The 126,411-nt window shown below is 40.6% G+C and overlaps 2 protein-coding genes and 1 non-coding gene across 4 annotated transcripts; all 3 read right to left on the bottom strand.

Annotated features, from left to right (window-relative positions):
* Positions 1–4,770: 4,770 nt before the first annotated feature.
* c1h2orf42 (chromosome 1 C2orf42 homolog) lies at positions 4,771–38,491 on the bottom strand. Of its 2 annotated transcripts, none has more exons than XM_073061367.1 (8): positions 38,402–38,491; positions 28,255–29,093; positions 26,801–26,917; positions 25,617–25,721; positions 23,682–23,789; positions 19,958–20,058; positions 17,267–17,429; positions 4,771–7,462 (listed from the first exon to the last, which is right to left on the bottom strand). In XM_073061367.1, the coding sequence occupies exons 2-8, from the start codon at positions 29,072–29,074 to the stop codon at positions 7,254–7,256; spliced, it is 1,623 nt and encodes a 540-aa protein (XP_072917468.1). In that variant the 5' UTR covers positions 29,075–29,093; positions 38,402–38,491; the 3' UTR covers positions 4,771–7,253. The 2 variants fall into 2 exon arrangements, with proteins under 2 accessions (XP_072917468.1, XP_072917460.1); XM_073061359.1 differs by lacking the exon at positions 38,402–38,491 and adding an exon at positions 35,100–35,202.
* A 1,925-nt stretch (positions 38,492–40,416) lies between these two features.
* LOC140735833 (cytotoxic granule associated RNA binding protein TIA1-like) lies at positions 40,417–108,750 on the bottom strand. The gene is made up of 12 exons (XM_073061346.1): positions 108,512–108,750; positions 79,318–79,414; positions 75,206–75,301; positions 73,363–73,417; positions 72,031–72,118; positions 60,642–60,717; positions 57,861–57,969; positions 57,136–57,231; positions 50,457–50,541; positions 48,643–48,766; positions 47,762–47,913; positions 40,417–43,836 (listed from the first exon to the last, which is right to left on the bottom strand). Exons 1-12 carry the CDS (start codon positions 108,544–108,546, stop codon positions 43,713–43,715), a joined length of 1,137 nt encoding a protein of 378 aa, XP_072917447.1. The 5' UTR covers positions 108,547–108,750; the 3' UTR covers positions 40,417–43,712.
* A 2,800-nt stretch (positions 108,751–111,550) lies between these two features.
* Positions 111,551–111,621, bottom strand: trnag-ccc (transfer RNA glycine (anticodon CCC)). The gene has a single exon. It is a non-coding gene; the product is annotated as a tRNA-Gly (tRNA).
* Between the last annotated feature and the right edge of the window lie 14,790 nt (positions 111,622–126,411).

The raw sequence follows: 126,411 nt of genomic DNA, 5'->3' as shown, positions 1-126,411 counted from the left end.
CTATAGGTTGTGGAACCAGTTCAGAGTTGAGGTGAGTGAAGTTATCCACACTGGTTCAGAGCCTTATGATTAAAGGGTAAAAACTGTTCCTGAACGTGGTGGTGTGGGACCTGACACCCCTGTGCTTCTTTCCCTGATGCACCATCAATAACTCTCGGAGACGTGAGGCGAGATATCGGCTTTTATTAGCAGTCAGCGGGGGGGGCGTGTCCAGACAGGTATATGTAGTTCACCACATTCCCGATGGCAGCAGTGAGAAGAGAGCATGTCTTGGATGGTCGGGGCGCTTGATGGATGGGTGCGGCTTTCCTATGGCAGTGCACCGTGTGCATGTGCTTTCGCTGTGATGGACTTACGTATCATAAGAAGAGGTGCCAGGTGGTGACGCTGCGCACTATTCTACATGGCATTGAAGACGAAATGTTGCTGTCTAGTCCTTTTTAAGGTGAGAATTCCATCATTCTCCTGTTGAGTCCCGCATGGGGAGAAATTGTCCTTTACAGGTGGTGCACCATCAATAACTCTCCCAGACGTGAGGCGAGAGATATAGGCTTTTATTAGCTGGAAGAGAGAGCACCCTCAGCAGCAAGAGACCACCACACAACATCCTGGAGACTGAGGGAGGAGCAGTGCCTCCAATCACCTTTATACCGGGGTCTGTGGGAGGAGCCACAGGAGCAGTCAGCAGAGGGGCGTGTCCAGACAGGTATATGTAGTTCACCACAGCAGGTCACAATCCAAACATATTATGAAGGCAGCAGACTATGAGTTGTTTTGTTTTAAGAAAAAGGAAATTAATATTCTTACAAAACACAAAATGCTGGCAGAACTCAGCAGGCCAGACAGCATCTATGGGAGGAGGTAGTGACGACGTTTCGGGCTGAAACCCTTCATCAGGAGTGAAATAACATGGGATGGTCGAGGGGGGATAAGAAGTGGGTACCCCAGCCCCCCCTTACCCCATCCCTATCTATAATTTTAGTCTGGTTCTCTTTCTCTCTCTTTCCCCCCCTCACTACAATCTCCCCCCAGCCCCACCTTCCTTTCTCTTTTATTTTCCATAATTCTCCACCTTCCCCCTAGTCCATTTCCCTCCGGCCTATCACTTCCCAGCTCCCTACTTCATCCCTCCGCCCACTTCTTATCCCCCCTCGACCATCCCACGTTACTTCACTCCTGATGAAGGGTTTCGGCCCGAAACGTCGTCATTACCTCCTCCCATAGATGCTGTCTGGCCTGCTGAGTTCCGCCAGCATTTTGTGTTTTTGTTTTTATTTCCAGCATCTGCAGATTCACTCGTGTTGAAATTAAAATACTTGATCATTTAAGGAAATCGCCACCAAATTCTTTCAATTTACTTTGTTTTTGAGATACAGCGTGGAGTAGTCCCTTCTGCCCTTCAAGCCACGTTGCCCGGCAACCTCTGATTTAACCCTAGTCTAATCACAGGACAATTTACAATGACCAATTAACCTTGCTGGTACGTCTTTGAGCTGTGGGAGGAAACCAGAGCAGCCGGAGGGAACTCATTGTCATCCAACTGTTACAAAAAGAAACAAAATTACAAATGTCCTTAAACAAAGGAAACCTGACATTTTTACAGACAGAACACTGACGTTGCGTTGACATCTCTGGCTCTGAATTGAAACAACAGTTTTATTCAGCTGTTACAATCAAGGCCTTTTCCCATCATGTTGCAGATGCAGATAAAGATAGACAAGAAGTGTCAGGTACAGCCCGTCTTGAGAATTTCTTGTTCATGTTCTCTTCTTGCAGTCCTGTGATGATAAACCTGATTCATTTCAGCTTTTTAAGGTGAGAAGTTTTTTTTTAAACGCAGAGTTGTGAGTGTCTGGAATGCATTCCAAGGGGTGATAGCAGAGGCATTACAATTTAAGAGGCTCTTCGACAGACACATGGAAGTGTTTATAATGAAGGGATATGAACATTGAGTAAGTAAAAAAGATTAGTTAGGCATGTAATCTTAGTTTGGCATTTTATTGTGGGTCAAGTGACTTGTTCCTGTGTTGTACTGTTTTGTGTTCTATTCAATAATTATCTTTCCCCCTAACATTACAACTGGGAGATTGAGTGAAAGTGGTGCCTCAGAAAGTCAAGAGGAAATGGTTGGGCTTTTATTGTTTGAGGTTATTCATTTACATTTATGGTACATAATTATACTGGACAACAATTTTTTTTTGAAAGTGTAGCTTCCTCGGATTTTTTTTGTTTACAATTGTCACACCTCACTCTCAGGTGTGGGTAAGCGTGTATGACTAGGGTCACCAGTTGAAAAAAAACAACAGCACATTAGTGCAAGAGGATTTATTTAGTGCTAGGTTTAAAAAAAAAGGCAAAAGCTGTGAAGAAAAAAAAATTACAAATAGACAAATGAAAACAAACGTACAAAAATTTACAAATATACAAAGGCTTTCTGTACACCCCACTTTGTCGTTAATTTTCCAATATAACTGTTTTCCAACCTCTGCACCCCTCAGCAAAGCCAACTAAGTAAGGCCTGTTCCCACTAACCCAGGCATTATTTTCGGATGCCCCAAACTGTCCCTCAGGTCTTTTGGGGCCGTCTGGTTGTCTACAAACCAATGTAATGGTATGAGTGAAAATAAATTAAACTGTTTGGTATGCCGGTGTCTAGAATCCTTATTTTTATGAGTTATAAACCAGCAAAGCATATTAACTGAAGGGATTGTTTTGATTAGCCAAGCTAAGCCAGTGATTGTTTTACTGTTGGGATGTGTAAATGGTAAACTCCCAAGAACTGCAGAACGGGAGGGCAAAGTGTGTGAACTACTGGGAAAACTAGACCAAGGACAGAACAAGGAGGAATGACTAAGGGGCATGGTTAGCAGGAGAATTAGCATTGCCAACCTGTTCTATCACAATGATAGACCACTTGAAGCTGAACACAAATATAATTTCAGACTACTTGTATCACATAGGAATTGGAGAAACAGGAAGTTTATTATTGAATATAATCCTTTTAATTGCATGGCGGTGCTGATGCTTTGAACTAAGCTAAGAATGTTTTGTTAATGATTTTCACTTGGACTCAGTGTCTGAAGCTTCTTGCTTACGTGTCCAACAATAATCAGCCAGATTTGATGGATTCCAGTTGTCCTGACACCGTTTCTCCATGACGGCAATGTCCTGGTGAAACCTTTAACCATGCTCATCACTAACAAGGCCAGGATTTGCAGGGAAGAAGTCTAACTGGGAATGCAGAAAATGACACTCTAGTTGCACATCATGGTTTTGTATGCTTGAAGCATGTTGTTGATCGGCTGCACGTAGTTTGGTGCTCTGTAGTTGCCAAGAAAATTTTCAACAGCATCCTTGAATGCCTTCCATGTGATTTTCTCCAGTCCTACCAGAACTTAATCAAATTGCCTGTCATTGATGCTCTGTTTGATTTGTGGACCAACTAAAATCCATTCCTTAACCTTGGCATCAATTACTCTGACTTGAATTATGAATTGAAATAACAAATAAAGGAGATTTCAAAAAACTGGCGTGTGCTGTGGAAATTTCATGGTGATTTTCATGATTAGCAGCCCAAGATCCATGACGCATCCAGAATTATTCAGAAAGCAAAATCTTTGTTGTGCAGTGTAATCATCAGGCCATGCGTGAATGTTGCCTAAAGATGAATGTTATTTGTCATATATACAGTGAAATCATTTGTGCTTCAATGACCAGCACATTCTGCTCACAAGTGTTCCCATTCTTCTGGTTCCACCACAGTACACCCACAGTTTTCTAACCACTAACCCTTGGAACGTGGGAGGAAACCAGAGCACCTGGAGGAAACCCGTGCAGTCACAGGGAGAACATATAACCTCATTACGGTGGCAGGAATTAATCCCTGGCTCTGTAAAGTGATTGCGCTAACCACTACACTACTGTGCCACCTCTAAAGTATGGAATGATTCACTGTACTCACTGTAGTTTGGGCTCCTTTATCAACACTCCCAGGAATGGAACCGAATACTATACAAGCATTCGTAAATAGCAAGTGCCTGACTTAATTATGGCGGGGGCTGGCATTGATTGAACCAAGGATGTCTTCCTGAGGAATTCCAACTAATGGCTTGGAGCTGGCAAAAACAAACCCTTTCCTTTCAAATTTTCCCTTTGATCAACTGATCCATATTTTATACTGTTAAGTCACATCTAACATGTACTTACACAACAAATTTACTTTGAACTTTGAAGAATGCAGAGATGTGAATTCCTTATAATGATCTTGCCATGGTGACCACAGAGGTGTCAGCTAACATCTCACCATAGGGTAGCATAGTAATTAGCACAACGCTTTACAGTACCAGCGACCTGGGTTCAATTCCTGCTGTTGTCTGCAAGGAGTTTGTATGTTCTTCCGTTACTGCGTGGATTTCACCCGGGTGCTCTGGTTTCCACCCACAGTCCAATGACCTACCTGTTCGTAGGTTAATTAGTTGTTGTAAATTGTCCCATGATTAGGCTAGGATTACACTGCAGGATTGCTAGGTGTGTGGCTCAAAGCGCCGATTCTGCACTGTCTCTCTATAAATAAATGAATAAATAAATACATACATACATACATAAATAAGCGGACAGGAGTGAGCTCGCTCTACATTGTCAATTCTGCACTTAGTAGTATTTCTTTTCAGTCAGCAAAAAATAAATAAAATTACTTAGTAAACTACAAAATTGGGAGAATGCAAAGCCCTTTGCATTTTGAGGACACAATGATGGAAGACCAAAATACAATTCCTTATGTAGGTAGAATTTATTCCGAGCACTTCCCAGAAAACTGTCAGTTTCAAAATTGCCAGGCAGGAATAAACCAATTAATGCTCTCTGTACATCCACATGGTTTTTTGAGGTACTGTATAACATGATCCATTAGAAATCTGGAAATCTGAAGTGATCCTGATAAAGTAGTGTCAACACAGTTAACTTTGCTCGGTCTCCCTGTGATCTGAACAATAGAACGGAGGAATTTAAATGCTTAGACTCCAAAGAGCTGTAATTGCTCTTATCAGCATGGGAGCTTCTCTGACAGAACCGACTGCAGTACAGTATCTACTACACTCCAGAATATATTGACTGCCAAGCTCAAATTTGCAGGGTGACCTTGACAAAGCAATAGCTTTGGAAACCTACTCAGACATTTGGGTAACAGAAAGCAAATACAGGCATTTTAGCTGCTGGCAAAAGGCACTCCCTTCTGGGTACCACTACGCCAAGCCAGTCTGGAACTTGAGTTGGTGGCAGTAAATGGGTCAGATTGTTGTACCATGTCTAATATACTGCCTCCTAGATTGTGTACTTTTACAAGCAGCAGAGATCAGTGCTTCACCAAATCAGAGTTGTATTTTAGGATCCCAATGCTCAAATCAGTGAAGCCTGGAACGTCAGAATAAATCAGTGGTTTTAGGAAGAGAATGTATGGAGGAACTTGTTGTCCAGTCCAGAAGAGTCAAGAAATGTTGTAGTTGTATCAATTGAATGTAAAGTGCTAAATCTTGGGAAATGATAACACTCTCCCTAAACCAGGAGTGGAGATAGGGAGTACCTGAATTTATAATTTAGGGTCCCATTTCAGTGCAATGTTGAGGAAGTGCTGCACTGTCACAGATAGTCTTCAGGGTAAGCTATTAAAAAGTGATTGTAGATAATTCCATGGCATTATTTTAAATAGCACACTCATTTACTTGTTTAAGTCAGTTTTTAATCCCCTTACCAACATGATAAAACTAAGATTATCTGGTTATAATCTTGTTGGTATTTGTGTGTCCTTGCAGTTCACAAAATGGCTACCACAATGCCACACAAATCTAAGGTGTTTAAACTTTCAAAATACTTAATTGGCTTGAAAACACTTTCAGATGTCCTGAGTTTGTGAACGGTTCTATATAAATTGCAAGCTTAAAAAATGCTGCATTTTAAAGGGTCCCAATATAGAATTAGCAGAAATGGCCATCTACCTTTTCCTATTAATTCTCTCCCCTGAGATAGAAGGTTGCAGGTTTGAGCTGCACTCTGGTATATAATCAAATGATCCTAGTTGACAATATACTGCAGTATGGAAGGGTAATGTACACCTTTGAAATGAGACCACGGGTGCTTTACAAGTGAATATACTAGATTCTGTATAAAGATTCAAAAGGCAGTAGATTGTCATGGTCAACAATCCAACCCTAACCACACAAAAAAACTGCAAATAGTTTCATTTGCAGTTAGTGGGACTTTGTTTTCCTGTTGAATAGTAGCTTCACTCAAAAAAAACTTGTGAAGTATTCTGAGACATTCCAAAGACCCAACGATATAAACACAGAATTACTCAGTTCCCACTGTCTCCTGTTCACACAACAAACAGACCACTGACAGGAGATACTATAAATGATTTATCTTTTTAAAAAGTTACCATAAAGTTGAAAATTCTTGTCTTTTCAGTTCTGAAGGTAACATTTAGAAAGCTTCAAAGCAAAGCAAAAATCTGCAAACGGAATGACTTAAAATGCTGGAAATAATCAGCAAGTCAAAGCCTCTCTCTTGATTCGCCAGACCTGTGGAAAGGTAATTGAGTTCTCTTACCAGAGATGCTGCCTAACCTGTTGAGTATTTTCAGCTTTTATTTTACATTTTAGAAAGTGTACTCCTCTTTCCCTGACAGAAATGAATCACAGGTGTCAAATGGCTGTGAGGAAACAAATGTTTCTCCTCAGCTGTACGCTCTTGCAGTCTTGTCACCGTCCTAGTAAAAATGTCTTTGTGACAAATACAACAAACTTAAATAACAAATTCCCTACTTTTGTGAGATGAGATATACCTTTCTTTGGATCCTTGTCACAAGTATATATGCCACAAGCACATCTTAGAAAAATTAAGCCAAATACGAAGAACATGTTAAAATGACTCCACAGTCTGTGTATATTGAGTCTCCCAGGCAATGAGCAAAATACAAATTCATATGCTCATGCAATGAATCTTTTAAATACTATGATGTGTTTTCATACTCTATATTGTTGATACTTTGGGCTGAAATTGCATAGGATTAAATATGTCAAGCGGCTTACAACTCAGTCCATGAGTTTGCTACCCAGAGGTTCCAAATGTGTGCAGTTTTGAGCCACACTCCAGGATCTTGCAGACTTTCTTTTGTGTCCCATTTGAACGCTGTGGTGGACTCTCTTTAATTCCTCTACCTGTACAGGTGGTATTAGTGAAGACCGCATGAAGCCCAGATTTCAGTGAATATTGACAGTGGCTAGGGAAGGACTGAGTTCAACAGTCTGTTCTGGGGAGGTTTGCTGCTCTCGATATTCAATATGTCCATTCCGGTGGTGACCATACTCAAACTTAATCCTCATTTCTCCAATCTTTGATCGAGGCAAAATATCTGGAATCCATTCAATGATAAAAGGAGTGGGTTCTTTCTGGTCAGGGGACATGTTCCCTGGATGAGAATGAAAATTCAACAATGAATTTCACAAAAGGCATCATGATTCAAGACTCAAGATCATTTCAGTCGTTCTTCAGCACATGAATGTAAAGAAGAATGAAACAGAAACACAGAAAACCTACAGCACAATACAGGCCCTTCGGCCCACAATTCTGTACTGAACATGTACTTACTTTAGAAATTACTTTGGGTTACCCATAGCCCTCTATTTTTCTAAGCTCCATGTACCTATCTAGGAGTCTCTAAAAAAACTCTAACGTACCCACCTCCACCACTGTCACCCGCAGCCCATTTCACGCACTCAACACTCTCTGTGTAAAAAAAAACTTACCCCCAACATCTCCTCTGTACCTACTTCCAAGCACCTTAAAGCTGTGCCCTCCTGTGTTAGCCATTTCAGCCATGGGAAAAAGCCTCTGACTATCCACATGATCAATGCCTCTCATCATCTTCCCGTTCCTAACCTCCACCCACTCAGACTCCATAGACAACCCCTCCATGACTTCTTCCCTCTCTGCAGCCGTGACACTATCTCTGATTAGCAGTGCCACGCCCCCACCTCTTTTGCCTCCCTCCCTGTCCTTTTTGAAACATCAAAAGCCTGTCCCTGAGCCATCCAAGCCTCTGTAACGGCCACAATATCATAGCTCCAAGTACTGATCCACGCTCTAAGGCTAAGCTCATCCGCTTTGTTCATAATACTCCTTGCATTAAAATAGACACATCTCAAACAATCTGAGAGCATCCCTTCTCTATCACCTGCCTATCCTCCCTCTCACACTGTCTACAAGCTTTCTCGATTTGTGAGCCAACCGCCCCTTCCTCTGTCTCTTCATTTTGGTTCCTACCCCCCAGCAATCGATTCTTACTCCGGATACAATGCATTAAAAAAACATAATAAGCAAAAAGAATTCAATAAAAAACAAAAAAAAAGAAACCACAATAAAAATAAATACAAAAATCAATTCTTTAAAACACAATGTAGAAGTAACTGTTGCTTTAAATTTCAATGATCTGCTCGCTGATATATGACTGAGTTTAGCCAAAACTTGTTTTATCCCAGGACATACATCGACAAAAAAGGCTTTAAATAATTCATGGTGTGCCCATCATACCCAGTGCTTATAATGTGACACCCTGCTCTAGTTAACCTCGGTTTCAGTTAACCAAGAAGGTAGAGGTAATCTCAATGCATTTCTGGGTATCAATTATCTGTCTGCAGAACTTGCTGAGAGACTCCAGCAAAGTCATTTTCCTTTGTCAAGATTGATGGAATTATTGATTTGGTACCTCAGGCATGCCCTCTGCCTCCCTGAAAAAATTTCACCCGCACTCTCCTTCTTACCAATGAGAATTCCTATACAGTAGATCCCTTACATCCAAAATGCTGGAGGAACTCAGTAGGTCAAGCAGCTTAGCCCTGATAGGACATAGCCCTGAAGGGTCTTGGCCCAAAACATTGACTGTTCATTCCTCTCTATAGATGCTGCCTGACCTGCTGAGTTCCTCCAGCATTCTGTGTGTGTTGCTCTGGATTTCCAGGATCTGCAGGATGTTTATCTTTAGCTCCCTTTTAACATTAACTGCCACTTTTACCCATCCTTTGCCTCTCTATTCCCTCTTTTATTTCACCATTTGATTTTCTGTAATCTTATTTGTGTAAATAACCAGCATCTGTCATATACAGAGAAAATTTACAAGAATGTTACCAGGTCTGGAGGACCTGAGTTATAAATAGGTTAGGACTTTATTCATTGAAACATAGAAGATTGAGAGGAGACTTGATGGTATACTAAACTGTGAGGGGTATAGATAGGGTGAATGCAGACTTTTTCCCACTCAGGTTGGGTGGACTACAACCAAAGATCATGGGTTAAGGGTGAAAGGTGAAATGTTTAAGGGTAACATGAAGGAAAACTTCTTCACTTAGAGGGTCAGGAGTGTGTGAAACATACTGCCAGCACAAGTGGTGTATGTGAGCTCAATTTCAACATTTAAGAGAAGTTTGGGTAGGTACATGGATGGTAGGGGTATGGAAGGCTATAGTCCTGGTGCAGGTCAATGGAAGTAGGCAGTTTAACTGGTTTTGACATGGACTAGGTGGGCTGAAGGGCCTGTTTCTGTTCTGTACTTTTCAATGACTCTCCTCCAATAAAAACCCAAAATGCTGAAAGGACTAAGCTTATCAAGCAGGATCTAAAAGTGAGAAAAAGTTCTAATGTTTTCATCAGAAAGTCATCAACCTGAAAGTTCAAATGCTGGTGGAACTCAGCCAGTCAGGCACCATCTATGGAAAGGAATAGAGTTGATGTTTCAGGCCAAGGTCCTTCATCAGGACCAAAAAAGATGCTTGAATTTTGAAATAAAGGCACAAATGCTGGCACCTGTGCAGAGCAGGGGAACCCTTCGGTTAATGATGGGCAACTGTGGCATAAAAAAAGTTGGAAACCTTTTGGTGCAGATAGCAAGTTAACTGAAAGTAACTTACTCTCTGTACTTTTGCTGATCTACCTGCTGAATATTGGCAGTAGTTTGTGCCTTTATTTCAGATTTCAAGCATCTTTTTGTGAGCGTTTAGAGCTACAATATGCAGATTTTCTTCTCAGTTCTCTCTCTACATTTTTGGTAATCTAGGGAGCACTGGCTTTAACCTCCCCAGCCTTCTCCTTGGTAGAAATGTACCTAAACTGCAGCTGAAATATTTCCACCTTAAAGATCATCCATTTGCAGTTTTTGCCTCCTATGCTTTGATTCTATGAAAGGTCCATACTTGAAATATCAGCTTTGTTTCACTTACCCCACAAGTTAAGGAACTCCAGCATGGAAGTAATTCAGAAAAGGTGTATCTTGGGTGGTTGATGTTTGGGTTGAGTTGTTCTCTGATCTTGACAATTTACTTGCAAATGTTTTGTCACCATACAACAATGTCTCCTTGTAAGGTGACGAAACGTTTGCAAGTAAATTACCAAGCTCAGAGAACAATTCAACCCAACCTATCTCTGGATTTTCAGTTTTTATTATTCTCTCCATTTTAACCAGGCCACATCTTATCCCAATGAAATTGGCCTTCCTTTCTTGGACTGCTAAATGTTTTTGAATAGCCGTAGGTCCTCCCAAGGTTATGACAGGATTCCTGTTCCTGAGATAACCATATAACAATCACAGCACGGAAACAGGCCATTCCGGCCCTCCTAGTCCGTGCCGAACTCTTAATCTCACCTAGTCCCACCTACCCGCACTCAGCCCATAACCCTCCACTCCTTTCCTATCCATATACCTATCCAATTTTACCTTAAATGACACAACTGATCTGGCCTCTACTACTTCTACAGGAAGCTCATTCCACACAGCTATCACTCTCTGAGTAAAGAAATACCCCCTCGTGTTTCCCTTAAACTTTTGCCCCCTAACTCTCAAATCATGTCCTCTCGTTTGAATCTCCCCTACTCTCAATGGAAACAGCCTATTCACGTCAACTCTATCTATCCCTCTCAACATTTTAAATACCTCGATCAAATCCCCCCTCAACCTTCTACGCTCCAATGAATAGAGACCTAACTTGTTCAACCTTTCTCTGTAACTTAAGTGCTGAAACCCTGGTAACATCCTAGTAAATCGTCTCTGCACTCTCTCTAATTTATTGATATCTTTCCTATAATTCGGTGACCAGAACTGTACACAATATTCCAAATTTGGCCTTACCAATGCCTTGTACAATTTTAACATTACATCCCAACTTCTGTACTCAATGCTCTGATTTATAAAGGCCAGCGTTCCAAAAGCCTTCTTCACCACCCTATCTACATGAGACTCCACCTTCAGGGAACTATGCACTGTTATTCCTAGATCTCTCTGTTCCACTGCATTCCTCAATGCCCTACCATTTACCCTGTATGTTCTATTTGGATTATTCCTGCCAAAATGTAGAACCTCACACTTCTCAGCATTAAACTCCATCTGCCAACGTTCAGCCCATTCTTCTAACCGGCATAAATCTCCCTGCAAGCTTTGAAAACCCACCTCATTATCCACAACACCTCCTACCTTAGTATCATCAGCATACTTACTAATCCAATTTACCACCCCATCATCCAGATCATTTATGTATATTACAAACAACATTGGGCCCAAAACAGATCCCTGAGGCACCCCGCTAGTCACCGGCCTCCATCCCGATAAACAATTATCCACCACTACTCTCTGGCATCTCCCATCTAGCCACTGTTGAATCCATTTTATTACTCCAGCACTAATACCTAACGACTGAACCTTCTTAACTAACCTTCCATGTGGAACTTTGTCAAAGGCCTTGCTAAAGTCCATATAGACTACATCCACTGCCTTACCCTCGTCAACATTCCTCGTAACTACTTCAAAAAATTCAATAAGGTTTGTCAAACATGACCTTCCACGCACAAATCCATGCTGGCTACTCCTAATCAGATCCTGTCTATCCAGATAATTATAAATACTATCTCTAAGAATACTTTCCATTAATTTACCCACCACTGATGTCAAACTGACAGGTCTATAATTGCCAGGCTTACTTCTAGAACCCTTTTTAAACAATGGAACCACATGAGCAATACGCCAATCCTCCGGCACAATCCCTGTTTCTAATGACATCTGAAAGATCTCCGTCAGAGCTCCTGCTATCTCTACACAAACTTCCCTCAAGGTCCTGGGGAATATCCGGTCAGGACCCGGAGATTTATCCACTTTTAAATTTCTTAAAAGCGCCAGTACTTCCACCTCTTTAATTGTCATAGGTTCCATAACTTCCTTACTTGTTTCCCACACCTTACACCATTTGATATCCTTCTCCTTAGTGAATACCGAAGAGAAGAAATCGTTCAAAATCTCTCCCATCTCCCTCGGCTCCACACATAGCTGACCACCCTGATTCTCTAAGGGACCAATTTTATCCCTCACTATCCTCTTGCTTTTAATATAACTGTAGAAGCCTTTCGGATTTACTTCCACCTTATTTGCCAAACCAAACTCGTAACTTCTTTTAGCTTTTCTAATCTCTTTCTTAAGTTTCCTTTTACATTCTTTATATTCCTCGAGCAATTCCTTTACTCCATGCTGCCTATATCTATTGTAGACATCCCTCTTTTTTCGAACCAAGTTTCTAATATCCCTTGAAAACCATGGCGCTTTCAAACCTTTAATCTTTCCTTTCAACCGAACAGGAACATAAAGATTCTGTACCCTCATAATTTCACCCTTAAATGACCTCCATTTCTCTATTACATCCTTCCCATAAAACAACTTGACCCATTCCACTCTCTCTAAATCCCTGCGCATCTCCTCAAAGTTAGCCTTTCTCCAATCAAAAATCTCAACTCTAGGTCCAGTCCTGTCCTTCTCCATAATTATATTGAAGCTAATGCTATTGTGATCACTGGACCCGAAGTGCTCCCCAACACATACATCTGTCAGCTGACCTATCGCATTCCCTAACAGGAGATCCAACACTGCCCCATCTCTAGTCGGTACTTCTATGTATTGTTGCAAAAAGCTATCCTGCACACATTTCACAAACTCTAAACCATCCAGCCCTTTTACAGAATGAGCTTCCCAATCTATGTGTGGAAAATTAAAATCTCCCACAATCACCACCTTGTGTTTACTACAAATATCTGCTATCTCCTTACACATTTGCTCTTCCAACTCACGCTCCCCATTAGGTGGCCTATAATACACTCCTATCAGTGTTACTACACCTTTCCCATTCCTCAATTCCACCCAAATAGCCTCCCTAGAGGAGCTCTGTAATCTATCCTTCCAAAGCACCGCCATAAGATTTTCTCGGACAAGCAATGCAACACCTCCTCCTCTGGCCCCTCCTACTCTATCACACCTGAAGCAACTAAATCCAGGAATATTTAGTTGCCAATCACACCCTTCCTGCAACCATGTTTCACTAATAGCTACAACATCATAATTCCATGTATCAATCCACACTTTAAGCTCATCCACCTTTCTTACAATGCTCCTAGCATTAAAATAGATACATTTAAGATACTCTCCACCTCCTCCTCTCTTTTCATCCCTAGCAATGCATTCAAATTTATTATCCTTTTCTTTCTTCTCCCCTACAACTTCGGGCTGAGCGCATCCCTCCTCCATCACCTGCCTGTCCTCCCTCACACACGGTCTACTTACTTGCTCTACTGGTGAACTAACCTCCTCTCCCATAGTTTCCTCAAATTGATTTCCGCCCCCCCATCTTACTAGTTTAAAGTCTGCCCCGTAGCCCTAGCAAACCTCCCCGCTAGGATATTGGTCCCCCCAGGATTCAAGTGTAACCCGTCCTTCTTGAACAGGTCACGCCTGCCCCAGAAGAGGTCCCAATGATCCAGAAACTTGAATCCCTGCCCCCTGCTCCAATCCCTCAACCACGCATTCATCCTCCACCTAATTCCATTCCTACTCTCACTGTCGCGTGGTACAGGCAGTAATCCCGAGATTACTACCTTTGCGGTCCTTCTTCTTAACTGCCTTCCTAACTCCCTATACTCTCGTTTCAGGACCTCTTCCCCTTTCCTACCTATGTCATTGGTACCTACATGTACCACGACCTCTGGCTCCTCACCCTCCCACTTCAGGATATCTTGGACGCGATCAGAAACGTCCCGGACCCTGGCACCAGGGAGGCAAACTACCATCCGGGACTCCCGATCACCTCCACAGAACCGCCTGTCTGAACCCCTGACTATCGAGTCCCCTATTACTATGGTCCTCTTTCTTCTATCCCTACCCTTCTGAGCTACAGGGCCGTCCTCTGTGCCGTTCATATTGAATGTTAGAGGTGAGGCTGTGAACTGTAGCAGAAGATGCCTGCAGAGGTGGGTTGTCCCATAGGAATAAACAGCCTGGAGACACATTTTAAATCCTGTATGGCCATTCTTAATAATAACACTGCTATTAACAAAGTTCCTCCATGAGGACTACAACTTTATTGTAGGGTTTGGAGGCTTGCCTGCCTCAATTTCCCAGAGAGCTATGTTGGCTGGTGTCAGCACCTTGTGCATTGGCTCTTGGCAGGGTCTTCCATGTCAAACAGGTCAAAGGGTAGAGACCAGACTAAGAGTGGTCCACCAGTCCTCCAGGTTTGGGGGTTCAGCTCAGGGCTAACAACGCTGTCTAGTCAAAAGAAAATTGTTATGTAAAGAGCAATGAAGAATCCTTCTATTCTGAGTGTGCTGGTATGGACAGACAGAGATAGAGAACCTTCATTGCTGCCCTAAATATCAGCGGCGTAATGGGAATAAGTAAGTAGTAATAACAAAGTTAACCTGAGCCTATCTCAGGCTAATAATGCTGTTCTTTTAGATAAGGTTTAAATGCTATTGATTTTTTTCTACAAAGCACATTGCTGTTGGGCCAGACAGCATGTCTCTAGATAGGGTTCACAAAATGGACATTAATACATTAACTAGAACGTTTTTTCTTTTGGGTTTAATGTGGCAAGATTCCAGTTTGTGCCAAGAACAATCATCTATAGCCCCACAACTATCCAAATGTTCAATCATATGTATGGACTGTACAGAAGTCGGGTGTTCACAGGCTGGGGAGGATTTGTATTCTGAAGCCTGTCATATTATGATTAAAATTCCCCACAAACCTGCTTCACTCGGCTTGGGTTATTTCCAAGATTCATTTCAACTTCCTCATGAGAAATATATTAATGAACATTGACTTGAAGTCTTCCACCCCCTTATTGAAATCCCAGTCTATATTTGGATAGTTGAATTCCCCCCATCACATCTCTGAAGTTTCCTCACAAATTCACTCTTAGATCATCACTTTCTCAGCTAAATTCAAAAATGACCCTCACCATCGAGTCAGAAAGTAGTGGTTTCAGACCCTTGACCACTTGTCCAGAAACTTGACCACTAAGCTTTAGCTTGAAGCTACAGTGCAATTCTGAAAGAGATCCTCCAGTAGACTTAACCTTTATATAAAACTAGACCTTACTTATAAGCCAAAATAGGCTTGTGGGATCTTTTAAATTCACCTGAGGGAGAAGATAGGGATACACTGTCTCCTCCCTCACAGGAACATAAAAGATCGCACAACTATCACAGTAATACCCAAGAATCCTGGCAAATATTTATCCATTAATCAATATTACAAATAAATTCTTTGGTCATCACTTATTTCTATTAGAGGGACAAAATGAAAGGCTTAACATTTCATTAATGATGTTAATGTTCAGGCTCTGGGCCTGAACTCGCTGGAGTTTAGAAGATTGAGGGATCTCACTGAAACCTATTGAATATTGAAAGGCACAGCCTCAGAATACAAGGATGTCCCTTTAGAACACAGGTGAGGAAAAACTTCTTTAGCCAGAAGGTGGTGAATCTGTGGATTTCTTTGCCACAGGTGACTGTGGAGGCCAAGCCATCAAGTATACTTAAAGCAGAGGTTGCTAAGTTCTTGATTAATAAGAGTGCCAAAGGTTACAAGGAGAAGGCAGGTTAATGAGGTTGAGAGGGATAATAAATCAGCTGTAATGGAATGGCAGAGCAACCTCAATGGGCCAAATAGACGAAGTCTACTCCTATGTCTTATCGTCTAAAATTCTGGAGGAACTCAGCAGTTCAGGAAGCATCTATGGAGAGGGATGAATGATCAACATTTTGAGGCTGAGACCTGAACTCCTCTAGCATTTTGTATGTGTTACTCTGGATTTCCAGCATCTGCAGATCTGTTGAGTTTCTACTGGAGGGATTCTCCTTTGTGTCAGTTATGTTGCAGTTTTGCATCGTTTACTGGGGTGTATGCAATATTTCATATAAAACCCGGACTAAGAACTCTGTAAATCATGCAGTACATTGTTAAAAGTAGGACCTTTAATAGTGTTGATGTACAGAGGGATCTTCATATCTAAGTCCATAGCTTCTTGAAAGTGGCTGCACAAGTTGATACGGTAGTAATGACTGCTTATGGAATGATTGCCTTTATTTATCACAGCATTGAGTTCAAGAACCAAGAAGTTATGTTGCAGCTTTATTAAACTCTGGTTAGCCATATCAGGCCTATCGCATTCAGTTCTGGTCACTGCATTGCAAGGATGTGGAGGCTTCAGAGAGGGTGCAGAAGAGATTTACCAGGATGCTGCCTGGTGCTACAAGAAGAGATTGGACAAACTTGTGTTGTTTCCTCTGGAGTGGTGGAGGCTGAGGGTGGAACCTCATACAAGTTTAGAGGATTATGAGAGGCACATGTAGGTAGGTAGCCCAGAGACACAATGTCTAATACCAGAGGCCATGCATTTAAGGTGAGAGGCCTAAGTTTAATTGAAATGTGTGGGGCAAATTCTTTTTTTAAATACACAGATTGGAGGGTGTGTGTAATGCACTGCTGGGGTGGTAGTGAAGGCAAATACAACAGAGGCTCTTAATGTTTGAACTTTGAAATTTGAGACAGGTACACAAATATGCAGGAAATGGATTTGTGCTGGTAGGATGGACTAGTTTAATTGGATTTAATTCCTAGTTTAATTAGTTCAGCACAACACTGCAGACCGAAGGGCTGGTTCCTCTGTTGTACTCTTCCAAATTCTATTTTGCTTTTTAATAAAGTTCAATGTAGGATTGATAGGAAAAAGTAGTTGATATATGCCAATGAATTCTCCAAAGATATCTGACAAAATACCAAATATTGACTCATAGTTCCTGAACTGGCTTTAATTTTGTCTAAGGAACAGTTACAGTATTAACACTTACCCTTGGATATTAAAATTAAAGGCACCCAAACATCAGTCACTTAACTGGCTACACTCACCTACTCTCAGGAAGGTCTTGAGTTCCAGTGGCCGAATTGTTGGCTGCTTTTCCACTCGACTGTAAGCTTCAGCAATGTTTTCCACCTGAACCTTTGGGCACTTGAACAACTCATAGGTGCCATCACGGTTTTCAATAAAACTCCGGGTAACTTCCAGTGGCATCTGTGAGATGGAACAGGTGATGTGGTTTAGATTGGAAGTGTTTATTCCTATCCCAAGAGCCATTTTCTGTCATACAGAGACATTTTTGACTACTAATATTGCATCCATCTCAGACATTCCATCTCCCTACCTCCGTGAGTAAATGACTTCCCTTATTTATTATTTTCCTTATTCTGTATGGTAATGCTCTTTGCACTTCATTCGCAATGATCAGCTTCCCACCATCAAATTATCTAAATACATGTCTTCTCTTTCTTCCTCATAGGTGCTTAATATTAATGACTTAAACAGACTTGTTCTGATGAAGTCCTCAACCTGAAACATTAACACTGTCTGTCTCTCCACTGCCCCTCCTGAGTAAATCCTGTGTTTTCTATTTATTGTTACAGTCAGCCCTCCTTATCCGCGGATTCAACCAACCGCGGATCGGGAAAACCCGTAAGTTCTCTCTCCAGCACTTGTTGTTTGAGCATGTACAAACTATTTTTTCTTGTCATTATTCCCTAAACAATACAGTATAACAACTATTTACATAGCATTTACATTGTATTAGGTATTATAAGTAATCTAGAAATTACTTTGAAATACAGGCAGTTCCGGGTTATAAATAAGTTCTGTTCCTGAGTCTGTCTTTAAGTCGGATTTGAAGTCCAAACAGGTACATCTGGTATTATTTAGCGACAGTTAGTCAAACGTTTTTCTTAGTATATAGTACATATTTTACCTTTCTATGCATATAAAACACTTAATTAAACCACTGCATTGCTTAGTAATAATTGTAGCTTTCATTGGGGCAGGGCCTTTCACATGCTCCATTAAAATTGTTCCCATCGTTGACCGATTGTAGCCTAACGCTTTTCCAGTGACCGGTGGCGTTTCACCTCTTTCTGATCGCTTTATTACTTTCACTTTATTTTCAATCGTGATCATGATTATTTTCGTGAACAGAAACACTGTGGATTCAGAGCTGCACCACCAGGTCCTAATGCCCACCGCAATGAGACAGGTTAAGTAAAGTCCGGGGTTCCGCAGGGTCCTAAAGACCACTGCACTGAGCCAGGTTAAATAAGAGACTTGAGCATCCGCGTTGTTTGGTATTCGCCGGGGGGAGGGGGTGTCTCGGAACCAATCCCCCACGGATAAGGAGGGCCAACTGTACTTGCAATACTGTGTCATAAGGCCATAAGACATAGAAACAATTTAGGTCATTTGGCCCTTTGAGTCTGCTCCATCATGGCTGATTTATTATCTCTCTCAACCTCATTCTCCTGCCTTCTCCCCATAATCTTTGACACCCTTACTAATCAAAAACCTATCAACCTCTACTTTAAATATACTTAATGACTTGGCCCCCACAGCAATCTGTCACAATGAATTCCACAGATTCACCACCCTTTGGCTAAAGAAATTTCTCCTTATCTCTGTTCTAAATGGACATCCCTCTATTCTGAGACTGTCCCCTCTGATCTTAGACTCCCCACTATAGAAACATCCTTTCCACATGGGCCTTTCAATGTTTAATAGGTTTCAATGAGATGCCCCCCCCCCCCCACCCATTCTTCTAAATTCCAGCAAGTACAGGCCTACAGCCATCTAATCACTCCTCATACATTAATCCTTTCATTCCCAGGATCATCCTCGTGACTCTCCTCTCCAATACCAGCACATCCTTTCTTAGATAAGTGACCCAAAGCTGTTCACAGTACTCCAAGTGCAGACTTGACCAATGCTCTATAAAGCCTCAGCATAACATCTTTGCTTTTTACACTCCAGTCCTGTCAAAATGAAATGAAAGCTCCCAGACCCATTTTGTTAATTGGCAAGGCAATGATTCAGATCTACTGAGATATCATTCTCTGAAAGGAGCACTGACTACTAAGGAAAACAAGCTTAACTCATCACACATGATTTAACCTGGACCCACAAGCACCTCCTCATTAGTCAAGAAGGCATAGCAGCATCTACACCTTCTAAGGAGTTTGAAGTGTGCAAGGCTCCCTACCTACGTTCTAACAACTTTCTACAGGAGCACCATCAAGAGTTTCTTGTCTGGCTAGAGAAGCCACAAGGCATCAGACTGCAAGACCGCGAAGACGTTAGTAAAAACCGTCGAGAGGATCACCAGGAACTCCCTCCCTCTTATTTGTAAGATTTACCTTAAGTATTGCACAAGCCCCATTTCCAGAAAAGTTGGGATATTTTCCAAAATGCAATAAAAACAAACTTGTTGTGGTAATATTTTGTTATATATCGTGTGTGCACCCTGGTCTGGAGGAATGGTGTTTTGTTTGGCTGTATACTGTAAGATAACAATAAACCTGAATGTGAAGCAATTAAGCTACATAGTATGTACCTTCGTATTTCCTCAGAAAGTGAAAAAGTAAAGGACCAACGTTTTCTCCCAAAATCAAGGCTTGTCTTTGGTCAAAGGGACTACTGTTATAAAATGCAGATTTAAACCATCTTGCTTTCAATTCCCACCATCAACCTTTTAGAACCCCACCCCCCTTGAAAACACTAATATCTACCTCAGGGGTATCAAATATCTGTTTGATCTGAAGAATATTTGTGATCTGCCAGGTGTACTTGGAGAACGTTCCCAGGGGTAATGCATCCTTCCGAACAAATCCTGCAGTTAAATTAATGAGATAAAAAGGAGAGCCAGTTAATTTCTGCTGCTTTTGCCTGACCCAACAATCCAACCTCACCTCATGACAAGTCAGATTTAAAACCAGCAAATTCAATAAGCAAAGCCTTTTGGGGGTACCTCACAAGCCTACCCTCTCCATAACAAGCAGAGGTTATTACTGGGATGTACTGGGTATTACCTCATTGGTACAAGTTATGGTGATGATTACATGGGCCATGCCACTAGAGATATAATAGCAACTTGTGAAGAACACATGAAACAAATGGCCTCTTAATTCTGCAGGTAGCTGGCCATTAACGTTATTGTTCCCAACCACAGATACTGCCTGACCTGCTGTGTTTCCAGTACTTTCTATATTTAGTTTCACTGTATCCTTAAACTTAATTTCATCAGAATTTTATCAAACTTTGACCCATCTGGTTTATTATCCACACTATAAACTTATTTCACAATGGTTTTGTGTTCCAGGTACATCCATAGAACACAGTACAGGCCCTTTGGCCCTTGATGTTGTGCCAACCCTTTAACCCAGGGGTTCCCAATCTGGTGTCCACAGACTCCTTGGTTAATGGTAAGGCTTCATGGCATAAAAAAAGTTTGAGAACCTGCACCTACTCTAAGATCAATCTATCCCTGCCCTTTTACATACCCACCATTTTTCTACCATCCATATTTGAAATTTAATTTCTATACTTAATTCTATTGAACATCAGGTTTCCAGCCCTGCTCCTGTCAGAGCTCCGAGTGTCAGTATTGACTAACAATCACTTTTAACCATGACAAAAGTAATCTGTTCTTTACACATTGACAAATGTGCACCCTTTGACAGAGTCGACTAAATCTGATTCATCACCGCAAACATATTCCAATACCTTTTGGCTATCATCTGGGAAACACTGTTCTCACTTGCTTCCATGTTTATCCATGAAATTGAAGCCAGAGAATGGTTTCCTTTCCACATCTGCAGCCACTCCCCTCCCTACTAGTCTACCTACAATTCCTCACCTACATTCTGTCCCTCATATAAAAACACACCAGTTTCCTCATGTATACTCTCATGTAACCTCACCACCATTTCAAAATTGTTGTCTTAGACCCTGTTCTTCATCTTAATGTAACATTTTATCATATCAAGATAACTTACATGATGTTGCCGTTTTTCTCTCAGGCTAGCTGCATTGAATTACATTCGATTGAAAATTCTCTGAATGAGCTCCTCATCAAGCTTCTCTATTCTGCCCATCTACAGATGTATCATGGAGAACATTCTAACTGACTGCATCACCGTCTGTAATGAGAGGGAGCACTGCATAGTATTGAAATAAGCTGCAGAAAGTTGTAAACTTAGTCAGTGCCATCATAGGGAACTAGCATCCAGGACATCTTCAAAGAGCAATGTTTCAAAAAGGCAACATCCATCATTAAGAATCCCCATCACCCAGAACATGCCCTTTTCTCATTGCTACCATCAGGGAGGAGGTACAGAAGTCTGGACACACACTCAGTGATTCAGAAATAGCTTCTTCCTCTATGCCATCTGATTTCTGAATAGACATTGAACCCATGAACACTACATCATTACTTTTTTTCTCTTTTTGCACTACCTATCTAATTTAACTTTGTTTATATACTGTATACATACACATACTTCTTACTGGAATTTAGTTTTTTTATGTATTGCATTGTGCTGCTGCTACTGCATAACAACAAATTTCATATCATATGCTGGTGATATTAAACCTGACTCTGATATGACATTCCTGTTCCAGATGTGAATCAAAATTCCTATACAAGTCTCATCATACCTTTCAGACAAGTTCCCACAATTGTTTTCTTTTATACTCTAATCTGTTAGGGTAAGTTAATGGCTTCATGCCTTTATCATTTTCTAAATCCACCGTGACTGCTGAACAGCCACATTTTCTGAACTTATATTATCTCTCCTTATTGCACCGAGACCACCATTAATTAACAGGGCCACTGCTCTGTTCTCCCTAGCTTTTCTTCATAAACCAATCTCTCAGTGTTCAGTTTCCACTCTATTATTCCTACCGGCACGTCTCTAATGGTTATTAGATCAAAGTTAATTATTTTTATTTTCATCCCCAGTTCATCAGTTTTCTTTCAAAGATAGCGATCAAATCAAAAGCATTTAGTTTTGTCCTTTACTTTCTAGTGTTATTTGCTCTCAGAAACCTAACCCTCTATCCTTTGCTGTGCCAGACTACTTATCCATTTCCATATTAACACCTCCTCCAGCATTCTCTGTTTTTATTTCAAGGTTTCAGCATTTTCAGTTTTTTTGGGGGTTTCTAGTAATTCACCGTTCAAAGTAAATTTTATTATCAAAATAACTTAATGTCATCATATACAACCCTGAGACTCATTTTCTTGTGGGCATACTCAATAAATCTATAGAATAATAACCATGACAGAATCAATGAAAGACCACCCAACTAGGGCGTTCAGAGTGCAGAAAACATCAAACTGTGCAAATACAAAAAGAAGAAATAATATTATAATAAAATAATATTAGAATAAATTATTTTATTATAATATAATAAAATTATATAGTTCAGTGTCTTATTCGATAATGTTTTTGTACAGTGCTTCGGGAAATTTTACAAAGTTAAAGGCACCATATATGTATACAGACTGGTGTTGGAATACATTCATAAGTTGATAGTATTGATAAATGCCAAATTTTCTTTTTTCTAGATGAAGCATCTTTCTATTCTAATTTTCTACATAAAATAAAATCACATCTAAATCTAATTGTAACTTAAGCATACTTCCACAGTCAATATGCAAAACCCGGGGTTTCTTCTAGGATTGAAAATAATTATTAGATAGGTATTTCCAAATCTTATTGTATAGTTGTAGAGAGTGGTGCTGATGCAGCTTTGAAGAAAATCAAGGGCAGGTTCCCTACGTGCATGTAGTTTCCAGTGTTTTAGTTTACTTTATCAGTATAAATTCTACTGTAATTTTTAAGCTCCGTGCAGAAAGGAATGGTTTTTCAATACTGCCTATCCATCACTATTTCAAGATACAGAACAACTGCCACTTCACTTTACTCCCAGTGTGGCTTACCTCTACAGCCTACTAGAATTTAATGGAAATGCTCTATATCCCGCATCAAATATTTCCCATTTCCATGGATGGGATTCTTTGTTTGAAATAAAAATAACAGGAACCATATTCTGCAAGGAACTATATTGAATTTATTGTATTTATTGCAAAGAAACAGGTTATTCAGTGCAAAACATCTATTTTCCGTTTCACCTGAGCTCACTCAAACATTACTTCTTTGAAATCTTTTAGAATGGTCTTCCAGTTTTTCTCACATATACATGTGATACATGAAAAATAAATATTGAGAGTCAGGAACAAATAATCTGAAACTCTCCAGGTTTTCTTTTCTCCCCCTCTACTAACTCGTTACGGGGGGTGGGATTATCAGAGTTTTCTGACCTTGTGTAACCTACGGCATTTTCAAATCCTGCTTGACCTACTCCTGAGTACTTCTTCCCCACACAAGACACATTTGTCCAGGGGTATGGTGCAACCCATTGCCTGCATGGTTGAGCAGTTCATGTTACCTGTGGTAGAGTTGGGAAGGCGTTTCTTTTTACTGCCCATGGAAATCCTCTGCTGCAGAGCATCAAAGAAAGCCTGAGGCACATGGAACACCAGTGGCTCGGGTTTGCCTGTATTAACAACAGTCTGCATTTAAATTAACCCTTAACAACAAGATCTACAGCTTTCAACTCTTGCAGCATATCAAACAACAACGTGTATTTATTGTTACCTTTAATGGACAATATTTTTGCAAGGTTACACAGGAATGTAATGAGACAAGAAAATATCTTTAGACACCAAACCACAAGAGGGCACATTAGAAAGTGAAAGATTAGCTTTATTTGTCACATGTACATCAAATTATACAATGAAATGCGTCATTTGTGTGAACTCAAATCAGCACAGATTATGCTGGGGGCAGCCCACAAGTGTCACCATGCTTCCAGCGGCAACATAGCATGCCCACACTCAATAACCCTAACCCTATGTTGCCTTTGGAATGTGGAAGGAAACCAGAACACCCAGAGGAAATCCATGCAGTCACAGGGACAACATACAAATTCCTTGCAGACTGTGGCAGGAATTGAAGCCTGATCTTACAACTGACACTGAAATAGCATTACACTACTTCGTTATCCTTAGAACAACTGACCAGTAGTTTGGTCAAAGAGGAAGAGACTTTAGAGAGATTTTGTAGAGTAAATGGTAATTATTGCTGTAAACAAACAAGAAGAAAAAAAAATCAGAGATTAAATATATTATATCAGTTTGTAAGGGCTCTCTGGAGTAGTCTTTTAAAACACATCCATTGACAACTGCAGCTGGAGCTGTCGATGGGTATATGTGAAACCCAACACGCACAGATTTATGTACAGCTTGGAAAGATGGTGTTACCATAGAGGTTCAGTAAACCATATCAGATTATTATTTATTAACACTAGAGAGGTCACTATCAAAATACAAGTGGCTGCTGTTGGTAGGATGTTTGCTGAAGATAACATTCACCAAGTGTCTTGATACCTTTATTGCAAATATAATAAACTTTATGTCCTCTGTTTCAGTACATTCAATGTGCTATTAATATTTATTATGGGAACATGAACAAAGTTTTTCTTCCTGAGCTACAGATCACAGTAACCAAACATTCTGCCTCCTCAATAAATCCCATGATCAACATTCTATATGTAAAGGTTGAGTCGCAAATGTAGTGTTAGCATTCATTTCAAGAGGACTAGAATTTAAAAACAAGGACGTAATGCTGAGGCTTTAATGCACTGGCCAGACTATACTTGTAGAATTGTGAGCAGTTGTGGGCCCCATATCTAAGAAAGGATTTGCTGGCATTGGAGAAGGTCCAGAGGAGGTTCACGAGAATGATCCTGGGAATGAAAGGGTTAATGTACGAGGTCTGCTTAATGGCTCTGTACCTGTACTTGCTGGAGTTTAGAAGAATGAGGGAGAAATGTCATCGAAACCTATCAAATATTGAAAGGCCTAGATAGAGTGGATGTGGAAAGGATTGTTCTAATGGGGGGGTGGGGGGATCTAAGACCAGAGATTAGAGCCTCAGAATACAAAGATGTCCCTTTAGTACAGAGATGAGGAGGTATTTCTTTAGCCAGAGGGTGGTGAATCTGTGGAATTTACTGTGTATATTTGGAGCAGAAGTTGCTAAGTTCTTGATCAGTAAGGACATCAAAAGGTACAGACAGAAGGCAGGAGAGCAGAACTGAAAGGGATAATAAATCATCCATGATCAAAAGGTGGAGCAGACTCAATGGACCGAATGGCCTAATTCTACTCCTATGGGGTATGGTCTTATGGTTTAAATTATATTGTTGCAAAGACAAATTAAGACATAAAACCATTAACAACTTGATTGATTATTATCACAAAATGTTACAATCAAAGATCCTTTAAAACACCTATAAACTTTGTAAAAGCATGTTGCTCACCATCGAACTGGTAATGCATAGTCTGGTTGATCCGTTCAGTGATGCTAGCCAGCCATTCTTGAAATGATAGGTTCACTTGTGATTCATCAATGGGCTGGGTTGCCACTGAAACATGCAAAGAAAACATCAGTCTGTAGTCCATGAGGTGCTTCTCCAAACAAAAAAACTTACGTGGTGGACAGCTGATACCTTTTTTCTAGGTATGAGCCATCATCACTGTGGAATTCTTTTATAGTCCCGTAAGGCAAACTATAATCAACACTAATCAAAGTTCAAAGTAAATTTATTATCAAAGTACGTATATGTCCCCATATACTTCCCTGAGATTCATTTTCTTGCAAGCATTCAAAGAAATACAATAGAATCGATGAAAAACTACACACGACTGACAAACACCAATGTGTAATAGAAAACAAAACATGCAAATACAAATAAAAATAATAATAGCAATAAATAACTGAGAACATGTTGTAAAGTTCTTGAAAGTTAGTCTATAGGTTGTGGAATCAGTTCAGATTTGAGGTGAGAAATGTTGGATAGTGAGAAATTCTCAACAAAGCTGGCCTAGGAACCTGCCCTGTACTAGCACAATGTCTTGGCATTCCACCACACCATTCTTTAGAATACTGAAAAGAAAACTTTATCCAATATCACTGCAAACACTGAAAACCACAGCCAATGATTACTATTGTGAAGGTTTTTCTCAATGTAGAATTCCACAAATGCTTTATTGCCCTTTATCAAACACCATTAATTTATATCCACCTTTTTGGTAGTAGGAATAAATTCCCAATGATAATTTTAAGCACAAGAACGCTTCCAATTTTAAGTATGTGGCTTGGGAATGATCCCAACAATAAAGGAGTTAACATATCAGGAGTGTTTGATAGCTGTGGGTCAGTATTCAATGGAGTTTAGAAGAATGAGGGGGGAATCTCATTGAAACCTATGGCAAGGCCTGGATGGAGTGGAGGTTGAGAGGATATTTCCACTAGTGAGGCAAGCTTGGAATGGAGGGTAGAGCCTCAGAATAGAAGGACGTACCTTTGGAACACAGTGGAGTAATCTAAACTGACAAAGAATTCTTAAATGTTCTACTTGCCCCAGCATAAGCAATTTCACCTTGTTGACAGTGACAATGTCTAGGCAATAATGTAAAGAGATATAACGTTCAGTGAGTTTACCCATTACATCGTCCTTTTTCCTCTTCTTTGCTTTTGAAATGGCATTGGCTCCAGCCTGAGCTGTGTAGTCCTGGGGATAAACTGCCAGCAGTCGCCGCTCAGAATTTGGCTGAAGCCCTAATTTTTAAAAAAGTCAGAACTAATGTTAAGTCAGCATCTCAAAATTCACATTCATGAATCCAAGTGAATTAAGAGGGAACTTCTTTATCCACAGAAATATGAATGAAAGTGAAACCTCAATCACAAAGAGTGTTTAAAGCAACCAGCATAGTTAAAGAAGCGGCTAGATTGCCAGCTTGTTCTCCTTCCCCTTTCCCCACCTTCTTACTCTAGATCCTCCCTCCTCCTCTTCTAGTCTTGATAAAGGGCTTCAGCCCAAAATACTAACTGTTATTTCTCTCCATAGATGCTGCCTGAGGTGCTGAGTCTCTCCAGTATTTTGTGTGTGTTGCGTTAGGTATGGGTGGTGGTGTGGTGATACGCCTCTACTAAAGGAGGTGTGAGGCGCTGCTTCGCCCTGCCAGCCAACACCCTAAGGCAAGGTGTTACACCTGCTTAGCACCCCCCACCCCAATCAGGGTTACTTGAAGCCATGGGAGCAGGTGGTGTATGGTCACGTGAGCAAATGCTGTGTAGCTGGGGCCACCCGTCTTGTAAAGACACTGCCCAGAAGGTAGCAATGGCAAACCAATTCTGTAGAAAAATTTGCCAATAACAGTCAAGGTCATGGAAAGACCATGATCGCCACATCATACGGCATGGCACATAATGAGATGATGATGTGTTAGATAAGTGCAAGATAAGAAAGGAATATACGTTTATGAAAATGGTGTTACATGAAGGGAGGAAGACTGAGTGGAACTTTAAGACACTAGGTTGGTGTAATGCATTACAGCACCAGCAGTCACCGACTTGGGTTCAATTCCTGCTGCTGCCTGTAAGGAGGTTGTACATTCTCCCTGTGACCACATGAATTTCCTACGGGTGCTCTGGCTTCCAAAGACATACCGTATGGGTTAGGTTAGTAAGTTGTGGGCATGCTGTGTTGGCACCGGAAACATGACGACACATGCAGGCTGCCCCCATCGCAAATGAGAGCGACAGCCCATGTCAAAGTGCTGGGTTATGAACTGTAGTTTTTGATGGACCTAGATCTTTGGGGGCTTTGCTATTGCTTGCCCGTTGGTGGTGCATGCTGCTGCCTGTGCATGGGAGGGGGAGGGGGTTTTGGGGTTCTAACATTTTTCTGTCATTCTTTGGGGTGTTCTGTTTCATGGATGTCTGTGAAGAGTAAGAATTTCAAGCTATATATTGTGTATATTCTCTGATATTAAATGGAACCATTGAACCATATGACAAATAAAGCTAATCTCTTTAATCTTTATATTGAAGCACTATTTGGAAATACATTATTAATGAAGTTTAATTTACACTTACAGAATTTCTGTACCTACCTACAGAATCAAAGTTGATGAAATATGAGAATTCTTGCCCTAACTTCTCATCACTAGCAAATGCACAGACACAAGCATAGAAGTGGATGCAATGTTTGGGTGTCTCCTCTTTGCTGGTGCTTGATTTGCTGGCTTTGAATGCCTGGCATGAGCAGTGGAACTTGTGCTCCATAACGCCTCTAGTCCTAGTTTTCTCATGGAAGGAGACATGCAGAAACCCTAAGCTGTGCTTCGGGCTAGCTTTGCACTTCACCACCATGATGGTTTTGGTGATCCGTTGCACCAGGGGCCCACTCGATTCCGTTGCCAAGGTCCAGATGGCCTGCTTCGTTTCAGTGGTCACTTGAAGAGAGTTCAGCACAGAGCTCTTCAGAGTATGTGGAGTGGCCTCCATGTGACACTCAACAGCAAGCTTAATGTGCTGACACTGATTCTCAGCACCTCCTTGAGAAGACACTTTGAAACAAGTGGGGACCAAACACCGGCCCGTAATGTGGGTGATAATGGTCCCATCCACCGTCTGTATTGCCTCAGTCGTGCCCAGTTCCACAAAGCCTCTATAGTCAGGTCCTCGATCCCGAAGCCTCACAGAGTACACCTGTGAAGAAGATCCGGTCACAATTCGAACTGCGTCCACGCTGGGTTGTTGCTTTCGAGCTCCGTCCCTGAAGACAGCACCACAGCTTTTATTCTTACAGCTCAGCCCTCGAGTGCCGTTGAACGTGCCACACTTCGGACACTTCTTAATGCCCCGTAGTGTGGGTTTGCCCAAGTCAGCTAGAAAAGCTGGAGTTTTCATCCTGTCTGGCTGTGGCTCCATTTCTTATATGTGTATAAGCCTACAAGAGAGTAGATGGATTAAACTCAGCAATGAAAACAAAGTAGTGCCTTAGGGTATGATTATACTGAAACACAGAGATAAATTGGAAAATGTGCCTCCATCAATAACAATCACCAGGAAGAGGTAGCAACCAGGTTCCAGGACAAGTCAGTAATGCAGTTTATAAGAAACATAGAAGATGGAACAGTACAGCACCATACAATGTTGTGCCAACCATTTAACCAACTGCAAGATCATTCTAATCTTTCCCTCCCACATAGCTCTCCTATTTTTTCTTACATCCACATGCCTTTAAGAGTCTCTGAAATGTCCCAAATATATCTGCATCTCCCTCCACCCCAGACAATGTGTTCTACGTACTTACCACACTCTGTGTAAAAAAAAAAATCAACTACCTCTGACATCCCCCTCATACTCCAATCACCTTAAAATTATGCCCTCTCATCACACAAAATGCTGGAGAAACTCAGCAGGCCAGGCAGCATCTACGGAAGTAGGTACAGTCGACATTTCGGGCCAAAACCCTCAGTCCTGCCAAAGTTGACTCCAGCATTTTATGTGTACTACTTGGATTTCCAGCATCTTGTTTTTTCTTGTTTATGCCCTCTCATATTAGCCATTTTCACCCTGGGAAAAAGGCACTGGCTGTGCACACCATCGATGCATTTTGTCATCTTATAAACCTGTATGCTTCTCATCCTCCTTCACTCCAAAGAGAAAAGCCCTACCTTGCTCAACTGTTTTTCATATATTATGCTATTAAGGAAATATCATACCAGATTTCTGAATGGTTCATGATCATGTCATTATTCTTTTTTTTTGCAATATTTATTTATTTTTAAATTTTATCTTTCTGTCTGTAGCTCTGGTCTTTTGCAAACTGCACTATGCACTGCCACTGATATCTTCCATTATCTTAATTATTTCAAGTCTTACAAATCTCACTGGAGAGCATTTCAACTGGTTGTATCATCATCTGGTATGGAGGTGCCACTGTACAGAATCAGAAAAAGCTGCAGAAAATTGTAACTCAGCACCTCCATCATGGGCACTAGCTTCCGCACCATCTTCAAAAGAGATGCCTCAAGAAGGTGGGATAAGACCACAAAACGGAATTAGGTCTTTTGGCCCATCGAGTCCGCTCCGCCATTCAATCATGGCCGATCTTTTTATCCCCTTTTCAACCCCACTCCCCGGCCTTCTCCCCGTAACCTTTGATGCCATGTCCAATCAAGAACCTATCAAGTTCTGCCTTAAATACACCCAATGACCTGGCCTCCAGAGCTGCCTGTGGTAACAAATTCCACAAATTCACCACCCTCTGGCTAAAGAAATTTCTACGCACCTCTGTTTTAAATGCACGCTCCTCAATACTGAGGCTGGGCCCTCTTGTCCTAGACTCCTCCACCATGGGAAATATCCTTTCCACAAACCCAGAACCATCAAATGTTCCTCAAATGATTACCCTTTCATTCCTGGAATCATCCTTGTGAACCACCTCTGGACTCTCTCCAAAGACAGCATGTCTTTCCTTAGATGAGGAGCCCAAAACTGTTCACAATACTCAAGGTGAGGCCTCACCAGTGCCTTATAAAGCCTCAGCATCACATCTTGTATTCTAGACCTCTTGAAATGAATGCTAACATTGCATTTGCCTTCCTCACCACTGAGTCAACCTGCAAATTAACTTTTAGAGTGTGCCACACAAGGAATTCCAATTTCCTTCGCATCTCACATTTTTTGGATTTTCTCCCCATTTAAATCTACATATTTAATTCTACTACCAAAGTGTATGAACATGTATTTTCCAACATTATATTTCATTTGCTACTTTCTTGCCCATTCTCCTAATCTGTCTTCTGTAGTCCTTCCTCAACATTACCTGCCCCTCCACCAATCTTCATCTCATCTGCAAATTTGGCAACAAAGTCATCTATTCCATCATTGATACAAAGCATAAAAAGTAGCTGCCCCAACATCCATCAGTAAGGACCCTCACCATCCAGGACATGAACTCTTTCCATTGCTGCCATCAGGGAAGTAGTAGTACAGGAGACTGAAGGCGCACACTCAATGTTTTAAGTACACCTTTTTCCCCTCCGCCATCAGAATTTTGAACTGACAACTCTGACTGAAAGAACAAAATTTTAACGGAAACAGCAATGAAGAATCCTTATTCATCTGAGTGTGATGGTATTCCTGGGTCTCCATCTGGGACTTGTGTGACTGACTGAGAGGAAGCGACTGACGTGATGAAGGAAGCCCTGAACCTCGCCAGAGATGGAGGACCGTCATTGCTGTCCTAAACGCCAGCGGCATAACAGGCATTATCACATGAACACTACCTCACCTTTTACTTTCTTTTTGCATTACTAATTTTTTCTATTTCTTATTGTAATGTATAGTAATTTTTATGTCTTGCACTGTACTGCTGCTGCAAAACAACAAATTTCACAAATACGTCAGTGATGAGAAATGTGATAGGTCCTAAATTCTAGAGTACCCACCCACACTAAGCCTCAGACCTGTGTTTTACCAGTGGCCAATTACCGCCCTCCTTGTACTGTCTAGTATACACGGCCCAATGCATAGGATGCAGAGGGATATAAACTCAGCCAGCCCCATCATTGGCACTAGTCTCCCGACCATCCAAGACATTTTCAAAGGGGATGCCTCAAAAAGGCAGCATCCATCATTAAGGATCCTCATCACCCAGGCCATGCCATCTTCTCATTGCTACCATCAGAGAGAATCTGAAGAACACACTCATACATTTTAGGGACAGCTTCTTCCCCTCTGCCATCAGGTTTCTGAACGGTCCATGAACACTGCTTCACTATTTTGCACTTTTTTTGTATTTATTATTACAACATAGTATTTTTATGTCTTACACTATACTGCTGCACAAAACAACAAATTTTATGCATATGTCTGTGATAAAAAAACGTGATTCTGATATAGGACTGAAATCCTATGGTAGCCAACCACACTAAGCCTCCTTGTTTTTTTTTAATTTTTAATCTGCTGGATTAAACTTTTTGATCTCATTGTCCTTATTTTCCCTCTCTTCCCCTGTGTCAGCTTTAAAATTGGATTTTCCTTGGTAGGCCGATTGCTGAGCTGATTGTTGACCAGAGCATGAATGATGCTATGCTGATCGGTTCTAAAAGGTGCTATGTAAATAACAGTTTTGTCATTTTCTTTTCCTTCCTCCCATCTTCCACCTGAAACAATGTTGTTGCCCATTTCATCACAGGAAATCAAAATTTTATATCTTTCACAATTGCAATCTTTAAAAAGTTTTTAAAAAACTACAAAATGCGCTCCTATTTTAGAACTGTAAGCTTATCTAGTAAAATTAAATATTTTAAATTTTCATTAAAATACCTAACCTTCATCATTACAATGTCATGACTTTGATCAGCCTTATTTCTAGCAGTGATGAGACATCCTGACACAGTGTTGCCATGATAACAACCTCTCTCTCAATGTCCAAAAAACAAAAGAGCTGATTGTGGATTACAGGAGGAACGCAGACAGGCTCGCCCCGATCAACATCAATAGGTCTTCAGTCGAGAGGGTGAGTAGTTTCCCGTTCCTCAGTATACACATCATCAATGATCTCACCTGGTCTGTCCACACCGGCTGTGTGGCAAAAAAAGCACAACAGTGTCTCTTCCACCTCAGGCGACTGAAGAAGTTCAGCATGAGCCCCCAGATCCTCAAGACCTTCTACAGGGGCACCAATGAGAGCATCCTGACTGGCTGTATGACTACCTGGTATGGGAACTGTACCAACCTTGATCGCTGGGCACTACAGGGAGTGGTACGGACAGCCCAGTGCATCAGTGGATGTGAACTTCCCTCCATTGAAGACATTTATAGCAGCAGGTGCAGTAAGAAGGCCTGGAAGATCATCGGGGACACCAGTCACCCCAACCACAAACTGTCTCAGCTGGTTCTGTCTGACAAATAGTACCGCCGTATTAAAGCCAAGACCAACAGGCTACGGGACAGCTTCTTTCTACAAGCCATAAATTCACATGTCTGTACTTTGCGACTGAGTCATAACGCAAAGATTTTTACTCCCTCACATTATGGGATGGATGTAAGATTTAAATAAATTCTTAATTCTAAATGTTAATGTTTTTCTTTATTTAAGGTTGGCTGATTAGCAGGAGGCAAAGAATGGGAATAAAGGGATCTTTTTCTGGTTGGCTGTCAGTGACTAGTTATGTTCCACAGAGGCCTATATTAGGATCGCTTCTTTTTATGTTCTATGCCAATCACTTGGATGACGGAATTGATGGCTTTGCGACCAAGTTTGCAGATAAATCAAGAAAGGCGGAGGGTCAGGTAGTGCTGAGGAAGCAGTGAGGCTGCAAAAGAACTTAGACGGATTGGGAGAATGGGCTAAGAAGTGGGAGATGGAATGCAGTGCCAGTAAGTGCATGGTCATGTACTTTGGTAGAAGGAACAAAAGCATAGAATATTTTCTAAACAGGCAGAAAGTTAGAAAATCCAAGGTGCAAGGGAAGTCCTCATGCAGAATCCCCTAAAGGTTAACTTCCAGGTTGAGTTGTTAGTGAGGAAGGCAAATGCATTTTGAGAGGACTAGAATATAAAAGCAAGGATGTAATGCTGAGGCTTTATAAGGCACTAGTGAGGCCACAATTGGAGCATTGAGAGCAGTTTTGGGATCCTTATCCAAGAAAGGATGTACTGACATTGGAGAGGGTTCAGAATAATTCTGGGAAAGAAATGATTATCATATGAGGTACATTCGATGGTTCTGGGCCTGTACTTTCTGGAATTCAGAAGAATGGGGTGAGGAATCTCTTTGAAATCTGTCAAGTGTTGATAGGCGTAGACAGAGTGGATGTGGTGTTTCCTATAATGGGGGAAGTCTAGGCTTAGACGGCAGAGCTTCAGAATAGAGGGATATCCATTCAGAACTGAGATGAGGAGGAATTTCTTTAGTCAGAGGGTGGTGAATCTGTGGAATTCATTGCCACAGACCACTGTGGAGGCCAAGCATTTAAGGTAGAAGTTGATAGGTTCTTGATTATGCAGGGTGTGAAAGGTTATGGGGAGAAGGCAAGTGAATGGGGTTGAGAGGGAAAATGGAACAGCCATGATGAAATGGAACTGATTTGGTGGACCATATAGCTTAATACTGCTCCTATATTTTATGGTTTTATGGTCTTTTCCACAATACTGATGCTACAAGAGCCAAAAAAAACAGCAGTAATAATTTTGACATCACCAACCTGAGATACTGGTCTTCAGCAGTAACTTATGTTTAAACAATTTGACTAGAAATGCCTGGAATACCAGAGTTTATTTTCACATATGACCCTCAACAGAGTTGAAATTATCTAAGATCTTTGTAGCCATCCAGGACTTTTTGTAAAGAAATGCAATCCATAACAGGGAGCAACATGCTGGCCAAATTGCAGAAGGTCCCTTGTAATGTACCAAGTTAAATGACCGGATGATGAAACCAGATAAGAGAGGAAAAGGATGCTCGGCAGAGTGACACAACCCATCACAGAAAGATACAAAGACACGACGAGACCTCAAATCCCTTTACAGCAGATTGAACGATGTTCGAATCTACTGCATTAGTTCTCATTGTATATAATTCGTGGAGTTCGGAGTAACTTCTAACTAAAACAAAATAGCGATTAAGGTCTGAGAAGTACAACTTGTGCCAAGAGCCAAGAGCTATTTACGACTGCCAGTTGATTGACATAGACCCTTCCTTAATTGCAATTTCTATTGGTTTAAACTAAGGACAAACCCGGAATATCCAAATATGATTGGTTATTCCAGTTGTTAATCAGGTCGCGAGACCGCGCCCACTGGGACATTAATGTGCACCAGAAGACGACCAGCATTAAAAGCTGCAAGATCAGCCTTCATGGCGAGGATATGTCACTTGAGAGAAGGCTAGCCGCTAACTCAAAATTAATTTCCGCTGATAATGACATTAAAACCTTACCTTACTCAGGAGATAGTTTTCTTCCCTTTTTCTTTGATGTAAACGCCCGGTCAAAGCCAGGCTCGCATCAGACGCTCCGCCATTTCGCCTTACAAAATCCGCTCAGCGCTGCGCTGTAACGCCAGTGCCAATTGGCTGTCCATGGTCACCAGGGATAACCCCGGCCTCAATGCATTTTAGGAGATGTAGTCCTTCTGTAGTTCCATTCCGCAGCGGCCTGATACTGGTACTACATTTCCCAGAACGCAAAGGAGCCACTCTCCCTTTCAATAGAATTCAGACCAGGTTAGAGCTTCATTATAAAAGCAATCAGTAAAGAGATTGCAATATTAATAGTAAAACATTTCCTTCACGTTCACACGCTTAAGCTCAATTATTCTAAAGTATACTTTAAATCAGAGAGAGATTTCCATTTGATCATTTTATTGTAATGGGGAAGACTACAAAAACATTAGAAAGAGTAGTTTCTGCAGTGTGAACGGCGTCCTTTCAGTATCACAGCTACTGGAACATCTTAAGAACTCCAAAGCCAGTGTCGCTCCATGATTTAAACTATGGCTATCCCTCTAAAGTCAAGGCAGCCGAGAGAGCTTGCAACCATTCAGCACACCTGTCTGTCACAGAGATAATCCTACTGCTCTTCTTCTCTGGAAGGGTGGGGAATAATTGTGAAGTCTACCACATCCTGTATTCCTCACACACAATAGGTTAATCTAATTTACCCATACGGAAAATGGGTTTTACACCTCAATGCTTTTTATGCTCACTTTGACCGTCAAAACATAGAGGATCACTAGTTCCCACAGCCCCCGATGATCCATCGTCTGAGGCCGACGTGCGAGCAGCCTTCAAGAGGGTGAACTCACGAAAATCACACGGTCCAGACGGGGTATCTGGCGAAATAATAAAGACTTGTCTGATCAATTGGCGGGAGCGTTCACCGATACTCTTTAACTCGCTTCGGTAGTATGAGGTACCCTCCTGTTTCAAGCAGACTTCACTTGTACCACTGCCTAAAAAGAAGGTAGCAAACTGCCTCAACGACTTTCGTCCAGTAGCACTTACATCCACAGTGATGAAGTGTTTTGAGAGGTTGGTGATGAAATATAACAACTCCTGTCTGAAAAGCGACTTGGCTCCGCACTGATTTGCCTACTGAAGCAACAGATCCACAGCAGATACCATCTCATTAGCTCTTCACTCAAGCCGGGAACATCTGAACAGAAAAGTTGGTAACTTATTTTCTCTTTCTACTTCTCTTCTAATATTTATATCTGTGCACATGTAATGCTACTGTAACACTATAATTTCCTTTGGGATTAATAAAGTATCTACCTATCAGGACGTTATCATCAACTACAGCTCAGCTTTCAATACCATCATCCCCTCAAAACTATTCAATAATCTTGAAGACCATGCCCTCAATACATCCTTGAGCAATTGGATCCTCGATTTCCTCATTTGCAGACGCTAACCAGTTCAGGTTGACATCTCTTCCACAATCAACAACAATAAAGGTGCACCACAAGGCTGTGTGCTTAGCACCACCCCCTGCTCTATTCGCTTTACATTTATGACTGAGTGGCTAGGCACAGCTCCAATGCAATATTCAAGTTTGCTGATGACACCACTGTCGTTGGCCAGGAGGGAGACTGAAAACTGGCTGAGTGGTGTCATAACAACAACCTTTTACTCAAATGTCAGCAAGACCAAGAAGCTGATTATTACCGTCAGATGGAGGAAACCAGATGTCCATGAGCCAGTTCTCTTTGGAGGATCAGTCCTGGGCCCAGCACATAAGTGCAATTACGAAGAAAGCACAACAGCACCTCTACTTCCTTAGGAGTTTGCGAAGATTTGACATGCATCTAAAAACTTCTGACAAACTTCCATAGATGTGTAGCACAGAGCATTTTGACTGGCTGCATCACAGGCTGGTATGGAAACACCTATATGACCCTTTAACAGAATATCCTGCCCAGTCCATCACGGCAAATCTACATGAAACGTTGTCCCAGGAAAGCAGCATCCATCATCAGTTACCCCCTGCACCCAGGGCATGCTCTCTTCTCGCTGCTGTCATTCGGAAAAAAATGTACAGGTCACACACCACTAGGTTTAAGAACAGTTACTACCCCTCAACCATTAGGTTCTTGAACCAAAGGCGATAACTTCACTTGCCCATCACTGAAATATTCCCATCACCTATGGATTCATTTTCAATTACTCTTCATCTCATGTTCTCACTACTTATTGCTTATTTATTTTTATTAGCATTTCTTTATTTTTGTATTTGCGCAATTTGTTGTCTTTTGCACACTGGTTGAACATCCAATTTTGTGCGGTCTTTCATTGATCCTGTTCATTGCTTATTATTGCATAATGGATTTTTTAAAAAAAATTTTAAATTAGTTTTTCAAAACATTTTACAAAATTAAAAAAAAACCCAAATCCCAATGAGGAGCATTAATACAGAGCAAGGTTAAGCATACAATAACAATATGCTACAGAGGAAGAGAATTTAACAAAAAAGCACCTAAATTAAAGACAAGTGAGCTTAGTGTCCTCCCCAAACCCAACACAAGAAAAAAAACAATTCCAGACCAACCACCACACAATATAGAGTATCATAATGGATTTTTTAGTATGTTCGTAAGAAAATTAATCTCAGGGTTGTATACGGTGATATGTATGTACTTTGATAAAATAAATATATTGAAGTTTTGAACATTATCATACCGAATCAATCAACCCACCCCCTTCTCGTTTGATCACGGTTAAGGAGTTGCAACTGCTAGGAGACATAACTGTATGTAAAGCAGAAGTCCAAGACTGAGGGCCGGCCAGGGACTGTGTCACGTGCTGTGTACTTAATTGTATGAGTTTTATTTTTTTTTAGCGTAGCTCGTTATTCTGCTGAAAACTCTGGAGCAAGAATTAACCAGTCATATGTCAATCTTGACTACCATTCAATTGGAATATGAGTGATTTATACTTCAATTTCTCCTCCGTACTTTACTACAAAAGATTATAATTCTGGTAACTTCAATTGCCTTGGTGTCTACAGCCTATTGCAGGAAATCAATGACTTCTAAGTAGGCAAAACAAAAAAACTGTATTAGTTCTATATGGGGAGAGGGAGGAGGAGAGAGAAGACACTTCTGTACAGGAAGAACTACCCACAGCAATGAAGACATCTTTAAAAAGTCTTAAGCATCAGATTGATCAAGATATTCAAGCTAAAACGGCAATCATTTCTCCTGAAGGGTTTCGGCCCGAAACGTCCGTAGATACTGCCTGACCTGCTGCGTTCCTCCGGCATTTTGTGTGGTGCTTTGGATTTCCAGCATCTTTCGTATTGATTATTTCTCCTTCGTCAGATGTTGCCGGTCTCGTTGAGTGTTTGTGTTGCTGGATGCTTCTAGCTCTTTATTTTTATTGCAGACTAACGCTTTTAAAAATCAAAAATATATTTTCTCACAACGATAAGGTTTCATACTAAGATTGTACATAGCTCAAATTTTTGAGAAAATAAATTAGATAAGCAATGTGTTAACTTTGCTTGGGGGGGGGGGGGGGTGTTACGCCAATTCAGCTACTTGTGAGATGATAGTAAATTTTGAAGGAAGTTAGTACAGTTCACGTTCTTCTGATGAACTAAATTGTAAAATGCTCGTTCAAAACAAAATTAGATTTATATTGAAAAGAACAAAGGACAGTGTGTGGCGATATGAAAGAAGATTAAAGGGAAGTTGACAATTCAGCTGAAACGCACAACCCATATCATAGACCGTTTACAACTTCCTTCCACGTTACCAACTACTCAGATAATGCAAAGGTGCTAAGGTAGCCGTAGAAACAAATGGACGCGAGAACCAGAAATAATCTGCAGTATTATTCCCAGAGTAGCTTAGTCGCATACTGAATCATCGAAAGTTGCCAGCTGATAATAAATGTGGTAATCTTGCTTCGGGGGTACATGCCAATTCAGTTACATCCGAAGGCAGAAGTACAGACAAAATTTAGTACCTAACCATAAAGAGAAAACAGGATCGTTCAACCGCACCTTTGTCAAGAGTAAACATAATATTAAAGGGAAGAAATTCTAAAACCTTTGAGGTTAAAAAGAAAAAATAAGCTCGAAAGGAATTCACTTAGGAGGTGGATTAAAAATTAATAAACTCAAAGGAAGTAGCTGTGAAGTCTAATGATTATTAGGTCAGTAAATAGGTAAAATATGGAATCATTAATAGTGTAATAATGTTGATTGTTGTGAAAACTGGGGTTTTATCAAACCATTAAATATGAAAGTAACACATCCTTCTATCACAACCTTAACCAAAAAAAAGGACAGCTTTAAAACAGCTGTAATTTTCACTAAATTGAATTTACCTTCATTAACACTACAGTAAACTATCATACAACAATTCCCTTGCTTGGTACCAACTGGAACCAACCTAGGCTCTCACCAACAGTCAGGAAAGTATATTCCTCCACTTCAGAGATTTTAACCTTTGCAAGGCTCAAATGACAAAGGAGAAGAATTAGGTCATTCAGCCCATCAAATCCACTCCACAATTGGATCAACTTCATTCTGCCTTCCCCCCCATAAACTTTGATACTATTGCTAATTAAGAACCTATCAAACTCCACTTTAAATATACCTAATAACGTGGCCTCTGCAGCCACCTGTCCATGAAGGCAAAAATCTGTGCAAATGGGAATGAGTTTGTATTATAATTTAATGTCACCCACATACTAATCCTTGAAATATTGATACTGATTGAACACTGTGCGGCACGAAAATACTGTGAATTGAAATTCCAGTGGTTTAAGTAGCATGTTAATGAAATGATAAACACAAGAGATTCCACATATGTTGGAGACCCACAGTACTGGAAGAACTCAACAGGTCAGGCAACATCTACGGAAAGGATCAAGATCTCATCATGAGTCTAGTAAAAAAGTCGCAGTCCAAAATGTCAATTCTATTTATTTCCATAGATGTTGATTGACTTGTTGATTTCTCCAGCATTTTGTGTGTTGTTCATGAAATAAGGATAATCTCTCTGTTAAAGATACATTAATGTAACTGAAAGCAAACTCATGGGGTAACCACAATAGAATTGTTGCTGTAACAATATCTGAAACAAGTTGTGTGAAGTCATGAAATATCGACACAAATGACCAATCATAAATTGGCAACTTGGTATTAATGCAATTCTCAGCCGTGACTACTTTAGCCACAATCAAGTACATTTGGATTACTAAACATAGAAATGACTAAACAAATACCTATTGCGATTAAATAAAGGAGTTCAGTACGATGGCCCAATGACCGTTTTATTTATTGACCGTTAATAACTGCTACAGTTTTAATACCAACAAGGTCGTGCAGTTAACAAACCCGAATGCAAGTCAATTGGTCCTTCACAAACCAAGTTCATGTGATTTTTGCCTGGAATAGATATCCCCTGAGGTGAAGTTTTATTTTAATGAAGATGCAGTTTAAACAGAAAGTAGAGACTTTATCCCCTTATGGGCCTGTTTAGCCTGCATTTATTCTCACAACTTCTCGACCTGAAAACCCGCTTACCCAACTGTTGCTCATTGCTCATTCCGCAGTTCCTGTAACTACAGGTTAGTCTACCACCCGTTCCAATGATGACGAGGGAAGCTGCTGGATACACATATACTGAAATCCCCATTCCACCACTCCCTTCAGAGACTACAGTGCTGAATCTGCAAGGTGCAGACAAAAGATGTCCCAACCTATGACTGTATAATACAGGCTTAGTTCCAAGCTTATGAAGAATATTAAGCATTAAGGTAGATGGTGGCATGTACCACTGTCTAGTACTTGAACTTGGCAGGTGGGGCATATGCAAGTGGGGAGAAACTTGGATGGTGGAATGGGGAGAGGAAGGGACCCAAACAAATACATGAAATTGAAACAAATACTATACCCTGGAAAGACCTCTGTTCCATTTGTTTCAACAGCTTCAACATCCATCGAACTTTAATACAGGAGAAGGCATAAAAGTCAAAGTTCCACATCAAAAATTTTAACCAAATGAAAGCATAATATTAACAGAATTTGACATCATATTTTTCAAGTGCCAGTCCTTGTAATGTTAACAAAAAAGGGATACAGTTTCCAGCCCTTTCTAGTTTGGGACTTTTAAAAAATAAAATGATCCAGCAGTTCTGTATGGTTAATCTGCAGTGCAACACACCACTCCAAGAACAATTTGCATGAACTCCCAGGGCTGTGCCAACCAACTTTGCATTTTGGTAAGTAAAATACAATATTACAAGAAACAATCCAACAGTTTAAAAATAAGTAACCAATTTAAATGTGCATATAGTTATTCTAGCAAAAAGATTTGCAAACATTTCATTTTGGGGCACATCACTGACAGCCCGGATACTCTCTTGTCCAATATACAGACAAGTTGTCTTGTGAACATATTTTAAAGAGCGAACAGTTTCACATTTGATTCAATGCTGCAACTGCAAGTATTCTACACAAGAGGATCAGAAACCAGATCCTGCAGGTACACCAGTCAGATGTGTACGAACTGATTTAACAACAAGTCAGTTGTCTCAAGTTTAGTCAATTAAAATGTTTAAGTCAGTAGAATTGGCACAGCCCAACTCAATCCAGAAGTCCAGGCAAACATTACAATCACATTAAGACGATATTGAAGAAAAGCTTGTGACGTTGGCAGTCTTCTCAGTTTTGTGACTGCAGAAAGTACAACCGGAAGGCTCTCCGAGACATGGTGCTGTCTGGGAGACAATAGGTGGAAAACACAAATTTCCCCCGCAAACCTAGGAAAGAGCATTTTAAAACCAATGTACAACTGATATGCAATAAAATACATTTACAGTACCTCTTATGCATATGCAGCCAATATTGCGAGCATAGCTGATCATTTATACTAGTATATACTACATTCTGAACACCCTCTGAAGAGACACGTCAAATTATTTAATTAAAAACTATCTTTTTTTGTTTGAGGTGCTCCAAATAGTGACTTAGCCAAGAACAGACAAAACATATCAACTGTGGCAGATGAATTTGTTGCATGGTTTGCGTAGAATTGCCCATGTAACAGAGCCCACAACTACCTGGTAAAGAAGCCAGTGGTGCAGCTGCCATCCTGGCATGTCTCTGAGTGTATTTAAATTTTTACCTACCACTCCTTCCCACCCATCCCACCCCTCTCCCAATTTCCATTCATGTGCACAGGCTTTATCTGTTGGGTGGAGATGCACAATCTCCTATAATAAAATGTAGCCTTATGACACTGCTGCGTCAACAAGCCAACATATCAACTGTCAACCACAACAGTGAAATGATTCCTACCATCAGCCTCTTGAAATCATCAATCATCAAAAACACACACAAAAAAAACAGAAGTAGAACTGCCATGTGTTAACGGTGGAGTTTGTGAATATTTTAATCATCTTTACATGCAAATTGCATATTCTGGAAAGAAAAAACAAATAACAGCCACAGATCTGAGTGCATCAGGACTTTCCTTGTCCTGGTTCCCCGTGCACCCACCACCTTCAGTCAAACACAATTTGGCAGAAACGATGCAAGTGTTATTGTGCCAGTGGCCATCATTAATAAAAACAATGAAAATGTGTATTAATTTTAAAACGGAAACTCAAATTCAAATTTTGGAAGCAGGCTGATTCCCTAAAATGCCTTCTATTAATAGTTATGCTTCATCTTCACCTCTGGCCATGTCAGCTTTAACCAGCTCCTGAGGACAGTCTTTGCAGTGCCAAGTGTATCACCACTGTTCCGTGCACTGCTAAGGTCAAGAAACTATGCTCCCAGGAGACAGATGCCTCGGGTACTACTGGGAGAACAGCCCAAATCCTAGCCAACACACAGAAGTGCTTTCACTATGACATCACTAAGTTTTTAACTTGGTTTCTTTAATCAAATGATTAAAATACTATTTCAAAATAACAAAGGAACACAGAAATAAACATTTTACTAGAGAATGTCATTGCTTTAAACTATGCTGTGTACATGCTTAGAGCTCAAGGGACTCTATAATTTTTCACGTTCTGAAGGATCATAGTATCTTTGAACAACCTTCTAAGTTTACAAAGTATGGCCTTGTACAATAGAAATGTGGAAAACACAGGTTTTTAATTTTACAGTTTCAAATCAAATTTGTGGAATGCAAAACTAAACTGCCCAGTGTCTGTATAGAAACACAGCATCTAATATTGTGCAATATGTCCGCCTCATTTTATAAAAGTGGCAGAATCACTTAGAAATCCCTGCTTTTATTTATACTCTCCAATGGCCATAGGAAATAGATTGTAACTTTTGTTTGAAACATCTCAAAGAAAACTGGACACAAAAATTGGCAGACATCCAGCACCCTTAGACAGAAGCTTGGATGAGACAGATTTCCATGATTTCTAAAAATGAATTGCTTTCCTTTTAAAATAAATACAATGCAGTTGACATCTTTCATTGATCTGGCTTTGAAAAAAAATCTTTTAAGTAAACAAAGGCTCGACGTGTCCGCTGTGGCAGGAAACCACTGGCTTTAGGTAGGAAGAGAGAGTCCTTTCTGCTCACTGGGTTTGGTAGCCTGCCATGCCAAATCCTGCTTGGTTGGTTATCACACTGGGACTTTGACCTTGTGGAGGCTGAACTCCGTAGTTGGCACCCATCCAGGCGGCAGTGGATGGTGTCTGACTGCAAGAGAAAGGAGGAATCAAAACACTGGAGTGAGCCAACAGTAAATGACTTATTTTACACATTCAAAAGAATCAAAACAGGAACACATATTTTCCAAACTTCAATGCTCTCAAAATAATTACAGAATGAATGATACTCAGGATGGAAGAGCAACATGTCAAATTCCATCTGGGTATTCTACAACCCCATGTATGAACATCGATTTCTATAACTTCCAATAATTTCTGGCCTCTCCCCCTTTTCTTCTTTTCCATTCCCTATTCCGATTCCCCTCTTACCCCTTTTCTTACTCTCACCTGCCCATCACCTCCCTCTGGTGCCCCCTTCCCTTCCTTTACCCTGTGGTCCACTATCCTATTAGACTTCTTCAGCCCTTTACCTCAACCACCCATTGGCTCCCAGCTTATTACTTTATCCCCCTCCTTCACTTAGTCCCACCGAGCCAGCACTCTTCCTCCACTTATTCTGGCTTTCCCCCCCCTTCCTTTCCAGTCCAGTGAAGGTCTTGGACTGAAAGATCGACTGTTCAGTCCTTTCCATAAATGCTGCCCGACCTGTTGATTTCCTCCAGTATTTTGGGTCTGTTGCCCATGATTTCCAGCATCTGCCAAATCTCGTGTTTATAATTCCAACAGATGATGTACCAAATTATTTGGTACAGCATCATTACAATGCTGTTTCAGGACAAATGTGAAGTCCAAAGTCTGTTTCAAATAATGATCACACTCGAACCACTGAAACAGCACTAGGAGAGATTTGTATGTACATATTGCAAAATTTACGAGTGTATTTGGGAGAAAGGAATTTTTTTTTTTTAAATCAGGTGAACATAAGAACATGAAATAGCAGGAGTAGACCACCTGGCCCCATTGAGCCTGCTCCATTATTCAATAACATTATGGCTGATCTGGCCATGAAGGTGAAATCATATTAAATGGAGCAATTTCAGATACTATGATCATAATGATCCTGTGCCTCAGATGCAATCAGTTCATCACCATTTCCTACAATTTTCCTCCCTCCGATCTTTTTACAAAACTCTGCACAAAAGTTTTTTCTCCTCATCCCAAATGCATGACCCTTATTCAAATGCCACGTTCTCTGACCTTGGAGCTGAGGAAACGGCTTCCCATCAATTATTGGACAATCCATTTCCAATTCTTTTGTCCTCAATGAAATAATGTCTCACTTCTCTGGCAAGTACAGACCCAGCCTCCTCAGTGGGCCTCATACCTAAAAATCTTGTAAAACTGCACTCACTGTTTGGACACGGCACAACACTAAGGTACAGTACAGGTGGAGAAGGACTCATCACTTTATAACACCAGGGTACAGTACTATTAGGGAAGGACCCATCATTATATAACACTGGGGTGTAGTACCGGTGGGTATGGGCCTGTCACTGTATAACACTGGGGTACAGTACCGGTGGGTATAGATCCGTCACTGTACAACTCTGGGGTACAATGGGTCTCTTTGAAAAATATATCTTTCTTTCCTTATTGACCTAATACGCAATTAGTGGCTGAAATGAGGTCTCACTATAATCCAGTATAATCTCAGCAATTACTGCTGTAGTCTAACCTCCTTGCAATAAATGTCAAACCATTCACCTTTCCAATTGATTGTTGTACCCTCACACCTACTTTTAAATATATCCGGTTCCTGCTATAAGAACAGTTTTCTAGATGAAGTCATGAAACATTACAGCAAAAGACAGGCCCTTTGGCCCATCTGGTCTACACTGAACTGTTATTCTACCTAGTCTACCTAGTACCTGGTTCAAATTTCTGCTTTTTAAAAAATTCTTCCTATCATCTTCCTGTCCAGTCAATTAGCCTATCTCTTTCCATACTATCACTTCTCTCAAGTGTTTCTCCTGTAGGACTTCTTGTCAGCAGAAAACTTGGATATTACAGTCGGCCCTCCTTATCTGTGGATTCCGCATGCGCGGATTCAACCAATCGCGGATCAGGAAAACCTGGAAGTTCTCTCTCCAGCACTTGTTGTTTGAGCATGTACAGCCTATTTTTTCTTGTCATTATTCCCTAAACAATACAGTATAACAACTATTTACATAGCATTTACATTGTATTGCTAGATTATAAGTAATCTAGAGATTATTTAAAAGTACAGGCAGTCCGCTGGTTATGAATGAGTTCTGTTCCTGAGTCTGTCTTTAAGTCGGATTTGAAGTCCGAACAGATACATGCTCCATTAAAATTGTTCCAATCGTTGACTGACTGTAGCCTAACGCTTTTCCAATGACCAATGGTGTTTCACCTCTTTCCGATCGCTTTATTACTTCCACCTTATTTTCAATTGCGAACGTGATTATTTTCATTGCGGATTCAGACCTAAAGACCACCGCACTGAGACAGGTTAAACAAAGTCCGGGGTTCTGCTGGGTCCTAAAGACCACCGCACTGAGCCAGGTTAAATAAGGGACTTGAGCATCCGCGATTTTTGGTATCTGCGGGGGGGGGGGTCCCGGAACCAATCCCCCGCGGATAAGGAGGGCCGACTACATTCTTTTTACATCCAGGTCACTCATCTAAATTGTGAACAGGTGAAAGCCCCATGCAGCCTCCAATTAACCCATTCATGAAGAAAACACCAAATACAATGAAAATACTATGTTCTGTCCATAGTTCTGAAGACAAATAGAGATTTTAATTTATTTACTCAGTTGCCTGTGTTCTAAAGGCTACCTTTGGTAAATGCAAAGCAGTCTCCAAAGATAGGTACTCATACAGATATCATTCTGTCATGTGCAAAACAGGTGCTCCAGAAAATTCAACATTGAGCCAATTCCTATGAATCCTTTAGTAAATTATATGAAAAGAATCGCTAGATTAAAGAGCGGAGACAAGCACAATTATAACATTTAAGAGACATTTAGACATAAAAATGGCATGGCAAAGAAAGGCTCAGAGTTATATGAACCAAAAAGCGACAAATGGTAGTATCTTGGTCAGCATAGATAAGTTGGACCTGTTACGTACCCGTGACACGTGACAGTGGTACCCTTGTCACGTGACTGGGGTTGAAGTTATACTGGACTTGAGGTAATGGTCTTGTGATGGTGGAGTGACGTCATTTTCCTGCCAGTAGAGGTCATGTGACAGGTTTTTTTTTACAGGGTATAAAAGGAAGACCCCACCCTGTCAGGTGGGGCAGTTCGTGGCTGGATTTGCCAAGTTGACTTCATGCCACTGCGTGATTTAATGTGATGACGCAGTTTAGTTGAAAGATGAAGTTTTATCTAATGCCTAAAGTTTAAAAGGTCATTGCCAGCAGTTTCTTACAATACTGCTAGTGGAGAGTGAATATCGGAGTTCGGAAGTTAAAGATCGAGGAGAATCGATTTTCGACGGTGGATTGGGTTCGACCTTGTGTGATCCTCATTCGGAAGGATTTCGTTGACTGTTCTCGTGTTAATCTCTGCTGGGATAGCAGGAGATTGAGGACAGAGTGTGGAAGAAGAGGTCAGTGCCTTTAAACCGTTACGTTTTATAAAATTCTACATGGGAAGAGTTCGACGCCGGGGATCGAAGGACAACGACGTGGAAGAGAATTTAAATCGCCTTAAAAAGTCTCTCCTTTTAAATGGACTGTGAGCATTTTGAACTTTCGGCATACCGCTTAAAGAACTTTTTTTCAACATCGCTTTAAGAACTGTGAAGCTGCAGTACAGCAGCTGTTTTCCGGTTACGTTAGTGTTTGTTTACTTTTGGGGGGGTTTGTTTTCAGTGTTTAATAAACGTGTTATTTGTTATAAAAACCCTTGCCTAACTCACATATATTTATTGTTGCCAGAATACGTAACAGACCCAAAGGGCCTGCTGTACAACTCCGAATCAGTAAAATATTGTTGTCTAGCACATAATTACTATCAATACAGAAAAAAAAATTCTCTTACTCCATTCTGAATCCTTGTTGATTCCAAGCTTGTCCATAAACTCCATATGGTGGCATTTGCCAGCCATTAGGCATATACTGCCCAAACTGTTGAGTATTTCCATACCACTGGCCAAACTGGCTCCAAGGTTGAGGGTAGCCCATTTGGTTTTGCTTAAAAAACAAACAAAAGGAGGGATTGAGAAATAGAGCAAGAATACTTTTCAAAAACTTCACAGTATGTTTATAATAAAATTCTTGGAATATACATTTGGTTTCACAATATTGGCAGCTTTTGCTTAACAGTACACATGAACAATTTTTAATTCCCCCACCCGATATTAAACAGTTTACTGAACAATACTCCTGTTCAAGTCAGTTCTGACTGAATCCCATCACAACTTGTCACTGAACCCAAACTTTAGAGTCTCACAAGACGCTGTACTTCATGACTATGAAAAGAATTAATACACTTATTACAGTGATAATGAACAGTTTTACTATCATACTCTATACTTAAGATAGAGCAATCCCATTGCCTTCCTTCCCTTACTTCTGCTTTTGTTCTGTTTTCAACACTTTCTGGATATTTTTACCCTGTCTAGCTGAAAACCAGGCCAGTTGTTAATAGCTCAAAGCTCAAGCAATTGAGCAGTGAACTGTTGCCTCAGTCAGAATCTCTCTTTTTAACTTAAAAACATAAACCAGTCCTGCTGGTTAAAGCAATGACAATTTAATGGAGAATATCACATTTAATGAAAGCAGAGTATTGAACTTCGTCAATTATTGTCACCCAAATTAGAAATATATTTAAACAGAAATCAGAAGTTGCTTTTTTGAAAATATCAATTTGTCAGATATTAAATCTGCTTTAAAGAATAATCAGACAAAATTTTAACTCACTTGTTGAAATTGTCCCATTCCATCGGGTGTTTCCTTTCCCCAGTAACATTTGACAATGTGTCCTTCTATGGTAGTTCCATTGACTGAGACAATAGCATGCGCAGCACTTTCATGTGATGAAAAACTTAAACAAAACAATACAAAGTCAATACACTGACTTTAAATTGTCCATGCTGCAGATATTATAATGCATGGTTTACTCTGTTCGATACCGAAAAGAATCGGTCTTTGGAACAGATTATAAAACTCCCACTCATTTCATCTGTGTAACAATTTAATCCTAAAAGGGCAGTAGACTTCTTTTTAGATATAGGTTCTTTTAATATCAGAATGTATTCAGTATACAATATGAAATTCGTACTCTTCACAGGCATCTGCGAAACAAGATACCCCATAGAATGAATAATAGAACATTGAAGCCCCAAAACACACCCCTTCACAGCAGCAGCAGTAAAAACATCACCCCTCCACCCCCATTTCGTAAATTCACACAGTCAACATTTTCAAATTATTAAATGCATCTAAATTTACTTTGGAGCCTGCTAACACCATAAAATTACTTTAATGAGGAAGTGGAAGGGTGGATTAGTAAGTTTGCAAAGATTGGCAATGTTGTGAATGGTTTTCATAGGTTACAACACGACATTGATAGGATGTAAAGCTGGGCTGAGAAGTGGGAGATGGAGTTTCACTTTGGACGGTCAAACTTGCAGGATACAAAGTTAAAGGCAGGATTCTCAGCAGGATGGAGGAACAGGTTCATAGATTGGTTCCCGCATTAATCAACAGGGTGATTAAGACATACGGTACGTTGACCTTCATTAGTCAGGGGACTGAGTTCAAAAGTCACAAGGTAATGTTGTAGCTCTATAAAATGCCGGTTAGATCACATTTGGAATATTGTGTTCAGTTCTGGTCAGTTTGTTTCAGGAAGAATGTGGAAGCTTTAGAGATCTACCAGGATTCTGCCTGGATTAGAGAGCATACCTTATGAGGATAGGTTGAGTGAGCTAGGACTTTTCTCTTTGGAGCAAAGGAGGATGAAATGTGACTTGATAGATAAGTTGCTTAGATGGAGTGGACAGCCAGAGACATTTTCCCAGGAAGGAAATGGCTTCACATAGAGTGTAAGGTACATCAAACATGTTGCCAGGGGTGGTGGTAAAGGCAGATGCATTAGAGACATTTAAGAGATTCTTAAATAGGCACATGGATGAAAGAAAAATGGAGAGCAATGTAAGAGGGAATGGTTAGATCGATCTTAGTGTAGATTAAAAGGTTGGCACAACATCGTGGGCTGTAGAGCCTGCTTTCTTCAAAATGTGGGCATTAATTTGCTAAAACCATGAAAGCCATTGGCAGCATCAAAATATTGATTTCAAACTAGCACAGTGAATTACCAGGAGGCTGTTACATTTATCATCAACTAAGTCTAAACTGCTTCAATTTGTAATGAGACTTAGAAATAGCTTGTAAATATGGGATTTACAATGTTTAACAGTTCAGGATCATTACTGTAGTTACATCAATATTTTCAAGAAAAAGATCTGGACAGAAAATAATTTTTTAAAAATTCAAAACTGATTCTAAGCAAAATATGACATTGCATACAGATGTACACCTTGAACAGCCAATGCTGCAGCATCAGTTCTCTTTGCCATATCGATGAACTAGACTGAAGATTGTAAATTAAACATTCGAAATTTCTCACTTTACAGCTATTCAAAATTTGTTCTCTCAAAGATGCTATCTGATGTAATGAATATTTTCAGTACTTTGCTTTTTAATGCTGATTATTCAAGGACTGAACATACCGTACAAATGAATATCCTTTCTCAGGAAACACCCTAATTTCCATGATTTGTCCAAAGGGTGAAAATGTCTGGCGCATGAGTTGCTCTAAATAAGAAAAAGATATTTTGAAAGTAAGGTTAACAGATTTCTTCAACAGTTTAAGGACTTATTGGATATTATACACTGGAAATAAATGTATCTCTATTTATCTATATCTATAAATAAAGGCTATTGAAAGTTTAATCAGTAAACAAAACCAGATGTGTGCGCCTTGAGGAAGAGGGCTCTGGAGAGTACTTAGGAAATTAGATGGGTAAAGGAGACTATGAAATATCTTTTGCAGGTAAGATTAAAGAGAACCCCAAGCCATTCTATGAGAAGTAAGAGAGTAGTCATGGTAAGAGGTATTAAATAAGCAACGTGTGTGTGTGTAGAGCCATGGATTGTGGGCAATGTCCTAAATGAATACTTATCTGTATTCACCAAGGAGAAGCACATGGAGGGACATGCTAATAATCTGGGACAGATCAGTATTAAAGTGGTGCCATTATTTTTTTTGGAATTAATAAACTCCCTAAAGATGGATTATGAACTAATAACTATCTCAAATAATTGATTATGAGAGGCACAGATAGGTTAGAAAGACAAAATACTTCTCAAATGGTAGGTTACTAAAAACAAAAGGGTACTAGATTGAGATGAGAGGGTTTATATATGCAAAGAGTGCTTGATAGAAGATGGTGGTGGAATCAGATACACCCTATCCTTGTTATATGCATCTTCAGAAAATGCGGATTCACAGTTATGCGAGGAACCTATTTCTACCAATGTCTCCTTACACGCGTCCAAAACTCAGTTACGTCACAAGTCACGTGTGCACGCCTCACAGTTGGGATGAGAAGCACCACTTTTCTGCCAATACAAGTCAGGTGCGCGCGCCTCACAGTCTCACTCGCACCAGTCTTGCATTGGTTTTGGCAAGGTGTGGATGTGCGATCTTGTGTTCTTAAACCTTCGAGTTTTTATCTATGGTGCAGTAATTTTCTGCTTGAAATATTTAACTATGCCTCCTAAGCGTCCGATGTCAATTCCTGGGCCACCAGCCAAGCGGCAGAGAACCGTTTTAACACTTGAAAAAAAGTTGGAAATTATAAAAGGGGCAGCATTAGGTGAAGGTAACACAGTTCTGGGACGCTACTGCCGGGCCAAAACTTGCCTTTAATGTTCTTTTGTTGCTTGACAATGCGCCAGCCCATCCCAAACATTTGGGCAGCATTCATCTTAAAACAGTGCATTTCCTGCTGCCTAACACAACATCGCTGATTCAACCACTCAACCAAGGTGTGATCTACATTCAAGGCGTATTTTTTTTTACAGCAAACTCTCTCTCAGATGCTGCAAGCAAAGCACGATTTTGAAGATCCCAGGAGTTTACCAACAATGGGAATGGTGGAATTCGGTACACTTGGTGCAAATGGCGGTGGACATGGACCCAAGTTTAAAACGGAGTCAGCATTTCAGTCATTCCCTGCAGTCAACCCTTCTTCCCTACAAGCAAATTTAAGCTGATAAACAAAATGCTGCCAAGCAAACAACCCTCACCACTTTCTTCAAACTGGTGTCATCTCCTGCTGCTGGGAGTTCTGAGAGTCTTCCTTCACCCCTTGTTGTGCTTGATGATCCTGACGACCCACAACCATCCACCTCATCTATGTAAAGCTTCCCGACACCACAACAACCACTCATCTCCTGGAGCGAACACACCTGCCACTGTTGGTGAGTACTGTACACCCTAGTATGTTAACTTTCTATGATTTATTACATTGAATATTACCTTAAATTGATGTAATATAATACGAATGTTGCCTTGTGGTACTGCTTTTGTGTCATATTGGTATGAAAATGTGAATTACAGATAAAGCATATTTAGGAAGCCCTCTGGAATGCATCCCAATTTCTCCATTTAAATAATTATTCACATTATGCGTTTTCATACTATGCGCCGACTGTGAGGAACATATCCCCGCATATAACGAGGATAAGGTGTACAATCACTATGTTCAGAGGCATTTAGACAGATGCTATATAAGCAAATCATAAAAGGATATAATAATAATGCAGGCAAATAGAATTAATATAGACAGGGGAAAAGCCAGCATGGACTTGGTAAGCCAGAAAGCCCATTTCAGTAGTGTACTGATGGTACCCTATAACAACTCGTGGTAGATGTAGCAATGGTGAGGCCTCACTAAGAGAATTGAGAGCTGTTTTGGGCCCCTTATCCAAGAAAGGATATACTGACAATGGAGAGAGATCAGAGGAAGTTCACTAGAATGATTCCAGGAATGAAGGGTTATCATATGAAGAATGTTTTATGGCCCTGGGCCTGTACTCACCAGAATTTAGAGGAATGAAGGCGTGGGGGTGGGATCTCATTGAAACCTATTGAATGCTGAAAGGGCTGTATAGAGTGTATGTGGAGAGGATTTTTATAGGAGACTCAGAATAGAGGGGGTGTCCATTTAGAACAGAGATGTGGAGCAACTTATTTAGCCAGAGGATGGTGAGTCTGTAATTTGTTGCCACAGGCAACTGTGGAGACCAGGTCATTGACTGTATTTAAGGTGGAAGTTGAGAGGTTCTTGATTAATCAGCATGTAAAAGGTTATGGGGAGTCAGGAGAATGGGGTTGAGAGGGAAATGGACTAGCCATGATAAAGTGGTAGAGCAAACTCAATGAACCAAATAGCCTAATTCAGCCCCTTTCTCTTATGGTCTTGTGTGAAGAGAAGCAGAATTTCACTAAGTAGTTGCTCTTAATTTTATTCAATGGTATGCTGCTGAAGTGAGACTGTTTTAATCTAGTGTAGAAAACACATCAAATATCAAAATGTGTGATTATCACACTGGCCATTTTACTTTCCAGCTTTACCTACTCATCTCCAAAAAGTACCGATCAGTCATCAGGATACAAACTGACATAGATACTTACGATAATCACTGATAAATAGTGATTGACAACAACAGCTTGTTAGCTTCAACTGTTAAATAGGAACTATGTACCACCTGCTTCAAATTTTACAACCGATAGCGTAATTAATACATACCTGGAATGAAGTGAGGGGGGATAAATGGAGGATTTTTAATGATAATAAATGTTAGGAAAAACACATACAATAAATTTCCACAGATACACATCAATAAAAATAATTTCTCCACAAATAAGAGAATGCTATGTCACTCTGTAAGTATATTAAAAGCAAGAGAGTGGTTAGTGAAAGAGTTTATCTTTGTCAAAACCAAAGGAGCAATGTATTTGTGGATCACAGATGTCAGACTCATTAGTCTATAACTTAAGTTTTCCTTCTACTTCCTTTTTATATATTAGGTTACATTAACTAATCTCCAACCTATTGCAACTGTTCCAGAATCCAAAGAATATTGGCAAATGACCAACATATCTATTTCCCGGCTCACCACCTGAAACATTGAGCTACAGGCTATCTTTAATCCCTTCGGTAATACAGATTTTATTTTGCTTTAATTGGTCTCCCATTTCTTTGTTCCCAATTATTAATTCCAACTTCTGACTAAAGACGCCTAGAGTAATCACTCAAGTTGAGTATGAAGTTCTAAGACATAGTGTATTAGTGGGCCGTCAGGTGGCTGTAGAGGCCAACCTGGGATCCACATGTTCTGGAGCAGTGTGGGCAAGAGGCCTATCTAGATTTGCCTTCACTAATCTTTAATTCTTCACATAATATTAAAGCTTTTATGTTCTCATTATTTTCTCCTTCCAGTTAATCCCTTTGTCCTTCTGTGCAGAGCTCTAAACTGTTTCCAGCCTCAGGTTTTTCTGGCCTTGATCTAACACCATCTCCAATTGCTTTTGAAATCCATGGTTGAACTACCTTTACTGTTGCACCATTACATAATCTAGATACCATTTAAATGATTGCCATTGCTTATCCACTGACAACCTGTCAAGTAACATTCCCCAATCTACCACAGCCAGCTCATACCCCTCTATAGCTTACTTCATTTAAATTCAGGACCCTAGTCTGAAAATCAGCTCTCTCACTCTCTAACTTCATAAAGGATTTCATGTTAACAGTGGCTCTTCCCTCAAGGGATCCCACAAAACAAGATTATTTATTAATATTTTTCATTATACACCAGTGTAATGGTGTGTAACACTCCCACATCACGAAGACCCTGGAAAGACTTGTTCTAGAGCAGCTCCGGCCTAAGGTTAGGCCACACTTAGACCCCCTCCAGTTCGCCTATCAGCCCCGACTAGGAGTTGAAGATGCCATCGTCTACCTGCTGAACCATGTCTATGCCCGCCTGGACAAGCCAGCGAGCACTGTGAGGGTCATGTTTTTTTACTTCTCCAGTGCGTTCAACGCCATCCACCCTGCTCTGCTGGGTGAGAAGCTGACAGTGATGCAGGTGGATGCTTCCCTGGTGTCATGGATTATTGATTACCTGACTGGCAGACTGCAGTACGTGCACTTGCAACACTGTGTGTCAGACAGAGTGGTCAGCAGCACTGGGGCTCCACAGGGGACTGTCCTGTCTCCCTTTCTCTTCACCATCTACACCTCGGACTTCAACTACAACAAAGAGTACTGCCATCTTCAGAAGTTTTCTGATGACTCTGCCATAGTTGGATGCATCAGCAAGGGAGATGAGGCTGAGTACAGGGCTATGGTGGGAAACTTTGTCACATGGTGCTTGCAGAATCATCTGCAGCTTAATGTGAAAATGACTAAGGAGCTGGTGGTGGACCTGAGGAGGGCTAAGGCACCGGTGACCCCTGTTTCCATCCAAGGGGTCAGTGTGGACTTGGTGGAGGTTTACAAATACCTGGAGATACGAATGGACAATAAACTGGACTGGTCAAAGAACACTGAGGCTGTCTACAAGAAGGGTCAGAGCCGTCTCTATTTCCTGAGGAGACTGAGGTCCTTTAACATCTGCTGGATGATGCAGAGGATGTTCTACAAGGCTGTGGTGGCTAGTGCTATCATGTTTGCTGTTGTGTGCTGGGGCAGCAGGCTGAGGGTAGCAGACACCAACAGAATCAACAAACTCATTCATAAGGCCAGTGATGTTGTGGGGGTGGAAATGGACTCTCTGATGGTGGTGTCTGAAAAGAGGATGCTGTCCAAGTTGCATGCCATCTTGGACAATGATTCCCATCTATTCCATAATGTACTGGTTAGGCACAGGAGTACATTCAGCCAGAGACTCATTCCACCGAGATGTAACACAGAGCGTCATAGGAAGTCATTCGTGCCTGTGGCCATCAAACTTTACAACTCCTCCCTCGGAGTGTCAGACACCCTGAGCCAATAGGCTGGTCCTGGACTTATTTCCACTTGGCACGATTAACTTATTATTATTTATGGTTTTATATTGCTATATTTCTTCACTATTCTTGGTTGGTGCGGCTGTAACGAAACCCAATTTCCCTCGGGATCAATAAAGTATGTCTGTCTGTCAACAATGGTCCACACTCTTAGCCGTTTCCTCAATATGTTCATTCAAAAGCTGCACTGAATGCATTCTAGAAATTCCTCCTCCGCAGTATTATTGCTAATTTGGTTTTCCTAATATGCTGAACGAAATTACCCATAATTAGAATTGCATCCATCTCTAAATTCCTAATAAATACCATCACCTAACTGCAATTCCTTAGTTCTACCAGAACAGATTCCGCAATAGGACTTGCAGAGAAAATATTTTTCCTCATTACTGTATTGGTCTGTTCTTTTACCTAGCATGCCATTCTAGCTCCCTTCCTTTTCTCACCCAATTTTGCTTGAATATCAAGTTTCCATCTGTTCAGTTCCCATCCACCGTCACCCTGCAGCGCGTCCCTGTAATCACAACTATTTCACATCTATTTACATCTAGATCTGTAGTTAAATTACATGCCTTACTGTGACTACTTGGCACATTAAGACACAATGCCTTCAGGCTTTCCCCTTTATCATTCTGATAGTCTTAGCACTGTCTTGAATAATGCCTCAAAAAGGTGCCATCCATCATTAAGGAACTCCACCACCCAGGATGTGCGCTCCTCTTATTACTACTATCAGAAGCCCATAGGCACAAACTCAACATTTTAAGAATAGCTTCTCTGCTCCCCATTCAGATTTCTCAACGGTCCATGAATCGTAAACTATCTCACTATTTTTGCTCTTTTTTCTTGTTCTTATTGTAACGTACAGCACATCTCATGTATTACACTGTGCTCTTTTGTTCGTATGTGCCATGCTGTATGACATAGGCAATCATGGTTTTTCTATAACCATGGTTGTTCTTGGCAAATTTTTCTACAGAAGTCCGTTTGCCATTGCCTTCTTCTGGGCAGTGTCTTTACAAAATGGGTGACCCCAGATATTATAATTATTCTTCAGATATTGTCTGCCTGGTGACCAGGACTGGTGATATACATCAACTGCTCATACGACCATCCGCCACCTGCTCCCATGTTTCATGTGACCCTGATTGGGTGGATAAGCAGGTGCTGCACCTTGCCCAAGAGTGACCTGCAGGCTAGCGGAGGGAAGGAGTGCCTTACACCTCCTTTGGTAGAGATATCTCCACCCCAACACCCAGTGTATTGCTTCATCACAACAACAAATTTCATGAGATAATCTGATTCTAATTCTATGTATTAAGTCTTACCTGTAAGTCCAACAGCTATGCCACCACAATAAACGGTACAGTTGCTAGGACTAGATTGATTGACAACTTCTTCATAGGACAACTGTTTGGTATTTGCTGTAAAAGGGAAAACTAAACATTAAACATCATATTCATACTACCCGAACTACTTTTTATAAAAAAAAATTTTTTCTTTGATAATCACAAAATAAGCTCTCAAAATGACAATTCAAATTTCCACAAAATGACAATCCAAGAAATGCTCTTAAACAAATCAACAAAACAATCCATCATTAAGGACCCCCAATCACCCAGGACATGCCTCTTCTCATTGTTACCATCAGGGAGGAGGCACACACTCAGTGATTCAGGAACAGCTTCTTCCTCTCTGGCATCTGATTTCTGAATGTATATTGAACCCATAACACCTTAGTACTTTAAAAACATTTTTGTACTACTTATTTTATGTGTGTAAATATTTTACAATATTTACTGTAATTCAGTTATTTCCTCTATTCATTATGTATTGCATTGTATTGCTACCGCAAAGTTAACAAATTTCATAACATATGCCAGTGATATTAAAACTGATTCTGATTCACAGCCCTTAAGGAAATAAACCAACTGAGCAAAACTGCCAGTCATACTACATCATGTTTATGAGGATCTTTCATTACAAGGTATACATTTGTACTGTTTAAACATAGCAAATACCATTTCTTCATTAGGTTATTTTCTGTACTTACGTTCTGATGTACTCTTTGGTGCAGGTGGCTTCCGGGTTGCCCAGTTTGTTCGGATCTGCCTTCCTCCAAGCCACTGCCCACCCATCTGCTGAATGGCATTCTCAGCATCCTGACAAGTGAAAATAAAAAATGGAAGTAAGCCCTCAATAAATAAACAAAACTATCAAAATACATACTGACAAAAATAGAAAAGATAATGGGCTTTCAGTAAACACTTCCAGTAAATCTGACAAGTGACTGCAACTCAAGTTCCTTTTCTTCCTTGTAGAGATAAATTTGTCAATTCTGGGTTGAACTTGAGATGAGCACACACAGATTTCATCTTCAACTGAAATGAGACGATTTCTATTCTTGTGCTTGATGCTTATTAAACAAGAAAAAGCTTGCTCACACATGTAAGAAATTGAAAACTGCAGCAAAATGTTCATTGCTTTCCTATGAATGACAGGATACTCTTCTTTCACAGAAATCCAGAACTTGTCTAGGACATGATCAGAATACAGCTCCCAAAGTTCTTCCTCTTCTCTTAAAGTCAAGTTCTCAGGCTGAGCAGAAGATTCAGAGAAAGGGCCCCTCACCCAGTCATATACTTGTGATGAAAGGGAGGAAAAATATTGTCCAATTTTGTTCTGCAGTTTTTCCAGGTGGTTTTCAATAAGACTCCAGACTTTGATATCTTTCCTCATTCTCAAGCCCAAGCAGCAGTAGAAACATTTCAAGATTTCCTTTTGCAACGTAATTTTTTGGTTTCCTTTTAAATCCAAAAATCTTGTCACTTGAAGTCAAAACATTTTCTCCAGGGCTTTGCAGAGACTTGTTCAATTGGTTCATATGATAAAAATGTTTTAAATAGGCTAGTTTCTGCAGCCATTCTTCATCTTCAAAGCACTCAGCAAAATCTGGCCATCTATTTTCTTGAAAGTACTCCTGCAATTCACCTTGCAGCTCAAACACCTAGTTGAGAACTCTTCCTCTGCTAAGCCACCGGACTTCTGTATGCAGCAGGAGATTGGTGTCCTCATTGTCCAGGTTTTCACAGTTGTTTTTATTTAAACATTCTCAAGTGAACTGCTCTTAAAGCTACTAACTAACTTGCTTCCTTAGACTTCTTAATGACTGTGACTTTATTTTCAAAAACTTTAACCTGTTTGTTTTGAGACCCCAATGGTCATCTAAAATAATAAGCACTCTTATGTGTCATATGGCTGTGATTTCTATTTAATTGTCCTTTCAATTTTGCTGGAGCCATTGCTACATTTGTAAATTGTTTGCCACAAACCAGGCACAATGGAATAGGACAGCTTGGCTCACCAGTCCATGTAAAACCCATTGATAAGTAGCTTTCATTGTAAAGACAGGCTTTTTTATGTCCATTGTTGCACTAGTGCAGTGAAATGTCTCCAAAGATTGTAATTCTTCATCATTAACCTTATCAGAATTGTCCATAGGCCGATGCCAAGAACCATCCTCTTCCATCTCACACCTCCTCTTCAAAATTTGCCACACTGGACTGTCCTTAGAATAAAAATTTATTTCCAATTTTCTACTACACTGCTAGTTTTTTCACTCCCACAAGCCAGTCAGCAGCACACAAGGGGAAGTTGAAGGAGGTAATTCAGGAGGGAGAGGCCCGACATCACAGCCCAAGTTGGGCAAGTCCATTCAATACTCAGAAGACACACTTCACGCTTCTAATCAGCCTACCATCCTCCCCTCCATGCAATGCAGTGCTCACCATCGGCCTAGCATTTTTCCCTCTGTAATGCAGCACTCACCCATTATCAACAGCTTCCCCTATCTCGCATCAAAAACTGAGAATGACTTAACCAAATAAACATGGTCCTACTGCACATGCCATACTGGGCTGAGACTTCTAATGAGATAGCTAATGGGGCTGCTCAGTCACTGCCCACCACTGCTAGCACTAGCACTGAGAGTTGCACAAAGTTTAAAAAACTATGTTTATTTTTCTTTAATCATAATCTCTTGCAGAACTCCAAGTAACCTCTCATGAAACCCTAGGGCTCTGCAGAACCCCGATTGAGCAACACTGCTGTGAAGAGTAGCGATGACCGTTAACCCAAACCAAATATTATCAGACCTTTCTACTTTGGGAACATTTCCTTTCACTACTTGATTAGACATGTTGAAAGGGAGCTAATGAAAGTAAGATCAAAGAGTTAAGGGGACTTTATAAGAGTGAAAATAACTCTGCCATGGATGGTCCCAAGCCCGGGCTATGAAAGAAGGAGGGTTGGGTAGGGATCTAGCAACCAAATCCCACAAAAGCCTAGGGCTACAGAAACACCAACAGAAGCTCCAAAGACCTCATCCCTGGGAGAGGAAGGGTCTACACCTGGGAACAACTTGAAAGACTGGCCCAGGATAGCGGACTCTGGTGAGCTGCTGTCAGTGGCCTATTCCCCAGTAAGGGTGATAATATTAAGAAGAAAGGGGTGATAATGGTAAGAGCTTGGGCAAGACTATCACAGTGTTAAAGATCCTGCCAAAGGAGCCAAATATGTGATGTTATAAAAATGCACAATTGGAGAGGGGTGAATAACAACAACCACTATAAACAATCAGAATCTGCAAGGAATAACAATCAGTTTGTATGAGTCTTTACCACTGTTCTTCAGTATTTCTTTAGTCACAATCAGACATACAAGTTTTTGTTATTTTCTTACATACGTGAAGTATTGGAATTGTGAAAGCATTATTCAGATGACAAGTTAATCAGTTTAATTAAAAACTTGCCAAATATGATGCTTCCATACGTACCCACTTATTGTAGAAGGACACAAAGCCATACCCTTTGGATTTTCCAGTTGCCAAATCTTTAACCACTCTAGCATCACTGAAAATATAAATAGACATGGCATAATGAATAAATACATTTCTTGTTGGAATAACTTTACCGTAGAGAATAAAAGACAGGAACCACACACACAAAATGCTTATTGTCAAGACATCACACCTCACCTTGATAAAGGGACCACAATGCAAGAGCGCCATATTCTACAAAGCACCTTTCCTCCTTTCCACTATAAAATGTACTACATCTCCAACTGCTAGTTTTACTACATCTTGACTTTCTAATTCAGTTATTACAGCAGTTAACTTTAACGTGGTAAACATGCAAACTGTGGCTCAGCTGGCTAATGTACTTACAGAAGTTTATTTTAGTTTTTATTTAAAAAATCTATTCAAATAGTTTTTAAGTTCATTCATATAAAAAAAAGTTAAAATGTCTGATAGGCATGGTCAAAGCAGCTATTCCTAGTTGTATAAATAACCAGGCCAAATCAAAAAAGAAAAAAAACAGTTGAGATTGCAAAATTAATTGAATGGCTTTCCTTAACCATGCACATTACACAGTACTTGTTGCCAACAAGTTTTCTACCTATACTTAAAAATACAGTATATGAAATAGAAAAGACTAGAAAAATAAAAAATAGGAATTAAAAGGCATACATCGCCTGTTAACAATTCTTTTAGTTTCTCGGTAGGGTGAATTCGTTACCCCCTTTTTGGACTGTGGGCAGCTGTAAATTTTGAGAAATTGAGATTTTCAGAAACGGTTGCAATATTCAGAGAAAACTAATAAGACACTGTACTTCCAAAAGTGTTAACAGAACTATGCAGACTAGCATAAATATATGAAAAGTGCATTATATACAGACAGGATCAGATCACTAAAGAATTGATCATGAACTATTTAAACCAAAATTGAGAAAAAAAACCAAAGTCAATTATCTGTTTACAAAGAGAAAAGGAAATAAGAAAACTACAACTGAGTGAACGATTATCCACTGTGACAGTCCCTTGCTGTTAGCCATGGAAATCCTGTCCATTCTTCAGAGACATTCTGTAAAATAACCAGAGCCCTATTATTTGAAATTGATTCAGAATCCATCTATGGTGTATCTTCTTTTCTCTTTCCCAATTATTGGTAATTATGTGGATGTCCAGATAAAATGCTTCTCAGGCAATTTGTTAACTCGAGAATAATTTTGCAAAATGCTTTTTTAAAAAAAAAAATAAGGTCTATTGCTAGTATGAATAAATTGCTTTTTTACCTTCAGGTTGGAAAGCTTTGGTAACATCTATGACATGCTTCTGTATAAAATGCATTTGGAGTCCATGTTTAACGTGAGATTACCATGCAACCGCACGTGAAAATACCAACTCTGTGTGGATCAAGAGTAGAGGACACAAACTGTCTGTGAGGATGTGTTGTTTAATCTCGTACCAGAATTTTGTCTTCACTGCGCCATCACTTTAAACCTAACACCTGACTTGTTTTTGTTGGCCCACATAGACTGGATTTTGCCCTTCATCTAAAAGAAACCCACATCATCAGCACCAATACTTTAAGTTAAAGGAAGTTATGAAGTAATGACCAAGTTGCATTAAATGTAATCTGAGAAAACTAAGAATTGTATATTCAATATACTCAAATCATTTCACAGTTACATTTCCAATGCCATCATAATCCCCAAACAAAAGAGAAGCACGCTTGGTCTCCTCCCAAATCTCTCAACCCATCTTACAGAAGGTATTTATTGGTGACTAGGGAGATTTCCATTCAAACCAGAGTATTTCCCACTTCTGCTTGATATTCAACCATCTTGCTAGGTTTAGAAACTTATCACCTCATTGGCTACTGATGGCAGAAACCCATATATTAAGCTACACAGGGTGTCAAATACACTCCTGTAACCTCAAAAACTAATTTGAATTAGTAACTGAAGAAAAGCACTCAAAGCTGTGAACTGGTTTTATAAATCATCTGAACACCATCATTTCACACCATAACCTCTTGGTTTGTAATTGCTGGTGATTGATAAGTTTTTTTTGGTCAACTTAACCAGGAAGCTTGCTTGATAGTTTTAATTATCAGCATCAAAAGCTGATGTTGAAAAGCCTACGAGAGGCTAAAACTAACCAACAGCAACTTTGCCAACAGGTTTTATTGCTGCAAAAGTACTATTTGCTGCTGCTGGACCACATCCATGTAGGCCAACAAATGTAACATCTCAAGCTCAAATGGATGAATGTTTAACATTATAAAAGTCAGACTGAATCCAAGACTGTAATGCTGCTCTAGATGTTAATATAGTATTAAAAAGAATCAATAACCTGTACCTTCTACATGGAACAGACGGGCAGCATTCTGCAAACACACTGAAGTGAAGGACAACCGAGAGGAATGCATTAAAATTCCTAGAGCCCTTTTGAGTATTGGAAGATTATTTGAATCATCAAATTACACACCCTTTGCGAGAACACCTTCAAAACATTCAACACAAACATACATAGATTACTTTTTTGTTTCAATGCAGAAATGTTTCTGCAGTTTTCCAAAGGAAAGAAGAGTTAGTTTAATATTTGAGGTTAAGGTAAGCTTTGTGAGAAAGCTAGGCGATACCCCTCCCCAGCGTTTAAAAAAAAAGACCTTATGCAATAATTTTTGCTTCTCCACTTCAGACATTGAAGATCTTCTACTGTTTGCATACACTGAACAGAGAAGATTGCAAAGTTCTGTAGTGATGTTAGTCTCTGCATCACGCACTGACAATTGTACATAATCAAAGGGTGACATAGCCCATCAAGATTTAAATACCAAAAGATCATATCAATGTCTAGTTCACTGCAACTCAACACAATGCTAATGGCCCAGCTACAACTGATATTTTACAATAACAAAACCCAAACCAAACTGACTAAAATCCTAGTTTCTGGTTTCAATGGACCCAAATGTTTCCCTGAGATAAATGCATTTTGACTGAACTGAATTAATGGCTAAATTTCATGATTTATAGGAGTATAGGAATAGAATGAGGTGGAGGATAAATGCGTGGCTGAGGGATTGGACCAGGGAGCAAGGATTCAGATTTCTGGATCACTGGGACCTCTTTTGGGGCAGGTGTGACCTGTACAAAAAGGACGGGTTGTACTTGAATCCCAGGGGACCAATATCCTGGCGGGAGGTTTGCTAAGGCTATTGGGGAGTTTAAACTAGAATTGCTGGAGGGGTAGGAACCGAACTGAAGTGACGGAGGAAAGGCAGGTGACAGAGAAGGGAAGCATTCAGACCGATGGTCTGAAACATGTCTATTTTAATGCAAGGAGCATTATGAGCAAAGTGGATGAGCTTAGAGCATGGATCAGCACTTGGAGCTATGATGCTGTGGCCATTACAGAGACTTGGATGGTGCAGGGATAGGAATGGCTACTTTAAGTACCAGGCTTTAGATTTTTTAGAAAGGACCTGGAGGGAAGCAGAAGAGATGGGGGTGTGGCACTGCTGATCAGTAGTGTCATGGATGCAGAAAAGGAGGAAGTCATGGAGGGGTTGTCTACGGAGTCTCTTTGGGTGGAAGCTAATAATAGGAAGGGGTCAAAACTCTACTGGGTGTCTTTTTTAAAATATATAGACCACCCAATAATAACAGGGACATCGAGCAGATAGGGAGACAGATTCTGCAAAGGTGTAATAATAACAGGGTTTTTGTGGTAGGAGATATAATTTCCCAAATATTGTTTGGCATTTCCCAAGAGTGAGGGGTTCAGATGAGGTGGAGTTTTTTTTTTTAGGTGTGTTCAGGAAGGTTTCTTGACACAATATGTAGATAAACCTACAAGAGGAGAGGTTGTACTTGATCTGGTATTGGGAAATGAACCTGGTCAGGTATCAGGTCTCTCAGTGAGAGAGCATTTTGGAAGATAGTGATCAGAATTCTTTCTCCTTTACCATAGCATTGGAGGAGAGGGATGGGAACAGACAAGTTAGGGAAACATTTAATTGGACTAAGGGGAAATATGAGGCTATCAGACAGGAACTTGGAAGCATAAATTGGAAACAAATGCTCTCAGGGAAACGTACAGAAGAAATGTGGCAAATGCTCAGGGATTACATGGGGTTCTGCATAGGTACGTTCCAATGAGACAGGGAAAAGATGGTAGGGTACAGGAACCGTGGTGTATAAAGGCTGTTGTAAATCTAGTCAAGAAGAAAAGAAGAGCTTACGAAAGGTTAAAAAAAAAACTAGGTAATGACAGAGATCTAGAAGATTATAAGGCTAGCAGGAAGGAGCTACAAAATGAAATTAGGAGAGCCAGAAGGGGCCATGTGAAGGCCTTGGCGGACAGGATTAAGGAAAACCCTACGGCATTCTACAAGTATGTGAAGAGCAAGAGTATAAGACTTAGGTGAATAGGACCAATCAAGTGTGACAGTGGAAAAGTGCGTATAGAACCAGAGGAGATAGCAGAGGTACTTAATGAATACTTTGCTTCAGTATTCACTATTGAAAAGGATCTTGGCAATTGTAGGGATGACTTGCAGTGGACTGAAAAGCCTGAGCATGTAGATATTAAGGAAGAGGATGTGCTGGAGCTTTTGGAAAGCATCAAGTTGGATAAATTACTGGGACTGGACGGGATGTACTCCAGGCTACTGTGGGAAGCGAGAGCGGAGATTGCTGAGCCTTTGGCGATAATCTTTGCATCATCAATGAGGACGGGAGAATTTCCGGAGGATTGGAGGGTTGTGGATGTTGTTCCCATATTCAAGAAAGGGAGTAGAGATAGCCCAGGAAGTTACAGACCAGTGAGTCTTACTTCAGTGGTTGGTAAGTTGATGGAGAAGATCCTGAGAGGCAGGATTTGTGAACATTTGGAGAGGCATAATCTGATTAGGAATAGTCAGCATGGCTTTGTCAAAGGCAGGTTGTGCCTTACGAGCCTGACTGAATTTTTTTGAGGATGATGAAACACGTTGATGAAGGTAGAGCTGTAGATGTAGTTTAAATGGATTTCAGCAAAGCACTTGACAAGGTATCCCATGAAAGGCTTATTGAGAAAGTAAAGAGGCAAGGGATCCAAGGGGACATTGCTTTGTGGATCCAGGGCTGGCTTGCCCACAGAAGGCAGAGTGGTTGTAGATGGGTCATATTCTCCATGGAGGTCAGTGACCAGTGGTGTGCCTCAGGAATCTGTTCTGGAACTCCTACTCTTCGTGAGTTTTATAAATGACCTGGATGAGGAAGTGGAGGAATGGGTTAGTAAATCTGCTGATGACACAAAGGTTGGGGGTGTTGTGGATAGTGCGGAGGGCTGTCAGAGGTTACAGCGGGACATTGATAGGTTGCAAAACTGGGCTGAGAAGTGGCAGATGAGGGTGAGGTGGTTCATTTTGGTAGGTCAAATATGATGGCAGAATATAGCATTAATGTTAAGACTCTTGGCAATGTGGAGGATCAGAGGGATCTTGGGGTCCAAGTCCACAGGACACTCAAAGCTGCTACGCAGGTTGACTCTGTGGTTAAGGCATATGATGCGTGGGCCTTCATCAACCGTGGGATTGAGCTTAAGAGAGGTAATGTTGCAGATATACAGGACCCTGGTCAGACCCCACTTGAGTTCTGAGCTCAATTCTGGTCGCCTCACTACAGGAAGAATGTGGAAACCACAGAAAGGGTGCAGAGGAGATTTACAAGGATGTTGCCTGGATTAGGGAGCATACCTTATGAGAATAGGGTGAGTGAACTCGGCCTTTTCTCCTTGGACCAATGGAGGATGAGAGGTGAGCTGATAGAGGTGTACAAGATGATGAGAGGCATTGATCATCTGGATAGTCAGAGGCTTTTTCCCAGGGTTGAAATGGCTAGCCACAAGAGGGCATAGTTATAAGGTGCTTGGAAGTAGGTACAGAGAAGATGTCAGGGTAAGTTGTTTTTTTAAAAAAAGATTCAGAGTGGTGAGTGTGTGGAATGAGCTACCAGCGGTGGCGGTGGAGGCAGAAATGGCAGGGTTTTTTTTTAATGAGACTCCTGGATAGGTACATGGAGCTTAGTAAAATAGAGGGCTATGGGTGAAGCCTAGGTAGTTCTAGTTCTAAGGTAAGGACATGCTTGGCACAGCTTTGTGGGCCGAAGGGCCTGTATTGTGCTGTAGGTTTTTTATGTTTCTATTTTTGAACCCATGTTTTAAACCACTTATATACAGATCTTTCTTGTTAAGCATGAATTCCCTGTACAATGAGTTCTTAACCAATATGGAAGCAAACAGTACAAAAATGTAAATACTATACTGTTTTTACGCTAAATGCAGATAAACAAGCACGTGGCTGGTCTAAACCACAACACTCAGATATAAAATGCTGACAACTGTACAGCTGATGCAAGAAAGTTCCAGCTTTCAAAAGCTACACATTAACAGCACATTTGTCAATCACCACTTCCTATATCCAAAGAAAGTCAGTTGCATGGAATTTAATATAGTGAAGGGCATAAATCTATGTCCAATCCTTTGTTCACACACACACACACACACACACACACACGGTATCTACCATAAGGGCACTAGGAAGTAGCTACCTTCACTCAGACACATAAGATTCAATGCGCAGAAAGCCTCTTCAAGGATGCCCACCTATGCTTTCTGTTTCCTGAAGGAAACCTTGAGATCACAGGTTGAGTTGTTGAACATTTATACTTACATCTCTCAGGGAAAGCGAATCTTCATTTTCATACCCATATGGAGAATATACTCATTCCCCTATTCTGTTATTCCTCAAAGCAGAGAGCCTGAGCAACATTGGGAATATCTCTGTGAACAAGTCTGCTTTGTTCTTCAAAAGTACAACATGTAGTAATGATGAATGTCCTAAAGAACCCATTCACACCGCTACTATGTTTTAGTCATATTGGTGGATCACAGTATAACTATCAGCAAGCTACTACCCAGGCTGGTGCAGTCTGTCAGGTAAGACAACAAGCAAAAGAGAGGAAACACCCACCATCCAAGCCTCAACATTCAGCTAGAAACTAGTGATGCTCCCTTTATCATTCCTTCTCATAGTTCAATAGCTAAGGGGAGAACTGCAGCGCCTTAAACAACCCTGATTTAAACCTAAACAAATCATGGGACAATTTACAATAAATAATTAGTCTACTCCATACATCTTTGAACCATGGGAGGACACAGGAGATCCGGAGAAACCTCACACATTCCACAGGGAGGACCTATAGACTCCTTACAAAGGACCCCTGATTGAACTCCAAACTCCGACGCTCCTGAGCTGCATGATTACTAAATTTGCAGATGACAACAAAATAGGTCCTACAGTAGATGGTGACAAAGGCTGCCCAAGGTAACAAGATAAATCAACTGGGAAAGTGGATAAGGGAATGGCATCTGGAATTAACTCAGACAGCATAAGGAAACATTTTGGTAAGTTAAACCAAGCAGGAGCATATGGCAGAGCCCTGGGAGTGTTATTCAACCGAGACTTTGTGGTACTAGAGCATAGTTCTCTGAAAGTGACAACACACGAAGGAAAGATGATGAAAGAGTATAGCGTGCTTGCTTTCATTCTCCAAGGCACTGAGTACAAGAGTTGGTATGTTGTATTGCAGTTATACAAACCGTTAGCTAAGCTGCACTTCAATTATGTTTAGTTCTGATTGTAACATAAAGGAAAGATATGACTGAGCTAGAGAGTGGGCAAAAAAGAGTTAAGGATGCCTGGACTGGAGGGTTTAAGTTATAAGATAAGATTGGAAAGGCTGAGTTTGCTTTTCCTAAAGATAAAGGAAGCAGAAGAGGTGACATGACATAGGTATATAAACTTAAGAGAGGCACAGATAGGGTAGATAGCCAGGACTTGTTTCCCAGTGCAGGGAGTTTAAAACTAAAGGGTTTAGGCTTAAAGTGAAAGGGGGAAAGATTTAAAGGGTATCTGAGGAGCAAATTTTTCCTACACATAGTGGATATAAGAAATGACCTCCAGCGTAAAAGATGAAGACAGGAACTGTAGCAACATTTAAGAGGCACCTGGACAGGTACATGGATGAGCAAGGCATAGAGGGACATGGAACTAACACAGATGGGATTAGGATGGGTTGCATGATGGTTGGTATATGGTACAGGCATCTATGTTGGCTGTCATGCCTATCTATCCATGCTGTACAACCCAATGACATTTTCCCACCCACCTTCAAACATTATCTGACACTATTTTTGTGCCAATCCTAGCTTCTTCCTCCAGTTTTTGCCAAAACCTTTACTGCCTACAGATTCCCCATCACATTTGGACAACAATTTTCTGAGGAGGAGTGATGTACTGGATGCCAATCTTACCTCCATCATAACTGAATTTCTGTGTGGTAACATTAGATTGTCAAACCTCAATTCAGAGATGGAAAACAACAGCTACAATAACAAAGCCTTTCCTATTTCAGTTATACAGCTTTGAGTTACACTGTTCTCATTACTGTACACAAAAACTGTATCTATTTATTATATTTGTGTAACTAAAGTATTCATGAAAAGGCCAAGAAGCATACTAAATTTTCAGGAGTACAAGTCTTTCCCACAAAAGGTGAAATTCTAGCCTGTCACAATTATTACCAAGGCATAAGAAACCAAAAAAAAAAAGCCAAAAAACTGAAACTGAACTGTGATGCAGTTTTGATTATAAATGGAAATGAACTATTAGTACTTACCCAAACAGAAAACTTGAAAACAAAAGGCTCAGAAAAGTACAGCAAAGCAACAGGTACAGGATTACATTAAACCAGAAAAATGTTACTTAAAGGGAAACAAATAGAACAAACCCGTGAAAGAATTAAACACCAACATTTCTGTTCAAAATCTAAAACTTTCCACACAAGCAAAATATATTAGTGTGTTCCCTGATGGTACAGAACTTTTATTAAACCAGTATTTATTTCAAAGCTTTTGCAGAAAGCTCTACCCAAGAGTTTTGCAGAATACTCACACATAATTAAGTTTTAAAATGAAAATTTAGTAACAACCGGTCATACATATAGTTGTGCCACAAAAAAGATTTAAGAAAGAACTCAAAAATTCCAAGATGTTCCAAGCATTTTGCAGCCTATAATACTTTTTGATTTTTACTATGATTCAACAAAACACAAGAATACATTTGTATTTTACAGTGTTGTTCAAAACAGCAAATAAACTAACAACTAGATAATTTAGTGATGTTGTCTCAATGATGAACATTATCCAGCAATCAACAGAACCTCCAAGCTCCTTTAAGAAAAAAAACATGGGATCTTTTCTAACCATATTAAAGATCCAGGTAACTTAACTTGTTTTAATGGATCAGAACACATCTCTAATTAAAATGTTGACATTTCATTCAAGACGTTTCATCTGATCACAGTCTCAACCTGAAATGTCAATTGTCCAGATCCTGCCTGACCCTCTGAGCTCCTCCAGTACTTTAGGTGTTGCTCCAGATTCCAGCATCTGCAGTTTCTGGTGTTGCCGTTTTAAAATGTGAGTGATAATGCCATATTGAATTTTTTTCATGTGCCCACCCCACAGACATTTTATAATGCAAATCCGGGCACTGGGAGCTACATCAACCAGTATGGAACACCTGGATTTTTTAAAAATAAAACATTTTGAAATAAATAAATAAATCCATGCATCAGAAGCTATGGACACTTGTTTGAAAGTGAACATTTACTGAGTGTAAGATTCAATGAATTGCATTGCTGAGTCCCAAATTTATGTACAATATGCACTGATCAAATAATCTAGATGCACTGAAAATGATTTTTTACATGTCTTTGAGACAAAAAGGCTGCACTTCCCTTTTATACTGAAACAAAATATTTTAATTCCTAGTTTAAAAAAAATTGTTTCCAAAATTTTACTTTCCTCTTCCCCACCCATTCAATGTATTGTTTTTTTAAAAAATCCCTCTCCTTTCCTTGTACAGATGTAGCCAGGTAAAACAGCATACAATCATTTTGTAGAGTGCTTTGCATGTTACCTAGAGATCCCTTGTGCTTCCTCAAAAATCTGGCCTGCAACCTCTCGTTCCCTCAAAGAAAAGAATCACTTATTAACCAAAATAAATGATATAGGCATGCTTTTTCCTAGTAATCCTGCCTTTGCAATTCACTCAAGGTAAACAATTCTGAAATATTATTAAGCAACATGTAACTTTCCAATAAAAAGGATCCTTAAGATTCAAGAAAAGTGAAACTAATTATTCCAGATGACAGAATATTTTAAGAATCCAGCTTCTTTTCAACAGGCAAGTATCAGCACAAAACTCATCAGAAAGCATCAAAAGTTAAAGATTTTAAACCTTTCCAGTATGCATTGAATTAATATTACAGTGAGTTATCACAAGACTATGAAAGGCTAAAAGTTACCGATGTTTATTTGAAACAAACTATGAAAACTAGATTCAATAATGAATATACATGATGGAGAGAACACCCTACTGTTCCTTCAAAAGTGCTATCCTGACCAACTGATTTATCCAAAAAGAAACTGAAGTAAGGGTTGGAAGTACCTAACCGGCCTCAGTTATTGGAAATTTTGGAAGAAAGTCATTAACTGTCAGAGGAATTTAACTGGAAATGAGAGAAAATTAACCATGATGCACTTCACCAAGAAGAGGATTACAAAGACCGTTTCACAGAACTATTCAAAGAAAGATCACCTCCTCATATAGGTGGCAAAAAGTCCAATACGCTTATCAACGTCCAACAGATTACACTTAGAAATGGATGTTTAAATTCTACCTTTAATTCAAAAACAGAAGACAGCCTACTCCATATTATATTTTCACTTTAACATGTACACTAACAGAATTGCTAAAGTTAAAGGAAATGGACAACATTGCTTTCCACAATAATTTAAAAAACAACAGAATCAGAGTTTCATGCCCAAGATATTTTAAAATAATTTTTACTTCTGAATAGCTTATCAATGTTGTCTGCACATAGCTCAATTTGAAACAGTATATAAAAGATGTATTTTAAAATGCATAAACCAACCATTCACACAAAGTAGCAGATTTTACTACTGAGTTAGACAAATTTTGAATCTGTAGTAATGCAAAATGTTTCATGATGCTGACCTCAAAACGAAGTTTGAGAGAATACAGGTTTTTCTGATTAAGCCCTTATTCTGAACTTTAAAAGCATCAACCCACAAGAAACAATGATGCAACAACATCTAGATTGGTTTTAAGAGGTTCCTGAGTTGACTGGTAGAGATGCCACAATACAAGAACCCAGACAGAAAAGTTGAATCATACAAAATGAATTCACTGAATGTGATTTAGCTGTTTAAAGCCACAGTGTAAAAATTCACACCAAGGTATACTTACGATATTCTTCCAAATGGTGCAAAAGCTGCTTTTATATCTTCTGTGGTAATTTCTGGACTCAAGTCACCAACAAATACATGGAAATGATCTGTTGAGTAGAAGAAAGTTTATTTTCAATTCAGTGAAAAAAGGTAAACTTGTTCCACAACAGATCCAAGAGTATTTCAATATTATGAGAAATGTATGCTGACAGTGTATTTATACGTGCCATTTGTTTGCTTTGCAAAGTACTCAAACCTAAAAAACCCAGAAGGTTTGAGCTGAAAAAAATTTACTTTGTTAATCAGAAACAGCAGACGTGGTCCCTTCAATTTGGAGATTATTCTTGCAAAACTATGCATTCAGAAGAAGATCTAAAAATTAAAATCCTAAATTATCTCATGCTCAATTGTTTAAACCCTGGTTCTGATTAAATACAAACCCTCAACAGTTGAAGGTTCAGTTATAATTTTCTGAAAACAGAAGGAACATCTTGTCCAAAAGATTTTTAGCATAACAACATATTAAACAACAACAGATGGTTTACACACTTGACAAATACTTTGTAGACTATTAACACTCCCCAAAAATACTTTTCAAAAATGTACGGCTTCCTCTAAAAATGGATCACACTTCAATGCTGATGAAAGTTCAGTATCTATAAGTGTATGGGTTAGATTTTAAAAAAATGCAAAAGGATGAGATTATGTACATACAGTAAACTAATAGGTCCTAAAAATCCTAATCAACTAAACTTAAGGGCATTTTCCAAGACTTCGGTTCTAAACATTTAATTTCAACTATTCATCCTTGGTGACTTTGGCAATGGGGTGGAATCAAAATCATGATACCTAGAAAACTGGAAGACAGCACCAATATATCACATTAAGAATAAAAGCCCAAACAATTTCAGATTTGTATGTCAAATGCAAAAAGAATCATGTACTGTGAAGCTTTTTGACACAGCACAGTGACATTGGAAAACATGCAATGGTAAATGCTGATTTTGAAACTATGCAAGTCTAATTCAGGAGGAACTATTACATTGATCTAGAATGTTGTATACATAAACTTAGTTTGTAACAATTTCATGTCAATCACATTAAAATTGTAAAAATATATCTGGTATTTTAATTTACAGATGCCTAAACCATTGCCAGAATGACACCAGATTATTTAAATGTACAATGAATTACCAAAGCCCGAAAAGTTTTTTTCCCAGAAATAGCAGAGTGTGATCCGAAATAAAACAAATTGAAAAGCTGCAAACCTCCCTAGGCTTTTTAGAATTTTAGCCAATGACAATTTAAAGTAGAGTTGCAGAAAGGAGGAGGAGATCAATCCAATACTTACTACTTGTGTCTTTCTTCTGGCTACTTGGAGTTGTTGCCCAGTTCACTTTAACTTCCTGAAAGTTATATCAGTGATTAGAAATTAGGTTAACCACTTTCATTTAATTCCGCATCTTACATACACCAACAAAATACAAATCTGCACTTGCTAAGACATAGGAGCAGAATCAGGACATTCTGTACATCGAGTCTGCTCCACCATACCATCATGATCAATTTATTATCCCTTGCAACACCATTCTTCCCATAACCTTTAACACCCTTATCTATCAAACTCCGCTTTAAATATACCCAAAGACTTAGCCTTCACAACTTTCTACGACTCCCTCTACATGTCTACATAGTTAAATATTTACAGACTAATTCTAATATTGAGCTCCCAGCCTTTTATATTCCTCTCCAAATTACTGATTCAAATGAAGTCCAACCATCTATAACTAATAATAATGCTGTACAGCTTCAATGTGAACCTTCTTATTGTGGTTGTGCACTTGGGTCTCTTTGGTAGAATGAATCATAACACTATTCTTATTTAGGCAAATGGTAAAATTTTTCATCACAATGCTGATTTGTGTGTGATGGAATGGCCTTGGGAGTGTTTAGAATAAATTAGCTGCAGTCAGCTAAATTGTTGGTGTTACGCGAGGAAGCAATTTTTCTTTTTGCTGAACATTCATTACACATGGAAAGTATAGAAAACACGTCACCAGAATCTATGGCACTGGATTTAGTCTCTGGTATGTAGAAAATGGAAACCAAACTCTGCAAAGCAACCAAATAAAATTTGCATATTGAGCTGTACAAATCTCTGGTGAGACCACACTTAGAGTATTGTGTTCAATTCTGGTCACCTCATTATAGGAAGGATGTAGAAGCTATGGAGAGGGTGCAGAGGAGATTTACCAGGATATTGCCTGGATTGGACAGCAAGTCACATGAAGCAAGGTTAGCAGAGCTGGGACCTTTCTCTTTGGAGCGTAGAAGAATGAGAGGGGACTTGATAGAGGTCTACAAGATTATGAGAGGCATAGATAGGGTGAATAGTCAGTACCTGTTTCCCAGGGCACCAACAGCAAACACCAGAGGGCATAGGTACAAAATTAAGGGAGGGAAGTTTAGGGGAGACATCAGGGGTACATTTTTTTTTATACACAGAGGGTTGTGAGTGCCTGGAATGACTTACCAGGGATGGTGGTGGAGGCTAAAACATTAGGGGTATGCAAGAGCCTCTTGGTCAGGCATGTGGATGAAAGAAAAATGGAGAGTTATGGGGTAGTGTGGGTTTAGTACTTTTTAAAAAAAATAAGGATTATATGGGTCAGCACAACATGGAGGGCTGAAGGGCCTGTACTGTGCCGTAGTGTTCTATGGTTCTATACCCTTTTCCTTCAGATACAAAAACTGTTATGCACTTTTGCTTTCCTTACAACTTTTCATTTATCGTTTTCAACTTGGCAAAAAAAAAGGTGACATTTTCAACAACTTGAACAAACTAGTAAGGTTTTCTTTTCATGAAATACTGAATACATCTGAGCTCATCTGGATTTCCAGCACCTGCAGAATGTCAACAAATTTAATCTTTTGACCAAGAAAGGGTATACAGCTTCTTTACAATGAATATATTTGTTTTATAGATCATCAGAGAAAGCTGTAGTATGAAAGTAGCTACTTAATGAAGAAAGCTGAAGAGTTAAAGCTGAAAGTATGACATCTTACAACTAAATCACTAGTGACTGAAATATTACCAAATTTTTTTTTGCTAATGACAAATGGTCATAAAACAAGCCACATGTACATATTCCTTTCCATTTACCACTCACCAGTTAGACTAGATGATAGCTTACCTTACCCATAATTTTACGTCCATTCATAGCGGCTAATGCTGCTGCTGCATGCCGGTGCTCATAGAACTCCACAAAGCAATATGGATCATTGCCAGTCTGTTGGAATAAGGGGAAAAAAAACTTGTATACCTATGGAAGACTTTTTAAAAAATGTATTAAAATATAGTTCAAACATATTAAAAAGTAATTCTGATTAATGTTAGGGATGGAATCGGATGCACGTCAGCTCTGGCAGGGTTTGCAAGCCAGTACTTCCTCCAAAGCAAAACCTAACATCATGAATAATTGATACATCAGTTCCAGATGAGCTCAATGCCTTTTATGCATGATTTGAAAGGGAGAATAAAACTATACCTCTGCAAATCGCTGTAGTATCTGGTGACCCTGTGATCTGTGTCTTGGAGGCAAATATCAGAACCTCTTTCAGGAGGTTGAACCAAGGTGTAAGGCCCTGGTAGGGCTCTGAAAACTTGTGTCAACCAACTGGCAGGAGGGTTCAAAGACATCTTCAATCTCTCACTGCTGTAGTCAAGAGATTCCCACCTGCTTAAAAAGGGTAACTCTCATACTAGTGTCGAAGAGCAGGTGAGCTGTCTCAATGGCTACAGACCAACACTCACATCTACTACAATGAAGTGCTTTGAGAGGTTGGTCATGGCTAGAATCAACTCAAGCCTAAGCAAGGAGCTGGACTTGCTGCAATTTGCCTATCGCCACAATAGGTCTACAGCAGATGCAATCTCATTGGCTCTCCATTCGACTTTGGATCACCTAGACAAAAGAAATGCCTACATCATGCTGGTGTTTACTGACTATATCTCAGTGTTCAACACAATCACATGCTCTGTTTTTATCAATAAGCTCCAAAACCTGAGCCTCTGTACCTCCCTCTGTAACTGGATCCTTGGCTTCTTCACTGGGAGACCAGTTAGTGCAGATTGGAGATAACATCTCCTCCTTGCTGACAATTAACATGGGTGCACCTCAAGGATGTGTGCTTAAGTCACTGCTCTACTCCTTCTACACCCACAATCGCGTGGCTAGATACAGCTTACACACCATCTATAAATTTGCTGGTGACAACTATTGTTGGCAGAATTTCATATTGTGATGAGGAGGCATATGGCAGCAAAACAGATCAGATGGTTGAGTGGTGTTGCAGCAACAACCTTGATTTCAACACCAGTAAGACCAATGAATTTCAGGAGAGGGAAGCCAACACTAGTACTCATCAAGGGCTCAGAAGAGGAAGGGACAAGCAGTTTCAAGTTCCTGGTATCAACATATCTGAGCCAATGAGATTGGATCTGCTGTAATCCTAATGTGACAATAGGCAAATCCTGGGCCCAACATATCGATGCAATTACAAAGAAGGCAGGATAACAGCTCTATTTCATTAGGGGTTTGAGGAAAATTGGTATATCAAAGACACTTGCAAATTTCTACAGATGTACCATGAAGAGCATTCTAACTGGCTGCATCATAATCTACTATTAAGAGGCCACTGCACAGGATTGGAAAAAGGTGCTGAAAGTTGTAAGCTCAGCTAGCTCCATCATAGGCACTACCTTCCCCAGCATCCAGGACACCTTGAAAAGGTGATGTCTCAGAAAGGCAGCATCTGTTAAAGACCCTATCACCCAGACATGTCTTCTTCTCATAGCTACTATCAAGGAAGAGGTGCAGAATACACACACTCAAGTGTTTCAAGAACAACTTCTTTCCTTCCAATATCAGACTTCTGAATGGACAATAAACCCATGAATACAATCTCGGTATTTCTCCCTATCTTTTTGCACTATTTAATTTTTATACATACTTATTGAAAATTATAGCTTTTATTATTATGATTGCAATATACCGGTCCTGCAAAAATAATTCACAACATATGCCAGTGATATTAAACCCGATTGATTCTGATTCTCTGTAAGACTTTTGAAATAAACGGGTAGAAAAACCTGAACAACCTGTTAAAGTGCTTTCATTTAAAGTGGTACAACAAAACTAGTATCATGTAAATTGATCTTGAATTCTCTAGCAGTTAACTAAATTTATCTTTCTTCCTCTCAAATTCAAAAATGTTTTGCAGGACCTAAATGCACTTTCAAATATCTGTATTTCTGCTATAAGTGTGGAAACTTAAGTGTCATCTTGTCTGACTGCAAGGATCAACACAGTCCTGTGTTTTGTGCCAAAACTAGACACATTCAGTAGGAGTTATTGGAAAGGATCTGTGCCCAACTTCTTTCTACTAACTCAGAGAAGCGGATTTATTTTTCGGAAACCAATGGTTGACCTAATGAAGATTAGTCTCCAGGACAGGCCAAGGATCAAATGTAAACCAACTACACATGGACCCTCAACAGTCACAAAATTGAAAGATAAATAAATGATACCAATGTAATACACGTAGAAACCATTAATGATTCACTCCTCTTTATCAGCTACAGATAAAGGAAAAGGGTTTTGTGCAAAATTTAAATTTTTACACTGCTCTAAGTAATTCCACAGCAAACTTTGAGTTATAATTCTTCCCTCAAGACACTAAACCTTTCTGAAGCAAACTGTGTAATAGTTTGGAAATTACAAAAATATTAAACTCTACTGTCAAGCGATTCTGTTGTACCATTCTCTTGCAACACCCGCAGTGCTGAAAACTAGGAAAGAAATTCCTGAGAAATTCATAGATTCATAGTCTTCAACACAAAAACAAACTCTGCAGCCCAACTCATTGATGCTGACCCAGATACCTACCCCAGCTAATTCTTGTCTTAGGCCCATGTCCCTTTTAACCATTCCTGTCCAGAATACTATTACTGTACCTGTGTTCACCACAGGAAGCTAGTTCCATATACTCACCGCCTACTGAGTACTGAACATGCCATTACATGTCCTTTAAATCTCTCCCGTCACCTTAAACTTTTGCCCTCCAGTATTAAACTCACCTACATTGGGAAAAATATTGTAAGATTGTCCCTCTGCCTCCTTTATCAAGGGAAGACAGCTACAGCATTTCAAATTCCTATGAATTTGATTGCAACTGTCTTATGAATCTTTCAGTACCCCCCCCCCCCCAAGCTTAATCACATACTTTCTGTGACATGAAAACCATTACTGCACACAAAAGTCCAAGTGCAATCTTATCAAAACCTACACCACTATAGAAGATGTTCTATAGGTCAGTTGTGGAGAGCGCCCTCTTCTTTGTGGTGGCGTGTTGGGGAGGCAGCATTAAGAAGAGGGACGCCTCACGTATTAATAAGCTGGTAAGGAAGACGGGCTCTGTCGTGGGCACAGAACTGGAGAGTATGACATCGGTAGCAGAGCGAAGGGCGCTGAGTAGGCTACGGTCAATCATGGAAAACCCTGAACATCCTCTGCATAGCACCATCCAGAGACAGAGAAGCAGCTTCAGCGGCAGGTTGCTATCGATGCAATGCTCCTCAGACAGGATGAAGAGATCATTACTCCCCAATGCCATTCGGCTTTACAATTCAAACGCCAGGGGTAGGATATGTTAAAGTGCCGGGGTCAGGACTGAGCTTAAGTTACCATTCAATGTATTTCTTAGTAAACTATTTAAGAACTTTTTAAAAGCTATTTATTAATGCTTTTTGAGAGGGTGATTTTAGATGCATATTTATACTGAGTTAAGTATTGTATGTAATTAGTTTTGCTACAATAAGTGTATGGGACATTGGAAAAATGTTGAATTTCCCCATGGGGATGAATAAAGTATCTATCCATCTATCTACCAATAACGTGTGGTCATAACACCTGTACTCGGTGCCCTGACCAACAAAGTGTGCCATGAGCCTTCTTCATCATCCTCCCTACCTGAGACAAACCCCCATATTCCCAGTACCCCCCACTCACCTTCCCACACTGAGAACCTCCTCCAACTCCCAGACCTCAGGACCCCTATCCTGCTTTCAGCACAGTTGTTCCTGCAGCCCGTGTTGGAACCTCTCCTGGGCAGGAGTCACAGCAACTCCACATTATGGAACCATATCATGATTTTTTTTTAAATAACCACTTTTCGTGTAGTCTCAAATTTGGATTTGTCTAACAATTATTAATCAAAGATTTTTTAAGCAGCATGGCCAACATACCTCAACAATCATTTTGCAGCTTTTGCATGGTCCAATCTGACTGAAAAGTTGAAGAATTAGGGCTTCCGTCACATCCCTGGAGAGATTTCCCACATATCTATCAAAACAAAAATAAAACATAACCATATAGGCGGGTAAGAAATCTGAAAATTACCAATGAAACCTGCAACTAATTCATATTACAACTGTTTACAAACCCTACTGTCCTTAAAGTGTGTCTACTCCAATACTGATCCTGATAATAATGGCACAGAATTTATTTTAAAACAAAGAACAAATATCGTTCGAAAATTAAAGTTACTACTTTAAAATCAACTTTTCCTTTAAAATAAAAATTATTGGCTTAAGGTAGCAATAGATTCAGATTGCACTCAGAACATTTTACTGTATCCTACAATATTTTATTTATGCACTTTACTTTATCTATGTGTGATTCGTTTGCAGATTTAATTCTTACCTTCATAAGTTATTGTGTTATATGTGCGTTTTAAACCGTGGTCTGGAGAAACATCGTTTCATTTGACTGTATACATGTATATAGTATATATACTATACATATAGTATATATATGTATATAGAAATCCTACAGCACAATACAGGCCCTTCAGCCCACAAAGTTGTGCTGAACATGTCCCTACCTCAGAATTTACTAGGCTTACCCATAGCCCTCTATTTTACGAAGCTCCATGTACCTATCTAAAAGTCTCTTAAAAAGTCTATTGTATCCCCCTCCACCACTGTCACCGGTAGCCCATTCCACACACTCACCACTCTCTAAGTAAAGAACTTATTACCCCTGACATCTCCTCTATACCTACTCCCGAGCACCTTAAACCTGTGTCCTCTTGTGGCAACCATTTAAGCCCTGGGAAAAAGCCTGACTATCCACACGATCAATGCCTCTCATCATGTTATACACCTCTATTAGGTCACCTCTCATCCTCCATCGCTCTAAGGAGAAAAGGCCAAGTTCACTCAACCTATTTTCATAAGGCATGCTCCCCAATCCAGGCAACATCCTTGTAAATCTCCTCTGCATCCTTTCTATGGCTTCCACATCCTTCCTGTAGTGAGGCGACCAGAATTGAGCAGTACTTCAAAGTGGGGTCTGACCAGGGTCCTATATAGCTGCAACATTACCTCTCGGCTCCTAAACTCAATCCCACGATTGATGAAGGCCAATACATTGTATGCCTTCTTAACCACAGAGTCAACCTGCGCAGCTGCTTTGAGCATCATATGGACTCAGACCCCAAGATCCCTCTGATCCTCCACACTGCCAAGAGTCTTACCATTAATACTATATTCTGCCATCATATTTGACCTACCAAAATGAACCACCTCACAATTATCTGGGTTGAACTCCATCTGCCACTTCTCAGCCCGGTTTTGCATCCTATCAACTTCCCGCTGTAACCTCTAACAGCCCTCCACACTATCCACAATACCTCCAACAATGACAATAAACTTGAGTTGAATTTGGACATGAAAAGCATTAGAAGAGAGATGTTTGTTTAAGTGTGATTATTAAATAATCAATAGTTCTACACAGAGGAAGTGTTTATGTAAAAAAAAACTAAAACGTCAGTTCCGGCTGATAGCTTTGCTAGCAATCCCAGAAACTGACTTTCATAGTTTCATTAAAAGTCAGGTTTTGGTGAAGATTATGTGAAATTCATTTGATATGTAGTTCAAGTTTACTACATCCTGAATAGATTATCCAAAAGAATTTTATAACAAAACTATTTAAAGAATTCAGTGTTATGAGTGATGAATAGACCTGATGGACAATGGGGTACAGAGTTAATCATTCCCCTCCTGAGAACCACGAACTATTACTGTTGCTATGCTGACCATGAGAGAGACGGAAAAACAAGCAAGAACATCGACAACAGATAAGAGAGAGGGGGAAATTGCTGATTAACCATATTGTGACTCCTTTTTGAATTATTTACTGGGAGTCTCAAGATGGCGCTCATGGAGTAAACCGCACTTAGGCTTTGTTCCAAAACTTTTACGTCTTTTAGCCTACAAACACCCCTTAAACTTATTCTAAAGGGGTTTAAATATACTGAATTCTTCTTTTTAAACTATTTGAATTATTCTCAACTTGCTGAAATGTCTAAAGTAAAAGAACCGAAACAGACGAAAGAATTGGTAACTTTAGAAGCAGTTGCGAAGATTGTGGAAGCTAAATTTGAAGAGATGGAGGAAAAATTATTCAAAAGGCTTTCGAAGTATGACGATCGTTTGAAATCACTCGAAGAAAAGTTTCTGGAACTTTCACTGGAATCACAAAAACAAGCAAGCAAGCATTTTGGCTCTTGAAGAAGCCGCTCGTAAGAAAGATCGTATGATTGAAAAAATACAAGAAGAGCAAACCTCGACTTCTCAACAGATGGATCGTTATAAAGTTAAAATTACGGATTTGGAAAATCGCTCTTGAAGGCAAAATCTCCGGTTAATTGGGATCCCGGAAGGATTTGAAAGCGGTGATCTTACCGTTTTCTTCTCTAAATTTCTAGTGGATGTCCTGGGCAAAGAGGTCCTGGATCCCCCCCCAATAATCGATCGAACACATCGGGTAACAAGATTTTATGCAAGTTCAAGTTCGAAGCCGCGGCACATAATTTTGCGGATACACTACCCTCATATCAAAGATCGCTTGATCCGTGTGGCTCGTAAAAAAGGTATGATAACCCATCAAAATTTCAAGTTTCGTATCTTGGAGGACTATAGCCCAGAAGTATTACGGGCTAGGCTGGCTTTCAGATCGGTTATGTCGAATTTCCACCAGAAAGGCTACAAGCAAGCGCTGTTATTCCCAGCACATCTGAGAGTCGCCCTGGAAGATGGAACTGTTCGGCTGTTTAAATCGCCAGCGGATGCTCAAGGTTTCCTGGATCAATGACATTCTATTGGGCTGATCAGTGTAATTTAGCCTATAGATTTGGATCTATTATGGATTGATATATAGGTCCTTTTTTTTTTATATGGCTTGCATATATTTTTTATATACGATTAAAGCTTTCTTTTTTTTCTGCTGGGTTTATGCTGATTTTATAGTTTTTCATATTATTAATCTATTAGCGTTGAAAATGACCAATTAGGGTCTCTCTTTTGTTTTTCTTTTTTTAAAATAAAAAACGATATACGCTTTCTTTTATACTTTTAACATCTGAATATTAAGACTGAGGGAAAAAAAATGGCGTTTCTTCTTCCCGACTGACTCCAGTGTTTGGAGCGTCATAACTGTTTTGATGTATTTGAAAGTTTGAAACTTTTATTTATTGTTTTAATTCTTCTTTTTTAACTTTTTTGTTTATATACATTTATAACACTAATTTTATATCTTAACTTTTGTAGTATTAACCCTTTTTATAATGTGGGTTGTTTGTATTTTCTTAACTCTATTACGTTCGAGTTGCCGTCTTGAGACATGGGGGTAGTTTTAGTATTAGCTCGCTCGCTTGCCTTTTTTGGCTTTTTTCTTGGGGTTTCAAGGGTGGTGGGAGGGGGATTTTTCTTTCTTTTTTTGTTTTTTGCTTGCTTTTCGCTTAGTTTTATTTTATGGGCACATATGAAACTACAAAAATGGCTGCAGTGCTATGACTTCCGGTTTCCTTTTGAACTTATTTCCTTCTTCCGGGTTCATGAGTTCACTTTTCTTTCGAACTTATGTATTAACTGTAATATATACTGTCAAGATAGTTAAGACTATTAATTTCGTTTCTTGGAATACTAATGGTTTAAATCATCCGATCAAACGGAAAAAAGTATTCAAAGTATTCCATAGAATGAATGCTAATGTTATCTTTATACAAGAGACTCATGTAAGGAAGATGGATAGTCAGCGCTTGTTTAGGTTCTGGAAGGGCCAACAGTACCACTCAAATGCGCAAGCCAAAGTGAGAGGTGTGTATTTTTATAGACTCATCTACTGCTTTTATACATCATGAAACAATTTCAGATCCGCAGGGTAGATTTTTGCTTATTACTGGTTTACTTTGTAATCAAAAAGTTCTTCTAGTTAATGTTTATGCTCCAAATACTGATTGTCCTGAATTTTTTAAATGTTTATTTACATCCTTTCCCAATCTGAATCAATATAGATTGATAATGGGCGGGGATTTTAATTGTTGTTTAAACCCTGTGATGGATAGATCCAAGCCCACTCAAATTTTTCCGAATAAATCGGCTTCTCTTATTAATTCCTTTATGATTGATTCAGCTATTTGTGAAATTTGGCGTTTTTTACACCCTAATGACAAAGAGTTTTCATACTTTTCCCATGTCTATCATAGTTATTCAAGAATTGATTACTTTTTCATTGATCAGCATTTACTTACAGATGTCATGGATTGTAAATATGACTCAATTATCATATCTGATCATGCACCTTTGAAGTTATCTATTAAGGTGACGGATTCATATATTAGTACAAAAAGTTGGAGGCTTAATCCTGTTCTTTTGCAGGACTCTGACTTTATTAACTTTATTAAACAGCAAATTGATTTGTTTTTCTCAATAAATTCTACAGCAGAGATCTCTAGTGGAATTTTGTGGGATACTTTTAAGGCATATATTCGTGGACAGATTATTTCATATTCTGCTGGAGTTAGGAAACGAACTAATTCCAAAATATTAACATTAGTTGATAAAATTAAGGCAATTGATAAGATCTACTCATCAACTCCTAGTAAAGAACTTTATAAAGAAAGAGTGGAACTCCAAATGGAACATAGTTTACTATTAACCTCCTCGATTGAAAGTCAGTTAATTAAATCGAAAGCTCAATTTTATACATATGGAGATAAGTCAGGTAAACTACTAGCTAATCAATTGAAAATTGCTTCAGATAAGCGACAAATTACTAGGATTCATAAACAAGATGGTACTTTGACGATTGACCATAAAGAGATAAATAAAGCCTTTCAAGATTTTTATAATTCCTTATATCAATCAGAATGTACTAAGGATTCTTCTATTATGAATGAATTTTTAGGGAAATTGAATATTCCAAAAGTAACTGTTGAAGATAATGTATTTTTGGATACACCTATTACCGAGTCTGAAATAGAAAAGGCTATTTTTTCAATGAACTCGGGTAAAGCTTCAGGTCCAGATGGTTTTTACGCAGAATTTTTTAAATCCTTTTCTTCTATACTTTCTCCTTGGCTTTGTAAAATTTTTAAAGATGCATTAAGTATAGGTAAACTACCACAATCTTTTTATGAAGCTTCTATTTCTTTAATTCTTAAAAAAGATAAAGACCCGACTGAATGTGCATCCTATCGACCTATATCTTTGCTGAATACGGATTTTAAGATTTTTAGTAAAATTTTAGCTATTAGATTAGAAAATATATTACCTCGGATTATTTCTGAGGATCAGACCGGATTTATTAAAAATCGCTATTCATCTTTTAACATTAGAAAATTAATTAATATTGTTTATACCTCTACATCTAAAATCCCAGAATGTATTATCTCTTTGGATGCCGAAAAAGCATTTGATAGAGTCGAATGGTCATATTTATTCAATACATTGCAACATTTTAATTTTAGATCAAAATTTATATCATGGATTAAGTTAATATATCATAAACCTTTAGCTTCGGTTTTTACCACTAATCAAAAATCCCCTTTTTTTCAATTATTTCGCGGTACAAGGCAAGGTTGTCCTTTGAGCCCTTTATTATTTGATATTGCTTTAGAACCCTTGACTATAGCTATTCGTGAATCACCCAATATTTTAGGCATTACCCGTGGAGAGACGATGTATAAGGTATCATTATATGCGGACGATTTGTTATTATATATATCTGATCCTGAAAGATCTATTCCTGCTATTTCTTCTTTACTTGCTCAATTTAGTAATTTTTCTGGTTATAAATTGAATTTTAATAAGAGTGAACTTTTTCCATTAAATATGTATATTCCAATTTATAATCATGTACCATATAGAATCGTTACAGATTATTTTACCTATTTAGGTATTAAAATTACTAAAAAACATAAAGATCTGTTTAAAACTAATTTTTTACCCTTAATAGATCAAATTAAGCAACTTGCTAATAGATGGTCCCCACTATCTTTGTCTTTGGTAGGCAGAGTTAATGCCATTAAGATGATGATACTACCTAAATTTCTATATTTATTTCAAGCATTACCAATTTTTATCCCTAAATCTTTTTTTGATATGGTTGACTCTAAAATATCTTCCTATTTGTGGCAGAACAAAAATCCTAGATTAGGTAAAAAATATTTACAGAAGCCAAAGAAGGAGGGCGGCTTGGCTTTACCAAACCTAAGATTTTACTATTGGGCAGTTAATATACGGTATTTGATATTTTGGACACAAGAATTGACTACAGTAGCTGGTCCACAATGGGTAAATTTGGAATGTAAATCTGTGCAAGATTTCTCATTGATCTCAATCTTAGGATCTTCACTTCCTTTTTCGTTACTCAAAATTAATAAACAGATAACTAATCCCATAGTTAAGTATACATTACGAATCTGGTTTCAATTTCGTAAATCTTTTGGCTTGAATAAGTTTATACTGTCAAGTCCTATAATATCTAATTACTTCTTTCGGCCATCATCTATAGATCAAGCTTTTTTCCTATGGAAAACAAAAGGTATAACATGTTTTCGTGATCTGTTTTTGGATGATAACATTATGTCCTTTAAACAGTTATCTAACAAATACAATTTATCTAAAACCCATTTTTTTAGATACTTACAAATTAGAAATTTTCTATATAATGAATTAAAGTCTTTTTCGAAAGAATGTCCATTGGACATTACAGAGAGAATTCTAACTCTTAATCCTTATCAAAAGGGTTTAGTAGCTATCATTTACAATATGATTATGAAGGTACAGCCAGATATATCAGAAAAAATTAAGAAGGAATGGCAGGAAGAATTGCATTGCCCTATATCTACTGAGCAATGGGGAAAAAATTTTATTATTGGTAAACTCATCCTCTATTTGTGCTAAACATGCTCTAATACAATTCAAGGTTGTACACAGAGCCCACATGTCTAAAAATAAACTTGCTCGATTTTATTCTTATGTTAATCCAACCTGTGATAGATGTCATTCTGATATTGCTACATTGACCCATATGTTTTGGTCTTGTCCTTGTTTACAAAGCTATTGGAAGATTATTTTTAATATCATTTCAAGAGTTTTAAATATTAATCTTCAACCGCATCCTTTTACTGCAATCTTTGGTCTACCTATGATAGATAATATGTGTCTATCTGCTTCATCTCAGCGAATGATTGCATTTGTTACACTAATGGCTAGAAGATCTATTTTATTGAACTGGAAAGAAATTAATCCTCCAACTGTATTTCAGTGGCTCTCTCAAACCATTTCCTGTTTGAGTTTAGAAAAAATTAGAAGTGTGGTCTTTAACTCCTCAGTTAAATTTGAGGAAACTTGGAGACCATTTATTCAACATTTTCATGCGAATTAAATGGTCTGATCCTGAACCTTATTGTTACCATCCTGAATTGTATAAATGGAGGTTCGGAGTCATTGGCACTACTGTATGTATTTAACATTATACAATTGCCCATGTTAGTTGTTTTTTTTTATATATATTGTTTTTTTTTCTTCTTCTTTTTGGGTTTTTTTTTTGTTTTTCTTTTTAAATCCCTCATATTAATATTATAAGTTTGGGAGACTTTTTACATTGATTAATACATAATTGATTATTAATGAATCTATTGTGTACTCTCAAATGTTTTTGTACTTATATTTTACTTATGTTTTTTTTCTCAAAATCAATAAAAAGATTTGAAAAGAAAAGAATTATTTACTGTTTCGCTACAAGGACAATAGTTTGCTCATAAACATTCCTCAGTGGACTGAAGGAGTGGCCTTACTTGATGGACACAGTCATTCAGGAGTGATGGATAGCTGAGTCCCTGTTAGTAGAGATAAAAAGACAGGTCTGGAGAGACACCCTTCAGACACACCAGTGGACACTGATTGAGTGTTGGAACCCACAAGAAAGGTGGGGGCTTCAAAGACCGAACCAGGAGGTCGGTCAGTAAGGCTATCAGTGTAAAAGCAGGGCCGGTGGGGACTTGTGTGTGTGTCCACTCATGCCAGAGTGACGAGTCCACCACAGAAGAACGGTCTAGCAGAAGGACGGAGAGGTCATAACTGAATGACCACAATGATACGACGGATTAAGAAAGCAAAGGAAGGTTTGCCTGACTGTAGCTGTTACATCTCGCTCACTCGCTCTCTCTCTCCAACGATTACAACAACCATAACTACATCAGCACTCATGAACTGAACTGAACTTTATACTTTTCTATGACAATTTATTTACCCCTAGACATCGATAGAGCTTGTTTATTATTGATTATTATTATTCCTACACTTTTAGGTTTATTACTGCTAACTTGTTTTATATGTATATTTGCATTATTGATATGGTTTTGCTTATTTTTTTTATTAATAAACACCTTTAGTATAGTACCACCAGACTCCAACGAATTCTTCTTTCTCTGCTGGTTAGACACCCAGTTACGGGGTACGTAACATCAGAAAAACAACTGAAAACTACAGTGCAATACACAGAACATAAATATTAGGAAACACACACAAAATGCTGGAACATTTATGGAAAAGAGTAAACAGCTGACCTTTCATCAAGAGTGTCTCCCCAAAATGTCAACTATTTTCTCTTTTCCATAGATGCTGCCTGGCTTGCTTTCCTCCAGCATTTTATGTGTGTTGCTTGAATTTCCAGTATCTACAGAGTTTCTCTTGTTTGTGATAAATACTAGTAAAATCATTTGAAACATCATGTGGAAATGTTTAAATGTAAAGGATAACAACAATCTATTCAAAAACTAAACACTGGAGGAAGAAAAACAAAGAAAAAACACATTAAGAAAAAAATTTTTTATTAGTTTTTCAAAACATTTTACAAATTAAAAACCCCAAATCCCAATGAGGAACATTAATACAGTGCAAAATTAAGCATACAATAACAATATGCTACAAAGAGAATTTAACAAAAAAGCACCTAAATTAAAGACAAGTAAGCTTAGTGTCCTCCCCAAGCCCCACAACACAAGAAAAAACAACAACAACTCCAGACCAACCACAACACAATATAGAGTATAAGTCAGGACAGTCAAACTCCCAGACTGTGAATACACTTAGCAACAGAGGATAATAATGCCTACTACCAGAAAAAAAAGGGAGCTGAAAGCAAGGGACCGAAAAGAAGAAAAAAAACAAAAAAAAAACCCTAGTCAAGAGGAAGGTTATGAAAGTACTCGATAAAAGGTCCCCAGACCTTATGGAACTTTAGATCCGAATTAAGAACTGAATAATGAATTTTTTCGAGGTCCAAGCAAGCCATAATGTCGTTAAGCCATTGCGCATGAGTGGGCGGGGCAACATCTCTCCATCTAAGGAGGATCAGGCGTCTAGCCAGGAGAGAGGCAAAGGATAATATTCGGCATTTGGTTGGACCCAGACATAGATCTGTCTCGCCCCAAAAACCGAACAGAGCAATTAAGGGGTTTGGTTCTAGGTGCTGATTCAGAATACACGATAACGTAGTGAAGACATCTTTCCAGAATTTCTCCAAGCTAGGACAGAACCAGTACATATGAAACACACATTTTAAATGCTGTTAGAATACATAAAAACAGGAACAAAATCAATTAGTAAAAAATCCATCAGGGAACAAATTACTATACACCTGTAATGTGCTGTAGATGTCTATATACAACAAACAAATGGAAAGTAGGGAAATGGAAAATTATCAATCTAACTTGAATAGTTAGATTAGTTAATGTTAGAAAAGTTAATGCTTCGGGCTGAACTTTTGTAAGAACTAGACAAACGTGCTTTAGTTTATGTGGACTTCTCAATGGTTGAAGTTTTATAAATCATAGCATCTTTTATATCCTAAAAATAACTAAAATGAAGAATATGAAGTCCAACAAATTCCCATATTTAAAAAATGATGGAAGCATTATAGCCAGATAGATATGGGCTTGACAAAAAGATTTATTCTTATCCTTCTTTCAGACAGTTTTGTTTTTAGTATAATTTATTCAAAATTAACATGATTTAAACTGGATCTTGGTGCACTAACATCAAATATATCACTATGGTATCTGAAATCACTGAACATTAGGAGCAACTGACCTTACAGTATTAATATTCGCTGCATAAACATATTCATCATTATGTGCTGTGCTGAATGATGTGGGCTATCATGGTCTATCCATCACTACGATTGTTTTTGGCAACATTTTCTACAGAAGTGGTTTGCCATTGCCTTCTTCTGGGCAGTGTGTTTACAAGACGGGTGACGACAGTCATCAACACTCTTCAGAGGTGTGTGCATGGCATCAGTGGTCTCATAACCAAGACGTGATATGTCCCAGCTCTCATATGACCTGCTCCCTTGGATTCACGTGACCCTGATCCAGGGGGTGGGGGGGGGGGGCTAAGCAGAGGGAAGGAACACCTTACACCTCCCTTTGGTAGTGATGCATCTCCACCCTGACACCCAATAAACATATTAAACTATTTAAACATGGAAGTCTGGAAAATGGTTATAACATAAATTTGTTTTAACTAATTAAAAAAAATAAACCCACTGTAAACAATGCATAAATCATACTTAAGGCTCTCTAGGTAACTAAGGGTATATTAAAATTTCAACAGAGTCCATATGAAAATACAGCCTCAGAAATCAATTAAATATCCAAAGTTCGTGTTCTTTAAAAAAGGCCAATAAAACATCCATATGACATTTTCTTTTTATTGCTTTTTATAAACATTGTTGAGTGCTAATCTGTTATTTTGCAAAGGAATTTTAAGGATATTATATCCAATGTTTTGAATAAATACAAACTAGGTACAGAGAAAAAATCTCAGATCTTTCCTTCATTGTCAGATTACAGTAATAACACAAGCCCTTATGCCACCACTAGCAATAGGCTTTTTCTCCACACAACCAACTTTCTGTACAATAAATTAATCAGAAAGATAATCCAGCCATTTTACACTCACCCTTAAATGATATGAGCTTTGTATTTCAGATTTTTTTTTAACTGAACTCAGCTAACCTGATATGAACTACTGATGAGGTTCCTGTGTTACACAACTGTCAGAATTACGCAACTGTCTCTGCATCATTCCCGTGGCCTTCTTCACCAAGATGCATTCCCTAGGGAGATGGGCAACTGTCTCAATTCAACGTAGCTGTTGTAAGAGGTGCATACTGTGCATCCAGTAAGCTAACCTGATGGGAGAGTTCTTCCTCACCAATCATGGCACTTGTATGAAAGATCTGGATGAGGCATTCTGCTAAATCACTTAGGAAACCACCTCAACCAATGTCCTTACATCATTTTATCTAGACTACTAACTGACTTGTGATCACCAATATTATACTACTCTTTGTGAAATTATAGATTTTGGTAGAAAACAAGCAAAAAGGCAACATGAATATCATTCGTCTCCACTTTTAATGTTAAAGTGAAAGGTACAGGGACAAAGGAGATCAAGAGATGCATGCACGCACATTTTTGAAGGTAGATAAACAAATTGAAAAGACTGATACATAAAGTATAATAAAAGACTGGCTAAGCTCTGCTAGGGTACTGTTAACTACTGCAAATTACTCTTTAAGACAGTCAAGACCTTAAGTTCTTATGTACTAGAACTGTATTAGGATGTCCCTTCATCATGATGGTTCATTAACTCTATCTTGCTATTCCTCTTTTGCACTATTTCTTTATTTTTGTAACATAATTTTATGTCTTGCACTGTACTGCTGCCACAAAACAACAAATTTCATGGCATATATCAGTGATAATAAACCAGTTTCTGGATGAAGGCATGTCTCTAATACAACAGATGGAAGGTGGGGTTCTGCTTATTACAGGAAACATCCAAGGTAAAAAAAAAGGCAGATTTCACTTTAATATTCATGAGCCACTCTGGATTAATATCTCTGGGGTGAAGGGGGCAAGGGAATCCAAAATATCTGGCTTATAATGCTTCCATCAAGTAACAATTGAAGATACTAAAGAGAACCTAAATTCTGGCCAGACTCAAGACTGAAAACTATTGTGCTCTTTAATTGTTTTGTACCAGTGTGGTTTAGTAACTATAGCACTGCTTCTCAATAACATGGCAGTGCTGCAACAACAAATGCTTCTCTACACACCAATGAGGTCTCCAGAACTCTCAAATATTGATGCAGCTATAAGGGCAACTAGACTGCGGTCATATTTCATCAGGAGTTTGAGATCTGGTTTTTCACCCAAAACACTCAAAAACTTCTACAGATTTATACACACAAATACAGCCAAACGAAAGGCTGTATTTGAGGCCAAGGTGCAAATCACAGAACAGTCATACACAGCACATATAATTATGATAGCAGAAAAACATACAGTTACAAAAGAAATGAATGATTGATGGTGCATGGATGTTGTCCTGGAGCCATGATTCTGTAAGACCAGCCTACAGCAGTTCTCATCTTGCAAAATCTCATTTGCCAGCTCTTGCCTCACCATTCCTCACCCCCTTAGAGAGACCATCTTCACTCTCAAACTGATTCAGTGTCTTGACCCAAAACATCAACAATCCCTTTGCCTCCATAGATGCTGCCTAACTGAATGAGTTCCACCATTTGTTCCAGATTCCAGCATCTACACTCTCTTGTCTCTCAGACTTTGCTTGCCTGGCTGAGAATGTGAGTGCCACAACACCCCCCCCCCCCCCCCCTCCAAACTAGGTCCTTCATGCACAGCCAAAGTCTCACTCTCACCAGACACTGTCCACAAGAATGGTTGCAAAGTGGATGAGAAAATCATTCACATCTTCTTGGTATGTGCATTTGCCATGGTCTGGAAAATAATACAATCAATGGTTCATCTTTAGGTTCATCCCAGGCACCGTTGTAACACATGACTAAAACACTAGCTATTATATATTCTGAAATAATTATCAACTTCTGTTGGAAGACAACTCAGAAGATGCATTTTGTTCTGACCGAAACTTGTTGGTCTTCCAATCTAAAGAGACGTCCATTAGTGAAAGCTGCTGACCAGCACATTCCATGGTGCAGGAGTATGTGCTGAAGGGCACAATGAAACTCCATTCACCCACTATAGAGGCTTTGTGCAGGATGACCACAGTCCAAGTACCTGTTGCCACTGGCCACCAAGGGACTGAGTGCAGTGCAAAAGCTTCACAAATATTTCTAGGAGGAAACACGAGTGGCATGAACTTAGCAAGAGAGAATGTATTGATTTGATGTTAGAATACAGTGAAAATAAATGCAATGATTATATTTCATCTCCATGTTATGAATAAAATATATATTTCAAATAAGGAAAACAATTATTAGCAAAAAAAAAGTGAGAAACATCAAATTATAGAATGATTTATTTCCTGCCCTCATGAAGCAGTTATGCTAAAATATGGTTCTATGACTGGTGGCAATCTTCCAGTACTTTTCATATGAGCTTGAATAATTTGTTCTGGCACATTATTTGTCTCCAGGGATCTGATTATGGTCTCACCTGGCATACATTCCTTTACTTTCCATCCAAATCCCAGGACAGCAATTTGGAGCAAAAATCTCTGAACGTTACTCCACCCCTACATCCACAAGACAATCTTTGTGCTCTGAATGCTGCAATTATGCGACATCATCTAACTGCATAGACTGAAGATTTGTCAAGCAAACTGAATAACTGTTACATTTACTCAATGAGTTTTGGTGAAAGTAGTTACTATTTTCAAGTAACATGGAAGTTCCTTGCATAATTTTCAAAGACAGATCTTATCCAATAATCATCTTTACAACAATGAATTATTATTCAAAGTGCAGGGTAATGTACATTCCCCTCGTGACCACTTGGGTTTCCTCTGGGTGCTCTGGTTTCCACCCACATTCCAAAGACGCACAGGTTAGTAGGTTAATTAGGTTGTGCGGGCTCATTGCGTTGGAAGGGTCTGCAACAGTGTTTTTTTTCTACATAAATATAAACAGTTCCATTTTACAGATGTCAAAAAAAAATTTGTTTCAGTCAGAAAACACATTAAAATCACATAACATGGTAACCACTTCTCCATAGTATCATAATTAATGGGAAAAATGCACAACTTTTAAGCAAGCTCAATTACTGAAAGTAAATTAGTTGTGCAGTTTCAGAAATGAAGTGTGTTGGATTTTTGAACAATAATATCATGGGCACTGATCTTTAAGACCGCAAGACTTTGGAGCAGAGTTAGGCCATTCAGCCCATAGAGTCTGCTCCACCATTTCATCATGGCTAATCCTGGATCCCATTCAACCTTACACACCTGCCTTCTCGCTATACCCTTTGATGCCCTGACTGATCAGGAAACTATCAACTTCCACCTTAAATATACACACGGACTTGGTCCCCACCACTGTCTGTGGCCATTCCACAGATTTACTACTCTCTGGCTAAAATAATTCTTCCTTAACTCTGTTCTAAAAGGTCAAATTTTGAGGGTGCGCCCTCTAGTTCTGGATACCCCACCAGAAGAAACATCTTCTCCACACCCACCCTATCTAGTCCTTTCAACATTCGGTAGGTTTCAATAAGATCTCCCCTCCCCACCCCCAGGATTCTCATTAATTCCAGTGAGTACAGGAACGAACATGCCATTCATAAGTAGACCATTTCTGATCTGGGTGCAGGCAGTCTGTTTTTGTTTTATTAAAGACAAAATTAATTTACAGTATATTTTAGAAAGTCTCAATTTCATTCTAACAATTTAACTTGCCTTTTTCAAAAATAACTGTTTTATGGTGATTAGGAATTCAACTTGTGAGAAAGCATTTCTAATTATCACTGCATACAAGAGTGAATAATGATCAACTGCAAAAGCAGCAATCCAACTGACATTCAGCTCTCAAAACAAGTAACCAACTTCAAGTGATTTCCAATAATCTAACTGGAACTCTGTTTTCGAAGATTTGTAGTGGTGTGCTACACACAGCGCTGCAATAACGACACGGAGTCGGTGAGCTGCAGTTACAAAAGAGGTTTATTCAAACTTCGCGGCCTCACTTTAAAGCCTTCCTGATCCTGCCCTCCCCGGGCGGGAAAGCTGTAGGGGCACGTATTCACAGTCCCGTCCTGTGCGTGGGCTTTTCCCCTTGCTGGTGAAGCAGGCTTGGTGCCCTCTTTGGGACCTGCCTCAATGCCAGCGCGCGCCACTTTGTGAGCCGGTTCGAGTGCACTGGGAAGTGGGTTGCCACATAACCCCCCTCCCGGAACCGGCGATACACCCCCCAATGTCCACAGTCTGGGTCAGACTCAGTTTGGGAGGCCTGCCTCTGTGCCACGGTGCCTGAATCTCGACTGGCTGCGCCAAGTCCACATGGGCCGGTTTGAGTCGGTCCACCGTGAAAACCTCCTCTTTCCCAGCACGAATGTGGACCCATTGTTTCTGATCACCGTAAACGGCCCCTCGTAGGGCTGCTGTAGCGGTGCCCGATGTCCGCCGCGTCATACAAAAACAAACGTACAGTTTTGCAGGCCATCGGGTACACAGGTCGGGTTCTGCCCATGCTGCGAAGTGGGTATGGGGGCCAGGTTACCGAGCCTCTCGCGTAGTCTGCTCAGGACTGCTGCGGGTTCTTCCTCTTGCCCCCTTGGGGTTGGTATGAACTCTCCTGGGACGACCAGGGGTGCGCCGTACACCAACTCGGCCGACGAGGTGTGCAGATCCTCTTTGGGCGCTGTGTGGATTCCGAGCAGGACCCGGGGAGCTCGTCCACCCGGTTAGGCCCTTTGAGGCGGGCCATGAGAGCCGACTTCAGGTGACGGTGGAAACGCTCCACTAGTCCGTTCGACTGTGGGTGGTAGGCAGTTGTGTGGTGCAGCTGTGTCCCCAAATGGCTGGCCATAGCTGACCACAGGCTGGAGGTGAACTGGGCGCCTCTGTTGGAGGTAATGTGGGCCGGTACACCAAAGCGAGATACCCAGGTGGCAATCAGTGCCCGGGCGCAAGATTCGGAGGTGGTGTCGGTGAGTGGGTCTGCCTCTGGCCATCTTGTGAACCGGTCCACGATAGTCAGGAGGTGTCGCGCTCCTCGTGACACTGGCAGGGGACCCATGATATCCACATGAATGTGGTCGAAACGCCGGCGGGTGGGGTGGAACTGCTGCGGCAGAGCTTTGGTGTGCCGCTGCACCTTGGCTGTTCGGCAGTGCATGCTCGTTCTGGCCCATTCACTGACCTGCTTGCGGAGTCCCTGCCAAACGAACCTGTTGGCTATCATCCGGACGGTTGTCCTGATGGAGGGATGTGCTAAGTTGTGAATGGAGTTGAAAATGTGCAGCCGCCAGGCTGCCGGAACGACGGGGCGGGGTTGGCCGGTGGTGACGTCACAGAGTAGGGTCCTCTCACCTGGGCCTACGGGGAGGTCCTGGAGCTGCAAAATGGAGACTGCAGTCCTGTAACTAGGGATCTCCTCATCTGCCTGCTGCGCCTCCGCCAGTGCTTCATAGTCTACCCCCTGGGACAGGGCTTGCATGTTAGGGCGGGAGAGGGCATCCGCCACGACATTGTCCTTTCCCGAGACATGCCGGACATCTGTCATGTATTTGGAGATGGAGGACAGATGTCGCTGCTGGCGGGACGACCAGGGGTCGGATGCTTTCGTGAAAGCAAAGGTAAGCGGTTTGTGGTCCATGAACGCGGTGAAGGGCCTACCTTCTAAGAAGTACCTGAAATGCCGGGTTGCCAGGTATAGCACCAACAGTTCCTGGTTGAAAGCACTGTATTTGAGCTCGGGTGGTCGTAGGTGTTTGCTGAAAAACGCCAGGGGTTGCCAGCGACCCTCGAGTTGTTCCAGCACTCCACCGACTGCCGTGTTGGATGCATCCACTGTGAGGGCAGTAGGGACGTCTGTTCTGGGGTGCACTAGCATCGTGGCGTTTGCCAAGGCTTCTTTGGTTTTAATGAAAGCAGTGGTGGACTCCTCGTCCCAGGTAATGTCCTTGCCCTTACCCGACATCAGGGCGACATCAGGGTCCCCTTCCAGTGTCACGAGGAGCGCGACACCTCCTGACTATCGTGGACCGGTTCACAAGATGGCCAGAGGCAGTCCCACTCACTGACACCACCTCCGAATCTTGCGCCGGGACACTGATTGCCACCTGGGTATCTCGCTTTGGTGTACCGGCCCACATTACCTCCGACAGAGGCGCCCAGTTCACCTCCAGCCTCTGGTCAGCTATGGCCAGCCATTTGGGGACACAGCTGCACCACACAACTGCCTACCACCCACATTCGATTCGGGCAGCTGAAGGGAGGAAGCAGTGGTAGAAATTCACCATACCCACGGATTCCTGAAGGCCTTTGATTGTGTTGGGTCGGGGGAAATGGTGGACCGCGTCTACCTTGGCGGGCAGAGGTGTTGCCCCGTCTTTAGTAATCCTGTGGCCTAGGAAGTCGATGGTGTCGAGCCCGAACTGGCATTTGGCCGGGTTGATTATCAGGCCGTATTCACTCAGTCAGGCGTAGAGCTGACGGAGGTGGGACAGATGCTCCTGACGACTGCTGCTGGCTATGAGGATGTCGTCCAAATAGATGAAAGCGAAGTCCAGGTCGCGTCCCACCGCGTCCATTAACCGCTGAAACGTCTGTGTGGCATTCTTTAGGCCGAACGGCATGTGGAGGAACTCGAAAAGGCCGAAAGGGGTGATGAGTGCCGTTTTGGGGACGTCGTCCAGATGCATCGGGATTTGAAGGTATCCCCGGACGAGGTCTACTTTGGAGAAGATCTGTGCGCCGTGCAGGTTTGCTGCAAAGTCCTGAATGTGCAGCACAGGGTAGCGGTCCGGTGTTGTAGCCTCATTCAGCCTGCGTTAGTTGCCGCGTGGTCTCCAGCCCCCTGTTGCTTTGGGCACCATGTGCAGGGGGAGGCCCATGGGCTGTTGGACCGCTGTATGATCCCCAATTCCTCCATCCTCTTGAACTCCTCCTTCGCCAGCCGGAGCTTGTCCGGGGGAAGCCTTCGAGCACGGGCGTGGAGGGGTGGTCCTTGTGTTGGGATGTGGTGCTGTACGCCGTGTCTGGGCATGGCTGCCGTGAACTGCGGTGCCAGAACCGATGGGAAATATGCCAGGACTCTGGTGAAGTCATTGTCGGACAGCATGATGGAGTCTAGGTGTGGGGCCGGCAACTGGGCTTCACCCAGGGAGAACGTTTGAAAGGTCTCGGCGTGGACCAGTCTCTTCTTGGGCAGGTTGACCAGTAGGCTGTGAGCTCGCAAAAAATCCGCTCCCAGAAGCGGTTGGGCTACGGCGGCCAGTGTGAAGTCCCACGTGAACCGGCTGGAGCCGAACTGTAGCCGTACCGTACCGGTGCAGTAGGTCCTTACTGTGCTGCCGTTCGCGGCCCTCAGGGTGGGACCTAGTTCTCTGTTGCGGGTGTCGTAACTCGGAGGTAAGACGCTGATCTCGGCTCCAGTGTCAACCAAAAAGCGGTGTCCCGACTGCTTGTCCCAGACATACAGGAGGCTATCCCGATGGCCAGCCGCCGTAGCCATTAGCAGCGGTTGGCCCTGGCGTTTCCCGGGAACTTGCAGGGCGGGCTTCTACGCCCCACCGCTGGTGGTAGAAGCACCATTGTTCGTTGGTCTCCTCACCTCTGCCTCTGGGGTTAACGGGCTCTGCGGCCGGGCCTGGTCTGGTTTGCTGCTGGGAGCGTGGCCTGGTGATCTGTGTGACGGACGCCCCACTCTCCTTCTTGGCTTTCCACAGCACGTCCACCCGTGCCGCCACCTTCCGGGGGTCGCTGAAATCCACGTCTGACAGCAGCAGGCATATGTCCTTGGGCAGCTGCTCCAGGAATGCCTGCTCAAACATGAGGCAGGGCTTGTGACCTCCGGCCAGGGACAGCATCTCGTTCATCAAAGCCGACGGTGGCTTGTCCCCCAAACCATCCAGGTGCAGTAAGCGGGCAGCTCGCTCACGCCGTGAGAGTCTGAAAGTTCTTATGAGCAAGGCTTTGAATTCTGTGTATTTGCCATCCGCTGGGAGCGATTGTATGAACTCCTCAACCTGGGCGGCTGTCTCCTGGTTGAGGGAGCTCACCACGTAGTAGTAACGTGTGGCATCCGAGGTTATCTGCCAAATGTGGAATTGGGCTTCTGCTTGCTGGAACCATAGGTGAGGTCGCAGCGTCCAGAAGCTTGGCAGTTTTAATGAAACTGCATGAACAGATGCGGCGTCGTTCATCTCCGGTCCAAATATCGTTTGGGCCGTCGGGGTCACCAATTGTAGTGGTGTGCTACACGCAGCGCTGCAATAACGACACGGAGTCGGTGAGCTGCAGTTACAAAGTGGTTTATTCAAACTTCGCGGCCTCACTTTAAAGCCTTCCTGATCCCGCCCTCCCCGGGCGGGAATGCTGTAGGGGGCGCGTATTCACAGTCCCGTCCCGCATGTGGGCTTTTCCCCTTGCTGGTGAAGCAGGCTTGGCGCCCTCTTTGGGACCGGCCTCAATGCCGGCGCGCACTGCTTTGTGAGCCGGTTCGAGTGCGCTGGGAAGTGGGTCGCCACAGATTGTTGTTTTGTACTTATCAATGATGTTATAAGCATATTAAGATAATTACCCCAATGGTCAATGAATGCCTGATTCTGATGTCTGACATTCTTTTTAAAACACATATAGCTTCAGCAGCATGCTTTGGACTTCTGCTTTAAAACTGCCTTGCAAATCTCTTAAACCTTCTCAAAAGTTCAAAGTACATTTATATGCAATGTATACAGTATACAATCTTAAGATTCACCTTTTTGCAGACAGCAACAAAACAAAGAAACACAATAGAACCTGTTCAAAGAAAATCCGACACATGACCATCTAACACCCAATATGTGGGAAAAAATCATGTGAACAATGAAAAGTGAACAAATAACATTGACCGCAGAGTCACCAAAAGTGAGTCTTCAGTGTCATGTCAATGGCCGCAGGCCACAGCTACAGAGTTGGTTCAGCAGTGAAGCATCCTGATAAAATTGCACAAATAGTTTTAAAAAAAGGTAAGAAAAAAAAAATCACAAGGAACATGAACTGCAGAGTTCACAACTGTGGAGCAGATTCAGCGCTGAAGTGAGCGAATTCAGAAGACAAATGGTCGCAGACAACCTGTTGGCGTGAGACCCAAGACTCCAGCACCCTCTGCCCGCCAGCAGCATTGAGAGAGTGAAAAATCAGACTGATGGAGCTGGCAGACCTGCTTTTCTGCTCTCATTCTTGACTAATCTTGTTCAATACTCAGCTCAGAGCAATGGAGACAACCATAGGTTCCATTAGGAACTGGCACACCAAATCCCCCAAGGGACCACAGAAGTGCCAGATCACTCAGTTTAGCCCAAAAACACATTCTTAAAAGAGAAATTAAAGGCTGCAATCATTCGTAATTCAGTAGTAGTAGTATATTTAGAAGAGTATCCTATAGTTTTGTAAACTGTCTGCACAATGTTGCTGTTGGTCACCGGGAACATCTTGGCAGAAGTCACTCCCTTTGACCTTACCTATGCCCTCCAGTATTTGACATTTCCACCCTGAGAAAAATAACCCATGTACTCACCTCATGATTTTATGTTCTTCTTCAGGTCACCGTCAGCCTCCAATGCTCCAGAGAAAACAATCCAAGTGTGCCCAACTTCTCCTTACAGCTAATCCTTTCTAATCTATTGAAGAGCCTCTTCTGCACCCTCTCCAATGGCTTCATATCTACACTGTATTACAGTAACCAGAACTGCACTCAGTAGTCCAAATGCTGCCTAACCAAAGTTGCATACAACTACCATAAAACTTTACAACTTTTACACAAGACCCCAAAGAAAGATAGGTCTGTAGATGTCTTCTTTACCACCTTATTTACTTTATGCTATTTACCGCCCTAAGATCCCTATGTACATCAATGCTCAAGTCATAATACATACTGTGTACTTTTCTCTTGCACTTTAATCATCCATAAGTGTGCAATACCTCACACTTTTAAAGAAGTTTCCCTTCAGTTGCTTCTATTCCAAAACAATCCCAACTATCCAGTCTTTCCTCATAGCTGAAACATCACGCAAATTTCCTGTGCAATCATACCTTTCACATCATGTGGCAACCAGAACTGAGCACAGTACTCAAGCTGCTGTATAATTAGCACCATAAACAGTTGAAACATAACCAATAGTATAAATTATGCCATTATAACATTCTTAAAAGATCAGCAAGTGCTAATGTTATGTTGCCTCACATTTCTTGCTAGCTCAAGGTGTTCTTTGCCCAAATTCATTTAATTTCCCATATAAACCTCCAGAACTTGCATATTTAACAATGTAAGTATAATACTGATACATTGACAGGTTGTTTACAAAACACTTGCTTTTTATAGCACCTTCATAAGCTTAGGACATCCTGGAAACTCCAGAATTGTACTTTGGAAGGGCGCTCATGACTACAATACAGGAACACGCAGGAAATTTGCACAGATCAAGAATCCAAAAGTAGTAATAATGGCAAAGTAATTTTCAGCAGTAGTGAGTAAAAAAACAAAGGAAAACTCGACTCCTCTTCAAATGGTGCCAAAGCATTTATTTATTTATTTTTTATTGACATTTAGCACAAGTGTGCCCTTTCAACCCATGCTGCCTAGTGATCTCCTGATTTAACCCTAATCACAGGACAATTTACAATAACCAATTAACCTGCTAACCGCTACACCTTCTGGACTGTGGGGAAAAACCAGAGCACCCTGAGGCAACCCACAGTCACGGGACAAATGTACAAACACCTTACAGGCAATGGCAGAAATTTTAACTTCTATCAAGTGCATGCATGAAGCATATTAGAAAATCATTTACAATTACAAAATTGATTGCATATATTTTTCTCCCCCAATATACCAAGATGAACATTCTGAATAATTGTTTCCATTGATATATATTGAATATTTAACCTTCATTAAGCTGTACTTTTGCACAAATAAACCATACCCAATTGGGACACCATCTAAAAAAAAGGGCTTTAGAATTAAAGGGTTTAATAACTACCAGTGATAAAGCAACATTATGTTCCTCCTAGCTGCTACAATAAAAACAACATCTTGTTTGGTCAACCACTTTTCATTTAAAATTACAAACAACTTGTGCCTTCGTACAAATAGTTTGGGACTGAAGTGAAAACTAGGATCTACAGACACTATTTCTGCAGTTCACTTAAAATGATGGCACCAATTCTAACCCAGTTCCATAAAAGTCTGAATAGCAATAATTTAATGGAGAAACAGAAAAAAAGAATGTTAACTGAAAACATCCTTTTAAAAATGTACTCTATTTAGTTAAACAGCTGCCCCTTTACAAGATAGCTCCTTGACATTAGACAAAATGGAAGTATCATGCTTCCACCATGAAATCACTCCTCCAATGTAACCGCTTGCATTTTTAAAATGTGCATAAACAATTGTTCAACTGGCCATAGGTAAATCTTGGAGGTTTAATTTTAGTCATCAATAAATCCTCCACAGTACTTAAGTTTTGAAAGCTCAATTAAGAACATTCACAGAGTAAACAAAATCATACACAAATACATATTGTGTATACATAAGCAATATACCTCATTAATCACTTTAATTTGTTTGCCATTATACCCCATTATGAAAGATTACCTCCGCACTATTATTTACTTGAAGAATCACAATGCAACTTCATTAAATAGGAGCTAAGAAACTTCTCCGTCTAGATAACTTAGCTAAATCTAGATAATTTAAATAATCTGCAAAGGTTAAAGATGAAAATTAAAATGGAAAACACTAACACTGACAAACAGGTTGAAGTCACCCACCTTTCTCCTTAATCCCCACTGTTGAAAAACAAGTCTGCAATCAGAAATAACAAAATCTAATAATCTAAGAGCTTACATTTACATTTCATGAAAGATCTATAACTGAAGTATGTCCAAAATACTAGAGGCACTCAGCAAGACAGACATGATCTATGGAGGGGAATAAACAAATGACAGCTTGGGACAAGTCCCTCCATAAGACCTGCCTGTCTTGCTGAGTTGCTGCAGAATTGTGTGTGTTGCTCAAGAATTCCAGCATCTGCAAAATATATTGTTTATGACAACTGAGTAACTGTCACTCACTGCAAAATATTTTAAAATATCCTCAACTATACACATATTCCATTAAAAGTTTTTAAAAGTTCGATGTCAAGATTGTTTAATGTCATTTCCTGTACATAAGCGCAAGGTGAGCAAAATAATTATTACTCTGGATCTGATGCAGCACGAAAAACTCCACAAAAAATAAAGAATATAATAATAATTTAAAAAGAAAATAATTACAAACACACAAGATATCTTATATATATAAATTGACTATGTCTATAAAGTGATGCAATGTTATATACAAGGTGAATGACGGGAAATAATAAAGCAGTGGTGGAGTTAGTGAGTGAAGGTATTGATCAGGCTTACTGCTTGGGAAAGTAACTTTTTTTAGTCTGGTAGTCCTGGGGAGAATGCTGCATAGCCTCTTCCCTCATGTTATTAGTGTGATTTCCAATGCGTTTTGTAGAAGGTGAACGCCACAGCCATTGTTTATTTATTTATTTTACCATTGGGGCTAATTAAAGGGGCTGCACTGTCCTTGATCTTGAATTGTTAGAACTGCACTCATCTAGTCAAGTAGTAAGCATCCAATCATGTTCTTGACCTGTGCTTGCAGATGACAGAAAAGCTTTAAGACATCCAGGCCTTCTGACCTGCTCTTGTAGCCACCGTATTTTCATGGCTGATCCAGTTGAGTTTCTGGTTAACAATAACCATCCCTCCCCCAGTATGTTGATGGTGGAAGATTTAGCAATCACAATGACAATGCCACTGAATGCCAATGTTGAGACTTGGCAATCAATTCCTCTTTTCTCATCAATGGTTAAAGATACAGACAGACAGACTTTATTGATCCCAAGGCAAATTGGGTTTCGTTATAGCCGCACCAACCAAGAATAGTGTAGAAATATAGCAATATAAAACCATAAATAATTAAATAACAAGTTAATCATGTCAAGTGGAAATAAGTCCAGGATCAGCCTACTGGCTCAGGGTGTCTGACACTCCGAGGGAGGAGTTGTAAAGTTTTATGGCCACTGGCAGGAATGACTTCCTATGACGCTCAGTGTTACATTGGTGATTGGCGATTCTGTGGAATGAATCTTACTTGTCTCTAATCAGCCCAATATATACACACACATACACACAAACATATGTATACACATAGTGCCTATAAAATGTATTCACCTCCCTTTACAACATTGAATTATAGTGGACTGATCAACAGAAAAAGACTCTTCCATGTCAAAGTGAAAACAGGTCTCTACAAAGTGATCTAAATTAATTACAAATATAATACACAAGATAATTGATTGAACTGTATTCACCCCCTTTAATATGACACACCAAATTATCACTGGTAAAGCCAATTGGTTTCAGAAGTCACATAATTAGTTAAATGGAGATCACCTGTATGCAGTCAAGGTGTTTCAATTCATTGTATTAAAAATACACTTGTATCTGGAAAGTCCAACTGCTGGTGAGACAGTATCTGGGCAAAAACTACACCATGAAGACAAAAGAACCTTCCAAGCAACTCTGCAAAAAGGTTGTTGTAAAGCACAAGTCGGGAGATGGATACAAGAAAATTTCCAAGTCACTGAATATCCCTTGGAGTACAGTTAAGTCAATCATCAAGAAATGGAAAGAATATGGCACAGCTGTAAATCTGCCTGGAGCAGGCTATTCTCAAAAACTGAGTGAGTGTGCAAGAAGTGGACTAGTGATGGAGGCCACCAAGAAACCTATGACAACTCTGCAGGAGTTTCAAGCTTCAGTAGCTGAGATGGAAGAGACTGCGCATACAATAGCCCGGGTGCTTCACCAGTCATAGCTTTATGGGAGAGTGGCAAAGAGAAAGCCACTGTTGAAAACACATGAAATCTCAACTAGGGTTTGCCAAAAGGCATGTGGGAGATTCTGAAAACAGCTGGAAGAAGTTTCTATGGTTGTGATGAAATCAAAATTGTTCTTTTTTTTGACCATCAGATTAAACACTGTTTGGAGTAAGCCGAACACTGCACATCATCAAAAACACACCATCCCTACCGTGAAGCATGGTGGTGGCTGCATTGTGCTTATGGGGATGCTTCACTGCAGCAGTCCCTGGAAGAATGGTGAAGCTAGAGAATAAAATTAATGCAGAAGAATACAGGAAATCTGGAGGAAAACCTGATGCAGTCTGCAAGAGAACTGCAAGTTTGGGAGATTTGTTTTCCAGCAAGACAATGACCCCAAGGATAAAGTCAAAGCCACATAGGAAAGGCTTAAAAACAAAGATAATGTCCTGGAGTGGCCAAGTCAAGAGTCCAGACCTCAATCCATTTTGAGGATTTGTGGCTGGACTTGAAAAGAACTGTTCACTCACAATCCCCAAGCAATCTGACAGAGCTTGAGCAGTTTTGTAAAGAAAAGTGGGGAAAAATTGCAGTATCCAGATGTGCAAAGCTGATAAAGACCTATCCACACAAACACAGGGCTGTAATTGCTGCCAAGAGTGTATATATTAAATACTGACCTGAAGGGGGTGAATACTTCTGTAATCAATTACACCCACTTTCTGCTTTCCACAATGATCACTCCCTAGGTGACTCCCTTGTCCATTCGTCCCTCCCGGCACTTATCCCTGTAAGCGGAACAAGAGCTTCACCTGCCCCTACAACTCTTCCCTCACTACCATTCAGAGCCCCAAACAGTCCGACCAGGTGAGGAGACACTTCACCTACGAGTCTGTTGGGGTCATATACTGTGTTCGGTGCTCCTGTATATCGGTGAAACAGAACGTAGACTGGGAGACCGCTTCATCCAGCATCTACACTTTGTCCACCAGAACATATTGGATCTCCCAGTGGCCACCCATTTTAATTGCACTTCCCATTCCGATATGTCCAACCATGGCCTCTTCCACTGTTGGGACAAGGCCACACTTAGGTTAGAGGAACAACACCTTTTATTCCATTTGGGTAGCCTCCAACCTGATGGCATGGATATCAATTTCTCAACCTTCCAGTAATGCCTCCCTTCATCATTTCCCATCCCCTTGTCCCTCTCTCATGTTATCTCCTAGCCCACCATCACCTCTCTCTGGTGCTCCTCCCCATCCCCTCTTTCTTCCATGGTCTTCTGTCTCTTTCACCAATTAATTTCATCGCACTTTGCTTCATCCCTCCCCTCCAAGTTTCACCTATCACCTGGCGTTTATCTCTCCCCTCCACCCACCTTTCAAATCTACTCCTCAGCTTTTTTACCAGTCCAGCCGAAGGATTTCAGATGCTGCCCAGCCTGCTGAGTTCCTCCAGAATTTTTTGTGTATTGTTCTAATGTCAATTATTTTGTGTTTTATATTTGTAGTTAATTGAGATCACTTTGTAGAGATCTGTTTTTATTTTGACACAAGAGTCTTTTTCTGTTGATCAGTGTCAATAGAAGCAAAATTAAATCCACTGTGATTCAATGATGTAAAACAATGAAACATGAAAACTTTCAGGGTGAATATTCCAAAGATTTTAAAAAATAACACTCTCCACAAAGTAAACGCAAGCTTGTCAAAAGTCAAATAGTCCCACTCTCGTGAACTGAAATTATTGCTTACAAACTTCAAGACCACAAGATGAAAAGGCTCTCTCACATTATATCAGGTAATCTCTATGATACCAGATACTATTCCAAGTTACTTTGCATAGAACACCACACCACTAGACAAATACACAGAGTACCGTTTTCAATTTTTCTTTTCCAGGGAGATCAGTAAATATGTGTACGTTGCAAAAACTAATTTTACCCACATATAGCACTGCTGTATCTATATATCTGATTATTTTTTAGTATAAATGATTATATTTTCTACCATAATTTCAGATACAGGGATTGAATCATATTATTATGCAACAATAAACACCAATGACCAAGGCGAATACCTACAGCGAGCGTACAATTGCCCAACGCGAATACCCACAGCGAATGCACCAATGACCAGCGCGAATACCCACAGCGAGCGCACCAATGACCAACGCGAATACCCACAGCGAGCGCACCAATGACCAACGCGAATACCCACAGCGAGCGCACCAATGACCAACGCGAATACCCACAGCGAGCGCACTAATGACCAAGGCGAATACCCACAGCGAGCGCACAATTGCCCAACGCGAATACCCACAGTGAACACACTAATGACCAATATGAATACCTATAGTTAAGCCATCACTCTGTGATTATATTTTCTTTAGTCTAATCCACACCTGGCAAAATGCCTTTTTCTCTTTTGACATGAAGACTTGTAAACATAAACTTGCTAATTTACATACTTTCCCAATTAATTATCTTAAATTTAAAAGAAAACTCATCCTTGCTTCAATATCTATGACACCACTCTCCATCTATAATTCTTCTACCTTTATAAACTTCCAAAATGTGTTCCTCCATCTCTAATACTGGATTATCCATACATTTAAATTGCCATTGCGCTCTCTGCATTCTAGACTGGAAGCTCTAGAATTTACCCCTAACTTTCTTTTTCAAAAATTCTGCCATGGATGGCCTGAATTCTGCCTATGAAAGGAAGAGGGTTGGGCATGGGGTGGAAACCCATTTCCATAAAAACCCAGTGCTACAGAAGCTCCAGAGACTTCTTCTCTGGGAAAGGAACAATACACCAAAAAGATGGGCTACACCTGGAGACAACTTGAAAGACTGGCCCAGGACAAGGATCTATGGTGAGCTGCTGTGGGCGGCCTATGCCCCAAGTAGGGGTGATGGGGCTTAAGTAAGCTTCTTCTTTAAATATGCTTCTTGAAATTTACCTTTTACTAAATACTCCCTTGGGCATTTCAATGTCAAATTTTCTCAGTAACATTCTTCTAATGCTTCTTGGACTTTTTCCTGTATTATTAACACTGTGTATCAATATATTGCTATGTATGTGTCCAACTGACTAGAACAAACACAACATACAAAGACATTTCACTGAGTTCATTTTTGAACAATATTGAATAGATTCATTCTTCATATCTACTCAAAACTGTATCTTCCATTTTTATGAGATGTCATCCAAGGTAAAATTTTAACAATATGCCTCATGGTTAGAATGGGATGTGAACTTGAAAGTATCTCGATGTTAACTATAATATTGTTCTGCCTTTACTTATACACAATCTAATTCCACTATGATATACTCATAATTGCAAAATCACTCGAGTCTTAATTTTAAAAAGTCAGATGATGATGATAAAGCAGGAAATATTGATGCTACAACCGTAACATGGCATTAATCGTCATTTTGCGAAGTCAATCTCGACACAAACGGAAACACTTGAAACAGAGGTGCTGCATTTGAATTTGTAGCGTTAATCCGGGAAACAGGTGAGGTGGAAAGGGGGAGTTTAATCTTAAAAGGAATTTGTTTCAATAGCCTAACTCCAAAATTGTGGGAGACAATAGGCACCTACGTGCCTGAAGTTAAATTCCCAGTAAGTTTTGTCAGCGAACAAAACATTCACACGCACATAATCTAGGATGGTGAGAGGGAAAAAAACCAAGTAAATCCGTTACATCAATCTCAACACATGTTTAAGTGAGGTGAAGAAATCGTTCACTCACTGAGAAAAATGAAATCCGATGTTGGGAGTGACATTGTGCAACTCAAGGCTGAGGCAACTTTGCGGAAAGCAAATACTCCTTTCACTTCAGGAGAGGGGGAATAACACTATTCTTTGATATATTTTATTTATTACACGACTGCGATGGAGGGAGTGCGGCTTTTGACTGACCAGTGCGCTGCTCTCTCCCCGAGCACCGTCACGTCACCAAAAAAACCGGCTAACTCGAGGACCGAGGCCTTCCGGCGAAAAACAAGGCCCGAAGCGGCAAAGGAGCCGGGCCTCGGACCCAGTTTTAAAGCATTTCTCCGACCTGAGGTGCCGGGAGAGCTGGGTGACTACTTGATTGTTTGCTTGGGAGAGAATTGGCGAAGGCCCGAACCCCGACGTCTCCGTCCCTCCCTCAACCGTGTACTTACAGGGTTCTCGGCTGCCCGTCGTCCTCCATCATCATGGCGGGAGCGTCGTGTAAAGCGCTGAGGGTTCAATGTGTTAACACACAATGATTATTTTCCTCACTCTTCTAGTGTTTAAACTACACGGTCCCGCCTGGGTTTTATTTCAGGGGAGCAGCAGAGCAGCAGCAGAACAAAGCCAGAAAGAAAATAACTCCACAAACACAAGCGGAGAAAATGGCGACCTGGCCAGGCCCAGTGCGCCTGCGCGGCCTCTTTTGGCAGCGCAGCGCGCGACCCGTCGCCCGCCAGCCACAAGTGGATGCAAAACTTTCGGGAAACTTTCACCGAAATATATAAATTATAATTCCATGTAACTCAGTCGGAATTAAATCCATTGATCTATTTAAACATTTTATATATATATAGGAAGAAGTTAAAGAAATGAATATAAAATATACATAAAGAAATTTCAATGGTCGACATAAGAACTTGGTTGCTTTAGATTCATAAATAAACGAAAATAAAAGTTATTAAGTAATCTGGAGATTGTTGAACATTTAGGGATATAAAAATTACTAACATTCTAATTTAGATTTCTGGCATAGACAGTGATGTATTTCTATTATTGTATATATTCTTCATCAAAATATTTTTGCATGCATCTAATGTGTTATTTAATTGTTTTAATTTATTTTCTAATGATTATATATGTTGTTTTCTTTTTTAAAATTATCTATCCATAATTAGGACCAGAATATAAAAGTGAGGATGTAATGTTGAGGCTTTTTAAGGCACTAGTGAGGCCTCACTTGGAATATGTGAGCAGTTTTGGGCTCATTATCTAACAAGGATATGCTGACATTGGAGAGGGTTCAAAGGAGGTTCATAAAAATAATTCTGGGATTGAAAGTCTTATCATATGAGGAGCATATGATGGCTCTGGGCCAGTATTCACTGGAATTCAGAAGAATGACGAGGAATCTCATTGAAACCTACCGAATGACTGGATGTGGAGTGGATGTTTCCTATGCTGGAAGAGTCCAAGACCAGAGGACACAGACTCTCAAAATAGAGAGACATCCACTTAGAACGGAGATGAGGAAACTTGTGTTTACCCAGAGAATGTGAATCTACGGAATTTGGTGCCACAGGCGGCTGTAGAGGACAAGTCCTTGGGTATATTTAAGGCAGAGGTTGATAGATTATTGATTTGTCAGGGCATGAATGGATACAGGGAAAAAACAAGAGACCGGGGTTGAGAGGTAAATGGATCAGACATGATGAAATAGTAAAGCCGACTCAGTGGAGAAGTGGCCTAATTCTGCTCCTATGTCTTATGGCCTTATGATCTTAATTAATCTGGTAGTAATACACCTTTTGTTATTGCTACAATCGTTGTGTTGATGGTAAGGAGAGGCCTTGGGAAGGGATAAAGGTCTTACCATTGATGAAATACTGATGATACAATTCAAAGTCAGAATGGTGTACAGTTTGGAGAGAAATTGGAGGTGTTCAGATGTACCACTTGCCATTTGCTCTGCTTATTGTCGGGTTTTGTGGCAGCTTGATGTATCTGAATGGTTTTCTAATAGAGTTCAGAGGTAATTAAAAAACCCACTTTGTTGCGGAGGGTTTGGAGACACTTAGACAGGCAGATTTCCTGGTGTTTAGTTTAGATCTCATAGTATCCAAATAAAAGCAGAAAATCCTGGAGGCTATCACCAGATTGGGCAACATCTACAGAAAGGCAAAAGCTACCTGAGTGACTTCATATTTCCATCAGAGGTTGCTTATGTTCCTATGTCTTTTCTTCTTATCTCAAGGACGTTAATGAAAATGTGAAACACACACAAAATGCTGGAGGAACTCAGCAAGTCCGGCAGCACCTATGGAAATGAATAAGCAGTCGACTTTTCGGGCTGAGACCTTTCTTCAAGACTAGAAAGGATGGGGGAGGGGAAGGAGGACAGCTAGAAGGTGATAGGTGAAGCCCGGTAAGCGGGAAAGGTAAAGGGTTGGGAAGGAGGGGATCTGATAGAAGAAAAGAGTGGAGCAAGGGAGAAAGGAAGGAGGAGGAGACTCAGGGGGAGGTGATAGGCAGTTGAGAAGACATAAGAGGCTAGAGAGGGGAATAGAAGAAGAGGGAGGGGGAGGGAATTTTTTTAACCGGAAGGAAAAATCAATATTCATGCCATCAAATTGGAGACTACCCAGATGGAATATGTGTTGCTCCTCCACCCTGAGCGTGGCCTCATCTTGGCATAAGAGGAAGCCACAGACTGACATGTTGGAATGGGAATGGGAACTAGAATTAAAACGCTGGGCCACCGGGAAGTTCCACTTTTGGTGGATGAAGTGGAGGTGCTCGACAATTTATGACAGGTCCCACCAGTGTAGAGGAGGCTACATCAGGAGCACCAGCCACACTGGACGACCCTCAGCAGATTCGCGGGTGAAGTGTTGTCTCACCTCGACGGGCTGTTTTGGAGGTGAGGGAGTAGGTGAATGGGCAGGGGTAGCATTTTTGGCTGCTTGCAGGGACGTGAAACAGAGGAATACCCCCTTATCAACACTCCTGATCCACTAATTCTCACTTGTTAAAGCTGGTCATAATGTGGTACTTATAAGCCACTTACTGTACCAAGCCTGAATGTGCCTAGGACTTGCATGCATTCGAACCCCCATCACCCAGGACATGCCCTCTTCTCATTGCTACCACCTAGGAGGAGATACACACACTCACTGTCTCAGGAGTACCTCTTCCCCTCTACCATCAGGTTTATGAATGGACAATGAACCCATGAACACTACCTCTTTTTCTTTACTCTCTTTTTACACTACATATATATAATATATGTACTATATATATAATTCTTATTGTAATTTATAGTTTATCAAATTAATATGTATTGCGATGATGTGCTACTGCAAAGCAACAGATGTGATGACATAGGCTGGTGATATTTATGACTTATGTACGTGTGCATATGGCAATAACCTCCAATGTGACAGGGTTTGAAGGTAAAATACCCGGCACAATCATACCGTTGCAAAACAACGTGCGCTGCCCGGGAATCGAACCCGGGTCGCAAGAATGGGAATCTTGCATGATACCACTACACCAGCAGCGCTCGGACTGCTTGCTCGCCGCCACTTTTCGGTGTGGAAAGAGCGAATGACGGCTGTCCGTCCTGCGAGGGCACTGTGAGGGGAAACGGCGACTTCTCTTCACGTTGTTCTGCTAAGAATTATAATCGCGTTGAATCACACCCCGTTGGTGAGTGCAGCCGGCAATGTGCCACCTAACAGCACATTTTTATTCACCGTTTCAGAAACGAGCAAGTGCGAGACCTGTAGAAAATGAAAATAAAGACTAGCAGTCATAATGAGGCCCAAATCCCGTGACGTAAAAGTTATTGCGGGCTCTCAGCAAGAAGGCCCCGAGTATTTTAAGCACACAAACCAGCAGATCATTATTCATGCCCAGAATGATCAAACTTCTCTGGGTAAAGGGATGAAGGGGGAACACTGCCCTAATTTCACAGAATGTAGAAAGGTTACAGCAAGAGAAAAAAAGCCACTCGGCCCGCTGCAACTGTACTGGGACAATAGAAAAGCAATTTTCTCTCCCCGTAACTCTGATTTCCACCCCCACACCCATCCCTTTTAGATACTCATCTAGATTCCTTTTGAATAATTGTATTTCAACTGTTGTGAATAGTTAAAGATGTGGTACAATAAAATACTTTCATTTAGGGTGTTGCCAGAGATACTGCATAGCCTATTTATTCTCAGGGGAATGTAGGGGTTGAGTGGCATAGCTAAGATAGTGATAGTATTTTTCACAGAGGGTGGGTGTCTAGAATGAGAAGATAGTGAGAGGGCAGGAATTTAGAGGCAATCTGAAGGGTAACGTTGACATATAACTTAAAAAGAAGTGGTCCTAATAAACAGGCCCCTGTGGATCACCACTAGTCACCGAAAACCAACCAGGCTCCCTTTATTCCCACTCTTTGCCCCCTGCCAATCAGCCACTGCTTTATCTTTCCTGTAATACCATGGGCTCTTAGCTTGTTAAGGAGCCTCATGTGTGGCCCCTTGTCAAAGGCCTTCTTAAAATCCAAGTACACAACATCCACCAAAGCTCCTTTGTCTATCCTGCTTGTTACTTTTTCAAAGAATTCCACAGATTTGTCAGGCAAGATTTTCCCTTGAGGAAAACATGCTGACTACAGTCTATTTTATCATGTGCCTTAAAGTACCCTGAGACCTCATCCTGAATAATCGACTCCAACATCTTCCCAACCACTGAGGTCAGACTCACTGGCCTATAATTGCCTTTCTTCTGCCTCTCTCCCTTCTTGAAGAGTGGAGTGACATTTGTAGTTTTCCAGTCTTCCAGAACCATTCCAGAGACAACCGATTATTGAAGGATCATTACTAATGCCTCCACAATCTCTTCAGACATCTCTTTCAGAACCCTGGGGTGTACACCATCTGGTCCAGATGACTTATCTACCTTCAGACTTTCAGTTTCCCAAGAACCTTCTCTCTAGTAATGGTAACTTCACACCTTTTATGACCCCTGACACCTGGAACTTCCACCATACTGCTAGTGTCTTCCACAGTGAAGATTGATGTAAAATAGTTATTCAGTTTGTTCACCATTTCCTTGTCACCCATTACTATTGCCCCAGAATCATTTTTCAGCATTCCAATATCCATTCTCGCCTCTCTTTCATACTTTACATATCTAAAGAAACTTTTTAAATATTATTGGCTAGTTTACTTTTACATTCCATCTTTACCTTCTTAATGACTCTTTTTAGTCATCCATCTGTTGGTATTTAAAAGCTTCCCCAGCCCTCTAACTTCTCACAAATTCTTGCTCTATTATATGCCTTTTCTTTGGCTTTTATGTTGGTTTTGATTTCTCTTGTTGGCCGTGGTTGTGTCATTTTGCCTTTAGAATACTTTTTCCTCTTCGGGATGTATATATCTTGTGCCTACTGAATTGCTTCCAGAAATTCCAGCTGTTGCTGCTCTGCCATCATCCTTGCCAGTGTTCTTTTCCAATCAATTCTGGCCAACTCTTCTCCCATTCCTCTGTAATTTCATGTATTCCACTGTAATATTGATATATCTGACCTTAGTTTCTACTCAAATTTCATGGTTAACTCAATCATATCATGATGACTTTTCCCTAAAGGTTTTTACCATAAGCTTCTAATCAAATCTGGTTCATTGCACAATACCCAATTCAGAATAGCTGATCCTCTCACAAGAAGAAATCTGCAGATGCTAGAAATCCAATTAACACACACAAAATGCTGGAGGAACTCAGCATGCCAGGCAGCATCTATGGAGGTGAGTACAGTTGATGTTTTAGCCCGAGACCCTTCATTAGAACTGATCCTGTAGTGGGTTCAACCATGAGCTGCTCTCATAAGCTGCAGCTTGGTGCACATGGTGCAGGTGTGTTTATCTGGGAGACTGGACGTCTCCCAAACTTCCCACATTCCACACACAATACAAAGCACAGCCCCTGGAGCCATTCTACTATACTGTGCACAAATAGATGAGGAATGAACAAATAAGACCAGAGAGAGAGAGTAACTTACCTCACTGAAGTCCGATCTCACCTAAGCCTGATGAGCTAAAGCCATTCAAAAGACTGGCTCACTCCAAATGAATGGCCGCTCTGCTTGAACTTGAATTATTCTTATTGGTCCTTTATAATGAATCCTTCTTGCTGATTGGTTGCTCCTCAAATCAGAAAAACTGTCATGAATCTCTCCCTTTGAAATCTTGATCGCCGCTCTGATTAAAAAGTAGCTCTTTTCACACAGCCCTGGTGTGGGTTGTCCAACTGCAGGAATCCATCAACAATAATCAAAGAATGATTCACTGCGCCTCTCCAACTTAGAGAATTCCAAATATTAAGCACCATTCAAGTCCCCATCTAGTCTCTTGGTTTAAGGCCATAAGACATAGGAGCAGAGTTAGCCCATTTGGCCTATCGAGTCTGCTGCATCATTCCTGGTTTATTATCTCTCTCAATCCCATTTTCCTGCCTTCTCCCTGTAATCTTTGATGCCCTTACATATCGAGAACCTATTAACCTCTGCTTTAAACGTACCTAATGACTTGGCCTCCATAGTTGTCTGTGGCAATGAATTCCACAGATTCACCACCCTCTGGCTAAAGAAGTTCCTTCTCATCTCTTTTCTAAAGGGACATCCTTCATTCTGAGGCAGTGCTCTGTGGTCTGAGACTCTTCCCATTATAAGAAACATCTTCTCCACATCTATCTAGGCCTTTCAATATTCAATAGGTTTCAGTGAGATCCCCCTGTCATTCTTCTAAACTCCAGGGATCATTCTTGTGAACCCCTTGGGGGTGGTAATAGGGGCAAGCTCCCACTATCTATTAAATGCTCCCAATGGTGTGCACCTCCAATACTCTGACAACCAAGTCCAGCTCCTGGCCTTCACATGTGGCCTAGCTACTAAGCCCGGCAGAACCATTTCTACTGACAAGAGAAGGGGCAAAGGCAAGCTACTGGCACCTTAAAGCCAGTAGATTCAGGCAGTTGGGGCTCATCAGCCCTGGTTAGGAGCTCTGATCTCAAACCTCCGCTGCCTTGCAGCTATACCCACTCACGGGGAAGGCTTCAGGAGTAAACCCCAAAGGAAAAATCCAGAGCTGGAGTCCCTAAGGCAGTCCTACATTGAGTTCAATGCTGACCAGCAACTCCTGCTATGCTGCTGGTGCCCAAACTTTAGCGGTCTCTGATTTTCCTTTGGGTTCATCAGATATGTGAAGAGAGGGAGCTTGCTACATGGGTAACAGCCTGCTCTCCATATTTTACTGCCCAGGCTTGGATATTTAGACAGCTAGGATGCAACATCCATGGTCATCCCTGGTTGTTGGAGGCCTCAAGTCAGTCTCACGAACCTCCTCTGGACTCTCTCCGGAGTTTGTGAGTTTGAAACTATTATCCATAGTTCAATGTTGTTTAGCCAGGGGAGCCACCTTCCCTGCTTCTACTGTGCCCAGCCTACAAAGTATTTTCTACATCTTAGTAAGATCACACCTCATCTTTCTCAGCCTTGGAGAACAGTTGGCCTGGGTTTCTGAGTAATTCCAGGAGAGATGACCTAAAGCATTTTTCAGTGTTGGAAATATAACACAAGTAATGAGAATGAACAAGAAAAGCTGGTGCTGATTAATATAATAGGTATAATGCTGAGATACATCCTAGGCTGTACTGGAACACATCATCAGTGATGTAACCTGGGCTCATCGGGTGACCCAACCAGGGTTGATCAGGCCCCGCCTTGTGTCCCAGCAACATTGGTCCATGGGTCAAACCTATTGATCCATAGCCACCTGGAGGCTCGTTCAGCAGCCTTTCTGAAGGTCTTGATGGCTGTTTTCTTTGCGGCCCCCATAATGCCAAAGAGAGAGTAGCTTCTGCAGAGCGAGCAGCCAGCAAAGCCTCTACACGCCACCTCTATAGGCTGGCATCGTGCCCTCCACCCTAGTCTCTGGCACTGCTCTGCCAGCTCCTGCTATTTGGCTTTCTCATGCTCGAACGCCTCCTCAATTCAGTCTTTTGAAGGCGCTGCCAGTTCTACCATGACCACCTGCTTCATGGTTTCTGACAGAATGGCTATGTCAGGCCTCAGCAATGATGCAAAAAATGGATATGCTCAAGTCCCTTATTTAATCTATCTCAGAAAGGTGACATCCATCATTAATAACTCCCATACCCATTGCGGCGAGTGGAGATACGTCTCTACCAAAGGAGGTGTAAGGCACTCCTTCCCACTACTAGCCTGAAGTCACCCTTGGGCAAGGTGCAGCACCTGCTTAGCCCCCTCCCCTGATCAGGGTTACATGAAGCCCTGGGAGCAGGTGGTGGATGGTCGTATGAGCAGCCGGTGCAGATCACAAGTCCTGGTTATGTGACCACTGACACCAGGCAGACAATCCCTGAAGAGTATTGATAATGGCTGGGGTCACCCGTCTTGTAACGACACTGCCCAGAAGAAAGCAATGGCAAACCACTTCTGTAGAAAAATTTGCCAAGGACAATCATGGCCATGGAAAGACCATGATCGCTACATCATACAGAATGAATGAACATGACACCCAGGACATTTCCTCTTCTCCTACTGCCATCAGTGAGGAGGTACAGGAGTCTGAACATGCACACTTAATGTTTTAAAAGCAGCTTCTTACCCTCCGCTAACAAATTTCTGAATGGTCCATGAACTCAAGAACTCTCCCTCATTATTTTCTTCTCTATTTGTACTATTTATTTATTTTTGTGTGTTTTGTATTGTAACTTCAAGGATCAAGGATCAACTTTTTTCACCATATTCACTCTTTGGCCACTTTATTAGGTACACCTGTAAACCTGCTTGTTAATGCAAGTATATAATTAGCCAATCATGTGGCAGCAACTCAATGCAAAAAAAGCATGCAGACGTGGTTAAGAGGTGCAATTGTTGTTCAAGCCAAACATTAGAATGGGGAAGAAATGTGATTTTAGTGACTCTGACTGTAGATTGACTGTTGGTGCCACCGTAGACCTCTGGACCATTCAGAATTATTACAGCACCCTTCTGATTCAAGCCACCAGATGGCACTTCAGTTATTCCCATCTGTAGCCTTGCTAAATTGTCTGATTTCAGCATGAAAGCCAATCGTAACATTTTGTTTTTCCCACTTGAATCTGAACCATCAATTTAGGAGAATTTTTCAGGTTTATAAAAATGAATGAGATGGGATCCAGCATTAAGTAGACAGGAAAGTAACATAACAGAATCTTTAACTCAAAGTTCAAAATAAAATTATTATCAAAATACATTTACGTGACCATATACTACCTTGAGATTCATTTTCTTGCGGGCATTTACAGGACAAAGAAATACAATAGAATTTTACGGCGAACTGTACATATGGAGACAAAAACTGACACATAACCAATGTGCAAAAGAAGACAACAGTGCAAATAAAAATAATACTGAGAACATGACGTGTAGAGTCCTTGAAAGTGAGTCTGTTGATTGTAGAATCAGTTTAGAGTTGAGGTGAGTGAAGTTATCTACAATCTGGTGATTGTAGGGTTATACAACCTGAAGGAGATACAGGAGCCTGAAGGCAAACACACAACAATTCAGGAACAGCTTCTTCCACTCTGCCATCTGATTTCTGAATGGACATTGTACCCATGGACACTACCTTATGACTTTTTTAATTTTTGTTTTTGAATTGCTTATTTAATTTAACTATTTAATATATATACAGTACTCACTGTAATTCACATTTTTCTATTATTATGTACTGCATTGTACTGCTGTCACAAAGACAGGAAATGCCAATGATGTTAAACTGATTCTGATAACTGTCTCTGAACCTGATGATGTGGGAACTAAGGCTTCTGTATCTCCTGTGTGAACCCTTAGGCTTCAGGTTTGATTCTGCTTCTCTGGACCAGAATTTTATGAGCAAAGTTATTCCAGCTATCAAGAATGATGCTGACTCTTTGTAATGTTGATTGCAGATGAAACAAGCTACAAAGTTAAATTTGGCTGCTTGGTTTCCCTGCAGTGCAACAGAGACTGCAGTAAAACTTTCAATGCATCTGAAATGCTTTGGCACAACTGAAAGTCAGGAAAATAATTGGTGAGACCGATTGTAAATTGGGGGACCACTTGGTCGAGCACCTCAGCACCATCCGTCACAAGCAGGATTTCCCAGTGGCCAAACATTTTAATTCCCATTCCGACATGTCGATCCATGACCTCCTCTTGTGCCCAGATGAGGCAGCCCTCAGGTTCGGGGAGCAACATCTTATATTATGTCTGGGTCACCTCCAACATAATGGATTGAATATGAATTTCTCCTTCTGCTGAACAAATACCACCCCACCTCCCATTCCCCACTCACTTCTTCTCAGCTGTCTATCACCTCCCTCTGTGTCCCCTCCTCCATCCATTTCTCCTACGGTCCACTCTCCTCTCCTATCAGGTTCCCTCTTCTCCAGTCCTTCACCTTTCCCACCCATCTGGCTTCATCTATCACCTTCTAGCTAACCTCCTTCCCTCCCCTCCTCTTTTTATCCCGGCGTCCTCCCCCTCCTTCTCAGTCCTGATGTAGGGTCTTGGCCTGAAACATTGACTGTTTACTCTTTTCCACAGATGCTGCCCGACCTATTGAGGTTCCTCCAGCATTTTGTGTGTGCTGCAGACTTTCTTCATCTTTGTGAATAATATCTTTGGTTGGCCATATTGAAGCCGCTGCTTTCTATCACGCCACCATTTTGCCATCCCTCTCTCCCCCTCTCCCCCCTCTTCCCCTCTCTCCCCCTCTCTCCCCTCTCCTCTTTGCCCCCTCCCCCTCCCCTCTCCCTCTTTCTCCCTCTCCCCTCTCTCCCTTCCTCCTTCCTTCCCTCCCTCTCATCAACCTATTAATCAGAGAGCTTTGTAAACAGCTTATCACTGTAACACTGGCCTCATGGATGTCTTTCTGATAAATAAACCTAATTTTGTATATGAACATTTGTTCTGGATTCACTCAGTGGAGAGAACTGCCTTCCTCTATCTCCCCTACCATCTCTTTTAATCAATCTAAATACATAGTTCAATTAGATTAAGGCTTCATTTGTTGTTTCCTGGAAAATGCAAACCTATTCTATTCAAGCTTTGCTCTATGTTTCATTACAAAATGTAGTGGATATGACCCAGACCCAGTCCACTGCCATTGAGCACGTCCACATGGAGCATTTGTGCAGGAAAGCAGCATCCATCATCAGGGAGCCCCAATATCCAAGTCATGCTCTCTTCTCACCGTTGCCATCAGGAAGAAGGTACAGGAGCCTCAGGACTCACACCACCAGTTCAGGTACAGTTATTACTCTTGAACCCAAGGGGTAACTTCACTCAACTTCACTTGTCCTGTCACTGAAATGCTCCCACAACTAATGGACTCACTTTCAAGGACTCTTCATCTCATATTCTTGATAGTTATTGCTTATTTATTAATTATTATTCTTATTTCTTACTTTTTGTATTTACAGTTTGGTGTTTTTTGCACACTGGTTGACTGCCCAAGTTTGTGCAGTCTTTCATTGATTCTATTATAGTTGTTATTCTAGTATGGATTTATTGAGTATGCCTGCAGGAAAATGAGTCTCAGGATTGTATATAGTGACATATGTACTTTGATAATAAATTTACTTTGAACTTTGAGGTCCATCTGTTCTCCATACCTATTGGACTTCTAACGCAGAGCTGGACCATATCACTCCTCTGAGACGGAGACTTTCCTTAATACAGTCTCCTCATACCCTTTTAAAGTTTAATTTTGTTCATTCATAAGATATGGTGTTGGTGAGCCATCTTGAATCTTGACTGTTCTTCTGGTAAAGGTACGTCTATGGTGTTGCTCTGTGGGAAGTTTCAAGATTTAGAAGGATCAGCAATATACTTCTAGATGGGGCGGCATGGTAGCGTAGTGGTTAACAGAACACCTTACAGCACAGGTGACCTGTGTTCAATTCTCGCCACTGTCTAAGGAATTTGTACATTCCCCCTGTGACTGTGTGTGTTTCCTCCGGGTGCTCTGGTTTCCTCCCACAGTCCAAAGATGTACCATTTGGTAGGTTAATTGGTCATTGTAAATTGCCCCACGATTAGGCTAGGGTTACATTGGGGGATTGCACACTCCTAAGGGCCAGAAGGGCCTATTCCGTACTATATCTTAATCAATAAATAAATCAGGATAATGTGTGACTTAGGATTTATTAATCACATTATATCAAAACATACAGTGATGTTCCAGAGATGTGCTCGGGCAGTCCATAAGTATTGCCACACATTCTGGCGCCAACGTAACTTGCCCACAATGCACAACGCTGAACAACACGAATAGCATCAATAACAGAACAAATCCTGACAACAACAAAACCTCTCACCCTCCCAGTCCTGGCACGCACATCCCCAACCCTTCCTCTGTCTCTGGGCCTCTAGTCCTTGGCCCTGATCTCTCAAACTCACAGAGGCTGGGCCTTCAACCTCTAATCTCTGGCCCAGACATGGAGTCTCAAACTTGGAAGGAGCTAGTGGTCCCCTGCACCCAATCCCCTCGTCCTTCCTGATGGTAGAGGCTGTGCATTTTGGGAATACTGCCAAGGTCCACTGAGGTTGGGTGGGATGACAACCAGAGGTCGTGGATTAAGGGTGAAAGGTGAAAAGTTTGAGGGAAACATGTAGGGGAACTTCTTCACTCAGAAGGTCGTGAGAGTATGGAACGAGCTGCCAGCACAAGTGGTGGGTGTGATTTTGATTTCAATGCTAAGAGAGGTTTGGATAGGTGCATGGATGGCAGGGTATGAAGGGCTGTAGTCTGGATGCAGGTTAATGGGCCGAAGGGCTTGTTTCTGTGCTGCTCTTTTCTATGACTCTAAGTAGCCTCTGCAAGTAACTGTGGTAAAATAAGCCACCGTGTGCTGTTGGTGGAGGGACAATCATCAGGCTGCTTTGGTCTGGATGGTACTGGGCTTTTGTTTTAGAACATAGAACAGTACAGGCCCTTCAGCCCATCATGTTGTGCTGTCCTTTTAACCCGCTTCAAGATAGATCTAGCCCTTCCCTCTCACATGATCCTCCATTTTTCTATCATCCATGTGCCTATCCAAGAGTCTCTCAAATGCCCCTAATGTATCTGCCTCAACCACCACCCCTGACAGTGCACCCACCCCACTCTGAATTAAAAAAATCCTTCCTCTGACTTCCCCCTAAACATTCCTCCAATCACCTTAAAGTTAAGCCTCCTTGTACTAGCCATTTAAGCCCTGTGAAAAAGCCACTGGCTGTCCATTCTATCTATGCCTCTTATCAACTTGTACACCTCTACCAAGTCACCGCTCATCCTCCTTTTCCCCAAAGAGAAAAGCCCTAGCTGCCCAGCCTATCCTGATAAGTCGTGCTCTCTGATCCAGGCAGTAGCCTGATAAATCTTCTCTGCACCCCCTCTAAATGATCCTCATCCTGTGTGGTTGTGGGGAGAACGTACAAACTCCTTACAGGCAGCGGTGGGACGCGAGCCACTTAGTGCAGGATACCCTGCCTCTCACCAGTTCGTGTAGCCGTGGGTTACAGATGGTCCAGTTAAGTGATGTTGATAGTGACACATCAGCATGGGCCAGAGATCATTACTGGTGTCTTTCTTGCTCTGTGTCACACAGACTATCAATTTCCAGCCAAAAGTTATCAGCGAGCAGATTCAATTCGGTAAGCAAATCAAATGAAGCTAAAATAATTTGCACTCGCCCGGTCGGCCAGATTGTCTAGAAATGTCTAATGTGCATTGCCAGTCAGTCAGTCTTGTTCACAACAGGGTCTGAAAATGGTGCGGCTGCAATGCAGACAGCTATATTTAGCAACATGCAAGCCAGGTACAGCGAGGCTACAGCATAACAGCCTTGGTCGAGACATGCGGTTACCTGGTAGTACACTACTCCACACACTTAGTGATACACAATCACACATTTCCAACCCACTCCCTATAATGTGCACATGCCTTTCTACATAAACTTAATCTAGAATTAATCATAAACACAAGAGATTCTGCAGATGCTGGAAATCCAGAGTAAAACACACACAAAATGCTGGAGGAACTCGGCAGGTCAGCCTGAAACATTGTCTCTTTACTCCTCTCCATAGATGCTGTCTGACCTGCCGAATTCCTTCAGCATTTTGTGCTGCAGCGTAGCGTAGCGGTCAGCGTGACACTAATACTGTTGGGGGCATGGAGTTCAGAGTTCAATTATGATGTATGGAGTTTGCATGTCCTCCCCATGAACGTGTGGGTTTTCTCCGGGTGCTCTAGTTTCCCCCACAGTCCAAAGATGTACTGGTTAGTTACTAGGTTAACCGTGAGTAGGTTAATTAGTGATTGTAAATTATCCTGTGATTAGGCTAGGGTTAAATAGGTGGGTCTCTGGGCAGTGGGATTAAAGGGCCTGACCTGCGCTTTATCACTAAATAAATAATCATCTTTGCATACAAGTCACAAAAGCTCCCATATGTGGTCACACACACACACACACACACACACACACACACACACACACACACACACACACACACACACACACACACACACACACACACACACACACACACACACACACACACACACACACACACACACACACACACACACACACACCTTTTCCCCATTAGTTTTAACTTCACAGCCCTTTTAGGCATCTCAACCAGGATGAGAGGTAAGAAATAGTTGCCACAAGAGGACACATGTTTAAGGTGCTGGGGAGTAGGTACAGAGGAAATGTCAAGGGTAAGTTTTTTGCTTAGAGTGGTGAGTGCGTGTAATGGGCTGCCGGCAATGGTGGTGGAGGCGGATATGATAGGGTCTTTTAAGAGACTTTTAGATAGGTACACTGAGCTTAGAAAAATAGAGGGCTATAGGTAAGCCTAGTAATTTCTAATGTAAGGACATGTTCGGCACAGCTTTGTGGGCCGAAGGGCCTGTATTGTGCTGTAGGTTTTCTGTTTCTATGTTTCTAAAAGCCAAGAATCCTAATTAAAAATAGAAAAAAGTAACTTACACATTCAAAGTGTTATTAAATAATTCAATGTGATTGCTTGTTAATGCAAATGTGTGAAAACAATCTTAGTTTGATTTTAGGATGATCCTCAGGTCAATATAAAAACACACTTCATCCAATGTAATCAAACCTAATAATATTTGTGATAAAAAAGTAGAATTGTACTTTATTTCCAATAATCATAGAATACGGATCTGAGAAAGTAAAATGTTTTAAAGGTAACTATTTCTACTAAACATTGGTGGTTCCGGTAAAATGGTGGTGTGCTCAGATGCAGCAGCTTCTACGGGGCCAACCAAAGGTATTATTCACAAACACAAAGAATTCTGTAGATGCTGGAAATCCAAAACAGCAGGCAAATTACTGGAGGGACTCAGCAGGTCAGGCAGCATCTGTGGAAAAGAATAAACAGTCGATGTTTTGGACTGAGACCCTTCATCGGGACTGGAAAGGAAGGGGGAAGCTGCCTGAATAAAAAAGGTGGTGCAGAGGGAAGGATAGCTAGAAGGTGGGTGGGAAAGGTAAAGGACTGGAGAGGAAGGAATGTGATAGGAGAGGACAGCTCTTTCATCTAAGTGACACTTTTGATTTCACTTTCTTACTTATTGCCCGTTAATCTGCTGGCATTTAGTGCAGCAGTGAAGGTCCTCCATCTCTGTCTGTCCTTGGCCACTCAGATCTTCATTGCTGTTTCTGCAACAGTTTTGTTTGACCAGTCAGCGTTGTTAGCTGTGAGCTGAACACCTGAACACATGCAAGTCTCCAAACGAGGACAAGGTTGTGGTTCCCTTGGAAGTTTTGTTTTCACAGTTTGCTCTATCAGACTGCCGAGATTTACTTCAAGCATCACTACACTGACAAACAGACAGTGCCTTGAGACTTTTATTTTAACCAGTGTATCTACCTGTGGCTTTTTATGCTTTCTTGCCTTCACCAATAAGACCTCATAGGTGCCTTAATACATACACAGAGACACAAGGATTTAATAGAGGAGAAAATCTGATACCAGGAAAAGTGAGGGCAGACTAACTTCAGTCTGATTCGGTTACTGAAAGGTCAAGATTTATTCAAAACGCTAATAAATATCTGACCAGAAAATTCAAGGTAATATCAAATGGCATCTATAAATTTGCTGACAACACAACTACTGTTGGCAGAATTTCAGGTGGTGATGAGAAGGCGTACAGAAGCAAGATATATCAGCTAGTTGAGTGGTGTCACAGCAACAACCATGCACTCAACGTCAGCAAGACCAAAAAACTGACTCTGGATTTCAGAAAAGGTAAGACAAGGGAATACACTCCAGTCCTCATAGAGGGATCAGAATTAGAAAGAGTGAGCAATTTCAAATTCCTGTTTGTCGACATATCAACACAGTTACAAAGAAGGCATGTCAGTGGCTATATTTCATTAGGAGTTTGAGATTTGGTATGTCATCAAAGACACTTGCAAATTTCTACAGATATATTGTGGAGAGCATTCTAACTGGCTGCATCACCGTCTGGTATCGGGGGGGGGGGGGGTGTGGGAGCTACTGCACAGGGTTGAAATAAGCTGCAGAAAATTGTGAATCCATGGGTGCTAGCCTCCCCAGCATCCAGGACATCTTCAAGGAGCGATGCCTCAAAAAGGTGGCATCCATCATTAAGGATCCCCAGCACCCATATCAAGCCCTCTTCTCATTGCTACCATCAGGGAGGGGGTACAGGAGCCTGAAGGCACACACGCAACAATTCAGAAACAATTCCCCTCTGCCATCAAGTTTCTGAATGGACATTAAACCCATGATCACTACCTCATTACTGTTTTTTCATTACTTATTGAATTTAACTTTATATATAGTTCTTCCTGTAATTTAGTTTTTATGATTCTGTGTTGTAATGTACTGCTGCTGCATTAACAACAAATTTCACAACATATACCAGTGATATTAAACCTGATTCTGATCCTGAAGTGGAATTGATTGGAATCCAACAGAACAGATCTATTTATTAATTTTAAAGATCCAGTCAAAACATTTATCCTAATCCCCATGTTAGTGATATTGCAGATTCTGAAATGGAAGCTGAAAATGCTGGAAAGACTATAGCTGAAATATCTAACAGGAACAGAGTTCCTTTTAGGTATTTTATTCCTGATTTTATTCCTGAAATTTGAATGTATTTGAGTGGATTAGAATTTTAATGCAGAAAGCTCAACCTGAATCCAATCTACCTAGGACTCCTCCAGCACTTTTCAGTTTTTCTGTGACTTTCCTTCAAGTTCTGCCTGATTATCTCACCCCTCCAATCACTTCATTTCATTACGTGGATGTAAATCTGACTACAGCCCCAGCACTTGAATCTCCAAAGTCCACTGTGTTCCCTCGTGATCTAAGGCATGAAAATTTGGCATTCAAAGGCTGCAGCCTTTCCGGTGTTGTTCTATGTACGGCCACACTCTGTTATTTATACACCTAATGTTCACTTTATTACGTACAGATGCACACCTGCCTATTAGTGCAAATATCTAATCAACCAATCATGTTGTAGCAACTCAATGCATAAGAGCATGCAGACATGGTCAAGAGGTTCACTTGTTGTTCAGACCAAACATCAGAATGGGGGAAGAAATGTGATCTAAGTGACTTTGACTGTGGAGTGATTGTTGGTGCCAGATGGGGTGGTTTGAGTATCTTGGAAACTGCTAATTTCCTGGGATATCCATGCACAACAGTCTCCAGAGCAGGGATTCCCAATCTAGGGTCCACGGTCCCCTCAGTTAATACTAGTGGTCCATGACATAACAAAGATTGGGAACCCCTGCTGTAGAGTTTACAGAGAATGGAGCAAAAAACAAAACCACATCCAGTGAGCAGCAGTTTCATGGGTAAAAATGCCTCGTTAATGAGAGAGGTCAGAGGAGAATGGCCAGACTGGTTCAAGCTGACAGGAAGGTGACAGTAACTCTAATAACCACGTGTTACCACAGTGGTGTTCTGAAGAGCATTTCTGAATGCACAACATGTTGAACCTTGAAGTGGATGGGCTGCAGCAGCAGAAGACCATGAACATACACTCAGCGGCCACGTTATTAGGTACAGGAGATATCTAATAACAGCAAGGCCACTGACTGTACATTTACATGTACCAGGGATTTGTTGTGGTGTGTTATGGAAATATAATATAGTACCAAAATTGTACTATATAATACTAGATACAACTTAGAGTAATAGTTGATGTATTGCACTGTACTGGTACTGCAAAACAACGAATTTCATGACAGATTTCACCTGATA

This window comes from Hemitrygon akajei, chromosome 1, assembly GCF_048418815.1.
Source record: "Hemitrygon akajei chromosome 1, sHemAka1.3, whole genome shotgun sequence".
Classification (NCBI taxonomy): Eukaryota; Metazoa; Chordata; class Chondrichthyes; order Myliobatiformes; family Dasyatidae; genus Hemitrygon; species Hemitrygon akajei.
Note: the sequence above shows the minus strand (reverse complement) of the source record. Positions and strands in the feature narration are given on the sequence as shown.

Coding starts and splice junctions, on each gene's coding strand:
- c1h2orf42 (XM_073061367.1), bottom strand. CDS start 29,074: ATGGAGCCACAGCCAGACAGGATGAAAACTCCAGCTTTTCTAGCTGAC. Junction 26,918..28,254: donor CATCAACTTTGATTCTGTAG/GTAGGTACAGAA, acceptor TTTAAAAATTAG/GGCTTCAGCCAAATTCTGAG. Junction 17,430..19,957: donor AGATATTTGATACCCCTGAG/GTAGATATTAGT, acceptor TCCATCTCACAG/ATGCCACTGGAAGTTACCCG.
- LOC140735833 (XM_073061346.1), bottom strand. CDS start 108,546: ATGATGATGGAGGACGACGGGCAGCCGAGAACCCT. Junction 72,119..73,362: donor CCAGAAGAAAGACACAAGTA/GTAAGTATTGGA, acceptor TCTACTCAACAG/ATCATTTCCATGTATTTGTT. Junction 43,837..47,761: donor CAACAAGGATTCAGAATGGA/GTAAGAGAATTT, acceptor TTTCTCTTGCAG/TCAGACACCATCCACTGCCG.